The 144,179-nt window shown below is 44.9% G+C and overlaps 1 protein-coding gene and 1 non-coding gene across 2 annotated transcripts; one reads left to right on the top strand and one right to left on the bottom strand.

The window, feature by feature from the left end:
• The first annotated feature begins 7,228 nt into the window (after nucleotides 1-7,228).
• On the top strand, nucleotides 7,229-82,914 carry LOC126483804 (transcription factor Sox-11-A-like). Its single transcript, XM_050106985.1, has 2 exons — nucleotides 7,229-7,694; nucleotides 78,777-82,914. Exons 1-2 carry the CDS (start codon nucleotides 7,572-7,574, stop codon nucleotides 80,019-80,021), a joined length of 1,368 nt encoding a protein of 455 aa, XP_049962942.1. The 5' UTR covers nucleotides 7,229-7,571; the 3' UTR covers nucleotides 80,022-82,914.
• Nucleotides 56,017-56,091, bottom strand: Trnas-cga (transfer RNA serine (anticodon CGA)). The gene has a single exon. It is a non-coding gene; the product is annotated as a tRNA-Ser (tRNA).
• Nucleotides 82,915-144,179: the final 61,265 nt, after the last annotated feature.

Genomic DNA, 144,179 nt, shown 5'->3' on the forward strand with positions numbered 1-144,179 from the left:
TGTCCTCCTCATTCCTCTAGATGGGGCTCTTAATGCTAGCTAGTAGTCGTTATTCTGCGTACATCATGGAGTGAAGACTTCTACGGAATTCACTGCTCTAGTCTTGATCCGAATGTTCGGTGGACTAGTGTCAGAGGTCCGGGGTTCGGTAAATATTTGGCCTTTCCTGTCAGTTATTGCTTTATTCATCTCTGGCAATGATTTGTGCACGTGAATAAGGGTGTATGCGAATAACTTGAGATGTGCGGTGGAGGATGTTTTGTGTCAAACCCCCCCCCCCCCCCCGCCCCGTTTTTCCTGTTCCAGTGGTGACGAATGAATGACTGTTGGCAAGTATCCATAAGAGTTCAGTTGTCTTTCATTTTACCTTCGAGGCCCTTCCGTTGGATATGCGTAGAAGGAATATACTGGGTGACCCTTCTATGAATTTACGCTCTCAGAGTTTTAACAGTACCAGCCTTGATGCATACAGCCTCTTCTGTGGAGTCTGCCACTGGAGATGAATCAGCTTGTCCGTAACTCTTTAGCGCTAATAAAGCTGCCCTGAGTTGAAACACGTTGCTCTTCTTAGGGTCTTCCCTACTTCCTTCAGTAATCCTACGTGGTGACGATGCATAATAAGGGCTGGGAGTACGCCGACGAAAGACTAATTTGCAGTAGTAGAAAGGAAACTAACGATAAACCTGTCTTTAAATGGTGACCACGAAGTACACAAAGTTAAAGAATTCCACTGTCTTGGAAGCAAAATCCGCGACGTACGAGGCAAGAAGGGCACATAAGTAAACCAGTACACCTGAAGCGGGCATTTTTGCCAAAAGAAGTCTACCAGTATCAAATATAGGCCTTAATTTGCGAAAAAAACTTCTGAGAAAGTACGTTGAGCACAGCATTGTATGGTAGTGAGTCATACAGTGTGTATAAATCAGAAAAGAAGAGAATCGAAGCGTTTGACAGTTGGTGCTTTAGAAGGATGCTGAAAAATCAGTTGGACTGATGAGGTATGAAATAAAGAGGTTCTGACCAGAATTGGCGAAGAAACGGGCGTATGGCGAACACTGACAAGAGGAAGAGGCAGGATGATGCGGTATGTGTTAAGCTATCAGGGAAGAACTTCCGTGGATCTAATGGGAGCTACAGAGGATAATAACTGTAGCGGAATACGGAAATTCGTACATTCAACAAATTATTGAGAACGTAGACGAGATTGGTACAAGAGAGGTATCAGCGGCCTGCTGTACCAAACCAGTCAGAAGACAGATGACGCAGAAAAAAAAAAAACTGCCAGTCTGTTGAGAAACGTGCATCGGTGTAAGCTACCTCCTTCATGGATTACACTTCTTGAGGCTTCTTTCACTTAATCTGACATCCGCCTTTCTTACAATGCGTTCTATGGCGTCTTCTAATTTGCATCGTTCTGTCCACATGCAAATACTTAAGGAATTTGGCTGCTTCCACTGATTGTTCTGCAATCGTGTAATCACATAACAATGGATATTTACGCCTATATGTGTGCAATCGTTCGCAGTTGTGTTGTTGGTGGTCGACTGAAAATCCCATCTGTCTTTTTGCATTTTGATACTATTTCTAGCGCTACAAAGTCTCTGTATGCAACAGTAACATCAGCGAACAGCCTCACTCACTTGGTCATATATACAGTAATACTCCTATAAGTCTCCCTTGGAATCACACCCAACGTAACTTTTATGTGCGAAGATTTGTCCGCAGTAAGAATGACATCCTGTTTCCTACGATCTCTTCAATCCAGTTACAGAGCTGGTCTGGTATTTGGCAAACTCGTATTTTGTTGGTCAGTTCAAGGAACGCTAGGGAAAGAGGTGGACATAGCACTTCCGCTTGTGCCATAACTAATACGGCATTGCGGTATTCACACCATGTTTCGGGTTGAAGACCGGTTTGCTTGTTTGCGTCATTCCATGCAGTGGTCGTTGCCGTTCTTAAGTCCATATCTCGCCAATAACGGCAGCTGTGGAAGATGACACTTAACAAAATACCTGCTCCCATCTTTAGGCTGGCAGGCGATATGACGAAATTACGTATTTTACTGTTATCTGTGAAGTGAGCTACTGCAATGGTAATTAACTTCGCAAATACTACGGAATTAATCACTTACTCGGCAAGCTCTGGTGTGAGTGGAAAAAGACATCAATCTTAGAGGTAATTAAACAAATATATTTGCTTATTTTTTGCTCCTGTTTTTTCCACAGTCAAGTCTTAGTGTCGAAGGTGTATAAACAGGAATCCTAGTCGCCATGCTAGCAAAGTATATGATGCAAAAGTGGATTATTTTAGACTGATATACAGTTCCGTAATTCCACAGTGAGAAGATAGTAAAGTACGTGAAACACATCATAAGTTTTACTTCTTAGCGACTGCTACGGTCGCAGGTTCGAATCCTGCCTCGGGCATGGATGTGTGTGATGTCCTTAGGTTAGTTAGGTTTAACTAGTTCTAAGTTCTAGGGAACTGATGACCATAGATGTTAAGCCCCATAGTGCTCAGAGCCATTTGAACCATTTTTTTTATTTCTTAGGAATTACGATAGCCGCGTGTTGACAGAGTACCTTGATATTTATGTTGATGAGCTGCAGAAGAGAATATGTTTCTGAAACACAACGTACGGGCAGAAACTATGTATTATCATTGTTTAGGTACGACAACAAATATAAGAAATGAAGAAACGTATTCGTGTTTCTGTGTCTAGTTACCCACTTTCTGCTTCCTTCAATTGCCTTTTGTACACAAAATTACGGTTCGTGCACGGCGATAACCAATTTTCGTGGAGACTAATGGAACATTTTTCGTGCTTGTGATTATATATGCAAGTGCGACTATATAAATAAATGAAGCAATACAAGGACACGACATGTTACAGTGGAGCGTGACTTAAGGTGATAATGCACAGTCAGCTTCATCAACGTGTCGCTCAGTACTGCGCGGATAACTCCAACACAGAACATATTACTCACCTGTCCTCGTTTTCGAAGTCTGAACGAAAGTAACTACATTATTTTTAAGTGATTGCTCAATCCAGCTGTAGCGCGGGCAACTCTGTATATGGAAATAATGTCATTCGGCTGACGTATTTCGAGTATCACCGGTTGTCGGTGTTTCTAGATAGGCACAAACTTAATGAGCATACTATAGCATGTATCCAGAGACTAAACTCAAGACGGTCTCCCGCCGTTTCCCTGTAGGAGTATAGAACTAATTACAAGCAGTTCCTGAGGAATGATTTGCAACCCACGAGAAACATGTAATGAAAAGAAGCATCACAGAAACAAGCGCAAAACCAACACCTTCAGTATGACACACACATATTATCTGTTGCGCTTGCCACTACCTTGTGCAGTCTAGTCCGCAGCTCGTGGTCGTGCGGTAGCGTTCTCGCTCCCCGTTCCCGGGTTCGATTCCCGTCGGGGTCAGGGATTTTCTCTGCCTCGTGATGACTGGGTGTTGTGTGATGTCCTTAGGTTAGTTAGGTTTAACTAGTTCTAAGCTCTAGGGGACTGATGACAATAGATGTTGAGTCCCATAGTGCTCAGAGCCATTTGAACCATTTTTTTGTGCAGTCTACTGTGCAAGGATACTCAGCAGCGGAATAATCTGCCGCACAAACGCAGAATGTTCAACGTTAGAATTACAGATACATGGTCATAGCTCCTTCGTACTGTAAACGTAAAAGTCAAAAAATTCAAAGAGGGGATGTATGAGATAAGAGTCGGAAGTTGCATAGAATCAGGAGTCCGATTTTCTTTACACATTGCATAAAATTAAAACTAAATCACCTTCGGCACGGACGTCCACAGAAATTTATCCAAAGGTGGAGCAGGACGGGGAAGGCAAAACCACTAATATTGCCTTTTTTTATATATAAATACGTATTATTTCCAGCTGTCTGAACAAGAGGCTTAGAACAATCACAGGAAATCACTTGTAGAAGCGTGTGAGAATTCTGTGATGAACAAAATACTCTGTGCACCATATTCCAGGTGGGGAAGTGGCATCTGCCCCCCTCCCGCCAAGCCACCCCCCCCCCCCCCCCCCCCGCTCTCTTGCACAGACGCTTACGTCCTTTGATAGATAACAGTCAGGAACTACATAAGAAACTAAAACTGATTCCTGTGAATATTTCTGCGTCTAGGTTTGAACCAAATGCACGGAGGACACTTCCAGACATCTGCATCCCACCAGTCTTATACATGATACGTAAAAGTGGACAACGATGTATCCTGTAGCAGCTACAAGTGGCAACGGTTTTCACTTAGAATTATTTATTTATTTTTATAATAAGCTTGACGTAGCTGGAGCAATATAATTGTGTTCTGTTGTGGAAGTTTGCTATCGTGGATGAAGTTACGCAAAAACTTCGGATATGAAAAGTTACACAACTTCGCTGAGAACGATGTAGGCATTTTTATACACGGATTGGAATAAGACAGTTATTGATTGTAGACGAATTTGCAGCCTTGCAGTGGGAAGACAACTTCGTTATTCACATTGTTAGCAGCTTTTTCAAGCACTTGTAATGTAATTACTAATAATGATCATCATAATGAAAGATAATTAGCACAAGCAGAAGGTCTGGGATAACTATGAATAAAGATTCATTTCGAAAAAGGAGACTGAGTGCATGTGCGCCAATACGTTTTCTTTTAAGTCACTTGTAAACCACGTTATAGGGTAACACATGAGGTAGCGTAAGTGTCTAGCAGTGGTTGTGGTATGCGCAGTACAATAAATCTGTTTGTCAGAAATGCATGGGTTACCTACAACGTGGTTTTCAAGTGACTTAAAAGAAAACGTATTGGTGTGAATTTTAAGTGTTGGAGATAATGACGAAAGAATACAGAGCGGCTTTAATAACCTCAGCTCATGATCCAAATTTTGGACATGTTCCGAAAATCTGTGAACGAAAACATAGTTTCATGTTACGCTAAAACTGCTACATGTAGGTTTTATAATTTTTTCCCCTTCACGCGTTTTGAAGACTTTAATTTTAATCTTACGGCAGAGATTCTGTAATTCACTCTTCGTATGTACTACCGAGAAATGTTGGTGATTTTTTTGTTTCCTGGATTGCTGTTCGGTATGAAACATACGTTGTACAATATCAGACGTAAATTATCTTGAAGGTCGGCACCAAGAACAATTTATCAACGTCTTGGTGGCGGAAGTGCATCCAACTGAATGATACCAGCGTTGTTACAAAATCTTGAACACATCATAATATTGTTACACGTGAATAACTTTATAATGGTCGTACAAGATGTTTCACTACTGTAGTTTATTTTTTTAAAAAAACAGAGGATTTACGCAGACAGGGCGTTTTGATCCACAGCGCGTGATTTCTATCAACTCACTGTGCAAGTAAAGCTGTATGTTGTTAATAAAATGATATGTGTTCATCCGCTGTTAGTAAACAGGCATGAAATTGTGTGTTTTTCTATGGTTCCAAAAGCTCTCACAATGCTTATCGTAGTTTCCTGCGCCAAGTACTCTATCGTCATTTTTTTTTTTCGTAATCCTTTTGGAGCAAAATTTACTCGCAAACCTTTTCTTGTGAGGCAGTTTGACTGAACTTTCTCTGTTACGAAAAATCTACAAACTTTATTTCAACAGAAGCAAAATTGGTATCTAACTTGCCTAAAAGGAAAGTGTGTAATTGGGAGTTTTCTCGTGTATTCCAAGTCTATGTAAGAAATTCCTGGCGAGAGTGAACCACCTAAATTTCACGCATTGGACAAGACGTAAAATTGAGTAGTGAAGGTAGCTTATCGTTTACTCTGGTTACGTAATCAAAGACAAAAGAAGTACACTTCTTTATAAGGTGTTATTTATCGGGGACAATTTGCCTTTGCCTTCGAAATAAGTATTTATTCTGTTGAACAGCTCAAAAGAGAACGTCTGTACTCTCACACTGAAGTAATAATTTTTACTACTGGACTCCTGTAGTGACGTGTAATACTGTCAGCTGCCATCACAGACTAGTAGAGCGCCTGTGAACAGTTCGGACTACAGCAAATTTTATATTCCTAGCGTCACCGAAACAGAAGTTCACGTGAAATGTCATTGTGAAACATTTTGAGAATAAGCGTTTACGTATAAATCTAAGCAAAGAGCATATCTTCACACGCTACCTGAACTTAATATTTGCCACTCTCCCCATGCTATTAACGGGGCGAACCTGTAGACATGATTTTCTTACCTCCAAGAAGTAATGTCGCTTGCGTGATCAAAATCTTAAATCGCATTAGTCAGACGCTCTTACTAAGGCACAGGGTTATTTTGTGAGTGTTTACTAGAACGCTGGCATATTTTCCTGGACAAAAAGGGCGGAGCTACTGCAGTTTATTTTTCTTCATATAAGATCGCGTTAATAACATTATTATCCGCTTCAGTCTCTCACAAAGAAATTAACACCGAGTAATAAGCTAATTTGCTCAATACTCATTACAAACACACTTTGAAAACATTCTACCTCGCAAGCAGGCGTTTACAGTGTCCCAGAAATGTTTATGAGTAAAGCAAAAATATTGTGTACTGCAGAAAGATTCCCGCGAAACTTGTAGAAAGCAAATTTCCCCGGAGCCAGCGCAGCCACTCCTCACTCGCTGGCGGCTCGCCCCGTACTGCAGTTCTTCTCTTTCACGCTCATAGCCTCTAGTGGAACTTCAAACGCTTGTATGGTGCTGCCACCTAGCTAGAGAGCAGCGGAGACTCGGCGCCGCTACGGGTATCGCCGCCGTGTGGAATAAAGCCGCAGTTCAGCTGTGGCCGTCGCCGAGTGAGGATCTCTCCGCAGCGCGCTGAACTTGTACTAATGTGACTAACGCCATCTTAGGGTGGATTTTTTTTATCGCGCAAGATTATTTTAAGATATTAGTCACCTTTATAAAGCGAAGTAATAGGTTTTTCGCCGGAAATGCAAGTTTTGAAATTCTTTTGATTCATATAAAAGACAATTACGGAGTGTTAGGTTACACTAAATCCAAAAGAGTTACAAATGATCAAATTCAGTGTTAGTTGGACACATATATCTTGCTCCTATTAATGGTTAAACTTGGAGAATCCACAAGCCAAGCGAATTGTGGAGCTTTATTCTTACTGCCTCGCGTCGTCGCGGCGCCAGATAGACTCCACCTCCCGCGCTCCCATTGGTGGGCGCTCGCTGCCTACGTCACAGGCTGCTTCGAAGCTACAAGCCAGATATCAACAATTGCACGCGGCGGGAGCGCCAGTCACAGTGCATACTGACTACGGAGAGGTTGGAAGGTGGTATAGATGAGTGCGTGTGGCCAGGAGTTTGACGGGCGAACCCCGCTAGCGTGATTGCTCCATAGTCCAAGTGTCGCGTGAAGTCGAGGGCTCCGGAGTTGTTGTTTTATTTTTTTTTTTTATTAATTTGAGTTTGAATACTGCCAGCACGTAGGTAACCCATCATCGGGGAAATTATTCAGACTCCTCGGAACTGGCGAGGAGCAGGCCTCATTTTCTGGCCCCTAGTGTTTTGTGTTGAGAGGCGCCCACTTCGGCTGCCTGTTGCGAGCACCATGGTGCCCCAGCAGCAGAGCGATACCAGTCGCTCCAACAGTCCCACGTCGAGTGGATTACCTATGTTCGGGTCCCAGCTTGTCAACAAGGACTCTTCCACACCGTACACAGATGCCACCCAGGTGAGTTAAGTCAATGGCACCCAAAGTTTAACATTTTATGTACCGCTGGGTCCACCATCATTTTAGTTGCTAAAGCCGATTTTCGATGGTTGCGGGTGCGTATTGTTGAGGCGGAGGTGATTGCTTCTTGAAACGGCAGTGTTCGTAGTGGTGTGTTTACAACAGAAACGAGCCAACGGAATACAATGCGTTTTGTGGGTTTAGACTTACATTTTCAAAGACGATTACAGTAGTGGTCAACAATGAAGATTCACTAATCGTAGGCGATTTTTGTCTTGGCGGTTTAGTGCTTGTAATCTCTCTGTTGGTCTTCTGAAAGATTGTGGATCATTGTTGAGTTGAAGCATTTAATTTTCGCGGTGTTCGGCAACATTTTCGTCATTTATTAAGTTCTTGCTTTCTCTCTTGGGAACTGGCATTGCAACGATGTGCGTGTAGTAGACTTGATTGGAAACTAAAAAACTACGTCGCGAAGAAGAAGAGTGATTGGATTAATTTTTGGAAATGTGTATTCGTTCGGAGAAAATCCCTGTTTAGCCTGTTGTTCGTCACGCTATGCATCTTTACGATTCGAATGTGATTTAAATTGTCAAAACTCGAGAGGTGAGACGGTAGGTTACATGTCTGATGGATCCAATTGGCGTCGACAACAAGGAACATAATTTCTGTAAGGTAGGATTTAGTTACGAATACAGTAAAAGCATTTGCTCTTCGCGAAACTTCTCTGCTATGGCGTAAAATTCGTTGTTCTCGTCCAAAGCAAATAGGAACGCTGAATAACGCGTCGACACGCAGTCACACTGAAGGTACTGTGGTACTTCGCTAACTTTGTGGAACCTTATTTTCAATCTAAAGTAGTTCACTGGTGCTTTGTTGGGAAACGGGGAACTGTCTGTCACTGGTGTGTCCTAGAGTCGTCAGGAAGTTCGGAAAGCTGCTTTAGTGCCTGATATAGCCAGTTTCTCCCCGCCTTCGTACTTTTTTGCCGTGGACGTTGCAGACTCATTGAATCATCGCCGAACCGCGAAGACAGCGCGCGAAAAACTTGACGCAGCGCTGACGCGACGTAACGTTCAAATGTGAGTCGCCTGACAGCTCCGACGTCGTAGATTTCAAGAAGTAACGAGAGAAATATTTTGTTCATTTTAGCTTGGTATTTTGTCAGACTCATGAACTGAGTGAAATAGGATTCTGTAAACACTTCTATCACCAAAAACATCTGTAGTTCGGCAATCATTGTTGGTTTGGACATGTCAACGGAGGGCATCCGACCTCACCATTCTAAACTGGTCTAGGTAGAACAGTGATTGAATACCTCGTTCAGTCCGTGTTGAAAAGTTACGTTGTGTGCACTGTACATTTCCATCGTGCTGACAAGGCTTGCTTAACAGTGCAAAACCCCATAAATTATTAAATCTCTTGTGCATCTAGTTGTAATTTTTTCATGTTTAGCGTCATTTCGATCATGTGATACGTCGCGAACAATTTCTTCGTTTCAAAGTGCGGACTTCGTATTTGTTTAGCACATGTTCCGAATCTTATTTGATTGATCTATAATACTTTCGTGAACTGTTTTCACTGATGTTGTCAAAGGCGGGTGGGTGTATCGCTCGTCTGCTGACGAATTTTCATCCGTTTCCCGTTTGATATTATGAGTGGTTCGTGAGATACCTAGTAGTAGTCGTATACAACAAGAAATGCTTGCAAAATGGCTTAGGACTGCGAAAACATGTATCATGTCTTGTGACTTTTTATCATCCAAATTCCGGGTTTAGTGTAGTGTAGATTTTTCGTCGTTAGTTCGTACGAAGACGTTATACGTTCGTCGTCTGCGTTAGGTTTACTTGATAACTCGCCAGTTATTAGGCAAGCAATTGTTTCTCAGATGCTGCAGACCAATTTGCATGTCGTTCACCTGGTGAGGAAGTTTTTCTTACGTTTAGCGTCCGAACTCTGTTCGCGATAGACGTGGTGACGGAAGAATTTACGTAGTGTCGCTCCCACGCGTTTTTCGGGTATGTGTTTACATGTACAGGTAGAACACTCATTTTGGGACTTGTTACCAACATTGATTATCCGAATTTATTTTGCAGTTCTGGTTCGTATAACTAGCGCTAACATGACGTTACTTTCGCGTTTACCCGATGTATACTGTATAAAAACGCAAGTCAGTTTTTCTTATGAATGGTTTCATGTACTGGGAATACTTTTCCACCAAAACTTTTATAAAAGACAGAGATGGAAGGTGAGGAGGGAGGCACACTCTGACACTTCAGCCTCTGGCGACCGTGCCACGTGAATCGTATGTGTCCTATAATATTTTGATCCACTCCGTTTGCTTCAGTGTCTGTTCGCGCGCTGTAGTGAAAGTGCACGCCAAAGTCCCGCGCTTGTGTGGTTGCGCGCGCGTTCGCTCGGGCCTTGGCGGACGTCGGCCAAGGACTTTAGGGTCTTAAGACTTCCGCGTCCCAGTGCGCGCACACATCCGCCAGGCGTGGACAGAGTTAAGATTACAGAAGCGGGCTCTCTCTCTCTCTCTCTCTCTCTCTCTCTCTCTCTCTCTCTCTCTCTCTCTGTGTGTGTGTGTGTGTGTGTGTGTGTGTGTGTGTGTGTGGTTCTTCGCGGGCGCCGAATTTAGAGAGCGTTGATGAGGAAGGGCCGCGCTGAAGGCCGAAAGACTCTGCGCCAAGTCGCGCCGGACCTCACCTTGCACGTCTCGTATATAATCCGACGAGGGCGCCTAAAGAGGCAGAGGACGCGGCCAACTACTGGCGAACGGCCGCGTATAGTTCGTCCAGCGGCTTTGCGCAGCTCTGGCGGTCAATCTTAGCGGCGAACTCGCGCTAGGTTGAAACCTCATGAGCGCATTTCTCCATTTACTGTCTCGTTATTTCGTGAGCCCTCTTCGCTGTCCATCCTCAGGATCGGTAGGCTCGTGAGAAACTAAGTATGGTCTTGTAGAGAGTCGTAAGAGACGCAGAATACTCGCTCTCTTGAACCACACCAAAAAGTATCGATGGTAAACGTAACGCTGCAGCCCGCTAACTTCTTCCGACACGTTTCTGTCGTGAATCAACAAAGTTACAAAAAGCGGTACACAAGATTACGATGCAAGTCACATCGTTGCCGACTACGTTCTAAATGTTGCCGTTACCATTCGCCCATCTCGCTTTCTTGATCATTTTTGCGCTACAATCCGTGCCAATAAGGTTGCATTGTTGGTAATCTTGATTAAATTTGAGTGCAACGAAAATACGGTTTCGATGCGTCGGTGTGTTACAGACAAATCTGGAATTCGGCGCGTTTGGTATAGTGTACGTTGCTAAAATGTTCAATGCACAGCCGGTGTATCGTGACGTTTTCAGTTAAGTGAGTAAAAGAAATTTTATAAACACTCGTTTGTGATGTAGGAATAAATTTTTCGTAGCCACATCCTTGTAGCACACTGCGTACTTCACTGGTAAATGACCTAAACTTTAAGGCGCAGAAAAAATTGTTCAAATGACTCTGAGCACTATGGAACTTAACTTCTGAGGTCATCAGCCCTGTAAAACTTAGAACTACTTAAACCTAACTAACCTAATGGCATCACACACGTCCATGCCCGAAGCAGGATTCGAACCTGTGACCGTAGCACTCGCGCGGTTCCAGACTGAAGCGCCTAGTACCGCTCGGTCACACCGGCCTGCTATGGCGCAGAAATCAGCCGTTTTAGCGTATTTAATATCGCGTTCTCCGTAGGAGCTTAGGTTCTCAGATTCTTGAGTGAGGTTGTAGTATCGCTTATGCTGATTGTGAAATCAGATCATTTCCGTGACGTTTTAGGAACCATTAGGCGTCGTAACTGTAAATTGTTCGTAGGTGACATTGCGTGTCATTCTTCAAGTAAAAGTAGATAAGAAACTCATATAAAATAGTGACACTGCACATGTTCGGAATTGTTTCATAAAGCGCTTCCCAAGCACCATTACGTTGTTACGGTTGTTCGGTCGAAACCGACGACAGTGAATAAGAAGCGTTTATAGAAGACTGCAAAAGCGTTTGCCTCTCACAGCGAAAGCACAAATCCAAGGCAAACAATTTCAAAGTTAATTCTAAGTCTGATATCACATTCGTCTTCCATACAGGTTCAGTTAGCTGGCGGAGTCGTAATTATTCTGTCGAAGATCTACGTATACAGTAACCTACGCGTTATCTTATAATTTGATAATTCATTTACTATTTTAGACGGTTAGTGAAAAAATACATCCTTTTGTCACATTTCAGCTGTCTAGTACCGACTGCCAGAAAAACAGCGATGAATTTAAACTAAAGCTGAACAGATTGCATTCCTCGTACTTGGATATATAATCTCTCTCTGAAGCGATAATTGCGAATCTTAGGTGTTTAAGACATTTTACGTGTTAGCGTTGTGTGAACTATTTATATATAATTGTAATGATACGCTTACGGAACAGTCACGAGAGGGCAACAGTCTACAGTTAGTGATGGTACTTGTCTTACGCCCAGCGAGGTCTGCAGTTTTATCACTTTTCTTCACGTTGTGCTGTATGCTGCCGCTAGAACTCTCGTGCCGCGGAAGAACAAATCGAAACCGTTTGTAGCAGCTGTAGGTGATAACAAGGCCACTAAGTTGCTAACACACACTGTTCAAACTATCAAAATGCACTGTGTAAAAAGTTGCCGAAATTTAAGTCACGACGCGATTGGAAGACTTGAGTTCATACCTTCAGGTACTGACGTACTTTCCTTTCTCATTTATACACAACGTTAGGTGATCCAAAGTGGTAGAGTATGGAGTAACATTATTACATGTGAATAGGGTCCTCCGTAAGTACCTCGTACACCATAAACTCTAAAAATTATTTCTTGCATGACGAGTGTGCCTCGAGTATGTTACTGCATTGTCTCTTACGTTAGTTTGTGTGTGCGCTAATAACGTTTTGACGTTGTGTTAGGAGGTACTGCGCGTGCCGCCAAATAAGTTTTCGCCCGTGGAGAACTTCACCGCTCGCTGCTGTAGTTGATAACGTTGAAGTGCTGCAGTGAAAAGCCCGCACAGCCTGAACGTGACAGTGTCCGTTACGTCGCGAACGTTATCTGCTTCTACAGCCTTCCCAACGATTGGACCTGTGAGCTGCTTAGCGTACCCCGCAGCGTGCGTTAACGACTTTTTTTCCCCGTTTCGCGCGACCGTTGGCAACTGAAAATGACTCATTTGCGGTCCGTACCTGTTCCGCGCTCTGATTGTCCGGCAGTATTGTCCAAGCGAGTCTTGGTATGAAATGCACAAGGCAAAAATTGAAAAATTCCTGACGTATCTCACTGTGGAGCGTTTCAGCTGATCGGCTCCTTAAGAAAAGGAACTTGGGTGAAGCACATTACGGTTCAAAGAAGACAGGTCCAACAAACAGGTTTTCAGTCTACATACACACACACACACACACACACACACACACACACACACACACACACACACACACACTCTGAGCACTATGGGACTTTACATCTGAGGTCATCAGTCCCCTAAAACTTAGAACTACTTAAACCTAACTAACCTAAGGATATCACACACATCCATGCCCGAGGCAGGATTCGAACCTGCGACCGTAGCGCTCGCGCGGTTCCAGACTGTAGCGCTTAGAACCGCTCGACCACTCCGGCCGGCTATTATTCGGAAGGGAAGTGGTTCAAATCCGCGTCCGACAATCAGGACTTCTCAGTTACTTACTTTGATTACTTGAAACAAATTGTGCTCAACGAATATTAATCCCAACCTTCTCGAAGTGTTCAGTATCTGGTGAGCTCGGCTTCAGGAAAAACTCTTGCTATTAATTTCGTATTATCTGTTGTGCCCAATTATTATTGCGGGGTTCTGTGTTGTATTTAGTCTCTCTTGACCATCTTGATCGCTTTCCGCAGAGCAGCATGTACGGTGTAGCTGTATGCGAAAAACTACCTTTCACTAGTTGTTTGTAAGTATGTTACAGGAACAGACAATTGTACAACCGCTCGTGCTTAACAGTAAACTACAGTATATCCAGTAGGAAGCGTTTTGTCAGTGACGTCGTGAGGCTAGGACTGCAGCTTTAGGGCAGCAACTCCGCCGTCGACGGGACGAAAAACAACCATGTATAGATTTGTCGAAGATATTTCTTAGATAGATCTCTTACAAAAGCGAGGACATCACAACTACATTTTATTAAGGTGTGACGCCCAGTCAAAGATTTCAAAAAAAAAGAAAAAAAATATTATGAAAGACTTTCTCCGAAGTTACATTGGATACAGGCTTCCCTAAAAGATCAACGAAGTTTTTTTAACAATGTAATAACATACCTAACGTCGTTCGTCATTTCATTACCCTTGAGCTATTATAATTAGTTCTAATTTTATTTGTAAGGATCGTTGTAATCAGAAATGTGGAAGTATATCTGTAACAAATAGTATATCTGGTGCCTGAAACGACGCGGACGTTAACCACTGAACGCGACGCACTGGCCATATATTACGATCTAAGCGAAATGAATATCATTCCGTATGTCCGCAGCTTTTGGTCTAGTGCTGCCTGTGGATCATGGGATCCCGGGTTCAGTTACCGGCCGAGTTGGGGATTCTCTCTGCCCGGGGAACAGGTGTCTGTGTTGTCCTCATCCTTTCATCATCATCATCATTATTTTGGGGTGGTGATAGGAAGGAGATCCGGCCACCCCTTGAACTAACCACGCCAATTTCTCTCTTAAGCGTGCCGACCCTGTGGCCATGCGGAACAAAGGCACAAGCCAAAGAAGAAAATCATATTTCAGTGTGTGCTATCACTATCGAAGACGGCGTCTAGATAGACTTATCTAATTATAAGTGTGCGTCCTAATTAGGAAGACAGGCACATCGGGACGACTTCTGAGAGTGCAACGCATCGTTCATAATTATTACCCCGTCGAAAATGAAACAACGAGAGAAGAATGTATTTACCTCACATGTACATTGTCACAACTCACTTTGACGAAGGGAACTTGTAGATGTAACCGGGATTCGAACTCGTGTCAGTGGTGTTATTGCTCTTATCAGTCATCGCTCAGTGGATATACTCGCTTGAAACCTTCTGGTCAATAAAAAGAGTTCCGTAAAAAGCAGTCGTATTCGTAATTGAAGGTATGTACCAAATTATATACGTTAAATGGAGAGCTCAGTGATCTTAGAATGCAGTCGACTACATCACACCGCTGGTCCCTTATACCTTTGCTCATTGCTGCCGAGATTGGCCTCAGCATAGTACCGTGTTTCCAACTCCACTGCCAGTACTTCGGGAACAAAAGTTTATGTATTCTGTTCGATACACGCATTGTTCAGGACAATTTCACACAGATCATCGTCGAAAATTGGCCTCGTCTGTAGTTGTAACCAGGAATTGATAATAGCACAGAAATGCGCTTTCGGCCGTGATAAAAAGGAGATCGGGTAGATTTAAGTAATAAACATGGAACTCCAGATTATCACCAGCGCTAATTGAAATAGTCTCCATTGTCGGGCACGAGGGTTGATAGCCACAAACTTAAAACCGAGTGATTATTCATAGAACGTAACAGTTGTAATAGATATTGGCGTGTATTGAGTAAAGTTGTGTTCCAGAAGTGGAGTCCACTGTTACGGGGAGACGAGAGTCGCCTGGATGTGTTGTTAGGTTTCCATGCCGGTGGGTTGCATAAGTAGCAGGGGCACGCTGTAGGCTGCGATGATTGTGGCCTGCCATACCAAGGACCAGCACTGGAAATTTGATACCCGCTTAGGGGGCACTGGAATGCGAAAACCATGGGATGATTAGACCATTCTTTTGCATTAATACATAATAAGAGATTGCAAGTGATTCTCCGAATTTCCTCGTATCGACAGGTCATTTTAATCTATGAACTTGGTTTGAACGCCAATTTAAAGGCATAGTACAATTTAGAGGTTCCTTGGTCTTCATCCATTTAGACATTCACGAATTTTCTTCAAATAATAAAAATTGCATCCTCATCTCATTATGTCTTCCGTACTTAATAAAATTTTCGTCCATATACCAACTTGCAGTGTACTATTAGGCATTTACGTTTATGTATTTGACCTGTTCAGATTTTCTTTTCCATCGCTTTCCAGAATTAACTGCAACCACCCGCCGTCAGTGAAGCTTCAATTTTTGTTTACCATGACTAGTTTCGAATCACCAAGGGACACATCATCAGACGTTGAGACGTTAGGCGATTTGCAACCGATTACCGCAAATAAAAATTGAAGCATCATTGTGACTGTTATTTCTGGAAACCTTTATTCATCTCAGTCGCAGCTGCGTTTGTAAAAAAAAAAAAAATCCCGTAAAATGGTCATGCAATATCTTTCGTTGTAATGTTCTGTCTCATCTGCCACGTGTGCGATATGATCGTAGGCCAGATCGCCGCCACGTTGTGTGACGACCTGCTTTCGAATCTTTTCGTAATCGTAATAGACCGGATTACGTTAAATATCGTTTTCACTATTAGTATTTTCTCATTGACCTTACGCCGTTCTGGAGTTCAGTGTCTGAGATTGTGCCATGTTCCGTCATATTCTACCTCACTTTGTTACTGTAATTGCCTGGATTGAAACGATCTGATTGGCTATATTTGGGGATTAGTTAGGAATACTTGGTATTTGATACAATTACAATTTATTTTTCGTAAAAAAATTAAGTAGGAAATTATAACCTTCAGAACTGTTGTCGCTAATAGGTCGTTTCTAAACGGTCTTGTTCCCACCATAAGTATTTTGCTCATGCTGTATCAGATGCCTAACACAAATGTGCGTCTCACGGTATCAGAACTATGACGTTGTTGAAGTTCTTTAAATTTGTCTTTCGACCATTTTTCACCCCACTTTGTGAAATGTTAACTGTAAATACTAATGCAGGTAAAGGACCCCGCTTCGTCATACCTTTATGTTAACGACGCTGCCGTGAAAGAGTCATGAACAGTTTTGCAATAGAACGTAAGCACCTCAGTGGAAAAAAAAAGAAAAACCTGCCCACATTGCACCAGATGGTTGAGTTGTCTGCGGGCGTTCTACGATACTCTGAAAACTGCTTGTGTTGTCAGTGAGCTAGGTAGCGCATTGGGGAAACATTGGCATGGGGAAACATTGGAGTCGAATTCTATAGTACAATGGTGCAGCTCTCTGTCTGGCGAATCAAATTTATATAAGATACTGCAGTGTGTGTGGTGTTTAAAAGTTCGATGATGCTTGCATCTCCGAAGGAACGCATCGTAATCCTTAACAAGACAGGTACTGCAATATCGTATTTAAGCGCCGACACTAGGCAGTGTCTCGCTATAAAAATGTCGCCCCCCTGTACGGGAATTACAGTAAGTGTACGGGTGCTGGTTGTGACGCCTAACTGATGACAAATGGAATTTTGGGTTTAGCTGTGGGTAGGGCGCAGATAGCCAAAGTGGTTATGGCGAGCACTCGCGTAACACTAGAAATTCGCTTTCGAGTCCTTGTTCGGCAAGCGTTTTCATTGTAGTTACTCGATTATACAGCTGATGTTTCTCCGTATACGCAGCCTACATCTACATGGCTATTCCGCTAATCAGCGCGGAGAAAAACGGACGCAAGTATATTTGCGTGCGAGCTCTGATTTCCCCAATTTTATTATAATGATAGTTTTTTTCCTCTGCAGGTCGGCGTAAACTTAGAGTACATAACATCCAGTCGTAGTTAAGTTCAAATGGCTACGGGACTTAACATCTGACGTCCCCTTGACTTAGAACTACTTAAACCTAACCAACCTAAGGACATCACACACATCTATGCCCGAGGCAGCAGGATTCGAACCTGCAGCCGTAGCAGCAGCGGGGTTCCGGACTGAAGCGGCTAGAACCGCTCGGTCACAACGGCCGGCGCGGGTTTAGGTTTTCTGTAGCTTCCGTAAATTGCTTAACGCAGATGCCAAGATAGTTCTTCCTCCAGTCCCAGCTTGTGGTTCACCTCAAATGATCTCGTCGTTGACAAGACGTTAACTTTAACCTTCCTTGCATCTTTAACCTTCCTTGCATTCTTGTCTGGTTACGTTCATTAACTAACATGAAAAAGTAGATATTACGAGTGTGGGCAACATACTCTTTATTTTCAGGCACGCCCAACGTAACACTTTCGCACTGTTCATTTTATGTGCTCGTGATTAAGAATCGCTTCTCTGCGAGCGCTTTTATTGGCATGATGTTTCGAATCGAGTTAGCAGTTGCCTCGCTTCGGCGCAAGTTCTAGGTTTGGTGGGTGAGTTTTTACTATTGCTAACCGTCGGTGCAACACTTGTTATTCTTTTGTTTAAAACACAGTGTCTGATAATGTCTAGCTGAAACATGTCATGAAATAATGTGAATAAATAAAGTAAGTGATCTAGACAGAAGTCGAGCAGGAACCTTGGATGGTTCTGAAGATTACGTAAGTTAGCGGTGCACGAGTTCTCACACACGTACCGGAGCGCCGAGTTCGACCTTGGGAGAAGCGTGCAGTACCCCCTGTGGGCCCCGTCGGTTTTCCCCGCTAGCTCATTCACCCGCCACTTCTCGGCATCGTCGCGCTCGTCATCCCGTCGCATCTGCGGCTTCACCGTTACCGTAGCAGCGTGACTGGCACCGCCGCCGCCGCTGCCTCTGTTGCGAAAACCCTTGGCGAATCGACTGCGGCGCCCGGCTGTCTGCGCGGCCGGCATAAAAAAGAAAGTGCAGCTCAGCTGGCGCACACACACACACACACACACACACACACACACACACACAGCCACGGCCAGCTGAGCGCTCGCAGCTCGCATTGTCGCGCCTGTTCGTTTGTTCGCCCATCTGTCACCACACAGCGCAGCTGTACCGTTCAACGCTTCTCACTTCTCGCATCCCGTTTGGTGTCGAGCCACGAGCAACATTGATATACGAAACTTCAAGACTTATTTTATAAATGGGTCAGGTAATTCACCACCTCCTCAACCGGAGTCACGTCCAATCTCCAATATTTACCGGGGCCGCGCGTTGCAGCATCGTGCTCCCATCGTCAGGTCCATGAAATATTCACACTTCACGGGAATCTGCACTATACGCTCACTATGACTTGACAGACTGTACAGGAAATGCTGATGACCGACCGCAAATGATTCTGCTTACTCCTCCACTTCCAGCATCTCCCGCGCAGTGTGTCAAGTTAGTCATCGCGAATCATTCTATACACCTGATGACAGCTTGCTGCAGAAACGTTTGGTGCCAATTAATAACCGGAAGAAAAACGTAGTTGCGGCTGAGAAGTGTTACTTTATAAACCTCGCAATACCAACGAAAGCATCAACAAATTCCATCCACGGGTAAATTTATAAAGTGGCACAGTTTACTCCCCTTCGATGTGGTTGATTTCTGGATTAAATGATGCTACGTTTTCTTCGGTATTGCTTGTGACGAAATGATTTATGAGCGTCCTGATCCCAAACCGGAGTGTTCGCACCACACTTAGTTCCTGGCATATTCTTTTCCAGGTATGTGCTGTAGCCACATTTATTACACGAAATTGCGGAAGGGTACGTTTCAGCTGCAGCATACGAATTATTTAAGGAAAAAAACCACCATCACATTTCTGTGAATACGTAGCGTCATGTTACTACTACACTGACACGTCGCACAGGAGCTGCTTGAAGCGAATATGAGGGAACTACATACATGTACGTGTCCAGCTTACCTCACACAGTGTGTAAAGTTACATTGCGCGAATATTGGAAAAAGTGCTGAGAGATACATACTTCTTGAAAGCAGGGAGTTTTTTCTTTTGTTCGGCGCTCCTGAAGATGACAGCATGGTGCCAAAACACACCTTATGAGGTGTTTTTTGAAGAGGTTAGGGTAATTTTTGAGACCTCTCATCCAGTTCTATTGTGATTTGCGCACTGGAACGTATTAAAAGTAAATGTACGCATGTTATTATCAGTCATATACGTGTTATTGCTATCGTTTTGTACGGACTATTACTCGCAAACCCTGACGGTGCGCTGTGGAAAAACCAAGTTACTGTTCAGTTTCAACATTGAACTGTAAGTTCCTCAGTAATTGGTCGGGTGATTCAATGGAAGGCAAGGATGCAGAAGGTGGTCTGTTTTGTCTGAAGCCGACCTTCAAATTGCGGACAACTTTTTGTGCACAAGTTCCGGGGAACTACATTGAAACTATTTTTGTTCATTTTCATTTTGCAACAGTGCCAAGAAGGCATGACTAAAATTGTGGTTGTTTAGAATAATCGTCAGAGACATTGACGTATATTGAAATTTGACGATGCCGTAGTAAAAGTCCGCTGCTTAGCTACACTGCTAGAGCTTACGTGGAATATCTGGTTTCTCTCTCGCTCTTTCTCCTTTTCTTTCTGCCGTATAGTTGGTGAATAGGCGAAGAGACGATACAATGGTTCTTCTAGCAGAGATAGTCATATTATTTACCTATTTAGACAGCGTTTCTGAGGTCTAAGAAGTCTACTCTTCGTTTACCAAGTTTTAATTTTTTCCTCGCTTTTTTTTTTTTTTTTTTTTTTTACTGGAACAGCTCACTTACATGAATGGCATCGTATATGTCCGATTTAACTGGTGCATCTCTCCTCACTTACTCGCAATTAAAGCAGGTTTCTGTGCTGAATTTCTCAACCTCTCCAATCGCTTTTATGCTTCCCGAGATCGCGTTCGTTGGCTCAAGAATAGAGAGCAGAAATTGAGCTAGGATAAAAATGATGTAAATTTAAGATATAAGGAAGAAACATTGTCAGCAAAAATTTCGCAAAGTTCTTTCCCTATTGACTTCAAATTTCCGCACACACTACACACTAACAAAATTTTGATGGCCATAGACAAAAGTTCTTGGTCGATTTACTTCAAATTTTGCACAGTACTGTAAAAAACGCTCAGACGGGCATAGGCTATATATGTTTTTAAACTACGCTCTATAGGTTTTTTATTGAAACACTGCTAGAAGCACTCTGGACTCACATTCGGGAGAACGTCGATTTAATCTCGCGTCCGACCATCCTGATTCAGGTTTTCCGTGATTTCCTTAAATCGCTTCAGGCAAATGTCGGGATGGTTCCTTCGATAGGGCACGGCCGACTTCGTTCCCCATGCTTCCATAATCTGACGAGATCGATGACCTCGCTGTTTGGTCTCTTCCACCAAATCAACCCAATCCAAATGCTAGAAAGAATAGAGCTATGCTGAATTTTCTTTCTCGAAGTCAGTTTTAACGACGATATCAGGGCATTTAAACCATTACACAAATTTTCTTCCATGTATATTATTTCTCTTTATGTATAATTTTTAAACATACTTTGCATACACACCAGTTCGCTCTTTAGATTTATTTCTGGCAGTCGGTTTTAACAACAACAACAACAGCTACTACTACTACTACTATTACTACTTTTGAATCGCCCGAAAATTCGTAATCCTACCCGTTCGCAGATTAAATCCATCAAATTCTGCCTGAAGCCTACTATCCTCCCAGACCCAAGACTTCGCATACCCCGTATACCAACAGATTTACCCAGTCAGTCTAAGCGACTTCAGTTTCAAATCAATATTTCCTTTGCAACACTAATAAACTACGCTCGCAGTCAGAGAGAGGGCAGTCTCGTACTCGAATACCATAGGATGGCGGCGCAGTGAGACGTTGACGTTCAAAAGGAATTCGAGTAAGAAGTGGTAACAAGCGAATTTCGAAGAAAAGCGATGCCCAGACTGGTGCTACGGAAATCCCCCGACGGCCTCGAGTTCGACAGGAGAGCCCTCAGCCATCCATTGAATAGCCAAAAGGGCCTTAGGGCTTGACAATGCCTGACCCGACGAAGCTCCTTGCCACTCCTTCCTTTACAGGCAGAAGTAAGCGGTACAGTTAGGTGCTGCGCTGGCCAGACAATAGCGGCGAGGGTCTGGGGCGTTTGACGGATGGTGGGCCCGCCCCTGTCCTGTTTCCTTCCGAATGGCGGCTTTCTTCAAGGAAGGATGTGAAAGCTCGTGCCTGCCCGCCGTGCCAGATGTTATTTTTCTGTTGCTGTATTTGCGGGACTGCACTGTCCATCAAAGAAGCAAAGCAGGGCAACACCACCAGAAAAATCCTTCTCTCTCTCTCTCTCTCTCTCTCTCACACACACACACACACACACACACACACTCACACTCTTTTTACACGAAACGAACCTATTTCCACGCAAGTCACCATAGCGGAGACAGCACGCATATAATAAAGTAATAAAGGCAATGACGACCAACGACAAAGCTCGAAATCTTAACGGAAATCGGCAAGATCCCGCGTGTAATGAGGCTAATGAGAAGGGGCACTACATCAGTAGCGTGTGTAATAAGTTGAGAATTTGGGTACGACGGGAGGCGTGCTAGGGTAGTCAGTGTGGTTGTGCTGGCCGCTGTGTCCAGATGGCGTTGTGGTCAGCGCATCTGCCTAGCAAGCAAGAGATTCGAGTTCGAATCCCGGTCAAGCACAAATTTTCAACTTGCCCCACTGATATAAATCAGTGCCTAGTGGCATCTAATATCTATAATTCATTTGTCTTTCCAGTGTATTATGACCGATTCCTACAACTGTAAATTCTTCTTTGTGAATGTGCCTCACGAATATTCTCTAATTCGCAACAGTATGCCAAGTTAACACGCGTGTTTCGCACTACTGGAGAAAGTCTAGTGTAGCCGACAAGAACTCGTATAAGTTGGCCGAAGGTACTTCTGAGAGTCACAGACCTACGCTGGAGCCTATGTTATATCTTCACCTTGAACTGTATCACTCAGCCATAGCGGGAACTATAACGTTGAAACATAATATTCCTGTTTCGCAATCAGCATCTTGTACGCAGATAATCCAGTAATCTCCTCGTGATTGCTTTTCCTAGTTTCGCACCGTGTAATGATATGTTTCCTAAATATCTGGCGTGTGGTAGTCGTTTAATGACCGCTAGGAACGGCGTGCTGGTTAAAAGCGCTTGAGACTTAAGTCGGGAGGGACTGGTTTGGATTTGCGGACCAGTCATTTAATTTAAATTATTGCGCAATTATCGTAAATTCATTATGATGTGTGCCGCGGTGGTTCCTCTGGAAACCACGCGACTAATTTCCTTCCGCATCTTTCTCAAGTTTCCTTGTAAATGACATTGCTTGCCAAGCAGTTAGGCGGCCAATATTACAGTATTGTTCAAGTTTCATCTTGCGAGAACCTTTGCGGGAAACTTCTACAACAATTTTTCAGCTCAGGAACTGTTAATATTTTTCACGTCGCACAGCGATTTACGTATAGTTTACTCTTCCCACGCTCCATTCTTGAAACGGACGAAAAGAAACTTTCAGTAAATTGTACCCAACTGCCACGCACGTCAGCTATTCGCAGAAAACACAAGTAGATTTACTGAACCTTGGGGACGTACAGCACTGATCTTCATTCTTTCTTCCAATACTGAGATCGCTATAGGTTGTGAACGAGACGATGGAGAGCCTTAACCAGGACATATATTCAGAGCCCATAGGTTCAAAGGCTGATCCCGTTATACCAACCGTTGCAGTTTGCTGTCGCAAGTCATAAATGGAGAAACGGATATTCCAAGAATATCCACGGGAATTTTTGAAAGAGGGATGGCGATATTTTCTGTTTAATGTTCCGTAGGTAAATTTAGGTACTAATGTTGGAGAAGTAATTGTGAAGTATGCCGAGCCATAGAGCCCTAGAGTTTTCAGTTTTTTTAATTAGGTGAGATGTCAGGATTATTCCTTTGAGTAAGCTGCAACCTACGTCGTGTAGCAAGCGTTCCCAATATGGCGTATTACTGTTCTTTATTTACAATGCTGTATTTTACATTGTTGTAGAACAAGCTTCGAAGGAACTTACAAGGGAACCTCCCCATCGCACCCCCCTCAGATGTAGTTATAAGTTGGCACAGCGGATAGGCCTTGAAAAACTGAACACAGATCAATCGAGAAAACAGGAAGAAGTTGTGTGGAACTATGAAAAAAATTAGTAAAATATACAAACTGAGTAGTCCATGCGCAAGATAGGCAACATCAAGGAGAATGTGAGATCACGAGCGCCGTGGTCCCGTGGTTGGCGTGAGTAGCTGCAAAACGAGAGGTCCTTGGTTCAAGTCTTTCCTCGTCTGAAAATTTTACTTTCTTTAGTTTCGCAAATTTATGATCTGTCCGTTCGTTCATTGACGTCTCTGTTCACTGTAATAAGTTTAGTGTCTGTGTTTTGCGACCGCACCGCAAAACCGTGCGATTAGTAGACGAAAGAACGTGCCTTCCAATGGGAACCGAAAACATTTGACCGCAAGGTCATAGGTCAACCGATTCCTACACAGGAAAACACATCTGATATATTACATACGACACTGTTGACGGCATGTGCGTCACATGACAGGGATATGTTGTCGACCCACCTAACTTGTACACTTAGCGAATGGGTAAAAAGATTCTTCTCCCTTGCCCGATTTAGGTTTTGTTGTGGATGTGATAATCACCCCCTAAAAAGTGATGTAAACACAAGAGTTTGTCACATAAACTGAAAATAAAAAATTAAACTTTTCACTCGAGGGAAGACTTGAACCTAGGACCTTTCGTCCCGTAGCTGCTCTCGCTAACGACGGGACCACGGCGCTCGTTGACTCTTATTGTCCTTGATGTTGCCTATCTTCGTATGGACTACTCAGTTTGTATATTTTACTAATTTTTTTCGTAGTTCCACACAACTTCTTCCTGTTTTCTCGATTGATCTGTGTTCAGTTTTTCAAGGCCTATCCACTGTGCCAACTTATAACTAAATCTGAGGGGGGGGGGGGGGGGTGCGATGGGGAGGTTCCCTCGTTAGTGTTACATGTTGATTCTTCGAATAAATGACGATCTGGCACCTTACTTTCGTAATGATGGATTACAATACATCCATTCGTTCCAGGGTACTTATTGTCATCAGAGAAATTACTGATCAACGTATTTAGAATTTGTTAGAATATTCAGATATGGCAGTGAGAAATTTTCTTCAGAGATTAAATACAACTGTGTCAGTGGGCTGTGCGTCTAAATGTACATACGTAGAAAGCCACCGTATGGTGCGTGGCGCAGGGTACCTAGCACCTCAACTAGGAATCTTCTTGCCTGATCTGCTCACAGATGAGAGTAAAACGACTGTCTATATGCCACTGTACGAGCCTGAATGTTTCTTATCTTCGTGATCCACAGTCGAAATGACCGTTTGTGGTAATAGAATGGTTCTGCAGTCGGCTCTAAATTTTCTCAGAAGTACTCCTCGAAAAGTTGGTCGTCTTCCCTCCAGGGATTCCGACTTGAGTTCACGGAACATGTTCGTAATACTTGCATGCTGATTGAACCTACCGGTAACAAATCTACTAGCCCGCGTCTCAAATGATGCGATGTTGCAATCCGACATGGTGGGCGGTTCTAGGCGCTTCAGTCTGGAATCGCACGACCGCTACGGTCGCAGGTTCGAATCCTGCTTCGGGTATGGATGTGTGTGATGTCCTTAGGTTAGTTAGGTTTAAGTGGTTCTAAGTTCAAGGGAACTGATGACCTCAGATGTTAAGTCCCATAGTGCTCAGAGCCATTTGAACCATTTTTAATCGACTTGACTGTATGAAACAGCACACGACTGCTTCTGTTTTCGGACGTTATGGTCTTGTACATTTTTCTACATTTAGAGCAAGCTGTCATATATAAGACCATCTAGAAGTGTTGTCTAAACTATCTTGTTCCTTCCTATAGTTTCTCAACGATACCTTCCCGTAAAACTCAGCATGGGATTCGGAGTACGTGTACATTAGGCGCAGAAGAGACGTGAGCACCTGTACCATATCTTCAGTGCCAGTTGGTCTCTCCTTCGGACGGACACAAGAACAGCCGAGTTCCTGTGTGTGGCGAATGCAGCCACCGTACAAGGTCGCCAGTTCAGCGTAGCGACTACAGCCATCGCGTGGCGCATTCTACCGGCGGCCGGCACACGAGAATACTACACGGCGTATCGCAGGGATCTCCGATGTGCGCCCGCTACCAGGACGCGCGCGCGGCTGCATATATCGCTGTGCCAGCCAGGTCCCGGTACGCCTCGAGATGCCGCGACACACGAGACCCCTGCCGCAGGCTTGTGTTGCCTTGTTCCGTTCCACGCTGCCTCGTCGTATTGTTCCCCCCTTATCCTGCGGAACGCTCGTGCGACGGTACCGCCACAACTCTGCCGTCTTCCGCCTCCACATTTCACCACCAGCACCGCCACTACCACCTCGTTGTGTGGCTGGTATTCACATCACCGAAACTCTGAAGGCACTGTCTACGTTAAACGTGCGTACACCACAGACCGATAAAAAGTAGTTCGCATCTGTCTTGCAGTCAGCAGCCACTGCACACTTGCGTGTCCGTGGTGATAGAAAATCGCTTTGAAGTGTCTTATTTCTTACAGGAATAACCATTTAGTTGTGAATTCCACATTTCTTAGTCTGCAATGCGTGGCAAAGAGTATCCATCGAACCACAAGCAGACTATTTCTCTACCGTTCCACTCTCGACCAACACTTCGGAAATACGAACACCTAAAACTTACCGTGCGAGCTCTTGATTTCTCATTCTGTCATAATGTTCCTCGCTCTGATGGAGGGCGGCAACAAAATGTTTTCGTATGAGAATAAGTACCACCAGAGCAGTATCTTTGAGAATGTCCGTATTCCATCACGCAACTATTTTCGGCGGCATATTAGCGCCATTCTCAGACTCCACCTCTGCCAAAAGAGTTGTTTTTTATTTCCTTGGCGCATTTACTGTAGGACCCTTGTTCCTGGCACACGTGTGATTTCATCAGGAGTCTATACTCTACACCCTGTTATTTCCAACGCCATTTTGTTTTGAGAACTAGGAGGTACTGTGTAACACGAAATCTTGTTTTGTGATGAACTTAGCGGTGCGACTACTAAACTGAGACTTTGGTCAACGATGGCGGCAGTTGAAATGGAATGATCGTACGCCATTATTGGCCGGAGACCCAAGATGAAATGATAATAGCACCCAGTCCCCGTGCGGATAAAGCCCCCGACCTGACGGAGAATCGAACTCTGGACCCCGTGATCTAGAGGCAGCAACGCTTCCTATTAGACTACAGCACGAGCTGCAGTTGATCAGAAGCGAACAGTGGACATGACATCACCAGCAAAAAACTCGACAGTTTGTACGTTTGATGGTCAAATGTGATAACGATTTTTTTCAGTAGTTTATATTTGCTGCTATGGTGTCAAATTGTCGACTCATCCTCATCCAAAAGGTTATGAAATACACTTTTAGCTAAGGCATTATTTACAGTGCAGTGAATGATGATCTACTGTAACGAGGCGAGCTCCCGACGGCCAATGTTGTTGTAAAATGGGGCATGGCCATCCACCGTGCAGGTGCCTGCGAAGCCTCCTCGACCGTTGAGAGGTGAGAATTCGACTGCGCGCCCGGCAACAGCTAAATGGCGGCGCTATACGATGTGACTTCAGCAGTCGTGATGGTAACGGCCCGGAGACTGCACCAGCGCTTCACCTGCAATGTGTAGAGGCTGGCCCGGCTAGAGCACACGTTTATCAGTGGCGTACCATCTAGACCTCGAGTTCGATTCCCGTTGGCGTCCAAACTGCCACAGGCACTCCGCCTAAAGTTTCAAATTTACATTGGCGGACAACTTGAGAGTCCTTCATGCTATATTTAAAGAATAAAAAATAAATACAAAATTGCAGTCCTGTGGACTAATATAAAATCATTTTTCACCTTGTTTTAAAAAGAAATATACTTCAGATCTACCACAAAGAACAATATTTGAAAGTAATACACTTATCGATCCGACAGTTCATCGATATACAGCAGCTGTAATGTCCATCCTGTAATCTTTATCGAAAGAATCTGAAAAAAAGTGCTGGAAGAACAGAAATCAGGACGAGTCCGCTAGATTCCTGGCGCTCAGTAGTCCTGGCATAAATGAGTAAAAGGACATCCTTTACTCCGAGGAATAGTTGTAACGCGCACAGCAATTCCATAGCGATTATTAACGCAACAACTACTAACTTGTGTCGTATATTACGGTAAGTTTGTTGCTACACTTGACTGAAGTCTTTAACCCGGCCACTGCTGCTAGGGGAGGGGGAAGGCAATCAGTGTATTCGAAGCAGTCTTCTCAAGCTGTCTGTGTGTGAATAACTTCATAATTCTCGTATATAGTGCTGCTACATATCCCTGGTTGAAACAGCTGCAACATTCCCGCTGCTGTACGAAGCGAATTACCGCACGATGCTCCAGTTGAAATGTGCTGCGGAATTTTGGAAAATTGGAAATTTGTGGTAAGATCTTATGGGACCAAACTTCTGAAGTCATCGGTCCCTAAGCTTACGCACTACTTAATCCAATCAAACTAACTAACTAACTTAAGCTAAGGACAACACACACACACACCCACGCCCGAGGGAGGACCGGATCCTGCTACTGGTTAGGGCGTCTTGTCACGGTCCGCGCGGCCGCGGAATTTTGTTTTGGATCCTTAAGCGCCGTGTCGCAAAACTGTAGCGAGGCTATGTCATTTGTACGAGGACTTCAGACAACCTTCAAACAGAAAATTAATTACGCAACATTGTTTTTTCGTGGTAATAACTAAAATTGTATGACTTCTCAGTGTCCGGTAGTTCTTAGAGGTGGGAAGTGTAGGTGCTGTAGTTGTCCAGAGAGGACGTGATACATTATCGTGGACAGCTGCTTCAGACGCGTCGTCGGACAGGGCAAGAGCTCTTACTGCTGCCGTCCATGCCGTAACTTCTCGAGTTTCGCGTCGCCGGCTGGCCACGAGTGGCGTTCCCAGAATGCCCCGAGGCCGCAGTGTTGCGTGTCGTGGTCGCCTGGGAGCCTTCTGCCGCTGACATCGGACCGTCCGACTCGGGCAAACAGTTGATACCCGCGGCGCCACAGATAACGGGCCGAGCACATAAACACGGGCGCGCACTCCAGCTCTCCCGTACACAAACTCTGCGTCACGGGGGCCCTGCGATGCGTCTCCACTCCTGCCGCTGGCCGCTGGCCAGTTCTCATCCCAGCCGCCTGTGGCGCAGACGCGGCATTTCTGATCGCCTCTGCCAGTATGTAGCGTCCGACAATGGTCTTGACTGATTGTCGCACTGTCCCGAAGAACTGAAGATTCTTGTTGAATCGTTTTGGATATCGATTCTGTTGACTGAATGCTGAAGACTGATGCAGTTATGCACTCGAGTCTGTCCTGTGCAAGTTTCTTCGTCTTTGTACAACTATTTCGCCCTACATGCGTTTGAACACCTCGCTACGTTGCCATATTGAAGATTCTTTGATGCCTCGGGAGGCAGTGTCCCATCAATCACTGCAATTAGTCATGTTGTGCCACATTTCTCCCCAGTTCGATTCAGTACCTCTCCATTCGTTAACAGATTTGCTGCATATTTAAACGCCCCGTGCATTTCGATGGAATCCGATAGTGGTTACGTACAAGGCAGTCTTTGTGATTGTATGTCTATATCGAAACGTATTTGTCCCTCATACACCTCTAGCCACTGTTTTCATCTCAGGTGCGTCAGCACACGTGCATTTGTTTTTTTTTTTTTTTTGCCCAACAAGCGAATAAAAACCACTGTGAGTCAACGCGGAAACATCATGAACTATGTGAAAGCTGTCCGCCGGAGAATTACAGTGAAAAGAAATATTCCAAACGTCATTTCTCATAAGTTACATTCTGACGTTAGTAGCCGGCTGGGGTGGCCGAGCGGTTCTAGGCGCTGGAGTCTGGAACCGCGCGACCGCTACAGTCGCAGGTTCGAATCCTGCCTCGGGCATGGATGTGTGTGATGTCCTTAGGTTATTTAGGTTTACGTAGTTCTAAGTTCTAGGGGACTGATGACCTCAGATGTTAAGTCCTATAGTGCTCAGAGCCATTTGAACCATTTTTGACGTTAGTGTTCGTGCAGGAACGATCATTGTCATACTTATCATATAAACCAGATTACCATGCCTGTTGATACACACATGAAAGCCGCCTGTGGATGAATATGTAATTTCGAAACCTGTTACAGTGCTTTCTCCGTAAAGCAAACGAAGATTAACTTGTGCGTGGTTGCTACTGATTTTATAAACACTGAAGTAAAGAAAAACCTGCACCTTACAAGCGGTAATGTATGTGTGGCTCCTGACGACTCTCGTCCTACTAAAGGGCGCAATATGGATTCATACTTGACACGGTGGAACGAAACGTCGAAACATTCAACAGTACATGACCGGATACCAGAATAACAAAACTGAGGAAGCAATTTTAGTAGAATGACGTTTTTAAGTGAAAAAGTCGTCTCCATTGGAGGAGAAAAATAAGATTGTTTCTGACGTCCTTCGCTATGTAGGAGCGAAACAAAGGAATATATTCGTCAAGGAACTTGTATAATGTAATATGGGCCAAAGCGAATCGACGTCTTGTTTGACGTTCTGCGTCGTATGAACCTTCCACGATTTTCACGGTGACGTCTGACGTTCCGTTCCGTTGACGTCCAGTGTGAATCGGCCTTTATTCGCAGTTAAGAGTGCGGGGTCCGTTTATCTGTTCCGGTCCGTGAATGCTGCTCCGCCGAGAAACCGGACCCGGCGTGCGGTACGGTGGGAGCTGGGAAAGGCATTTCCGCGGGTCGCGGCCGGCTAAGCGCGCCTTGCAGATTCCTCCCCCCTCATGAGTATTCATCGGGCCGCCGCAGCCCTTGTTGGTGCAGAGCACGCTTCGACGCGTAAACATTTCCACGCCTCTGGTCTCTGCGAGGCCGCTGACAGATTTGTGTCTTGTTGACGACCTCTTATGGTGTACGACTCCGAGAAGGCGACCGTGGGAAAGTTTCCTGCGCGCGTGTTTGTTCTGTGCGGCCGGCGTCTCCGTTAGCAGATAACGCCGAGAATGTCATCAGTTCGTCGACCAGACGTTGAGGAAATTCCAGGACAGCAGAAAGTTAATTGCTGTTGGCTTGTCAACTACTGTAGTGACTTACAGATGTAATGTATTGCGAATACATTGTTATTGTATGATTATATGATAGCGGAACATACACTGGTAGCAGTTACTTCTGTAAAATATCAGGCAGTATGCGTGCGGAACGATTTGAAGTGGAATGATCATATAAAATTAATTGTTGGTAAGGCGGGTGCCAGGTTGAGATTCATTGGGAGAGTCCTAAGAAAACGTAGTCCATCAACAAAGGAGGTGGCTTACAAAACACTCGTCCGACCTATACTTAAGTATTGCTCATCAGTGTGGAATCCGTACCAGGTCGGGTTGACAGAGGAGATAGGGAAGATCCAAAGAAGAACGGCGCGTTTCGTCACAGGGTTATTTGGTAAGCGTAATAGCGTTACGGAGATGTTTAGCAAACTCAAGTGGCAGACACTTCTAGAGAGGCGCTCTGCATCGCGGTGTAGCTTGCTGTTCAGGTTTCGAGAGGATGCGTTTCTGGATGAGATATCGAATATATTGCTTCCCCCTACTTATATCTCCCGAGGAGATCACGAATGTAAAATTAGAGATATTCGAGCGCGCACGGAGGCTTTCTGGCAGTCTTTCTTCCCGCGAACCATACGCGACTGGAACAGAAAAGGGAGGTAATGACAGTGGCACGTAAAGTGCCCTCTGCCACACACCGTTTGGTTGCTTGCTGAGTATAAATGTAGATGTACACTGTTTTTCGAAGATCAAGTATGTGCAAAATTTTTGTTGCAGTAACGCATGTTACCCCCCATCCGTTCCCCTCCCCTAATTGTGTGAATTGCATATATGGCTGTCAGTGAATGGAGTAAAACGTGCATTTACTTGGTTTCTATTATGCAACTGTTTAGACTGTGATGCGACTTGCTAATCAGTGCGTAAGTACGACGGTCAGAAGGGTCGCACGTGGGTCTGACTCTAGCAACGCTTCAGTTCACGTTTCTAATGTGCCTAGTGTAATGCTACTAGGTTGTAGTAACTTTGTGGTCAACGTTCCAGCGATGCGAAGTCTACTAGGGGCCAGCCAGTCGCAGTTCTTTGTCGAGCGCCAAGTGCTCGATATAGTGCCTGTTTTCCAGATAACTTAGAAATGCATTTTATTTCATGGATACCATGAACTACAGCTTTTAAATGTTTCTGAGAATTAATGATTTGACTCAGTAGTTTTTTCACTTCATTAAAGCCTGGCAGTTACGATGAAACAACAAACCAACCTTAGTGATAAAACACACGTGTAAATACCACCAGTTTTTGTCTCCGCAAATGGTTTGTTGTATTGATAATTTTAATAAAGTGACATACAGCTACTACGCTGAATCATTTTTCCTTTTTTTAAATTAAGTTTCCGGCGAAGCAGGACAGGCTACCCACTGACAGTATTTCCTCGCGCCACTGTAATCTGACAATCAGAATAATTTTTATTCCAGCTTTATCAGACTTCACAGTCAGTGAAATGACAACCGTATCTAATACGGTAGTTGTAACTAGATACAGTTGTCATACGTTGGACAGAGAAGTCTTACAATTTGGTCGATCTCCAACGATTACACAAAAACATGTATAAATTGGGGAGTTTCTGGCCACTGAGCCAAATACGTCCATCCTAATGGGTTGAACCTACGCATTCATTTATAAACGCCTTCATTGACTGAACTGTGCTGTAGTGAAACAAAATAAAGGGAATTTCTACTCCATTCAGTTCCGACCCGTGTTCAGTGGATGCAAAATCCCAAGATAGTTCTCTTATATTGCTCGTCGCGTTCATCAGATATTTTCTAGGAGACACGCCGCGTTGGTTCAGGTTCTTCGACATGCAGTCTGTATGATCGGCCTCCAAATCTTCGACCAGGCTGCTGAACGAATCCACGACCAACTGCCTAGATTTGGGTTTTCCAGCAGGTACCTGCAGGGACGACTTGTTTGACCAAGTTAGGGACGATGACGTCTCCATCCTTTCCCAAACCTAGCTTGTTCACTACTAATGGCTTCGTCAATGGGACGTCAATCCCCCGCCCCCTCACCCCCTCCTTGCTTCTTCAAACCTTCTGCTCCGTCTCTGCCTTCAGGGCGGTAAACCGTAATTATCGTTCCTCGAACCAAATCAAGAATGGGAGTTAATCTAAATCTAGGTCATTACCGACTGAGCTATAGCCCTCTGTAAGGTAAGAAAATAAATCGCCATTGGCTCTGTTCGTACAGTTTCGTCGCTGACACCATGATCTTATTTTACAAAGAGTATAATGCTTCTCTTGTAACCTCAAAGCTGCCATTACTAACATACATATAATTTGAAGATATCCTTTTTTCCTAGGTTTTGTGCTTTCCTCAGTGCCTTGTTCAACCCCTAAGCGTCCACACAATCGAGATTTCAGTTCGACATTTCTATAGGCGAATAACACCGTAAGAATAGTCAGTCATTATCCCAGCAGCAGATGGACTGAATGGCGATTCCTATATTTCGGACGGTATTCGCCGTTTCAGCGATGGCGTATTGTCCTGGACAGCGGCGAGGCAATGTGAAGCCTGGTGCATGCCCATCAATTTGATGCCAACTCGCTGGCCTCTTTTTTTGCATATTTCATCAAGCATTCTCTCATTTGGCTTCAAACGATTTAAGTGGACCCCTGTACAGATTTTCCCACCACAGGAGAAATCTTTGTTGGTCAAAAGAAATCGAACATTGTACTATCTCGTCAGTAGCCAGCAACTTTAACATATAAACCATGGAGTGCAGTTATATACTTCAGTGATAAGGGACACTGTAGTTTATGATAACCAAGACTCATAGGGATCGTCTTGACTGTACTACATAAATTAATGTCTTGACTGTACTACATAAATTAATGGCAGTATAATCGTTTTATGTAATTTACAAAAATTTGTATGGTATGTTTTTCATACTAGCATCACATGAAAATAGGGCTGCAATCCCGAAAGCAGTCGTAGTGGAGGATTTATAAGTAAATAAAATCAAAGTGTAACAATGGACTTCCTATGCCGGAAAAATATGGTGTAACGATTTGCCCATAGGTGATAGGTACACTCTCCCTTCTCTGCCACGAGAGGGACCGTTGGACGCAAATGTGTCGGACAGCGACTGAGAAGCAAAGCTCTCTTCCTGGAGACCGCGTGGTGTCGCGGAATGTTAGTGGGACAACGGCAGGAAATATGTGGGAATTTCCTGTGCAACATGGCAGCGGCTGATACGACGGTTCGCGCGTCACGACTGGATCCCGCCTCTGTCGGTTCTCTCTGCAGCTGGTCTACCCAACTTTTCAGACACTTAACGTAATGTTGAGAGACTCGTTACGAGTGGGCGATGGCGATTTGTAGATAGCGATAAATCGAGCACAGTTTCGTGTGTGATTCGGTTGTGGATGTCTTGAGAATACCATTGCAGCATTCATTTGAATGGTCCAATCAAGGTGAGCGAAACACCCATTGCTCTGTCAGTTCTATATGTGCAATAAGTGCATGCTGCGCAATTGGAAACGCTAAAAACCTTCGGGCTGAATTGGTCTCAGGTCTCCGAAGAGGATGGCATATGATATCCATTAGGACCGTGCACACTGTAACCTTCGCACTGCACTGGGTGCTTGTGTTGTTATCATCAGCGGAAGTGGCGAGATTGGAAATGGAAAGATTGGGAACTTGTACGGGCGCTGATGACAACGGTGTTCAGCGCCCACAAACCAGCATCATCGAAGACTTCTCTTTCTATTCTTCTTATCATCCAGCAATTTTTTGCTCCTGATCCCATCTCTTCCATTCCATCGTCAATTTTGGAGGAAGGACCCCTAACCTCGCACTCAACGCTCTGTGATTTGAAAAGAAAGAGCCTGTGCTATGTTTATGATCTCGAACAGCTGTCCTTGCTTCGGCTAGGGGATGGAAATAAATATCTGCGCTTAGAATAAGCTGGAAATGATGGCTGTACTATAGAACTCGGCCTGTTCTCATGGGTTGGGTAAAAGAAGGCGTGAGAGGGAATTGAAACGATGGGAATGTGGGTTTCTTTCAATTGCATAATGACAACAGTGACCAGATGGTTTTCTTCCAGATTCTTGTCTTCTGCGAGCTTGTTCTCTGTCTGAACTGACCTCCGTTCTTCCGTTGATTACGGTGTAACTCGACAGGCTATTCTCACATTAGAATAATGTTCGCCAAACCATGCGAACGTAACACATCGAAAATCCATAAAAATCATGTAATCCACAACTATTCGATTATCTCGAAGTCCGAATGATATGTTGTTGTTATGGTCTTCATTCCTGAGACTGATTTGATGAAGCTCTCCATGCTACTCCATCCTGTGCAAGCTTCTTCACCTCCCAGTACTTACTGCAACCTACATCCTTCTGAATCTGCTTAGTGTATTCATCTCTTGGTCTCCCTCTACGATTTTTACCCTCCACGCTGCCCTCCAATGCTAAATTTGTGATCCCTTGGTGCCTCAGAACATGTTTTACCAACCGGTCCATTCTTCTTGTCAAGTTGTACCACAAACTCTTCTTCTCCCCATTTCTACTCAGTACCTCCTCATTAGTTACGTGATCTACCCATCTAATCTTCAGCATTCTTTTGTAGCACCACATTTCGAAAGCTTCTGTTCTCTTCTAGTCCAGACTAGTTATCGTCCATGTTTCACTTTCATACATGGATGCGCTCCATACAGATAATTTCAGAAACGACTTCCTGACACATCTATACTCCATGTTAACAAATTTTTCTTCTTCAGAAACGCTTTCCTTGCCATTGCCAGTCTACATTTTATATCCTCTCTACTTCGACCATCATCAGTTATATTCCTCCCCAAATAGCAAAACTCATTTACTACTTTAAGCGTCACATTTCCTAATCTAATTGCCGCAGCATCACCCGAATTAATTCGACTACATTCCATTATTCTCGTTTTGCTTTTGTTGATGTTCATCTTATATCTTCCTTTCAATACACTGTCCATTCCGTTCCACTGCTCTTCCAAGTCCTTTGCTGTCTCTGACAGAATTACAATGTCATCGGCGAACCTCAAAGTTTTTATTTCTTCTCCGTGGATTTTAATTCCTACTCCGAATTTTTCTTTTGTTTCCTTTACTACTTGCTCATTATACAGATTGACTAACATCGGGGAGAGGCTACAACCCTGTCTCACTCCCTTCCCGACCACTGCTTCCCTTTCATGTCCCTCGACCTTTATAACTGCCACCTGGATTCTGTATAAATTGTAAATAGCCTTTCGCTCCCTGTATTTTACCCCTGCCACCTTTAGAATTTGAAACAGAGTACTCCAAGTAGAACTATTTTATTCTGTGTTACAAGGTAATTTGCCAGACCCACGCGTTGTGGAGTTTGCCTGTGCCTGTCCCCGGCAGTGCTAGGGCATAACAAAGAGATTGTCATTGTCGAGACTTGTTCGAGCGACTTTGGTCACGTTTGATGTGTCTGGGGTTTGAAATAAAGAACGCTCCACCAGCGTCTCACTTGAGCAAGTTCCAAGGGCTGCTTCTCAGACGAAAGAACCTTTGGCGTGCTACCTGCCGGCCGTTGGAAGGGCGAAGAAAAAGCAGCGTGTTGTACCAGCAGACCTTAGGGCTGCCGTTCCAACCAATCTCGCGAACCCGCATTGCATTTCATGAGCGCCCCTCCCTTACTGCATACAGGCAGGCGCCAAAGGAAACTCACAACTTCCGACGCCCCTGTCTTCTTCCTCCCACACAGTCGCCACGCCCTTTGCTTGCTTTTCCCTCTCGCACCCTCCCCCCCCCCCCCCCCCCACTCTCCCCCTTCCGCCGTCTCCCGTCTCCTTTTTCCGATCCTCCGCGTGACACACAGCCGCCTTTCCAAGTAAGACGTTTACGGCGAAGAATAAGTTGCGTGCCGATCTGCGTGTAGCGGGATATTGCGGGGGTGTTTGCTATTCCCCGCGCGGCGCGCTCTACAGTTTCCGATGTTTTCGGCGCGCGGTTGCCTGCGCCGCTTCGGCTCCGGAGTTAAAGCTGACGGTCCGTTGCGCGTGCGTGTTCTTTAAGCACAGCGCCTTGGCCGCACTCTGCCCGTGGGTCCCCAGAATAGACACGGCTCTGGCCGATAGCGCACCCGGTGGCGAACCGGCCGTTCTGCCCGCCAGCTCATCCACTGTCATAACATTACCGCCGGGACGCAACATTTATCAGCTCCCCCCCCCCTCTCCCCCCCCCCCCACACACACACCAGGACATCCTGATATCCTGCCACAGGGTCACCCATGTCGCGACTGTTCCGACGGGTGGTGCTCGAGCCTTTTATAATTGGTGATTTTGTATGGGCATTAGTCCATGGTGTAAGGCAGAGTGCAAAATTTCAATTCTGAAACCACTAGCCAATCTAACGACCCTTTCATCCGAATATGAAAAAATACCTCGCTGTCTGTCTCTCCGTATGAAATTTGTTTTTACATCACACCATATCAAATTGTTTTTGGCGTTCAACATAAGCATTTCTAACATAAATGGCTCTGAGCGCTATGGGACTTACATCTGTGGTCATCAGTCCCCTAGTACTTAGAACTACTTAAACCTAACTAACCTAAGGACATCACACACATCCATGCCCGAGGCAGGATTCGAACCTTCGACCGTAGCGGTCACGCGGTTCCAGACTGAAGCGCCTAGAACCGCACGGCCACACAGGCCGGCAGAGAAGTGTCAATGACAGTGTGATGCCGACCGTTGTTAGGCGAGCTGCGGTTATGTGTCAAATAGTTATTTCTGATGGAATAGAATGACCGTGAGAGCATTTGTTTTTTTTAATTTTTATCTCTGTGACAATGTTTTAATATCAGCTGGTCTGCCTCCTGTGTTCGTTATATTCAAATGATTTATAAATGTTAATCTACATTAGATCCGATGATGACACCTTTAGCGTGTCGAAACCGGTTATCCAGTAAACAGTATTTAAGCGATCTTGGCGTCTGAGTTATTTCTACAACAGGGTGATCGCCCCACAACACATTATGTATTCACTGCAAAATATTATGCAAATGCCGGTCGGTGTTGCCGAGCGGTTCTAGGCGACCGCTATGGCCTCAGGTTCGAATCCTGCCTCGGGCATGGATGTGTATGATGTCCTTAGGTTAATCAGGTTTAAGTAGTTCTAAGTCTAGGGGACTGATGACCTCAGATGTTGAGTCCCATACTGCTCAGAGCCATTTGAACCATTACGCAAATGTTTTCTATTCCTCATGAGTTATTCCTCCAGCAATCTCCCTCAGTATATTGTTCAGCTAGATATTTTGTGAGATTCTTTGTGGGTTGTTAACAATATTGTCCATCAGTTTAACAGATTCAATGGGCAAGCATCAACCCACAAATCCAAAGTCTTGAGCCCAGTCCTCATTCGGTCGTAGGATATTTGAGTCATTAGTCGCGTAATTACAAAAACCGTTCGTGGACCATCTTTACCGAATGTTGCGTGGTCAGTGGCAGGGCCATTAACTCACAGGTATTGGGGCCTCCATGGCAGTATGCGACTTGTGCCCTAAACTGAAGGTCTCCCTCCTTTATTTTTGACATCCTCACGAATTATTCTACTGGTAATGGTAACGGGCGATTCCATCCCGTGATTCACCGCATAAGTTCACGGTGAAGGGTTTCCTGGGCGCTTGCGAAAGGCTAACCTTTCACGCTTCTCGCTGTAACTGTGCGACGGTTACGGAATCAGGTTCGTTTTGTTATTCGTAATAGTAACGAGTAAGCTGCGATACCGACGTAGTCACCAATGTTATTCTAAGACATGCGCATGAATATGATGTCTTGTGGTTCTCTCTCTCTCCTAAAGACATAAATAACTCATTTTTATATAGCTCGTAGATGTTATTGAAAGGAAGAAAAATTTCTTTCGTGACAGTTGTAAAATAACATTACTATGCTGGGGTACAAAGTACTAGAGTTATACTTGGCTAGTTTTTTTAGGTGTGTAATGACTGCAAGTAATAAATTTGTAGCAGTGCAGAAAATCAAATGCACGCATAAATCAAAATCACTCAACCCACATCGTGCTAGACTTGGTTCGATTGCCTCGCACAGTGTCACCTTTTTGACACACACACACACACACACACACACACACACACACACACACACACACACACCGTACATGTACTTGCAAGTTGCCTTACTTTACCCAGTAACACGGACTCAAAGGAAATATGTTTGGATTTCTTTTTGTGTGATATGTATCCTTTACCTCGTCTCAAATTCTGCCGCTCAGTAAAATATTTTTCGAAACTTCCTACCAGATTAAAACTGTGTGCCCGATCGAGACTCGAACTCGGGACCTTTGCCTTTCGCGGGCAAGTGCTCTACCATCTGAGCTACCGAAGCACGACTCACGCCCGGTACTCACAGCCTTACTTCTGCCAGTACCTCCTCTCCTACCTTCCAAGGTACTGGCAGAAGTAAGGCTGTGAGTACCGGGCGTGAGTCGTGCTTCGGTAGCTCAGATGGTAGAGCACTTGCCCGCGAAAGGCAAAGGTCCCGAGTTCGAGTCTCTGTCGGGCACACAGTTTTAATCTGCCAGGAAGTTTTATATCAGCGCACACTCCGCTGCAGAGTGAAAATCTCATTCTGGAAAATACGTAACAGCATTATCGGAGCAGTGTTGCGGTATCTAAATTGTGGCATCGGCTTTGTGTTTGTTTATCTCCACGACGTAATATATTATTCACATTACTTAGAAATTGCGTAATAGTGCCTCCTCACTAAAAGGCTCTGCTGCAACGTTGGAGATAAGTTTGTGTAGCATAATCATTGCAGCACACAGATGGGTTCGGAAGAAGACTGTTAAAAGATGTGTAAGAACATTGTTATGTAAGGAACCTCCTTCTTAGTGACATTGTACGACCTTTGAGAGCTTTGGGGTCAGAACATGTGATTACGATGTGTGGACCCGTAATAAATATTTTTCTCTGGATGAGTAAGCTTTGTGATGAATTAAAACACTAGTAGTTATGTATAAGCTACAATAGTAGTCAGTAACAGATCTAATAATGAGGGAAAAGGTTAAAATTATTGCTGCTTAACCATAAATAAAATAAAAGAGACAGAACCAACCACCCGGAACTCTTCTTCGATGTTTGGAGATTCTGTAATAGTTAAAAATTAGAATGCAAAAAATTCAGTAGCGAAATAAGACGTCTCACATCGCTGATGCTAGGTTCGAATCCTGCCTCGGGCATGGATGTGTGTGATGTCCTTAGGTTAGTTGGGTTTAATTAGTTCTAAGTTCTAGGCGACTGATGACCTCAGAAGTTAAGTCGTGTAGTGCTCAGAGCCATTTGAACCATTTGACTGATGACCTCAGATGTTAGGTCCCATAGTGCTCAGAGGCATTTGAACCATTTGGTTCTATAATCTTAGGTTCAAAGCGCAATCGAGATCCCTCGTATTGGAATTTTCGGCTTTGGGACTCATTTATGGCGACGTGTGTCGTCTAATTGTCAGTCATTGCTAGTGAACTCTCAGAAATATTTAGATCAGAAGGTGGTGTAGCCCGCATCTCGTGGTCGTGCGGTAGCGTTCTCGCTTCCCACTCCCGGGTTCGATTCCCGGCGGGGTCAGGGATTTTCTCTGCCTCGTGATGGCTGGGTGTTGTGTGCTGTCCTTAGGTTAGTTAGGTTTAAGTAGTTCTAAGCTCTAGGGGACTGATGACCATAGATGTTAAGTCCCATAGTGCTCAGAGCCAAGATGGTGTAATTCGGACGAAACAAAAATAAAAATTCTGCCGGACTGTGCTTTGTCCGCAGAAGTAGGCCTTGTCCTCTTAAAGGAACGAACTCTGCGTCCGTTTTATTCAGTTTTGGGGAAGCTGCGAAAATTCAAAACTGATTGACCGGACGGAATGCAGAGTCCAGTGCCTTAAATACTCCGCCTGCTCTGTAGAATGATTGGCTAGTTGACAAGTGAGTTATGTTCTTAAACGTATCAGTGACATGTGTCTTGATACAGGTAAGACTTGCAGCCAGTTGCGTGTCGTCGGGGCGGCCGAATGACAGATGGCTTTGGGACGCAGTTATTGCCTGCCTGCTGGTCGAAGGAGCTGCCGTCAGCGCGTGCGCCGCAGCCGAAGAGGCGGCGTGGGCGGCGGCGGCGGCTTGGTCCGGCGCCAGAAGCCAAACACTTTTGGTCTATTCCTAGATAAGCGCGGGCGCTATTCCTAGATAAGAGCAGCCGCTATCTGCGTGGCCACAACAGACCACCCGGACGCTCAGGATACGTCTACCCGGGATGGCGCGGCCGTTTTTAGCTGGGGATATAGCGCCTCGGTGCGGCTAACATTTGATATTTCCCACTCCCGATCGGTGTACCGCTACGCGAAGGCCATACCGCAGTACCAACGCCTGGAAAGGCTTCCAAGGTTATCTGGTGGAGCGGCGACCGGGTGTCGAATATCTCTCCCGCCGGTTGAGGCCCCGCCGCCAGCTACTAGATGCTCGCAACGGTCGGGGAGCAGTGCCAGTTACGATTAGTTGCAAGTCACCAAACGTACTGCGCGGCAGCTGCAGCTATTTATTTGTAACCACCAACGTGACTTCGTCGTTACCCGCCGCCGCTCTGGACGTTGGCGCGTCCTTAAATTGTTATATAATTCCGGCTCTTATTTACAGCTGCCGGAACACACCTGTGCTTAATGAGTGCTAATTCGGCAAGGTCAGCGGGAAATTGCGCCTAGGCTACAGCCGCCTTAGTGTCGAAGGCGGCGCCATTACGGACCGAGATCCGTATCTGGTCGCTGACGCGCCGCGCCATGGCCGTTTGCGAGCGGAGGTAGGCCGTAACGAACGTGGGCAGCGAGTGTGGAACCTGGCATCCAGTGTCGCTGTGTTTATGTTGCTCTGTGGAAACCGCGCACCAGAAACATCCTCCACAGGACTTTATATTCTCGGTGTTAAAACCTGTGTCATGCTTGAGTTAAAACACGAGCTTCTGTTAAATTCAGTCTTGATCGTTACGAGTGCCATTACAGCACAACACATAGGCAACAGTCTTTTTGACTGGTTTGATAGGGCTTGCCATGAATTCCTCTCCTGTGCGAACCTTTTCATATCAGAGTCGCACTTGGCACTAGCAAGCTACGTCATCAATTATTTGCTGGACGTGTTCGTCTCGTGTCTTCCTCTACAGTTTTCCCTCCGTAGGTCCCTCTAGTACCGTGGAAGCTAATCCGTGATGTGTTAACAGGTGTACTATCATCCTGGGCGTTATTCTTGTCATTGTTTTCCATATATTCCTTTCCTAGCTGATTCTGCCGTATTCCGTTCCGATTTTCCCCCCAGTCGTCATTCGCTACCAAATACAATGCTGTGCGCCAAATGGAAGTTGTCAGAAATTGCTTCTTCAGATTAAGGCCTATGTTTGACGCCAGTAGACTTCTCTTGGCAAGGAATACCCTTTTTACCAGTGCTGTTCCGTTTATGTCCTCCTTGCTACGTCCATCATGGTTTTTTGCTGCCTAGATAGCGGAAATCAGGAACTTCGTCTAGTTCGTGATCCCCAATATTACTGTTAAGTTTCTCGCTGTTCCCACTTCTGCTATTTATCACTTCTTTCACCTTTCTTCGACTTACCCTGTCCTAAAATATCCTGTACTCAATAGACTGTTCATTCCATTTAGTAGATCCTGTAATTCTTCTTCATTTTCACTTAGGTTAGCAGTGTCATCAGCGGGTCTTATCAGTGATATATTTTCACCTTTAATTTTAATCCCACATTTCATCCGTCCTTTCATATCCGTCATGGCTTCTTCCATATGTAGATTGAATTAGGTGGTATTATACAATACACACGGAAATATCAGACAATTCCTTTCACAGCTCACGTTTTTAATCGCGCATAATCGTGAACATATTTATATTACCTTGGCGCTAAATTTTGTAGTGTTAATAAAGATAATAATTAATAAATAAACAACACTCATGGATTAGGCGTTAGGCCTATTCTGACTGGCCAAATGCACCGTACAAGGCAGTACAAGGAGCGATCTGTTTGCGCGGTGAATGATGGGTAGTGAAACGACGAATCGTGAGTCACATGATTAAAGAAGATGGCGGAAACAGTGAGAAAACTGTTCGGTGACGTCGTCATGATGTGGGGTATGAGATGTGGCGGCATAACGGAATACGTTGCGTAGAATGTTTTCATATAAAACAGGCTATCCTACAAAATTCAAACTGTTCCCTTAAGTCCAAGTCCCTGTCTAGCCCCCTTAAGTCCCTGTCTAGCCAAAACCTCGAAAATCGGGGCATTTCGAAAATACCCCACAAAGTTTTTCATACGTTTACGCTACAGATCAGTCCGCTACTAAACCACCTTAATCCCACATTTGTTGGCTTTGCCAACTCACAGCCAACATTTGAGTACGAAACAGTATCCCAAAAAATTCTGTCGTATGCCGAGAAACAGCAATACACATGAAAGCCAGTAACAAAGTTTGCAATGTGTAGTAATAGCCAGATCAGTTGTCGCCATTATCGCGCTATCCATGTCGAAAACGAAGGTAAGCAATTCGTATTTCCGCCGAAACAAGTCATTAGATTCAGCGATTCTCATTGGCTACGGCCAACGGAAACGAGTTTCCAGCAGCAGCATACAGCAGAGGAGCCGCCGACACTTTTATGTGCACCCGAACAGCGTCTGCTTCAAAAATAAAGTTACATTGACAAAATTTGTGTTCGGGCTTGTTTGACAAAAGAACGGATAGAAAGGAGCGTATACTGGCTGCTTAAACAGTACATATGTTGCTGTTGCTCGCGGCCTGAGGAGACTCCCTGGTAACTGGAGAAACAGTGCGTAACTGTGTAGTCGGAACGGCCGCGGCGTGGCCATCAAATGCGGCCAACAGGTGCTGGCGCGCCGGGGTATTAAAAGAAAAGCCCGTCCAGGCGCGGGCAGCGGGCAGCGCCATATCCCGGCGGCAGCACGTGTGCCCTGGCAACACGTGGAGTGGCTGCACGTGCCACTGCCTCCTCTTCCTCCTCCCACCTCCTCTTCCTCCACGTAGACTCTCACTCTCGCTCACAGCTGCTGCCATCGCCACAGGTAGGCGGAGTTTTAATTAGCGCGCTCTTCCGCAGGCTGCCAGCACGCACTGCGCGCGCGCCCGCGCGCGCGCGCGCGTGTGTGTGTGTGTGTGTGTGTGTGTGTGTGTGTGTGTGTGTGTGTGTGTTCTGAGCATTCGTGCGTTCACGCGGAAACAACGGCCTTCGAACATACTGCGTGAAATGGGCGGAGCGTTTACGGCATTGGACTGACTTTCATGAGGACCTGGGTTCAAATCCTCGTCAATCGCCCCGAATGAACACTATCCATCGTACTGTGTAACACTCTAATGTACATTTCGTTAACCTTCTGTTATGTAGTAATGGCGCTCTTGACGATCAAGATTGTGAATGAATGTAACAGAAGCTTGAGCTTTATCACATACATGACGTAGGGGGAACACAGAGAGGACATGACAGCCTTGTAGAGGATGTTTGTGACGCACCGTTTTCACAGCGCGGGTTAAACAGACACACTGGACGCCATGTTCCTTACTCAAGTAAATGCTGGAATGATCCTCCTCAACTGCCGATTTCCGTACACATCCATCTAGCTGAATTGTTCAGCAGTGCTTGTGGCGGAGGAAAGTAGCCGTTCCCTGAAGAACGCGTGACTCGCGGTATGAGATGACACAGAATCAGTTTCTTGGCAAGTGATGTCACGTAGGTTCTGTAAATGCGGGTCTTTTGCGTTAGTTACTAATTTCTGTATTCCGTATGTTGTTAACCCCAATAAGTGCAGAATACACATTCCCGGGCGTATCTTAAGGCCTGAGGCGCCCTCAGGTTTAAAATCAGCGGAAGGGCAATTAAAATTTTGTGGAACAGTCTGTAGTTGTTCCTTGTGTCGTAGTTCGGTAGAGATTGTGGGTAATTATTTGGGCGCTCTTCAGTTTATAGACTGGCTATACCATACGACTAAGATTTTGGAGAAAATCACGTTTAAGAAATTTCAGTGCAGAGACAAAAATCGATTGACTGAAAACGAAATAATCCAGAAACTGTAGTGGTTCTATCCTGTGTACACAGCCACAATCAAATAAGACAACGCTCAAACTTCTTAGAGAAGCTGTGGACCCTTTCCTCAGAAAGTTAGGAAATCAGGGTGGTACTAAATGTACAGCTTTCAACTTGCGTCAGCCTGCAGACGAGGGCGAAAATATATCACCAGGAATTCCGTCTAAATGGTGCTGCCGGCGTGGCGTAATTGGCTGAACGCAGAGATCAAAGACTGCAGATGATGCGGCAACACCTCTTCACCAAGTTAAACGACTGGAATGTTTGCCTCGAGCTGTGATGGTGTTTGCGAGCGCGACACGTGACTCATGAGCTAATCATGTTCTTTCCCTGTGAATATACGGTCGAACTGACTGCCTCATCAACGGCTGCGTGATGTAAGGTAGCAAGACATAGAACTAGTCGTGAAGCAAAAAAAAAGTTTTTAGAGTCACTTTGCCAGACCTCAGATGTTACCTCGACGATGTGTATCAATTGTTGCTAGAATATAATCAGACCGGTACCAAGAATAGGTTATCTGGACCTAGACATCGGGAGAAAATTGTGTACTACTTCAGACATTTGTAAGGGCTTACATAGAAACCTCATTACTCGTCACTATTTTATCAGTTCCCTCCATAAATAATGCTGACCATGAACGGTTCCTCCCACCAGCCATGTCTCCTCAGTCGAGTCATTAACCCGTCTTGACTGCCATGCGGAGCATCCAATTCCCGGTACTGCAAAGGATCTGTGATGGGAGGTTCGGAACGAGCTACTCGCTGCGTAGTGAGACCAACTAAGGAGCTACATGAATGAGAAGTAGCGACTCCCAAGCCTAGAACGGGTGGGATATCAGTCTCGGTTAGTCTAGGCCTGCGATGGCTCTGATCGCGAAGTTAGGTTGTTTTTTGATCTTCACCGAAGCGAGCTATTGCGATTCCATCTGAGAAAATACTGTTGGTTATTGTACATCTGTGCCGCCGTATACCAGAAATTAATTATTTCTCTTCATCAGTGTTTAGTTCAAACTTTTCGTTTTGTGTTAGATATTACATGCGGCCAAATTTGGACTTACGTTTAGGCGAGGGCTTATTGAAAAGTAATGCCTCCGAATTGTTTATGTGAAAACTCCAAAAGCTTTTTAAATTACACAGAGGTTTTTAACATCCTGCATTCGTTAATAGTCAGACATTCCGCAGTGACGCGATCAACAAACTGGTCGCTCGTTGGGAGAAATGCGTTCACCGCCAGGATGACTATATTGGGAAATAAATATATAGCCATGAAGGGTAAAGATAGCGCGTATCAATAACTTCTGTTTTATTTGAGAAGCTTTCGGTTTTCACGTAAACATTTGGAGGCACTACTTTTCAGCATACCCCCGTACAAGGTAATGTCACACACAGAAGTTATACGATAGTAAATTTGTTTTAAAAGCATACAAGTTTGTAGACTCACGCGTAATGAAGCAGTTTGATGTGCGATACGAAGTCATATCAGCGATTGGAAGTGAAATTTCTGGAGAGAGTCTTTAAGTGTAATGATCTGATGCGATTAGATGAAGAATCGACCACGATAAATCGCCCATCGAGGTAGATAGAGGACGTGTTAAGCTAATTCTGTCCGTTGATATCGTTTAGATTATGAGGTGATAAGCAGATACATAACAGTGCACTTTCAGAGCTCTCGACAGCGTTTGAAAACTAAGAAGAAAAAAAAAAAAAAAAAAAATAGCGGGGAACGAGGGTTGTTTCTTCCATCGGCGGGAAGACTCTCCCCCCCCCCCCCCCCCGCCCCCTTCCCAAATTACGATATATCATGCAGTGTTTTTCCTTTAGTACTGTCATTGTAGAGTTAGTAGATCTCTCGTTGAACGGTTGCGAAATTTTGAAAACAAGCGGTTAGTTTATGCTTCTGAAAATGTCTGGTATCCTGATTTGGAACGGATAGCTCAACCGCCAAACGATTGGAAATTTCTTCCTGAATTGCGTTATTTTGAATACTTCGCCCATCCTAATATCTTAGTATCTTGTACGCTGACATTCGTTATGACCTGATTATAATTGTAATAGTTGCTTTGCAACCCGCCAGGGTAGCCGAGAGCACTAATGCGCTACTTCCTGACTCAGGTAGGCGTGGCGGGCCCGGATCGAATTCGCCCGGCGGATTAACGACGAGGGCCGGTGTGCCTGGATGTGGTTTTTAGGCGGTTTTCCACATCCTGCTAGGTGAATACTGGGCTGGTCCCCATGTTCCGCCTCAGTTCCACTGCTCGCAGACATCTGAACACTTTCGCTTTATTCCATGGATTACACTCGATGCAGACATTTGGGGTACACTATTTCCATCCCGGGGGTACTGGGTGGCGGCAGGAAGGGCATCCGGCCACCCCTTACACATTAACATGCCAAATCCGATTTACGACGGCTCACCCTGGGTAACTGCGAGACAAAGCTCAAGCGGTAGTGGTAGAATAATTGTAATAGTTGCTTTATTTTTTATCAAACGTACGAAAAATCTGTTGGATGCTTGTCACATATGGAAGGTGTCAAATTCGATGCGTGGAATGATGCTGAAATGGTACAGCTTCAACCAATCCTGTGTGTATACACGAAAACTTCGGCTGTCATAAAGAACAAGACAGCGCCTCCCCATATGCGTACCTATTGTGTAACAGTTCCCTGGAACCGCGTGACCGCTACGGTCGCAGGTTCGTATGCTGCCTCGGGCATGGATGTGTGTGATGTCCTTAGGTTAGTTAGGTTTAAGTAGTTCTAAGTTCTAGGGGACTGATGACCACAGCTGTTAAGTCCCATAGCGCTCAGAGCCATTTGAACCATTTTGTAATAGTTCTTACCTACACGATCGATGGGGACTTTTAAACTGTGTACAGAGAGTAAAGTACGCGATAATACGAATATGTGCATGAACGGTTTCGCATTTATACATACCTTGCACGTGTAAATGCAGCGCCTTGTACATGCTACACATCATACGCAGTTATCGTAGAAAGTTAAAAAATATCGGAAGCATAAATATAACTGGACATTTGTAAGAAAATACAAAATAAAGTTTGTCGTACTGCTTAACGGCATATTAGAAACACATCGAGCGAATACCAGATGTTCTGATTTCATTATGATAGTTGATAACTGCTTCGTGAACCCAGCTACATGACACAGTGACGTGGCGCAATGGTTAGCACATTATCCTGGCAACCCGGAAGACGACGGTTCAAACTCCGTCCGGCCGCCCTGATTAGGATTATCCGCGATTTCCCTAAATCGTTTCTGGCAAACGCTGGTTTGGTTCCTCTGAAAGGATACGCCCGATTTCCTTCCCCATTCTTCCCTAATCGGAGCTTGTGCTCCGTCTCTAGTGACCTCGTTGTCGACGGGAGTCACACTGCCCTCCTCCAACCATATGAGCAGCTCTTGCATTGAGCTTTAGCATTTGGCAAATCATAAGTTATTCCCCAGTGACGGTCCTATACGAATACGTAGCCAAACCATGGGATTCGAACCTGTAACTACTTAATTATTTTCACATCAACTCAGGGATTTCTGAATTCATATCACCTCAGGGATCACGGATTGCCCCCCCCCCCCCCCTGCCGTAGTCAGGTGACGCAGTGGTCGAGACAAGCGACCCGCATGCGGGCGCACAGGGGTTGGAATCCCCCGTCTGTTCATCCGTCACGTGATTTTCCTATTGCATTCAAACTAATGCCTGGGAAAAGAGTCCTTCCAAGAGGACACGCTCATTTACTGCTCCGAACGAAGCCAAATTAATTTTTGCTCCGCTTCGCCTCTTGTGTCTTCATTGGGGCCGTAAAAACACACATCCTTCAACTTTGTCACGTCTCCAAGTTACTTGCTCAGACTTAAAGATATTGCCTGTGATTTCGGGGAGCTACGACTTGTGTATTTTATGTCTCGGAACAATGGTGGATTATTCAGTCACCGCGGCTGTGTGAAGCGGCTGCGGTGTTTATTTGGGGCAGGACGCGAGCAGGCAGCTAGCTTGCTGCGCCAGAGCCGGGAACGCTGTTGACAGGCGAGGTGGTTGACCTTGCCGCGGCACACGGCCGCTAATCGTGTTTATTGGTGGCACGACTCGGCGGTCGCGAGGTACGGCCAATCGCGAGCGACGCCCTGCCGCTAACAGCACACGTGTATCCCCCCTTGTCGCTTTACTGTAATGGACTCGTTTAAAAGGTCTGTCAGCGTCCATTTGCTTCTCCTGCCTCGGTCCTTGTCCTTTAGCCAACTCGCTTGCTACGTTTCCACCTTGCTATATTTCGATATCTTCAGAAGTAAGGTGTTCACTGAAATTAAAAGCTCCATTTGCCAGTTTTGTTGTTGTTTCTTTTTTCCTACACAACTGGTTCCTGCTCAATTAAAAGTAATTTTCTAGTGATAGAACGAAGGCTTTGACGACCGGGTGATATTGCTACTGGCAAACCTTTCGGGATATAAGGTTGTCCTCCATGAAACTCATGTGTTCCCAACTTTTCGTCCAGAACTGCGATGGACTTCGTCCAGAACTGCGATAGACATCTTCGGCAAACTTTTTGTATCCCGCCTGGAAGGCGGTCGTGGGTTGGATCAGGAAAAGGTAAAACACGTCGGTACTGGTGTATGAATTTAATTCCCCTTTACTCAAGCAATAAGAATACATAACTTGCAATGAGGTGCGAAGCTGGCTGGCTGGCTGGCTGGCTGCACCTGATGAAATGGGCTGAAGCAGTCGCAGAGCTCGTAGACCTCGACAACACCGGCTAGAGGGCGCTGTCGTCTGTGTCTCTTGGCAGTGCCAACCTTTGTAACTATGTGGCATCTTTACTATCGATACCACAAAACTCATAGGAGGAGCAACGCGCGTGGAGATGTTCAGCGCAGTTCCGGTCGAAACATTAGGAACAGAAGAGTTAAATGGACCACGACCTCTAACCTTTTACTGTGTCCTTACTGTCCTCAGGGGATGAAAAAAGAAAAACCGAAAACCATATGTAATTCAGTTGGAAAAAGTTTGTGTGCAGAAACATACAGTTGGTAACTAGAGAGTGTTACTTGAATAAAATCGCAGTCGTAAGTTGAAGAAAAAGTAGAGCCCTTCGAGAAATGGCAACGCTACCACTCGTTCATAAACAGTCCTGTACAGGGTTTGCGACAAGAGACACCCAACACGTCCCACGGGTGATCTTGCTGCAAGTCGAGATGTAGTAGTGCGAGGAAGTTCAAAATGGTTCAAAGCGCTATAGAACTTAACATCTGAGGTCATCAGTCCCCTAGACTTCCAACTACTTAGCCTAACTAACCTAAGGACAACACACACATCGATGCCCGAGGCAGGATTCGAACCTGCGACCGTAGCAGCAGCGCGGTTCCGGACTGAAGCGCCTAGAACCGCTCGGTCACAACGACCGGCGGCGAGGAAGTGTTCAGAGGAATAACAACATATTCTTCCAGCTCGATGAACTTCGCAAGCAGTTTCTGTCGCAGTCTTCTCCTCCTGACATGTTGGGATGGACCTACATTCATAGCCTGCAGCAGTGTCGGCTGGGTCTAGGAGCGATTGTGATTTACAAGTAGCTAAACGCGTCTCGGGTCCCTCTTTGTAAGGATTTTTTTTCCGACCGCAATTCTGACGTCTTGTTACGTGGCCACATCTGTTAAACCTCTCGTTTGTAAGCACGTTCAACAGTCTGCCGCGAAACAACAACAAATCCAGCAGCTTCTCACATCGTACGGCCGTGGGCATAGCCAAATACGATTTGCCACTCCATCACATCCTCAGATTTACCAGTGTTTACGTACAGTGTCCGCTTGAAACACAAATGCCTCACAGATCGCTACTGCCTTGAGCGTTTGAGCACGTGACTCGAACCCTGCGCCATCTGTGAAGGCGTAACGATTCATGTGTGTGCTCAAAACGGGGTGACAAATTTTTTATCCTGCAAACTTAATTAGATTACGTTTCTTATTTTACTTTAATTTTGTTCGTTGCATTATTGTTACCAAGTTACTGAGGAAAATAAGTTCTTTTTAGTACAGTACAGCTATGTGCATTTCAGCGCTGTTTCATATTTCTGCTGAACCGTATATTTACGTATTTAAAGCGATTTTGAGCCATGGAAATCGAACGACGTTTAAAACTTGGAGTAACTTGTACGTTATATCATGCATATTAGTTGACATGTTTAAAGAATTAAATATTCCTTCCTCGTAGTAGCCGTAGTTGACGTGCATTCGTAAAATTTGCCCTGTGAAACTCTTGAAAAGGGACAGACCTGTATCGTTCATGAAATAAACCACAAAACTCGTGTTTACCAGTAAGGCCAGCACAGCTTCACACCCATCGAAAGCACATATAGCAGAATGGGACTTCATAAGCACTATGTCTGCGCAATTTATTTAATGCTGTAGTTCAATGTAAATTACTTCGTCAGTGACAGATGTCTGGTGGGGGCCGCATTTGCGGCCTGTACACGTAATGCCACGTACTCATGCGATGGACAGTTGCGCGGGCACAAAAGAAAAGTACTCCGTGGTGCTCCCTCGCGGAGCTTACAGAGGCATCGGTACTACGGAAGGCCAGTGAAAAAAGTTATGTTCGGCACGGAAATTTTTCAGTCTTCTAGTGCCCTGAAATTTCTATCTTATAGTTCTGCTGATAGTTTCCAGTCGCGTTCAAATGCACAAGAACGTATTATTTTTTCGCGTAATTTTCCTGCATTATCGTGGCTCCGTCTCCCTCCCTCTCTCCCTCCCTCTCTCCCCCCTCTCCCTCTCTCCCCCCCTCCCTATCTCTCCCCTCTCCCGTCTTTCGAAATTGCTGGGGTTAGACGAACAGATGGTGAAAAGTGTACCACCCTAGCGTGGGATTTGGACGTATTATCTGCAGATTTTCTCTAGTCTTCCTGAAGCTACAGAATACAGAAACGCAGAAACCTCTCGTTTTGATTTGCGAAACACACATGCAGCATGTATTCGATTCTACAGCGTTTGCCGTTCTGGAAGCCTGCGCCCGCTGGCAGGGATGGGATGAATTACTCGGCTTCATTTGATGTTGGTGGCGGCACTCTGAGCTTATGGCCAGAGTTCGCCCCACCCCGCACCACACCCTTTCCACACGCGGACATTTGCCCACCACGACTTCTGGCCCGCGCCGCGCTGGTCTGGAGCACAGTAGCCAGAGGGGTTTAATGTAAGCCGCGCTCCGGCCTGTAGCGGATCACACGGGATTTGGCCTAGGACAGAGAGGGAGGGAGAAGCGCACACCGAGGCTTTTGATAAACAAGCACGGCTAATGAAAATAAAACGCTGTCTCCTTTTATTACCAGATGAAGCTCTGCTGAACGCCCTCTGAATGAAAGCGCATTACGGAGGGGTTGTATAGAGAGACAGCGCTACCCTACCCTCCAGCCATTTTCCGGTCCCCTTCTATAGACAGCGTGTAAACATTTCATGCAAATTTTGATGTCCTCGTGTTTTAGCGAAGTGTTTTTAATTTTATTGTGCGTGATCATTCGGGCGAATTCACTCAGCCATGTACGAACGTTAACAGGAGCTGTCTGCTGTGAATTTAGTGCTAACATCTCACCGTCTCAAATTTGTGCTGTCGAAAAGATACGTCGCCAATCAAACGACAGCTGAAGTCCATATTTTTAAGCAGGAATACGATCGGCAGAGGTTAAACGTCAAACTTTGCTCAGGTTTCTAAATAGTCTAAAGCTGCTAGATTGATCTATGCTACCGTTTTAACTGATCTTTATTATTCGCCTTGTTGTACAGAGCCGCGCGGGATTAGCCGAGCGGTCTCAGGCGTTGCAGTCATGTACTGGTCCCGGCGGAGGTTCGAGTCCTCCCTCGGGCATGGGTGTGTGTATTTGTCCTTAGGATAATTTAGGTTAAGTAGTGTGTAAGCTTAGCGACTGATGACCTAAGCAGTTGAGTCCCATAGGATTTCACACACATTTGAACATTTGTTGTACAAAAAAACTTCCATCGATGAACAACAGCCGTACTTGGTCGCTACTGTAGATATTAATCCTCACGTTTTGGTATCTTTGCCAATAAATATTCTTAAACTGAATACCGCATGACAGCAATTTGAGACTGCTCTATATCTATTCTCGTTCATAATCTGACTGAGAAAGAGGTTTTAGGTTGCCATCGAACGCCATCAAAAACAAAATAGAAAATTAAATTTTCACTATATTAAAACTGTGCTGGAATGGGAGTCGAACGCGAAACTTTACGTAATGCGGTCAGTGCTTGCTCTTGACAAGCTATTTTATATAATTTTCGTTTTATTGGTCTTACCAAGAACATTCACGCTAAAATACTTGATATCCGAACTTCTCCAGTGAACGATTGCAGCGTTCATCTTCTGGCCGAAACGTTGGTTTTTCAATAGCAGCAGTAGTTTTTACATTATGATGCGGTACCAAACCCAGAAAACTTTTATGTCGACTGACTCAGGCCGCGGAAGCCTACGCAATTATATTCTCCTGCGAAGTTTCTGGGCTTGTAAAATTCTTTTTTCTACCCAAAATCTTTTTGGAAACATAACTTCCTTGCCATGTACAATGTTTTTGGAAACACTACAAAGTTGTGAAGTGAAAATTCCTTGGAAAAAAAAAAATACTCCAGGAGCTGTGTTCTGGCAACGGTCTTGCCGCAGTGGCTCCACCGGTTCCCGTGAGATTACCGCAGTTAAGCGCTGTCCTCGTATCCGCATCCTCCACTGAGGATGACACGGCGGTCGGATGGTCCCGGTAAGCCACTCGTGGCCTGAAGACGGAATGCTAATAATTATAGGAGCTGTGTTCTGCCGGCCCCGACGGTAAAGCAAGCACCGCGAGGCGCGGCGGAGTGTGGTGGGCAGTGCGGGATTGCGTGACTGCGGGCAGGGCAGGTTATCTGTGGCACCCGCAGCCCAGCCTGGCGGGTAGGGCATGGCACTGCGCGTCAAGGGCGGGCAGCGAGCCCTGCGGGCGGCTGGCGCGAGCCCGTAATTACAGAAGGGCCGCGACCGACCGACGGACCGAGCTAGCCGGCGAGCGAACCAACCGCCGCACCAGTCGTTGCTCCCGCGTTACGTAAAGCCTGTGCCGGCTGCAATTACACTGTGACATCAAGGTCTGGTTCCGCGAGTTCTCGCCTCAGCGCGCCGCCCGCAGAGAGGCTGGCGAGCTGCCGGAGAGAGAGAGAGAGAGAGAGAGAGAGAGAGAGAGAGAGATATGCGCGCGCTCTAGAGAGCGACCGTAGCTGATACGCCGCACATCCACCAGCAGCTGTACTCTGTCGACGCCAGAATCAAAGTCGGACGTGACGCTGCGTCATTTGCTGCCCCATCTCCCTGCAGTAGTTTGTGGTTGCACGTACTCTGCACGGTAGAAAGGCAAAAATTATTTTTGTCTGAACTGCCTTTGCTTGGTTGTCAATAGCGAGACAACAGTTTCAATGTGAAGTTCAATAAACGGTTCAAATGGCTCTGAGCGCTATGGGACTGAACTTCTGAGGTCGTCAGTCCCCTAGAACTTAGAAGTACTTAAACCTAACTAACGTAAGGACATCACACACATCCATGCCCGAGGCAGGATTCCAACCTGCGACCTTAGCGGTCGCGCGTTTTCCAGACTGTAGCGCCTAGAACCACTCGGCCACACCGGCCGACCAATGTGAAGTCACTACTAGGTTTTTTTTCTGGAGACAGCCCTTCAGAGCTCTTAAATGATTCAGAAAATACATAAAGAACATCAAAAGTTGTTACTGAAACTTCTAATATTTTATGTTTACTAAAACAAGGGATCGATTGACAGCTCACATCCTAAGGCTTCAAGCAGTCATAAGTTTGGGGTTGGAAGGGGGGGGGGCTTACCACTGTAGAGAGGGAGAAGGAGGCTTGAACACTTTAAACTGGTTCAAAAGGATGGAGGTTGAAGATACAAGAGATGAAGAGGCTTTGCTGTGTTGAGGATGACACGGTGGCCGGTCGGTTCCGCTTGGCTTTCCAAGGCACGGAGAGAGAGAGAGAGAGAGAGAGAGAGAGAGAGAGAGAGAGAGAGAGAAGTGTGAAGAGCTTGATCGTACTATTTTTCGGACTTACAGCAACAACAAAAATATTTTTGACTGGCCTGGATCTTGTGGGCTTTTGACATGCCACCGTCTTCAGACAGTACTTCGAGTACTTCGGTTCAAGCGACAGAGTCAGCTGCTGTTGACAGCACGATACTGTGGAAGGTTTACCATCGGTTGTGGATTGTTTAAGGATAGGCGCGTCAGTTTAATGTTGTACATCAACCGGTGGTGAATGGCCATTCCATCGAAACCACGGCCACTGGACGACTACTTGTGCCTTCGTCACAGAGCATAGACCGAGCGACACCGCCATTGGGCATCAGAAGGTTGGAAAAAGTCACGTAGACTAACAGGCCACGGTGCACTTTTGCGTTCGTCGATGGCGGACTGCGAGCATCTCGAAAACTGTATGAGGTGCTAGAAGGGTGTCGTACATAGTCAAATCGGGTCTTGATACATCGGTCAACCTTGTCTCACAGGCAAACTCGATCACGTGTATCCTTTTGTTTGCCTAGAGTGACCTGAAGAGGTCATGAATCTACACCAAGAGAAATCTTCACTCAAGAAGCATGGTTTGAGGATCACCTTCTCCACGGGCCAGGATGTTTTCCAATGTTTTGGGTGTCATGTGGTGTCATTGCATTTGTAGCCGCAGTCATTGTAAGGAAGAGGACGCTACACGTTGAGAGTAATTCACTTACTGCTGTTGCAGCTTTGGATACAGCCGAACGTAGTATGTCTTTACTTCCTTCAACCTCTAATTTATTTGTTTCCATTATAGGGAGCGGACGCCGTCAAATGGATGATGGTCCATGACTGCATTAAGTGCAACAACAGAAACTGAACGAATTAAACGATTTTTTTTTCGTACTTCGCCCCTCTCACATTCCTGCAGGGCCCATTCTCAAGCCACACACCTTGTTATTAAGCCGAGTTCTTCAACACTGAACACTTGTGGACCTATCACCCAGTGGCAACATGCCTCGAATCAGCAAACACAATACTAAGTAAAGAAAAATGTGCTCACGCACTGGGAAAAAAAACAAGTATGACACTAAACTTAGAATTGAAACTTCCTGGCAGATTAAAACTGTGCGCTCGACCGAGACTCGAACTCGGGACCTTTGCCTTTCGAGGGCAAGTGCTCTACCAACTGAGCTACCGAAGCACGACTCACGCCCGGTACTCACAGCTTTACTGCTTCGGTAGCTCAGTTGGTAGAGCACTTGCCCGCGAAAGGCAAAGGTCCCGAGTTCGAGTCTCGGTCGGGCACACAGTTTTAATCTGCCAGGAAGTTTCATATCAGCACACACTCCGCTGCAGAGTGAAAATCTCGTTCTGGAAACAGAATTGTTCATAAACACGACGCCTCTTTCGTCATGGAGTTTCTCAGACGCGCTTTGCCTTTCACATGAAAGGCAGCTTCAGTGAATCTTTTGGAATATTATACAGTTTTCATTTTGCATATATTTGGAAACTTCCTCGGCGCTGACGATTTCTTCCTCTCTTGTGATCACTTGTGCAAAGTTACGTAAACTGATTTACTGCAAGCCCATCACTGAAGCTGTTACACAGTACTCGCTAAACAAGGTCTGGAAAAGTGTAAAAACTGGACAAATGCTAGTAGGACTAGCATTCTGATGGTTCCGCATATATATATATCTTTTGATGAGTGAGTTTGCGAGTATCAATATATGTGACATTAACAGCCTTACTTTTTGACTGCATTGACATAGCAGCCTAATTTTTTTTACACTGGCAAAGGACCGTAGACATTAGTATTCCACATAAATTTCACCTTGATACGAGTATATCTGCCCGTCTGTGGCAAAAAAGGATCTTAACAGACGGACAACGAAATGACCCTATAAGGGTTCCTTTTTTACCGATCGAGATGCGGAACCCTGAAGCTGAATAATTTAGACGCGAAAATGTGTCAAATGTTCGTAAATGAAGTGAAACCTGATTTTTCAACCTGTGAGAGCATGAGAGAAAACGGAAATCATTACGTGGAACGACATTAAGTGCAATTCCTTACATAAAAAACTTTTAATGGCGGATTCGTGACTTCTACTGACACAGCTGTGCGCTATTAGAGGACAGCCACACAAAAACCATTTAATTAAAAACGCGAAACGTAGTCTACCGTATTAAATACTGATACTGGGACACGAAATGAGGTTTGTTTCGTAAGTGGGTGTTTTATTTCTGTTGCGGAAAATGGCGACTCTAACAAACATGTCAAAAGTATATGTTGGTGGTACTAGAGGGCGGAGAGATGTGAAGAGTTAACCAGATGGAAAAAAGAGCTGGCATTTACCCGTTGCTACCCGGCCTGCTCTCCACGGCTGACGGGTTGCATCCGACGTCACGCGCGCCCTTGCGTGTACCTGCCAAGGTCGTCGGGGGGCTGGGGGGACGAAGGGGCCCACCTGGCCGCCAAGAGGTCCGTGCCAACACCTGCCGCCCGAGCCGCTGACATCCGCCATATTTCGCCCCGGCTGTCCGATTCGTTTTCTGACCAATTTCTCTAGGAATGTCTGTCCAAATCTCTATGTGAATACGCACGCCTTATTATAACCCTGCAGATGTTACTCAGGCAAATTGCAGAGGACCACGATACAACTGTTCCTGCCTCCTTTGTGCTGTTCTCGAAACTTATTACTGTTTGCGACTGACATCGCCCCCATCATTGTGAAGAGATTTCTTTAAAGTCAGTACCGCCATTAGACTGTTGTTTATTTACAGTGTTACGTTTACACTTACACACTCATAATTTCGGCTTCAAAGTGCCATTATCAATGTGCTCCGTCTTAGGCAATGTATAAGACTTGATAATGGCATTTTCAAGCCAAAATCATGAGTGTGTAAATGTAACACTGTAAATAAACAAGTCTAATTGCGGTACTGACTTTAAAGAAATATATTATGACTGTAGCCCCGCATTATGAAAAAATTATTAATTGTGAAGAGAATCGTTGTGGTTTTCAGTCTGAAGACTGTTGTGGGGCCTGTACTGTGCAAGTCTCTTCAGCTCTGAATAACTTCTGTAACCTACATCCATGGGAACCTTATTACTGCCTCCCTTTACATTTCTTACAACCACACCACCCCTCCATTACCAAATTGAATAATATTTCTTGACACCTCAGGTTGTCCCCTTCAAACCGATCCCTTCCCTTGGTCCTGCCACACATTTATTCTTTCCCCAATCGATTCAGCGCCTCGCCCATAGTTACTCTGGCTACCCATGTAATCTTCAGTATTCTTCCATCGCATCACATTTTAAGTCTTTATTCTTTGTGGTAGTTGGTTATCGTTCACGTTTCACTTCCGTCAGGAATAGACTCTCGACAGATACCTTCAGAAGACTTCCTAACTCTTAAATCGATATTAAATGTTCATAATTTCCTCTTTTTCAGAAACATCTGTCTGCATTTCTTTTTTGTAGCCGCACTACTTCGCCCGGCACCAGTTTTTTTTCCTTCCATAACAGCAGAAGTGATGGATGTGATTCTAAGATAATTCTCTTTTATTGTTCCGTCTTAGTCGCACATTTTTAATTAGATCACATGTCTCGATCACTCAGAATTATATTCAGATCTAAATAGTTGCGTCAGAAACCCGTTTCTGATATGTGGTTCGGAGTAGATAAGAAGGGTTACTGACGCAACTATTTAGATCTGAAGATCATTCTGAGTGATCGAAACACGTAATTAAATTAAAAATGTGCAGCTGAGACGGAACAATAAATGAGAATTATCCAGTTGTAGTGAAAATGATGTACTTCTTTCTAGAGTCTCGTTTCCTATTTTAATTCCACTGCATTCCATTGCTCTTCTTTTACTCTTGTTATGTTCATGTTGTAACCACTTTCCCAGACAGGATACATTCCGTTCAACCTCTGTTTCGAGTCCCTAGCCCTCTGTAACAAAATGTCATCCGTAAACCTCAAAAAATTTGATTTCTTCTCCCTGAACTTTACCTTTGCAAATTTCTGCTTGTGTATCTTTAGACTATCCCAGTATATAGATTCTGTAAGACCGCATATACGCTAAAACCCTGCCTCACTCCTTATTCCGCCGGCCGCAGTGGCCGTGCGGTTAAAGGCGCTGCAGTCTGGAACCGCAAGACCGCTACGGTCGCAGGTTCGAATCCTGCCTCGGGCATGGATGTTTGTGATATCCTTAGGTTAGTTAGGTTTAACTAGTTCTAAGTTCTAGGGGACTAATGACCTCAGCAGTTGAGTCCCATAGTGCTCAGAGTCACTCACTCCTTATTCCACTACTGCTTCACGTTGTAAATAATCTCCATCCCCAGCGTTTCATATCGGTTATCTTCAAAATTGCGTTGTGTTGTCAGAAGCTTTCACTAAATCTAATAATAATCAGTACCCTCTAGAACATGAAAATGAAAGGAAAATGAAGTGAAATTCTGATACAGTGTAAGAAGCACTCTGTCTAGCTATAAAGCCTCCGTCGTCCACCACAGTATTTAAGTCTGTGCTGAAGAACGCTGTGCGTCTTCATTAGCTTTTCCTGTGTGTTGTAAGTTTGTGATACTGCGTTCACAGTCCGTGGAAGCCAGTTCCTTACCTGTCCAATAATTCGCAGTTCGTAGGATTGAATCGCAAGTCCGGGTTGCTGACTTAGACCTGGGCGGTGGGCGAAAACAGTTAGCGCGACTTGGCAGTTAGCATCATATCGCGCAGCGGAACACGCCTTCGTTATGTTGGTGAAAGCGTGCTTCAGCAGAAGAAACTAGAAATCCGGGTGAGGTAATGGCTGGGCGGATGCACGCTGCGGCTTCACCGTGCCATACTCTCTCAGTGGGTTTACTCACTCTCCTCCCGCGCGTGGTGGAGTAATTTCCTTCGCATTTTGTACCCGATATAGGTGACTCTATACTACTGCTCCATCAAAATTTTTTAACTTCTATAGTGCACGGAATGGAATCCGTTAGATACTAACCACTGCATTAAATGGTTGCTGTTGAAAGACAATTCCGTCACTGGACTACAGACGACGATGCCGTAACCAACCGAGGTAACTGAGGCACCAGAGTGCATCGGCACACGAGTCGTAGGTACCCCGTTCGAATTGTGGCAGTGAAAAAATTTTCATCATCACGTGACCTACGAAGAGTGCTTGAAAATAATTATAATCAGACTTTCAGCCAATGGTCAGATTCAGATCACAAACCCTTCCGCAGTTTCGTGTGGAGTGAGGATATGTGAAACTGCTGGTGATCGATCCGTCGGATGGAGACGTTAAGTCTCAGAAACCTACAATTATAAAACAACATAAGACTACATCACAGCCGCGCGGGATTAGCCGAGCCGTCCAAGGCGCTGCAGTCATGGACTGTGCGACTGATCCCGGCGGAGGTTCGAGTCCTCCCTCGGGCATGGTTGTGTGTGTTTGTCCTTAGGATAATTTAGGTTAAGTTGTGTGTGTGCTTAGGGACTGATGACCTTAGCAGTTAAGTCCCATAAGATTTCACATTTGAACATTTTTTGAACTACATCACATAATGCGCGCGCGCGCACACACACGCACACGCACGCGCGCGCGCACACACACGCACACGCACGCGCGCGCGCACACACACACACACACACACACACACACACACACACACACACACCATTTTACAGTTGACAGATCTGATGCGCAACCCGTTAGAAAGGATTGTATAAGGCCTTGAGATAAACTTAGGGGAAAAAAAAGAAAAATCCTCCGGTCCATAGCTACGGAGTTTAGGCGCTATCAAAATCAGTGCTATAAGCTTATTCTGTTCCATGAATATTATATGGCATAGGTCTTCATAAAAAATTTGTTTAGGAAGCTATGAGAGATTGAACTGGCACACAACAAGCGTGACTGTTACACTGCGGTAAAATGTCTACGCTGACGATTTCTTTTAAGTCATGTTGGAATGACAGCCATTTTCTTAGCAGTGATAGAAACAATCTAGACGGTTACTAATATTTGTTTATTTTGGCAAACTGTTTCAGTCAACCATTACCTTCATCAGATCACATAGTGACATATGGAGCCGCTACTCGGGAGATTCTGTAGTTACCAAAACGTACCAATCAGCCACTGCGGTCCACGCGTTATTCAAATGGCACTGAAGTTGGTCGTGTTTGTCTGAGATTGGTTACCAGAAGGGCCTGGTCGGTTTTGCTTGTAGTCATACGTTGACCAAAGCGCCAAGACTTTCGGCTTCTCCGTCATCGATTATCGTATATACGTTCGATTCAATGAGCTATAGACAAAACATTCGAGCTGGATGTTTTAAGTTAGTAATTCCGGTGGTGGGGCATAAACTCCAACTTCAGCTTCACACAGTAGCGACAGAAACAGACAGCAAAGACAGGCCAAAAATCGGTTGTTAAATGACTTCCACGTGATGACATGGGAGGTTGTTTGGTTGGTTGGTTTGGTGGAGGGTCATCGGGCTAGGAAAGGATTGGAAAGTAAGTCTGCCGTGCCCTTAGAAAGGAACCATCCCGGCATTTGCATGGAGCGATTTAGGAAAACCACAGAAAACCTAAATAAGGATGGCCAGATGCAGGTTTTAACCGTCGTCCTCCCGAATGAGAATGCAGTGGACTAAACCCTGCACTACCACGTTCGGTTGGCATGGAAGGATGATTTCAGGTTGAACGCATCGTACTACAGTCTCCATCTTGACTTGCCAAATATCGCTATAATGATGTACTCATCAGTGACAATCACCAGTAACGGGAATATATTTTACAGTTTCAGTTGCATATTTTTGTCTTCTTTTGTTAGTTTAGTACTACGGTTAGTGTGTTAAGAGGAGGAGAATGTTCTATTATCATACACGCTTTGATGTTAAGAGGCCCTCGGTAGAAGAGTCTCCAGCATTGGCGTGGACTGAAATGGAATAAAATGAGCAACCTGCAACAGGAATGCCTGGAGGGCGGGGGGGGGGGGGGGGGGGGGGATAAAAAGTAAAACTGCCTTCGACCCATTGCAGCGCCTCAACTAAAAGTGGTTCATTGAGAGGATATGTCTGTCCCTATCTAGGACTTAGCGTAAGCAACCAATTTTCCGGGAGGGGCTTTAGTTAAATGCTGTCGCTGAACCACGAGGGCCGTTGGCGTCTCTGACAATGATTAATTTTTGCTGGAGGTGGAAAAAAGCGATGTGAGCTGTGTTATGCTGTCAAAGGTCTTTGACCAGTCCACTATAAAAGCTTAAGACGCGGGTCGCATCACAGTACGCAGTCAGATATTTTAAAAAAGGTCATTTATTGCCAGTTACTTTACTGTTTAGTAAGGGCCTAAGCCAAAACAAAAAAAAAAAGAAACTAGGACTAACCTGGGAGTGAACTTTAGGCCTTTCAACTTACAGTCTTGACAAATGCCGAGAATGCCGTATCGTGCAATACGAGCCGCGTCTACACGCCCCGGTCGTTCACTTTGCGCTATCCTCTGACGTGCTGATAACAGTAGATAATGTCTACACGAAACTGCTGCTTTCAGTAGCTTGCTAAAAGTTTGGTGGCCCCATTTCGTCAGCGCGAATGCTTTGACAAGATGATGTCGTGCTTCATAAGCGTCCATAAATCGTCCAGTGTCGTCGGTCCGGAGCGCCGGCTGCACGTCCGCGCTGACCTCGGCGAACGTATCGAGATTATTTTTGCAAAGCGTCGCGAGCAAACTGATGACGCGGCTGGTAACCGGAGCTAGACTCCAGAAATTTATGACAGCTCATTACAAATTTATGACAACTCATTTAAGTATGTTGTGTTTTTGCCGCTACAAGGAAATGAGAGAAAAAAAGAGGCGAAATAGGCCAGAGGCTGGGCGCTGGGGCGATGGATCCGCTTTGCGAAGTGCGTGGGTAACTCGCTGTTGCCACGGGTCCGAAAGTTGGCCAGCGACCGCGGCGGCACAGTCAGCGGGCGTCGCCTGCCGGAAATGGAAGTTCGCTGTTCAGCTTTCCTAATACCGCCGCTGCGGCCGGTGCCGCTGCGTCATCTTGCAGGCTCGGTCATCAGTTTGGCGTTCCAGCTGTTCATCAAGGACTCTGCGTCCTGAACGTACTGGTCTCGCTGGCGTAAGCCATCGTCAAAGGCGGACCGTGTTGCTGAACGCTCAGAAACGAGGCAACGTGCGCATGCGGTGCGTGTGCCGCGGCCGTGGTACGTGCGATCGCAGCGTGCTCCAGCGGCTGATTTCGGCTGTATCTGGTTCTCAAATCTCATTCTTTAGGAAATGGACGGGCGTAAAATTTCTGCGTTAGCCCAGTTACAACGCTCATATCCTGCTTTGTTCAAAATATGCTCGCCATGTTATGCGTTCAGTATACAAAATAAAAGTTTCAGTATCGATGAACGTGTTATAGGGCAGAAAGGAATTTATCATGTGCAGCCAGTAAGTTCCATTACAAATAGTGCTTTACAAATTTACAATAGTTCTCCACGTAAGATAAAAAGTATTTCATCGTTCTACTTTTTAGTAAAACCCTAAAGTCGTTCCTACTTGATCACTGTTACTTTTCAGTAGCAGAATCCCTAGATGTGAAAAACAAAAAAGTGCAAACTATCTTACTGCATGTAGAGCAAGCTGTCTTGTTGATTAACCCAGTGGAAACGAGAAAAATGTTCAAATGTGTGTGAAATCTTATGGGACTTAACTGCTAAGGTCATCAGTCCCTAAGGTTACACACTACTTAACCTAAATTATCCTAAGGACAAACACACACACCCATGTCAGAGGGAGGGCTCGAACCTCCGCCAGGACCAGCCGCACAGTCAATGACTGCAGCGCCCAAGACCGCTCGGCTAATCCCGCGTGGCAGTGGAACAGATTCACTGCTCAGAAAGGCGTACTTTGCATTTATATAACATCTCGAATATTACATACTATACTTCTACTAAACTAATAAGAAAGTATCAGAACCTATTAGAAAATGCGAAGGCTAGTGGAAAAAATATTTGACTTCAATGAGATGCGAACCAGAAACACATCACCACAAACATTAGAGTACACCGACTGTGAACGATTTACTACCAAATTTTGCCTCTCGCCATGTCCTGAGAGCTTTAATCATAGATATGTTATCAATTAACATTTGATTATAACAATTGTTCAAAGAACAATGCATTTTTGATGGATCTTCAATGTGCCGTTGCCTTGAAACGGCGTACTTTCGTGATTCGCAAGTTACAGTAATACCTGACATTCTATTACAACAAATCACACACTTAACGACGGGCTTTCGAGAGATTCTCAACCTGCTGTTATATATATATATATATATAGAAAGCCAATATGGCTTCTCGCGCCTTTGCACTGAAGAGAGAAGACGGCATGTGACGTACGTGTATTCCTTCAATCTCACTGGCACGCATCCAGAATGTTGTTTTTACACGCTATGACGCTACGAACTCGTAGTTCGAATGCACAGTCCGTATGCTGACAGCTTTACGAAACAGGACGCATCGTGGCCGGTTGAGGGGGAAGAGGAAGATAGACTGACTCGACTTAGGCCAGATTGCTGTTTGCCGTCTTAGAGATACGTGCGGTGCAGCAATTGGGAAATTACTGGCAGCAGTTCACGTGTCATCACTCTTTGACAAGTGAACGACACCTCATGTTTTACAGTCAGACATGTCCCCATTCTTCTCGTCTCAGCTCTCTGTGTCGAATCCAGCCACTGGTTTCCCTCTCTCTGTCTCTCTCTCTCTCTCTCTCCCTCTCCCTCCCCCCCCTCCCTCGCCCTCCCCTCTCCTCCCTCCTGCAGCCAATGGCATTTCAGTATTTTATGCCATACTCTGCTCTATACGTGTTATCTCTTTGATTGCTAAACCATATGCAGCTTTCCAGAGATACGTCAACGCATCCGGGTTTCTGATGCATGTTCGGTTTGGGGCATTTTTATATGAGAGAATTTTTTTAGATAAATGCAGAGCATTCTGTATCTGTGTTTTTGCCTGGTTAATGTAAAGAGTTTTGTGGCAGTGGCTTCTGAGTCATCGTCCACGGAATACACTTCTACGTATCCGAAATGAGTAGGCTGTGCCTGTTTTACACCCAGTGCAGCGTTCACAGACAGCATACGAAGCTAACAACTATATGCCTGTGCTTCTCTATAAAGTTCACAGTGGCGGTTGCGATTCATTTTTATGGTATAAACTCCCGAAATATTTTATATTTTGTCGACTAGTGTAACTGATTGTGAAATAGCACAGGCTGACAGGGAGTTTTGAAGACGTAGCCGCTATGATGTTGTCGAATAACGGGTATTCACATAATGAGACCCCGTCTATCTTAAACAATCGTGCACAAGACAGACCTATATGACAGATCTTATAGCTTTTCCTTCCCATCGCCTGAAGGAGGGAGGGTCAGATTTGCGTGTGAGAGACGGAATCCAAGCTGGGTTTGAACAAGGATGAGACAGGAATGAGTTGTGACCTGCTCAGGAGGATCCATTTTGGCTGGAATGATGTTGCTGAACTGCGGAAAACATTCATTTGGACTGTCTTGCGTGGATTTGGAGATTCCCAATGCAGTGTCATGACCAGCCCATCGCATAGCTCGGTCTCCGTCATTCGTTCAACTGCAACTGTTTATTGTTCTTAAGCCTGATGTCATACTTCTTCGATGGTATCGAGCGGACCCAGAAGTGAATAGTGTCTTGCATAATATAGATACATGTAGAAGGCACCGATCATATTCGTTTATCTTTATAACAAGGAGCCCGGCTGGCCGTTTCTGTGACGTAACAAAGCGTAGCGGCCTTGGCGTTCGAGGACGCCATTGGCGCTCACTTTAGCAGGTGAGTAATTCCGGACCTTACCGCAGAATCACATCACGATTGGTCTAACGCAGGGAGGGGCAGTCCGTCTGGATCGGCAACCATGGCCACTTGACGTACGTGTTCTGGCCTGGCGCCGAAATTCACGGGGAACTGCGTTACGGCGTTCATATAAATCAGACTGGAACCTCGGCATGTGTGTCTCAGGCCAGAGAGCAGACCATTACGCCACCAACTATAGCCAGGAAACAAATGTTGATACGAAGCGATAAAAACCTCATAAATTCATCACCGCAGCATGCACCATCAATCATATGTAATAGCTTGTAGCTGTAAGCAGCTGCTTCTGTCCAGCTGCTTTTTCGTTGTCCGCGTTTCTTGCATTCAAAAATATTTAGACAGCCTTTCTGCCGTGTGCGGGTTGTTTCTTGCCCCACATCGGCTAGTTTAATCCCCCGAGCTATGCTTTATATGAGGTCACTAGAGTTGTGCCATTTCATCCTCACTTTATTTTTAGAACCTTTTTCGTCTTTAACAGAGTAAATCCTCCAGTGGCTATACAAGCGATATGGCGCAGTTGTAAGACTTTGGATTAGCATTCGGCAGAAAGGCGGTTCCGTTCTCTGACCGGCCACGCAGTATTCTGTGGTTTCCTTAAATTACTTAAGGCAAATGCCATTCGTCGTATCTCGTAAGAGAACACGGCCGCTTTCATGCCCTAGAAAACAAAAAGTCCTTTCTTGTATGTGGCTTACTCTTAAGGCGGAAGTGTGGGTGGAGTAACGACCAAGGTCATAGTTACTTTCTTCCTCAGTTGTTTCCGTAGGTGCTACTCAGATTCAGCCGCTTGGCGTTTGGTGATAGAATTTGGAAAGCGTAAAACGTCACATTTCTTCTTCGGTTGAAGTCCACTGTGTTCAAGGTGTTGGTATCCGCGTTCGGAAGGTGCGGAATTAGTCACACTACCGTCGTTGTGGTTATGGTGTTTCTGCCGAGCGACGGTACAGTTTCGTTGAGAAAGACAGTTGCAGTTGGCTTGCCCTTCGCGAATGACCTTCATGTTAAACTCTCGTCGTCCCTTGCCCGTCCCAGATAGAAAGAAAGTGAAGTACAAGTTTCTTGCCGGGGCGTCATGATAAGGTGTTCTGTTGTATTCATGTGCATCATCTATGCCTGATTGGTATATACAACTATAGTGCGTTTCAGTACGCCAGATCATGACGGACTCTCACCTTGAAGTAACTAATCTAGCCACTTTGACTCCCAGAAATTTCTTCTGTCTATCATAATGCAGCTCCTCACTTGTCCTGGCACAACATTACAGAAATTGCGCTATAGTGATGTGGTCTGTTTCCCACGATGAATATACACGATGAGAAAAACGAATCCTGAGGGGACCAAAATTTGCAAAGCGGACATGAATATATTAACGATCGTCGAATTTGTTATTTGAGAAACAGTTACCTCATGTATCGTGCCAATAGGTTGTGATGTGCTCTCTATCTGGGTGCCAAGGGCCTTGCCACAGTGGCCGGCCGAAGTGGCCGTGCGGTTAAAGGCGCTGCAGTCTGGAACCGCAAGACCGCTTACGCAGGTTCGAATCCTGCCTCGGGCATGGATGTTTGTGATGTCCTTAGGTTAGTTAGGTTTAACTAGTTCTAAGTTCTAGGGGACTAATGACCTCAGCAGTTGAGTCCCATAGTGCTCAGAGCCATTTGAACCATTTTTGAACCTTGCCACAGTGGTAAGACCGGTTCCCGTCAGATCATCGATGGTAAGCTCTGTTGGGCTTGGCTAACACTTGGCTGGGTTTGCCGGACGTTGTTGGCAAGGGGGGGGGGGGGTGCTCTCAGCTCTTGTGAGGCTAATTGAGGAGCTACTTGTCTGAGAAGCAGGAGCTCCGGTCACGAAAACTGATAACGCCTGTAAGAGCGGTGTGCTGACTACATGCCCTCCCATATCAGCATCCAAAGACGCCCATCGGCTGGGGATGAGAAGGCGGTCGGTTGGTACCGTTCGCCCTTTCCGCGGCCTTTTTGGACTGGGAGATGTGTGTATTTGGGTGTCTTAACTGCAAACGGTCCTGTCAGATGTAACAGTCTAAAGTAGGTGAATGTTGTTCACTGTTTTGAGTCTCAGTGCTGCGTAGATTCAAATTTATTGTCGAGCACGGGAAGTTTTCCGGAGCCAATGCCAGGTGTACGACGTTGACATAGCCAAAGGAAAAACGCCTAGTCACGCTTTACTTTGCACTGTCGCAGGTGTTGCCTGCGATGTTTATCGAAAGCTCGCGCGCGCGTGTATATCTTCTTGCTCGTTTCGCCTCGCAGATCGACATCGCGGTGCTTCTGGAACACGCTGTTGAGACGCCCCCGTGTCTGCAACAGCCGATGCGGACTCCTGCAGAACGCCGTCTCCGTCGGCGCGGTTGTAAATTTTTACTTCCTGCTATATAAAGTTGAGTCAGGGGCCCTAAAACCGCGCCGGTGTAATGCAGTTAAACAGATGGGGAGATAACAGAATACGACCATCAGCGCGAGTCAGGCGCAGCTCTGCTCGTGCACTGGCCTTCTCGTGGCTTCCACGGCACTGCAGAATACGGATCAAGTGGCATAGGGTGCGTTTCTGCAGGGCAAACATCACGTTGACACATCCACCTCCAGCGCATCACAGGTCCTAGGTAGGTCAGTGCCAGATTTTCAGTACTCCCAAGAGTCTCTGACGATCTACGGATTCGCTTGCTAAACGTTAAGTGAAGCGCTGATGATGACTCTCTCGAGTTGTATGGTCATGTTGTGTTGAACTGTTTTGTTCATAACGTTTCGTCCAGAGCTGCGGTGGACATCTTCAGAGGTGTTCCTGGTTCCGTTGGGGCTCGGCAAGTGTGTCGGGAAGACCAGGCGGAACCGGGCGCAACGTCTGATGATGTCCAACGTAGCTCTGTACGAAACATTTAAAACGAAAAGTTTTCATCAACCACAACCATACAACCCGACAGGTTGGCTAGCAACTAAGGCAACCAGCCCTTGAAAATACCGGGTGATCAAAAAATCAGTATAAATTTGTATTTTTTTTTTTTTTTTGGTTCTAATAAAACCCCATGTCATTCCAAGTATGTGTGTCAATTTGTACCCCTCTATCTACATTATTCCGTGATTTATTCAGTTTTCAAATTTATGCTGCCTATAGCATGCGCGTTCTCTCTCGCTCTCTCTGTCTCTCTCTTTCTCCCTGACGGGCTGGAACGTGACAACGCCTGCGTATGTATCCGCTCTTTCGCTTACATTTGTGCCATAGCTGTCCTCTTGGTAAAAATTCGCTATATCAGCATGTTTTGGGACAGATAAGTAAAACAGCAACCAGTTAATTTATCGCGTGTGTGCCCTCCTTCGCAGCGGAGGTCAGTTACATGCACTGGCGCCCGATTCACTTATCTGTTCCATTCCTGGTGGTGGATGAATGTTTTCATCACCAGTACTTGGCCGGCAGTGGCTGGAGAGGAGAAATCGTGGGTCGTTAACTTCCTGATTACAGGATTCTCCACCAGTATCCTTTGTTCCCTTCCAAATCTATCTACCTCTCTCTCTCTCTCTCTCTCTCTCTCTCTCTCTCTCTCTCTCGTTAAATTACTACATTCAGGAGGTCCTTGTTGATGTCGATCCATCCGTCGAGTGGGAGTTTCACCTTCGGCGACCCCTTAGATGGCATTGAGAGATCCATACAAACACAACATTTCACCATATACTACAAGCACTCATCATTTTCACTTGCGCTAAACACGTTACATCCAACCTTGGCAAACACAAGCGCTGCCTGTAGGGGAAGTTGGAACGGTTGTAATTAACTGATAAACCAGGCAAGATGAAGAGCATATGGAAAACATACTGAGATAGCTTTAACAGCAAATGGGATCTGGCAGTAAATCTAGACAAGGCGGAGTATATGTCTGTGGGATAGTACTTCGTGAAAATTGACAAGGGGGAAGGAAAAGTAAAATCCTGCTAAAGATATAAATATCTTTGATCAACTCCAGTACAAGGATATTAGTTCCAGCGCAGCTGTGGGGAATAATGATACTCGGCAGGACATTAAGAAAAAAGAATATTCCACATTGTGGCGAAGAACTTACTTCTGTATGGAGCGGAGATATGAAATGGCCTGAAACAACGAAAATAAGGGTAAATTAGACATTATATGATGATTGAAAGTTAACTAGGTTCAAAAATGGCTCTGAGCACTATGGGACTTAACATCTGAGGTCATCAGTCCCCTAGAACTATTTAAACCTAACTAACCTAAGGACATCACACACATCCATGCCCGTGGCAGGATTCGAACCTGCGACCGTAGCGGTCGCGCGTTTCCAGACTGTAGCGCCTAGAACCGCTCGGCCACACAGGCCGGCAAAGTTAACTAGGGTTGTATCATTCCATGTAGGCTTTCACGGCCGGCGTCTTTATCAGTAAACTCTTCCGGGCTAAGTTGCCGTGGTCGACCTGTAGAACTTCTTCGCCCTGACGTTTCGTTCTCAACTACGGAGAACATCTTCCGAGGTGAGTCGACAACTAGGGTTGTGTTGACGATGGTGCTAAGCTATACTTTAAACCTACAGCGTGTTGCCACGCTGTCAGTATCGGAGAATACCGCGTCTCATGAACGAAACTAGACAAATAAATAAATAAATTATACGCGACCTGTGGTTCCTTATTTTTACATTCACGAAAGATACAGTGACACGCCACCGCCGAAGTGACGTCAACTTGGAACTTGCATACCTGGAAGTCGGTCAAAGGGACAAGGTTCTGGTGCTCAAAATTATTTACGTATACGGATCGATAGTGACTTGAACAGATCGTTTGTGGTCGCTGTTGGGATAACTACATGCAGTCAAGGGACTTTCATATTTCGTATCGTGAATATCCTACATCTCGTAGGAAAGGAGTAAACAGAGCTTACCGTTTATACGAGAAAATCCCGAAGCAGATGACTGCAGTACGGTCGAAGCGTCTAGATTATTTCACATTCAAAAGAGAGACCAACCCCGTTGAAGGCAACTGCTTCACTTACCGTCGACGACGGGGTCGTTAGAGGCGGAGCACAAACTCGGATTCGAGAATGCTGGGGAAAGAAATGGGCTGTAGCCTTTTGCGAAGGCACCAATTTTCGCCAGGTGGAGATTTCCTCTGCTAACTGGGTAGTCGTTAGTGCTTGCCTTGTGCGGTGGTCGTACACTTGGCGCGTGGGAGCGGGTGGCAACGGGCCGGTTCTGCAGACGGGCGTTTTGCGTGAGCAGCGGAAGACGTGGGCGTCCGTCTGGTGCTGGTGGCGCTACTGAGGACCTCTATTGAGGTCAAGTCGCGGCCAAGGTCGTCGCAGACGCTCGTCTCGCTACGAAATTTCGGCGACCGCTCCTGCCGCGACACTTGCTCACCTGCGAAACCCACCTTCCCAGACGCTGCAGTGGCTTGTGCGAGCTTCTCGCCTCCTAGTAGATTTCGTCCCTTACGAAACGCACCGTCACGACAGCTTTGTCTTTCCTTGGTGACATTCGCCGTAACGACACGGGTTTTCAACACAGCCGCCTTGCTGAAACACGACAGCTCTTACCAAGTTTATTCTTCGTTCACTTAGGACAAGGTTTTGAGAAGGAATTGTGCATCCGTAGTAGAATTACGACGAGCATAAATCTATCAGCATTTTAGAAAATGGAAAGGAATGTGCGAAGTAGCTTTGTCTCGTCGCACATCAGTCTCGGCAAATTCGATGAGTATTAGCACTATTTGTGCTTGACATTTTAATAAATGCTCTGTTCTGCACAGAAACCTATCCAGTGGTTACAGACATCCATGTCATAAGCATACGTCTAAAATCCCATTGTATGTTTAAACATGGCAGGTTCAACCGCAGGTGGACAAAATTTGGAACGTACGTTTCGATGGTGTTTTGGAAGTGTGCTTATGTAAGGATGTGTGCACATACATTGCACGCTTGTCAGTGATTCGCGTAGATGGAGTATACATTCCAGTTTAGCAGCCCCAGTGGAAATTTTTCTTTCTTATCTAACTAGAAGTTGCGCCAAGTGTTTGACCCACCATATTATTTTAATACGTTTGGATGAAGCGTTGCATTTTCCTTATCGTTAAGGTGAAGATAATTTAATTCCGTGGAGGCTGGATTTTTAGTGACGGATGTCTCTTGTAAAAATTGTCTTCACTGCCGCTTGCTGAAGGTGCTCAGTTATTGAGGCATCCACTTTATGTATTTGCCTATAGAGCATGAGCTTTTAACTGAACGAATGGTTCTAATAGTAAGAAACATAGAGCTATGAACACAGGCAATTAAAATTTGTGGAGCATGTAGCAGGTGGCTGTTACGAAAATGCAGCTACTGACGGAGGTCCAGTGTGGGTGCAGTTATGGTGTAGTAGTGAAACTTAATAGGTATTCTTATACATTAATGAGGAACTGATTCACGCTGGAAAAACACTCAGTTCCAGTTTTTGACACCACATGCAAATCTGGGCGTTGCACAGCATCTCGTCGCCGTCTCCGGTGCTCATGTTGAACAAATAGTGTACGTGGTGGCTAATAATGAAATCAACGTTGTACCTTTCTCACTGTTTGACCTAATACGCTATATATGGAGACATTTCTATACGTCTTCCTTGCATTCACAGCGGCAGATTTGCACATGGTGGCCACAATTGGAACTAACTTTTTTTCCAGTCTAAATCGGTTGCGCATTATCACATTAGAATATCTACAGATTTCCCCAACTGAATAGCCATAAGGCATTTTATATGTGGCCTTCATACACAGGTTTTTTCCCTGCTTAGGTGGTCTGCAATGGCCATTCACTGGATGTAATCCAGTGCGCTCAATTTTTTACAGTTTTTTTCCAGATGTCACATATTTCGTTATATGTTTGGTAAAAGAGCAAAACATGCCCCAGCGACGTCAGCTTACACACTCCGATCAAAATTGCTTTCTGATGGATAGATCGCAGTACCGGGGCATTGTTGCCAGCGTGCAGCCAGCCACACCTCACAAGGCGCTGCGCGTACCTTCAAAATGGGCAACACAGCCAGCCACGGCGCTCGAGAGAGAACTGGGATTGGTTAGCGGCCGGCTACTTACTATTCGACTCGGTGAAATGTAAATCACAGAGCTATTTTAATAGGAGTACAGTCTGGACTACCGGGCGTTCGACTGTTCGTTAACTCTGGTGGCCTGCTGGTGTGTTAGGGTTAACTACAACGCTAGCGAGATAAACGACTGCGACCTAACCGACTTGTGAGAGAATACTAGAACAGAATGAGGTCACGCCCGGAGTAGTGTTTCTGTTTTTCGCGAGGGCCTAACCACTCCGCAGATTTATGAAAGCCCGCAGCGTCACGCCAGCTGTTAACGCTATCGCGTTAATTTAAAATACGCCGAAAATAAAGCGTCCCACCATTTTGGGGCTGGGTCTCTGGAGAGGAGTTTATCCCGAGGCGCCACTGCCGGCTGTCAGGCAGAATGTGCTTGGCCTTGTGAGCTGACACCACATCGCAGTTTAGATGGAGCTCGGCCGGCGGACTGAGGGTAAATTAGAAAATGCTGGCGCGCGGGAGGTTTTTTCGGCGAACCCACTGGCAGCTTGCCGCCTCGGCAAGGCCGAAGGCAGAGGCGTCGAGTACCCTTCAGCGTCACGTTGCAACACAGCAGATACAGGACAAAATAGTAGCAACATGGTTCTGCTCGATCAGTTCTGTGGTGGTGTCCTCTTATCGACCTGGACTATGCGCTTCAGCGAGAAGCATCGGTTATGTCGTGTTCGACACGGACGAGCGATGTTCTTGACGCTTCTCGAGCTCAAATCTATTACAAGAGACCCGTTGTTTTCCCAGGCTAGCACAGTAAGACCAGTACTCAGTCTGTAACGAGTGACTTATCTACGATGCAAAATTACTGTGTGCCCTTAAATAGGATAGCGGTCCAAAGCCACCGTCAAGCCATCCAAATGCAGGTTTTTCCATGATTTCGCAGAATCGCTGAAGGAGAACGCCTGGATGTTACCAAATCAGAGCCTGCGCCACGTCACCAGTGGCCACCTTGTCGACGGAATCAAAACCCTTACCTTCATTCCTTCTTAGAATAGAGCATTGGAGTGAAGATTATATTCTGTTGGCCTCCATACTGTCAGGCCTATAAAAAAAGCAATGTAATTTTAGAAATGCGCAAAAGAGAAAGACAGTCGTGCATGACCAGGCCTCAAACCTCAAACCTTGAACCGGGTCTTTCCCAAGCAGTGCCATTACCGACTGACTTATTCAGTCTCGACTCGCCATCGCAGCTCTGCCAGTTCCTCTTATCCACTTTCGAAACTATGCTCCCTGCGTATTTCTTGGACTACCATCCAGGAACATGTAAACGAAGGCGTCTGTAAAGTTGGCAAAATACGATCGTACTTGAATAGCTGAGTTATTACCAGCAGTGCGTATGTAATGTAAGGTTCTGAATTCCACTCCCGACCGATAGGTACTTTTAAACTTACGGGTAGTTTGAACATAGCACACGATCCTATCTAGAGTGCAAGGATCAATCTGGAAGGTAGTTCGAGACGAGAAATAATTATCGAAAATGATACCTCAACTGGAGTCTTGCAGGGAAAACCTTTCCCTTCCACTGCATTTCCTGTACGGTAGCTGTTTTGTGGTGGTGTTGGGGTCTTCATTCCGAAGACTGATTTAATACAGCTCCCCACGCTGGTCTACCCTGCCCAGGGCTCTTCTTATCTTAATAAACCTCCCCCCCCCCCCCCACACACACACACACACACTCACGCTCACACTTCCCTCCATTGCCAAACTGATAATTACTTGATACCTCAGGATGAGCCCTATTAACTGATCACTTCTTTTGGTCAAGTTGTGCCGTTAATTCCTTTGGCGGTTTACGAGCAAGAATCATGATTTTGTATCACCCTTAGCTGTGTGTTAATTTCCGTCATCACATGCTGCAGAGTTGTGCAGTACTGCTTTTATTCCCCTATGAAGAGACAGTATTAAAAGATGCAGCACATTAGTATACATAATCAAGGCTTTTCGTAGGTGGTTAGTGACTATGAACTTGCGTCTTCTCTTGACTGTCACGAGCAGTGTTTACTTAGTCACTGTGTCGTTCAAGAATCGTGTGTGTGTGTGTGTGTGTGTGTGTGTGTGTGTGTGTGTGTGTGTGTGTGTATTGAAACTAAGCTAGGCTGTTGCAGAAGCACCTGTGACCCTAACATTTAGTTATTTGATTTTTAGTCACTGTCACGTCTGTAGTAGTCTGACGATACAGGGGTATCGCCCATACGAGGAGAAAACATTTATAGCGTGACGTTTGACGTGTCAGCCGACGTGACGTGCTGCAATCAGTTTACACATAAATCTGCTGCAAAAGCTGAAATTACGTGATCACGCGGGCAGCGAGTCATTGGTGCGTTTATTTTCCGTGGGGAAAAACTATCGGAAATTGACACTTTGGTCTGCGTGTCTGTATCTCGCATTATCTCCCCGCCTGGGCCTTTCGAAATTGCGATAGCTATCCGGCGATCGGCGATCGCTTGGTGAGCGACCTTAGCCTGCGCTTGACTAAGCGCTGCGGCGAGGTTTCAGCGACTGACACACGCCTCGCAATAAATCTGGGAGAGCAAAACAAGTTCGCGGTCAGCGAAATGCGCTATGAGCGCTGTCGAAACGTGCTCCGCCACTTGCGGCCTCAAGTCGACCATTCGACCACAGGCTGCTTGTTCAATTGTAGTAAATAAGCTGAAACATTGAACAACAGAAGGAAAACACGTTGCCGGTCATTTTACAAGGTCACAGAAGTAATTTCTGATTTGCCATCCTCAGGCTGGCAGTGAATTGCATAAGGTGAACATTTTGAGTAGATGGTCTCAAACCACAGGGAGACGTTTGGGTATCAAAATAGTTGAGAACGTGTTACTAGGATTCTAGAGAAGAGCTTTCCTTGTGAAGTTCTCCAGTATTAACCCCAAGACAGGAGACATTTAGAAAGAATATATATATATATATATATATATATATATATATATATATATAGCGTGTGGAACATTGTCAGGAATGCAGTAGGAAGCAAAAAATCTGAGCACTGAAGATGGTTTGAAATAAAGCGAAACACGCATGACCGTAAATAACACTTTTATAGTCGCAAAAGGCGGAATATTACATATATTACGGGGCTATTGTTACTATACTGTATGGATGCGTTGATTGGCTGTGGTTTCGTTGTTGACATACGATCTGTTGATCGTATTTAACCTCCGTTATATTACGACACTACAGTACGTGTTGATCGCAGGTAGCAAAATTTCGCGTTTCCGCCTGGAGCAGTTGTTCCTGCCAGTACACGCATGTGTTGCGAGCGTGGTTGCGTTCTACGATCCTCAGGAATAGAACAGGAAATGGAACACCAGTTGATAGCGTATCGAGGATATCAATGAAAGGCAACATCTTTCCTACGGCATGGCTCACACTTGTCAGCTAGGTGGGAATGTTATGATTTTCGGCTGGCAACTTTTTTTTTTTACTGCCCATCCCGCGAAGCCACATCGGCCGCTCAAGTGTGACAAGCTGCTACTACGCCTGTCCTGTACTCTGCCATACCTCGTTACGTAAGTCGTATCGCAATCGGGCTGGGGGGATCGGCACGTCTGGTACGCGAGACGCATTACTTGCTGGGATGGGATAGGACGTGCATACACTACTCATTACATTTTCATAAGCCTGTGAATAATTGGGTCATGGAATTAGGTCATGTTTTGTCTTACGCAATGGGATGCTAATGAAGCAAGAGCACAGGTCGCGGTACGCACATTTGAATACTCAGGCGGCGAGGGAGTCACTCTGGAACTTCTGAAGGCCGCGTCGTTTCGCCACCGTATGCATATTGAACGTGTGCTCCATTTGCACTGGTGTAGCCGCAGCTCTTAAGCGGATGTCTGTAATGAATAAGGAAGTGAACTGGGTGTTGCGCAGTCCCATTGGTAATACGAGAATTTTTCCTCAAATTGCTTGTCCGGCAAAGATTAGTGTTTTTCTGCACTGGTGTTCCCTGGTGATTGTCGTTCATGCATTTTTTTTCCCCTAAGACAATACAGGGAAAGTAACGGGAGTGCATGTTTTTTAATCTTTGCCTCGTTTAACATTTACCACTACTTTCTTTACCTGAAAACTTCGTAATAATCCCGCAAGACGTGCACAGACATTCATTGCGCATAAGGTGGAGCAAGTAATTAAATTTAACTCTACTAAATATAACAATTTTTCATTCGATGATGGTGTAGTAACAAACGGTGCTCTGTAGCAGTTATGAATATTTTTGACAGCTGTTAAGCGAATCACTTCCCTCATAGATAACAATGATACCGTTCTGTTTCGAATTATTTGCTAAAGCAACAAATGTTAAATGAATGTCCTTCAATTGGATGCAAACCATAATTTACATTGGTTTCATAACAAGTGTTAATACCGAGAACTAAGTTTCTTTGAAGCAGATTATTGACCTCATAGGTAACTAGTTTAAAACAGATTGTCCAGTACTGACGATTCTCTCAGACGGGGATAAGGAGATCGTCCACGTGCCCCAGGATGTTCGTTTATAATCGAAATTGGTAGCAGATCAGGACACACACACACACACACACACACACACACACACACACACATTCAAAACATTTGCGCGCTAGGACTACCATAAGTGGTAGTACCGTTCGACACAGTGCTCTATTGTAAATTAATTTTTATTACGACGGTTTTCAGTCGTCGACCGTTCTTTTGGAACTATACCAACGTGAAACGAAGAAAACAAAATGTAAACAACGTACGAATTCAAAAGCACATGCAATAAAGTAGACGTAATTTGGTACTTACGAAAGATAAACAGTGAAACTTTTCTTTCGCTATGACCAATTAAAGATTGGTTTAGTGACTTAGTACATTTTTACATTTGTTTTCTTCATACCGCGTTCATATAGCTTATGGATGATGGTCAAGACCGAAAACGGTCGGAATAATTACGAATTTATAATATGTAAGTACGAATTTACGATCTAGCACTGTGTAATACTTTTTCTATGATACATGTCTGGTGTTGACTGTGGCTTAAAAAAAAATTATCCTTGGAACCATTGTCACGTTGGATCGTAGAACATTTAAAGTACTTCAAAGTTCTGTCACACAGCACACATTTCACGAATGATTTTTACATATATATACCGGGTGATGAAAAAGTCAGTATAAATTTGAAAACTTAATAAACCACGGAATAATGTAGATAGACAGGTAGAAATTGACACACATGCTTGGAATGACATGGGCTTTTATTAGAACCAAAATGCTGGATGGCGCTCCACCCAATATTCCTAGACGCGTGAAAGATCTCTTGCGCGCGTCGTTTAGTGATGATCGTGTGCTCAGCGGCCACTTTCGTCATGCTTAGCCTCACAGGCCCCCAGACCTCAATCCGTGAGATTATTGGCTTTGGGGTTACCTGAAGTCGCAAGTGCATCGTGATCGACCGACATCTCTAGGGATGCTGAAAGACAACATCCGGCGCCAATGTCTCACCATAACTCCGGACATGCTTTGCAGTGCTGTTCACAACATTATTCCTTGACTACAGCTATTGTTGAGGAATGATGGTGGACATATTGAGCATTTCCTGTAAAGGACGTCATCTTTGCTTTGTCTTACTTTGAGATGCTAATTATTGCTATTCTGAGCACATGAAGCGCCATCTGTCGGACATTTTTTGAACTTCTGTAATTTTTTGGTTGTAATAAAACCCCATGTCATTCCACGCATGTGTGTCAATTTGTACCTCTCTATCTACATTATTCCGTGGTTTATTCAGATTTCAAATTTATACAGACTTTTTGATCACCCGGTGTATAATATATGTATATATTATAAGTCATGGTGTTAATAGCAGAAATATATTTAAATAATAAAACAAGCCCCTCTTGTTGGGAGCATTTATTTATGTGTTCCTTATTTTTATTGTTGCAGACCAAAAAGAACAACCCGAACCACATCAAGCGACCCATGAATGCCTTCATGGTGTGGTCACAGATCGAGCGGCGCAAGATCTGCGAGCAGCAGCCAGACATGCACAACGCGGAGATTTCGAAACGGCTGGGCCGCCGCTGGAAGATGCTCTCAGAGGAGGAGCGGCAACCCTTCATCGACGAGGCAGAACGGCTGCGCCAGCTGCACATGAAGGAATACCCGGACTACAAGTACCGGCCGCGCAAGAAGGCCGTGAAGCCGCCTCCCAAGAGCGCGTCGCCCTCCAAGAAAAGCAAGAAGAGCGCTGCCGCAGTGTGCGCCGCGACGTCTGTGGCGGTGACGGGAGCAGCCGCGGCTGCCGCTGGGGTCACGTCGACTGCGACGTCGGTGCCCACCCAGAGGAACGATTCCAACAACAACGGTCTGGAGGGCCTATCGGGAGCGGCATCCAGGGGCGGAGTGAGGATCCTGCCGCCTCTGAGTCGCAGCAGCGGCAGTAGCGCACTCAAGGTGAAGCTGGCCATCGACCGCAAGGCCAAAGAGGTGCGCGCCGCCCGGCAACAACAGCAGCAGCAACAGCAGCAGCCGCCGTCACCACCACTGCTGCAGTACGCCCCGCAGCCGCCCAACGCTGCCGCCAAAGTGCCGTCCAGTCCCTCCTGCGACACCCCCGACTCGCCAGAGAGCGCGTCGCTGTACGACGAGGCGTCGTCGACGACATCCGTCGCCGTCCTGGACACGAAGTTTGTGACGCCCGTGGCGGTGGCACGCCTGCCCTCTCTGGTCCTCGCGGCGCCGTCCCCGGCCGTCGTGCCAGACATAAAGTCCCTGCTGGCTCCCGTCAAAATGGAGCCCATGGAGTACGAGGAGATAACCATCAAGGAGGAGCCCATTGACGTGTCCTGTGACCCGGCCGTGCCCGACGTGGCCGACGTCGCGCCCTCGTCCCACAATCACCACTACCACCACCAGCAGCAACAGCAGCAGCAGCAACTGCAGCAGCACGGCGCCGTCGAGAACCCGAGCCTCGCCGATCTGGACTCGCTCACGGACCTCTTACAGATCTCGCCCGACTTCAGGGTCGACCTGGACACTTTTAGTAACGTTTTCACCAACGACCTGGATTCCTTCGACACGACCAGCTCCAGCTCGGGCTCGCACCTCGAGTTCTCGTGCACGCCCGACATGACGGACATGCTGTCCGACTTTGGCGTCACCGAGTGGGTCGACAACAGCTACTGCTGAGCTGTCGGCCTTCGCTGCCGCCGTCGTCGCCACTGCCCTCCCGGAGTGTGGGCCACTACTTAGACGATGCAGAGGCACGCCACCGACGCTCGTCCTCACTTTCACTCGACCTTTCTGTAATGCGTAAAATGTAGGCACGACCGACCCTCCCTGTTGCGCGGGCGCGGGACGTCCTTTTGCCGGCCCGCATTTGTCGTTTCTATTTCGTTCTCCGGTCGACTTCGAGCCTACATTTTGTGCGCCAGTTTATTACGTACCGTACGTGTACGGTATTCGTGTAACACGAAGCTCTGCACGTACGTCAGGTTTTAAGCTTTTTTACCGATATTATTTTCTCTTAGTAGACTGCTTTGTGCATGTTACGGCACATCTCTAATTTTTTAGTTTAGGAACATTACTTTTATATACGAATTCTAATATTGGACGACAGAGTGTATTCATTCTTAATGTACAAAGTGTAATCTAATAGATCAGTTTTTTCTGTTTACGACATTTGTGCTTGAGCTTACAGTACGCTGAACTCCGTGAGCTTGCTGCGCGAACTCCGTACGTATGGATACCCTGGATGGTGGGATTTGTTTGTTATTTCCACTGTTTTAATGGAAGAACTAAACTAGCCCATTTGTTGTAAATTTAATGTCTTTATGCACTATGACTGTAAACGGTAACACATTGCTCAAGGGTAAAGCTTCGTATGTCGCATTCGAGTGTCGAGAGTTCCTCGTAGCCGCCGTGTCGGCGTCTGTCTGTAATGTACGTACGTCTACAAAAGCTTAAACCTTGATGTATGTGTTCGGCTGCACCCTTCGGTGTACGTTTCACTTAGTCCACATTGATCTCTATGAAAGCGTGTATCATGTCGATCGAGTCTAGTTCCGGTACTGGCTGCTGTCTTTACTCCTTGTTAGAGCCTGCAGACCTGCTCCACAGGCAATATTAAGGCCATACTCAAATACACGTGCTCTGAGGAAAACTACTATCTGGCTGTGATAACCTGTCTCGGGTGACCAATCTGTTTTCTTCTTGTTGTTCAGACTGGTGAAAATTGAAAGAGGTTAAGCAAATGCTAGAAAGAAAAGGTGATTTGTGGAAATTTGTCCTCGTGTATGATAAGAATAAGGCCTAACTGGAAGTGCACCGTACGGATGAACACCTTCAGTGTTCACAGGAACTATACTCACATATCATGATACGTCATTATAAGTCATTATCGTTAATAAGTTCATCAGTCTAGCATCGTTATCATACATGGACTGTTTGTGTTCATGTTGCATTTGAAATTGGCAGAACAGTAAATGAAAATATTGGTACTTAACTAGGTAAAAAGAGGGTGTACAAAATTGAGAAAGCACAGTCAGGAGTTTTTCTTGTATGAATGTGTGTATTCAATATTGGAAGATTGCATAGTACATAAGAGCTTTGTGGTGGATAGTTCCTGATACACTAGCCACCTTGACTCTATATATATATTTGATTTACTGTTTAAGTTAACATGGTTTTGATATTTTCTTCTTTCAAATAACAACTTATAATTAGAGAAGAATGTATGTAGTACGGTTATGTATCTGAATAATAAATAGGTGGGACTTTCGGTTATCTGTGTACTTGATTTTTTTGAAGTTGTAAAAATGTTCCTGTGTTTTCAAATATGATTTTTGTAACTCCCCATCATAGGTATACATATGTGGGAAATCTCTTATATGCTTATGTATCATGTTTTTAACATATAACTATAGTCACTTGTATGATAGACAGCTAGGCAGATATAAAAGCACAAAGTTTAATTGATGGAACTTTCTGATCTTTGTGTGGAACAAGTATTTTAATAATGATGACACACGATATGTGGTGTATATACCTGTTGACCTGTTATCTTAATATGTGTGCTATTCCTTTTTAAATGGAACATCTTTCCAATTCTCTAGTTGTATATGAAAAAATTCTTGATGGAGTATATAGCCTGCATATTACCGCGTGTTCCTCTCAACACATTTTTAAATGTGTGCATATAGAAAACAAGTCCAGTGAACTGGCTTGTCAGTAGAAAAGTAAAAGCTTCATTGTCATGTTGAGTTTGCCAAAAGAAGAGAGGAGAAAATTGTTTCTTAACATGAGCTGAGTTACTTGTGATAGCAGAGCAATTAGGCATTGACCTGCAAACGTTGTCACAATTGTTTAAGGGAAAGGGAAGAAAATGCGTTATTAGTAATGTGAGATGACGTTTCTGTGTTTGAGTTCGCAGCCTTTGTAAAGTGGGTCATACCCAGTATTTTGCTCACCTTTTGTACATTATAATCCTATGTTTTTATATTATTGTTATGTGATTTATAAATATATATATATATAAACCATTTATGTTTTTGGTGAGGTCATCTACTAAAGGCAGAAGTTGCGGATATGCACAAAAGTACCGTTAAGTTATTTTACTGCTGACCTGATGTATGCCAGTCTTGCACTGTTGCTTTTCCATTGACTCTTTTTCTGTTAAGACTTTCGAGCTGTAAATCTTAGGTTCTTGAACCTCAATTCGTAATTCTAAGTCAGTTATATATGTTCTGTATACAATTTAAGACAGCTTTTGTCATTTTTTGTACAATTAAAATATTTATTACAAGTTTGTTTGTTTATTTTGATTTATATGATTTGAGTGCTTTGTTAAATGATCCTTCTGTGCTTTTTGTTATGTGAATATTTTGTACAACCTCACTGAAATATATTATGCATAGAAAGATAATTTATGAAAAGAAAATTAGCAATATTTTTGCATATATATAATAAAATAGTGTAAAAAGTTTACCTTACAGCATTTTTGTAAAACAGCCCATGTATCATACTTCATATATACATATTAGTTGAAATAACATGTACATTTTGTATGGTAGATTGTTTATAAAAATATATGGTACACACACCATCCCATTTATAAAATCTTCTTTTTATTACCAACCAAAACCTCAAGTACCATATATTACTTGAAATAGTTGAGTTGTTCTGCACAGACCACGTTCTGGGGTCAATGAAGGTAGCACCAGATGTCAAGAGAGAGAAATTAAAGTAACTGTAACTGTGTAGGTACACAATTTCAAACAAATATTTTCACTTCCCAGTTATGAAAGGAAGTGTAGGGCAGACTGTATTAAATAGCCAAATGAGCTACTAGCTATGCCAACCAAACATCAATTATAGAAAAAAAATGAACACAATGGGCAAAATAGTTTACAGAAATATGTACTGTTGGTTGTATCATCATCGAGTGCTTCAGGTATATGCAGCTTGAAGTTATGTTAATTTCGTAATTACTTGTAGAAATGGAAAAACAAGGATGCTTTATGCTGCTCTTATCATATTTTTTCACACAAGTGGGACGATATTAAAATAACAAGTCACTAATATTCTCATGAGAAAAATGGCATAGACAATACTATCAAAATGCTGCATATCACATGCAGAATCCACATGATAGGAAAAAAAGGATGTGGTGCGAAAGTAATTGACTGATGAATTCTGAACCAGTTTTAAGCAGCTATAATTGTTTCTTATTATCAGGGAAAAAAAGAACACAAAATTAAAACAAGAGGCGCATCAATAAGTAGAATAAAATGTTTGGCTAAGCCAGAGTGTCTGCGAACAGTTTCCTAAATTTCTGTTCTGCGATTGATATTTTTATGACCATTACAATATTATATGAGCAAGACTTGTAACAGCCTGGAGAAAGGCAAGGTAATACAACATTCAATAACAACTACTTGTCTTCAGTGACTGATGCTCTCCTTAGTTATCACTGCTTTTTGATAAGATTTTGAGTTGTACGGAGGTACTGTAGAATGCGTAAAATTCAGTGCTCTTGGTGAGGCTAAATGTATGTTACTTCTCAGACTTGCATTCCACACCTATATGACATTGTGTAGCATTTCTGTGATACATAAAATTTCCGTTAAATGCAGTCTCTTTTTAAGGCCAACATTGTACTCATCAGAGACAAGTGTAAACTATGTTGGGATTTCAGTCTAGTTGTTGGATATGGAAATTAAGCTCAGTCAAAATTAGCAATTTACACTTTGAGACGAGCTAGCTTAAGTCATCACTCCTAGTCACAGTATATGCATTACAATACAACACAGTTTATTTTCTGTGCTCATCAAATATGTACACCTGTTGGGCAGCAAGAGGCAGCCTATCTGGTGTCAATCAGTTCCTCTTTGGTTTCTATTGGGATTTCAAACACACACTACTTCCTAAAGCCATATATACATAGCATGAGTGAGATCCAGTGACTTCGCTCGCCAAGTTTGAATAATCTCCATTTTTAATTCTGTATTCAGAAGTATATATGTCATGGACATTAATATCGAAAGTGGAGTGGTGTAACATGGTAATGAAGTGGCTTCAAATAAGGTCCTATTAATTGATACAGTACAACTTAGCTGGCAAGGTAATAGTGATTGCTGTTGATCTTAGAATATAGCATAACAGCATTGCTTCATTACTACCATAGCCATTAGAGAAATTTGAAACACTACCACGGTTAAAAGTGGTCACATTTTATCAGTACAGTTGGTAGAAGTCTCTAATGAAAGACCTGCACTTTGGTTTCAAGGTATTTGTCCCCATTTCTTGCCTTGTTAATGACAAATGTGTATCTGCTCCACTTTGTCTTTCATGGGCAAGTTAATGAGCATCTATTACATTCCCAAATGATCCAACACCATTCATTCTATCTCAGGAAAATAAATGCATTGTTTAGAACTTTGCCAGTTCTTTGTGTTGTGATTGACTTGTATGTCTCTATCCGCGGTGATAAATCCATATAGGATGATGCCTGTAGTAAAGTATTTACCTATACACCTGCCTGCACTACACATTAAATGTATGTCTATAGCTTATGAGGAGAAATGCTTCACCTCTGGTAAGTCGTGAACAGTGATAACCTTCACTGTGGGCATATTTCTGCCAAGTACATATTATTTTCCTAGGTAGCACCAAGAGTCTCAATTCTGTAGGCAGTTACAAAATATTAAAGTTTATAAACATATGCCTCAGGTATATTGCTCAATCTAGATGTGCTACCTGAACTATTTATTTCCAACCACTGGTTTCTTATCACAAGGGGACAGTTAAACACATCCTATACTCCTCGTATCATCTTTGACAGTAATGTGTTGGGAGACTGTGCATATATTCCTACATTTAACCAGACTTACCACATTGATACAAACAGGAAAGTGACAGTAGATGCAGAAGACATCCCAGGTAAATATTGACTCTACGAAGAAAGTTGAATGAAAAGTAATTCCTCCACCTTCGTTAATTGGGTCTGGATGGGAATATTTTAATAGATCAAACGCAGAAATAATGCTTAGAATGTGATCTTTAATTACCAATATTCACCTTTCCACATAATCACCAGCCAATTGGATAAATTTCTGTCGACGATGAACAAATTTTCCGAAGCCGTCACGGGAGAAGTCGACATTGTTTCTGCAAACACAGTCTCACAGCTCTCTTAACGTTTTCATCAGAAGCATAATGATGTCCCCGCAGATCGCCTTTCATTATCGGGAACAGATGGAAGTCGGTGCTAAATCTGGACTGTATGGAGGATGGCGTATGTCTCTGAAGTTCTGCTGTGATGGCAAATGAAGTGTGTGGTTTGGCATGTCATACTGCAGGAAAACATTTCCCTTTTCCTTTCAGACCCTTGTTAGCCGTCGTTTCGGAGTTAGCAGCGTTGTGAATTAACACTGAATTATTGAGGAAGGCCGTTGCAATTCGGCCGAAACGTCGGTTTTTAGGTTATTATTGTTGTTAGTTTTTAGCTATGACGCGGCATAATACCCAGAAGAATTTTAATCACTATGCCACCGGCCGCGGAAGCGTACATTGTTATAACTCTGAATTATTGTTGTTCCATGATCAAGAAAATCAACATGGATAACACCATCTGCGTCCCAGAACACTGTGGCCATGATTTTTCCAGCTGAGGGCTGCGTCTTGGATTTCTTTTTCTGGGCGAGTCACATCAACACAATCACCTTAAACTGCTTTCATTCTCTGATGAATCTCCTTTGAGCTGATGCCTTCTGCTGTCAAGAATTCAATGACAGCACGTTGCTTAAATCGCATTGACCGACCGTCTGCGCAGGGTTCACTGCTTTACACTGTAACAGCACAACCATTCAATGCTAAGGCTTCCGCCAACTGGAGCTGTAAAGCAGAGGCTACGGAACAAGCCAGTACCTGCCGCCTACCAATGCTGCCAACTGTTGGAGACTTACGAAGGTGGAGGCATTCTTTTCAGTCAATCCTCGCATTTAATGGACAATTACTGACTGCTGGGAAAAATTGTAGTAGTAGTCGTCGTCTCAGCAAGGTACTACCTGTTTCTGTTATTAAATTCACTTCCGAAATTATACAAAATAACGCAAATTTGTTGTAAATATTGCTAGTATCCTGAAGTACTACTTCATGAAGGCAAAAAAAGGCATCAGAAAATCGCTGATACAAAATAGCTGAGTAGACGGTAAGAGCGTTCTTAGTGTAAGATATGTAGGCTGTTGGAGATAACACACCAATAATTCCATATACTGCATAACATTTTCACTTTCGTATTAACACAGACGCAACTTGAAGCATAAACAATTTGTAAGCTGATGTGCATTGATATTAGATTCTAACTTATCTAAGAAACAAATGGTTAACGTAAACTAACAATTGAAGAAATGGTTACTAATAAAAAAGTCTTTATGTAAAAGATTTATTGAAGTTTGAAAATTTTACACTCAAACAGTTAATGTAAGGGTACTAGAATAAGGGAATCATTATTGGTTAAAGTATTGTTTTCAGTCTTTTTAATTGATGTTACAATGAAATCCAAGTATTGTTGTTGAAACTTTCTGGCAGATTAAAACTGTGTGCCGGACCGAGACTCGAACTCGGGACCTTTGCCTTTCGCGGGCAAGTGCTCTTCCAACTGAGCTACCCAGTTGGACTCACGCCCCGTCCTCACAGCTTTAATTCCGCCAGTACCTCGTCTCCTACGATCCAAACTTTACAGAAGCTCTCCTGCGAACCCTGCAGAACTAGCACTCCTGAAAGAAAGGATATTGCGGAGACATGGCTTAGCCACAGCCTGGTGGATGTTTCCAGAATGAGATTTTCACTCTGCAACGGAGTGTGCGCTCATATGAAACTTCCTGGCAGATTAAAACTGTGTGCCGGACCGAGACTCGAACTCGGGACCTTTGCCTACCGTGGGCAAGTGCAGTGCAGTTTTAATCTGCCAGGAAGTTTCATACCAGCGCACACTCCGCTGCAGAGTGAAAATCTCATGCTGGAAACATCCCCCAGGCTGTAGCTAAGCCATGCCTCCGCAATACCCTTCTTTCAGGAGTGCTAGTTCTGCAGGGTTCTAAGGAGAGCTTCTGTAGTGTTTGGAAGGTAGGAGACTGTGAGGACGGGGCATGAGCAGGGCTTGGGTAGCTCAGTTGGTAGAGCACTTGCCCGCAAAAGGCAAAGGTCCCGAGTTCTAGTCTCAGTCCGGCACACAGTTTTAATCTGCCAGAAAGTTTCATATCAGCGCACACTCCGCTGCAGAGTGAAAATCTCATTCTGGAAGTATTGTTGTTCCTGACCAAAACAGCAGGATACATGGTGCATGGAATTTTCGCTGGCCTTTCAGCATAGATGTCTCATAAATATTTTCCAGAACAACTAAGGTGGCTGTAAACATGCATTCACGACAAGAATTACATTTTCTATCAGATCGAGATTTTCAGATGCATCCAAGGGAAACAAGTGATAATTAAACGAATTTGTCTGGTTTTAGGAATCACACCAAGATCATCACAGAAGAGATTATTTTAACTGATTTGAACGTGGGATTTTATTTTAACGTTGTAATTGTTACACAATCTAACACACTTTCATTGATATCTGATATTTTTATAATCGATAGGTTAGGCCTAAGCCACTGGACCGATTTCAACTAAATTTGGTACGCACGTTACTTCCTGTCTGCAAAGAATCTCTGTGGGGTAACAACTCACCCATGTGTCAAAGGTGTGGGGATGAAAAAGCAGTGTAGCCCATGATGCGAAAGTACCCATACTTATTCAGTAATTGAGAGACTTTTAAACAAACTTCACACATAACTTCAAACCCCTACGAAACTTCTTCTCGCTGACGACCTCCAAAAAAATGATGAAAAATTATATTACTTACTACATTTTCGGTTTTCACTCTGTAAAACTGCTACACGAAGCATTACGTTTTAATTTATTTCTTCTTTGTTACTAAATGTATTCGTGACGTATTTTGTAGACGGTATTCACATAAAGCAAGTTACCAACATGTGGAATATTCATATGTACAATGAAATACACCAGAAAAGTTACGAAGTCGACATCACTCAGTTCAGGAAATATGACGCCATAAATACTGAATGCGTGAAGAACTACCACATCATACATGACATTTTAATTTTTAGCTCTTTGCTTCTAACTATTCCTAGTACACTGCGCGAACAGCTTCTACATATGCTGCTGAATGTACCAAGAAAAATAAACACTACTGGCCATTAAAATTGCTACACCAAGAAGAAATGATGATGATAAATGGGTATTCATTGGACAAATATATTATAGTAGAACTGACATGTGATTACATTTTCACGCAATTTGGGTGCATAGATCCTGAGAAATCAGTACCCAGAACATCCACTTCTGGCCGTAATAACGGCCTTGATACGCCTGAGCATTGGGTCAAGCAGAGCTTGGATGGCGTGTACAGGTACAGCTGCCCATCCAGCTTCAACACGATACCATAGTTCATCAAGAGTAGTGACTGGCGTATTGTGACGATACAGTTGCTCGGCCGCCATTGACCAGACGTTTTCAATTGGTGAGATATCTGGAGAATGTGCTGGCCAGGGCAGCAGTCGAACATTTTCTGTATCCAGAAAGGCCCGTACAGGACCTACAACATGCGGTCGTGCATTATCCTGCTGAAATAAAGGGTTTCGCAGGGATCGAATGAAAGTTAGAGCCATAGGTCGTAACACGTCCACTGTCCAAAGTGCTGTCAAGCGGACAAGAGGTGACAAAGACGTATAACCAACGGCACACCATACCCTCACGCCGGGTGATACGCCAGTGTGGCGATGACGAATACACGCTTACAATGTGCGTTCACCGCGTAGTCGCCAAACACGGATGCTGTAAACAAAACCTGGATTCATCCGAAAAAATGACGTTTTGCCATTCGTGCACCCAGGTTCGTCGTTGAATACACCATCGCAGGCGCTCCTGTCTGTGATGCAGCGTCAAGGGTAACCGCAGCCATGGTCTCTGAGCTGATAGTCCATGCTGCTGCAAACGTCGTCGAACTGTTCGTGCAGATGGTTGTTGTCTTGCAAACGCCCCCATCTGTTGACACAGCCATGCGGATAAGATGCCTGTCATCTCGACTGCTAGTGATACGAGGCCGTTGGGATCCAGCACGGCGTCCCGTATTACCCTCCTGAACCCACCGATTCAATATTCTGCTAACAGCCATTGGATCTCGACCCACGCGAGCATCAATGTCGCGATACGATTAACCGCAATGGCGATAGGCTACAATCCGACCTTTATCAAAGTCGGAAACGTGATGGTACGCATTTCTCCTCCTTACAGGAGGCATCACAGCAACTTTTCACCAGGCAACGCCGGTCAACTGTTGTTTGTGTATGAGAAATCGGTTGGAAACTTTCCTCATGTCAGAACGTTGTAGGTGTCGCCATTGGCGCCAACCTTGTGTGAATGCTCTGAAAAGCTAATCATTTGCATATCACTGCATCTTCTTCCTGTCGGTTATATTTCGCGTCTGTAGCACGTCATCTTCGTGGTGCAGCAATTTTAATGGCCAGTAGTGTATCATTTTATGACACACAGCCGGCCGAAGTGGCCGTGCGGTTAAAGGCGCTGCAGTCTGGAACCGCAAGACCGCTTCGGTCGCAGGTTCGAATCCTGCCTCGGGCATGGATGTTTGTGATGTCCTTAGGTTAGTTATGTTTAAGTAGTTCTAAGTTCCAGGGGACTAATGACCTTAGCAGTTGAGTCCCATAGTGCTCATAGCCATTTTATGACACACAGTTCAAGAGGTGTGATGACATAAACACTGAATGCGTGCGTAACTACTGCATCATGCTTGACGTTTTAATTTATTGTTTCATTACTAGCAACCATTTTGCAGACGGTATATATCTATAGATATGCCGCTGAATGCACAACATGAAGCTGCGTGAAATTTAAACTGCAGGGCGAAATTCGCTAGACACATAGGTGAAGTATGTGTACAAATACTCGTGAAATATTTTAAATATGTGTGAAATACGAGGTGTGATAAAAAATAACGGGAATTGTTAAAGAATTTTTATTCATAAACATCTGCTTTGTCGCCTTAATAGTCATTCCCTTCAGATATAATACACCTATGTCTGCACTTTTTCCGATCTTGGATGCACTACTGGAAGTCAATTTTCGTTAAGGAGTCGACCTCCTTCTAGCGATCCTGTTTGTATGACAAAACGACGTCCTTTGATGGTTCTCTCCAGCTTCGGGAATAGAAACCGTTGGCAGGGGGCTATTTTTAAAAGCTGTGGATCGTTGTTGACTTCATTCAGTAATTCCTGAGCAATGTCTAACCGACGTCGTTTTCGGTCGAAATCCAACAATTTCTGAACAACCGTTGCTGCCATACGTTTCATGCCAAAAACATGTGAAAAAATTGCTTGGCATCAGCCAAAGGATATTTCGACATGATCAGCAACATCTCTGATGGTGATTCGGCGAATTTCCAGCACCATTTTGTTTATTTCTTCCACACTGTCGTCATTAACTGATGTGCTAGGGCGATCGTCGCCTTCAACATCTTCTCGACCCTCTTTGAAACGTTTATACTACTCTTAAGCTCTTGTCTTACTCGTAGTATATTGGCCAAAAGAGACAGACAACATTACGATTGCGGTGCTGCACTTCATTCCATTTTCAAGCAATGTTTAATGCTAATTCTTTGATCCATCTTTCTCGAAAGTTAAAATTAACTGACCACTCGAAAAAAGTATAACTTTTTCGACTGTCAACAGTAACCTACATGCTCAAAACGCCTGATGTCCAAACATATATCAGGAATATGTGTGACAACAAGATCAAAAAAATTAATAATTAGATGTATCAAGACCGCGAAATTAATTCTAGTTACTTTTTGATCACACCTCGTATATCCGAAATGTTCTTATCCAAGCAAAGCCAAGGGTGCAAAGATTGTCCGAAACCCCTGAAATAATTTTAGTCTAATTTGGTATACATATTAGTTAAAGTCGGGATAGAGATACATTTGGGGTAAGAACAACCATACTCTTGTTGGGGTGAGAGGGATAACGTGGGGAGAGAAAGGAGAGGGAGGTAACAGTTGTTGACGTTGTTGAGCAACAGTCATACAATAATTTTTAAATGAACACACAGCCTTTTGACCGTGTTGTTGTTCATTAAATTACGACCCGGGTTTCGGCCGTTTATCCCATTTTCAAGTGATTGAGTGTATGTCGTTAACATATACACTCCTGGAAATTGAAATAAGAACACCGTGAATTCATTGTCCCAGGAAGGGGAAACTTTATTGACACATTCCTGGGGTCAGATACATCACATGATCACACTGACAGAACCACAGGCACATAGACACAGGCAACAGAGCATGCACAATGTCGGCACTAGTACAGTGTATATCCACCTTTCGCAGCAATGCAGGCTGCTATTCTCCCATGGAGACGATCGTAGAGATGCTGGATGTAGTCCTGTGGAACGGCTTGCCATGCCATTTCCACCTGGCGCCTCAGTTGGACCAGCGTTCGTGCTGGACGTGCAGACCGCGTGAGACGACGCTTCATCCAGTCCCAAACATGCTCAATGGGGGACAGATCCGGAGATCTTGCTGGCCAGGGTAGTTGACTTACACCTTCTAGAGCACGTTGGGTGGCACGGGATACATGCGGACGTGCATTGTCCTGTTGGAACAGCAAGTTCCCTTGCCGGTCTAGGAATGGTAGAACGATGGGTTCGATGACGGTTTGGATGTACCGTGCACTATTCAGTGTCCCCTCGACGATCACCAGTGGTGTACGACCAGTGTAGGAGATCGCTCCCCACACCATGATGCCGGGTGTTGGCCCTGTGTGCCTCGGTCGTATGCAATCCTGATTGTGGCGCTCACCTGCACGGCGCCAAACACGCATACGACCATCATTGGCACCAAGGCAGAAGCGACTCTCATCGCTGAAGACGACACGTCTCCATTCGTCCCTCCATTCACGCCTGACGCGACACCACTGGAGGCGGGCTGCACGATGTTGGGGCGTGAGCGGAAGACGGCCTAACGGTGTGCGGGACCGTAGCCCAGCTTCATGGAGACGGTTGCGAATGGTCCTCGCCGATACCCCAGGAGCAACAGTGTCCCTAATTTGCTGGGAAGTGGCGGTGCAGTCCCCTACGGCACTGCGTAGGATCCTACGGTCTTGGCGTGCATCCGTGCGTCGCTGCGGTCCGGTCCCAGGACGACGGGCACGTGCACCTTCCGCCGACCACTGGCGACAACATCGATGTACTGTGGAGACCTCGCGCCCCACGTGTTGAGCAATTCGGCGGTACGTCCACCCGGCCTCCCGCATGCCCACTATACGCCCTCGCTCAAAGTCCGTCAACTGCACATACGGTTCACGTCCACGCTGTCGCGGCATGCTACCGGTGTTAAAGACTGCGATGGAGCTCCGTATGCCACGGCAAACTGGCTGACACTGACGGCGGCGGTGCACAAATGCTGCGCAGCTAGCGCCATTCGACGGCCAACACCGCGGTTCCTGGTGTGGCTCTGAGCACTATGGGACTTAACCAGGTTCCTGGTGTGTCAGCTGTGCCGTGCGTGTGGTCATTGCTTGTACAGCCCTCTCGCAGTGTCCGGAGCAAGTATGGTGGGTCTGACACACCGGTGTCAATGTGTTCTTTTTTCCATTTCCAGGAGTGTATTACAGGAAATTAAACTCAAAACAAGTCATAAATAAATTTTAAAAAATCGCTTCCCACGAAATTCCACACGTAAAATCATCAAGGTCGCTAAATAATAGTGGGAGCACGTCATATTTAATAAAAACAGGTTTATTTTCTGAGGAGATGGAGAGACAGTGAGGGGAAGGAGGAGACACACACAGGTATGAGGAGATGGACGGAGAGAGGGAAGAGAAGAAGGTGAATGGGGGGAGGAGATTGACAAAGAGAGGGAGGAAGAGTTGGAACTAGAGTGGAGACAGATGGAGGGAAGGAGCAGATTGACAGAGAGGGGCAGGAGAAGATGGATGCAGAGTGGGGGGGGAGGAGTGGCGGAGATGCACAGAGAGGGGGAGGGGCGGAGCTAAGGGCAGGGCAGGGGAATGGGTAGAGGAGGGAGGAGAAGTAGATAAAGAGAGAGAGGGGAGGAGGAGCTGGATAAGGTGAGGGGGAGGAGGAAGTGGATAGAGTCAGGGGAAAGGATGAGATGGGCAGGGTGAGTGGGCAAGTGGAAATGGGTAGAGAGAGGAAGGGGTGGAGAGGGACTAATATAAGACTGGAATAAATAAATACCTGGGCAATGCTGGGTTTCTCAGCTAGTGCCCACTAAATAGAGTTTGTGGTGTATAACAAAGGAAGTAAATGAGATACTGATAGAGCAATACTGAACATAGATTGCTGGTAAAAACACACCATGTCATAGAGTAATTGGGATAATATTTACCAGTCAGCAGGAAGTAAATTTTTTTTCAGTCCATCTCAAACTATTTTAAGCATGGTGCTCTTTGTATGAAGTATTTAACTGAACACCACATGACAACTGCAGATGGGAAGAGCTCAAGTAATTTTTACTTCAGCAATTTTGACTTCATTCAGAACTGATCAAGAAAGCAAATCAGTTTAGTCATCCAATTGCATTTCTGGGTGGTTTTGTGAAATTTTTAGTTTGCTATGTTTCAAGTGGTAAAATATTGAACTCTGGTGAGAACTATAAGAAAATATGTACTATGTGCAGTACAAATAAAAATAGATAGAAAGCTAGGAAGGAAACAAAAGTTATCAAGCAGTAAGTGTAAAGTACACTTTATGAGAATTTATTTAAGAATAGTGAAGTGTATCATAAAACATTAACGAACAAGTTAAATATATTAGAAAATGGAGGTCGTATAGACATACCAATGAAAGAAGTGAGGTGCTTCCACAAACTGCAGAAGATGTTGCAAGAGCAGAAAGAGCTGAAAAATAGAAAATGGTGGGAGGTATCTTAAAAATAGACTAGAGTTTCAAACAGTTTATGTTAGCAATGTGACAAATATCCTAAACTAAAAAAACTACTGTTTAGATATTTTTTCCAAGAGGATATAAGAATTAAGCACAAAAATATCGCGAGAATAGTATGAAGAAGACAAAAACATGTTCGATACACACCATATTCTAGATGTCGTAAATGTTTGTGCATATCAAGAGATGAATCAGAAATATTAATAATGTCAATTATGGCCAGATGGTATACATTACCTGATGACAAGAAGGACATGTTACCACAAATTTAAAGTAAAATTTAAATATATGAAATCTCGAGAGATAACTAATCCCTTATAAAGTCATGAATGTAAGTAAAGACCGGGTTGGGTAAAGATATTAGACGTACAAAGAAAGTAAAGGCACTTTTGGATGATAGGTGTGATTAGATACAATTAAAGCTGGAGTAAAGTGAAAAACTGAACTTCAGAATTGCATACTGAATGTCTGTGACTCTGTGATTACGCAGGGAGGTGTTATAATCTGTCTGCTATTGTTAATCTATATAAACGATTTAGGAGACGCTCTGAGCAGCACACATGCAGATAATGATGTCGTTCATCGGTGTGGTGAACTCATCAGTCGATGAAAACAAATTATACAAATACACAAACAAGATTCTGATGCGGGGTGTAAAGTGGCAATTGACCCTGAACAACAGGGTCTGAGATCCTCCACATGAACTCTAGAAACATAAATGTTGCTTACATGATAAATCACAGAAAAGTAAATGTTATCAGACGACTACATTACCTGTTGAAAACAGCACCCAGAAGACATGGTTGAATATCAGTGTCACTCTGTACACCTACACACCAGTGGCGGGTATGTAAATTGTTGGTCTCTGTGACGGCTTCTAGAGTGCGTTAGTTTTGTTACTAGGCTGGTATGACATGTAAGGGACGTGAAAACAATTAGATTTTGAGTAGTAATTGTGAACGACGCACATGCCGTGTACTCATATGATACAGTATTATGAGCACCGCAAAGAGTTTGAAATGGGCCCTATTGTAGTTCCTCATTTGGCCAGGTGCTCAAATTGTGCAGTATGCAGATTTGGGAGGCATTTGGCTGTGACTACCCAGACATTTCACTGAATAGGAATTCGTCATCAAGGTTCCAGTTGACCATATCTGACTACCAAAAGGTAGGATCACCATATTTTGAACTAACCACTTCATAACCCCTTTACGTCTGCACATGCCATCCCGAAACAAGCAACGGACTCCCTGCAACATTACCTCACCATTGGTTGGAGACTATCAGTAGCCTGACTAGAGAATTACCAGTCCATGTGCAGTCTGCTATTAACACCACAACACAAATGGCAGTTCTTGGAGTGACCACTTGACTGGGAAGAGAGGGCTGCTGATGAATGGAGCTGCATTGTGATCAGTGATGAAGTGCAGTTCTGCACTACTTCATGTAACCATTCTTTGCAAGTATGGCTGTTGCCTGGGGAAAAGTCCTACTGTTCTCATGTGTTGAGGGAGCACAGCGGTGTTCCTCCTAACATCACGGTATGGGAGCCATTGGATATGAGGTCATATCTCGGTTAGCAATGATTGAGTAAATTCTAACGGCACAACGGCATGTCTTGGACATCCTGCGATCTTAAGTGTTTCCTCTCGTGCGACAGTATCTAGGTGTCATTTTTCAGTAGGTCAGTGCTTCTCTACACGTGGCACGAGTGCCCGCGATCTGTCTGCAGGATGTTGAGATATTTCCATGGCCAGCAAGACCCCCAGAACTCTCCGACAGAACGTGTGTGGAACCAGTTCGGATGTTAACTCCGTCCCAGTGCCAGCGTCCAGGATAACAAGGTCGTGTTACAACAGCTTGCCTTACAAGTCGGTACATTATTCCATAGTCCTGGTTTTGTTGCTTCGGCACCACGTTTTTCTTTTATAGCACCTGCATCACTGGTGAGTGGTTTTGGAATTCCAGCTCGCCGCACAATTCCCTATTATGGAAATCCATTTGCATTTCTATAGTGCATCTTCAGTACAATGCCTCAGGCAACACGAAACACTGTGGCTACCTTAATTATGGAAGCACCAACAATTTGCACCCACGTTCGAATTCACTTAGCTCCGATATAATGCACTCGCAACTATGCAGAACTCTGTTCTGACTGCATCTGGCACTTGCATCGGATTTGAGGTCGCTGCGGAAGGTGCCGTTCATGGTCAAATGCAAAAGCACCGTCTGCAGACTTGGCTAGCATCTGCTTTTATGTTCAAACATGCAGTTCTCACGGCGTTTACCTATTTGCGTCTAACACTCGTACTTGCCAATATTATACCTTCCAGTAGACTTCATGAGATTAGTGAGGAATAGGAAATTGAAAGAGGTGTGAGACAAGATGATTCTTGAAACTTCCTGGCAGATTAAAACTGTGTGCCGGACCGAGACTCGAACTCGGTACCTTTGCTTTTCGCGGGCAAGTGCTTTACCAACTGAGCTACCCAAGCACGACTCACGCCCCGTCCTCACAGCTTTAATTCCGCCAGTACTTCGTCCCCTACCTTCCAAACTTTACAGAAGCTCTCCTGCGAACCTTGCAGAACTGGCATTCCTGAAAGAAAGGATATTGCGGAGACATGGCTTAGCCACAGCCTCGGGGTTGTTTCTAGAATGAAATTTTCACTCTACAGCGGAGTGTGCGCTGATACGAAACTTCCTGGCAGATTAAAACTGTGTGCCGGACCGAGACTCGAACTCGGGACCTTTGCATTTCGCGGGCAAGTGCTCTTCCAACTGAGCTACCCAAGCACGACTCACGCCCTGTCCTCACAGCTTTAATTCCGCCAGTACCTCGTCTCCTACCTTCCAAACTTTACAGAAACTCTCCTGAAAGAAAGGATATTGCGGAGACATGGCTTAGCCACAGCCTGGGGGTTGTTTCTAGAATGAAATTTTCGCTCTACAGCGGAGTGTGCGCTGATATGAAACTTCCTGGCAGATTAAAACTGTTTGCCGAACCGAGACTCGAACTCGGGACCTTTGTCTTTCGCGGGCAAGTGCTCTACCAACTGAGATACCCAAGCACGACTCACGCTCCGTCCTCACAGCTGTAGAGTGAGAATTTCATTCTACTACTAAGGTGATTCTTTATCACCAAAATCGTCTTCAGGACTGAAAGGGCAGGTTTCGAGAAGTTTTAACTAGAAAAACGAGAAGTAAGTACTTGTTAATGCAATGTACAGTCAGTGACGGATTTTGCGAGACATCTCTACTCATTGTTACGCAAACTGCACAGCTCTACTGTCTGTTAAATCAGCATGCAAGGAGGCGAAGTGATATCGACATATTGTCTACAGACGTGAAGTCTAGAAACTATTCGAACACTGCCACACTGTTTTGGATAATGTGGAGACTTTTAATGAAACAAAGTACCCCACACTGTCACGAATTAGAAGGATAATACGCACTGTCGGTTTAGAAGTAGTCTGTCACTACGTGCAACCCACAATCATACTGAAGCATCATTACAGGACTACCACGAAAGTATGTGAACATAGAAGCAGGGTTAGATACAGAAGAAAATCCACTTAACAAACCATTCAGAGCCACAATTATGACAATAAGATTGACAGAGGCAGAAAAAGCAGGCAGTAATAAATGTGTAGTTGAGCAAATTTTTCAGCTTTAGATCTACAGGGTATAGACCCAAGGTAGCCTCAAAACTTATGCGGGAGAAATTGTCAAAGGATTTCTCTATTTATTGTCGGTCTGACTGTTAGTGGCTCCTTCATAGTAGAAGCAAAAACCTTGTCTCCAGGGAGATTATAACCGAAAACTAACGCATTCTTCTGCTTTAAGGATGAACACTTTACTGACTTTACCGCTAAGCTAGCACACAGCGTTGTCAAACAGCCCTCCCTCCTCCCCCCAATGATGGCTAAAACAGAGAATTCGCAGCTTAAACGGCGAAGTAAGCTGCAATTCCTGTTGGAACGAGATTCCTGGTCCCAAAACCATGAATTTGCTGGCTCATTGTCATCCCTTAAGGGAGAAAAATCCAGAATATTTAATCAAATGACAAGAAAACATCGAGTGAATTTACCAAGGTAATTCTGAACGAAACCAGGAAGTAAATCGACTCACGTAGTTGCCAAACTATTCTACAATGTTGACACTTCTCCATTATACTAGCGAGAGGCAGAATATGTTTCCTCAACCGATGTGAATGTTCAGCATTGGGGAAGCTCGCCTTTCAAAGACGCGCTGTCGCCAGCTGCCACTGCATTGACTGGGAGCAGAAATACTTAGAACATTACAAGCTAATGAGTTTAGTTCCTATTTATATCACTTGAAATCCGAGGTAGAGGCAGGCAACCATTCAGATTTGGCACAAATTTTAAGTATGGAAAGTTGTGTAGACATATAAGGTGAGAATGTGGGTCTCGCGGGAGGCGTAAGCGAGATAGTCCATCCAGTCGCGCTATCCTCTGTGCCCTCCGTATATAGCGTTTGCCATGTAAGCAGGAGATTCCGATTTCGAATCCCCGTTGGGGCACAAATTTTCGCCTGTCCTCGTCCTGTCCTCGTTGATATATATCAACACCCGTCAGCAGCTGAAGGTTTTAATGTATAATTCTAATTTCGAATTGATACTATGTCAATGGGTGCAGCAGGCAGTGTCTTCGACAGCTACAGATGTACAGGCTATCAAGATGATGTTGTATTGTTTTTGCCTAGTGCAAACGTGACAACACTAATGCAGCGAGATATTTAGTGCATCGCACTCGTATTACTGTTTTCATGCTGCACAATAATATATAAACATTTCTTTTTTGTTATTCAGAAAGTTAGAAAGCACTCACCTCGAAAGGTGAAGACCTGAACTTGCAACCCTGGACAACCAGTGACCGCAATATGAGCATATTACGGGACTTGCGGATCTGAGGATTTACGTTATTAGTGTATGCTCTATTGAGTCCATTTCAAATAAACACGGTTAGAGCCGGCCGGTGTGGCCGAGCGGTTCGAGGCTCTACAGTCTGGAACTGCGTGACCGCTACGGTCGCAGGTTCGAATCCTGCCTCTGGCATGGATGTGTGTGATGTCCTTAGGTTAGTTAGGTTTAAGTAGTTCTAAGTTCTAGGGGACTGATGACTTCAGCAGTTAAGTCCCATAGTGCTCAGAGCCATTTGAACCCGGTTAGATTTCACACTCATGGAAACTATTACAGACATGAAATGCCTACATTTTTTTGATTTCCATACTGATAATAGATTTTCAGAGTTAAGAACAACACAAAATATATGAGGAACACTGAAAAAAAAAGACACACCACGAAGGAATTATCCGAACGGAACAGTAATCGGTAGATGTGATATACATGTACAAACAAATTGAGCGAGTCAGTGACACGCTGGTCCACCTCTAGCCTTACGCGAACTTTTATTCGGTTTGTATTGATTGATAGAGTGGATGGAATGACAAAATGGCGCGTTAGATCGTCAAAATTCCAGACTACTAGGAGCGCCCTGTCCATAATGCTACAAACGTTCTCAATTGGGGACAGATCGAGGCAACCTGCTGGCCAAGGCAGGATTTCGTAAGCACGAAGACAAGCTGTACAAACTCTCGCCATGTGCGGATGGCCGTTCTCTTGCTAAAATGTACGCCCAAGCTGGCTGGCTTGCCATGAATGGTAACAAAACGGGCGTAAAATACAGTCGACATACCCCTTTATTGTAAAGGTGGCGCGAATGACAGCCAAAGGGGTCCTGCTATGAATTGAAATGGTACCCTGGACCAGCACTACTGGTTGTCGGACCGTATGGCTAGCGACAGTCAGGTTTGCATACCACTGCAGTCCGCGGCGTCTCCACACACATCTTCGGTCTGGAATCTCATTAACTGGGGAAGAATTAGCTTCAGTGGTGAACAGCGCTACGAACTGAGCCCGTATGACCAACTTACTTTGGCCATCAAGACTGCCGATCTCTCCCAACTGAGCATGCTTGGAGCATTATCGGCGGGGTCCTCCAAACAGCACGGGGTACTGACAACAGTTGGACACAATTTGGCACGATATCGCCAGTAGGACGTCCAACAATTCTATCAGTCAAAGCACGATATCCCTTAGGAGGACATCGAACAACTCTGTCAACCAATGCCAAGCGAATAACGGCTTGCATACGGTCCAGACGTGGACCAACACGTCAAACACGTTATTGATTTGCCCAATCTGCGAAGCCCTTTCTGTTGAAAAAATGTGCGCCCCGGTAGCTGAATGGCAGTCTGCCGCCGGCAGTGCTGCGAGGCGGTCACGCGCCAGAGCGCTGCGGGCGAGGCGCGCACGGTGTGTTTGTGTTTACTTCGGCCGCTGTAAGTGCCGTTTTCCTTCTAGACCATCATGGCGCACATCTATCGGAAGGAGACATTACGTTTCAACTTTTGTTCCGACTTCGCCCGACCCAAGGCCCTGGAGGTAGAACTATTTATACGCGATGAAGTTAAAATACCACCAACGGATCTAATTGGTATCCACTTGTCCATAGTTAGCAGTACCGTCTACGTCAAAATGATCAACGATGCGGCGTGCGACAAGGTGCTTCAAGAGGCAAAACGTGGACCGCGCTTCTGTCATTCCGACGGCAACGTCGGACCCGTTACCGTCGATCACGCAGGTCTCGGCACACGGACGATAAGGATCTTCGAACTGCCGTTCGAACTACCTGTAGACGTCGTCATCGAGGCGCTCCGTCCCTATGGCAACGTTCTGGAACATGTTGCCGAACGATGGGTCCGATTTCAGACCTATCCAGTTTTAAACGGTGTTAGACAGGTCCGCATCGAGTTGCAGAAACACGTGCCTTCCTATCTACGTATCGGAGGCTGCCGTGCCATTATAATGTACGACGGCCAACCTCGGACCTGTTCCGGTTGCGGGAAAGAAGGTCACCTACGGTCTGAATGCATTCAACGACGTGTCGCGCAGCTCCCGTTGTCGGAAGCGTCCGTCACACCCACGATGACCGCCCTACCGGTCACTTACGCAGCGGCTATTGCCACGGCTACAGTTTCGTCCAGTCCGTCGCCCGGTCCTTCCGATCGGCACGTCCCACCGTCCCAGTCACCAACGGACGATACAGACGTCCCACCTGACAACCTTGCCGCCGAACAGGCTCCCGCACCGGACGCTGAGGAGACCAGTACATCTTCACAACACCTGTTTGACAATTTCATTGTACCCACCGACGCCTTCGAACCAGGTCGACGCTCCTCCTTGCCGTTGTCCGACACTGAGGAACACGTGCGCAAACAACGCTCGCCACGTAGGCGCAAACGCCGTCGCCGTTCACCCACGGGCTCTCAGAGCGTTGCCACCCGCGACGACGAAGACGACACCCAAGCAGCCGACATTTCCACGCAGAGGTCGGCGGACAACGTTCACGATGAACAAGACGTTTCGCAGGACGGGACCACTATGGAGGTCGCCACGCACAATGTAACGATCGGTGCGCCGGTTGAGACGCCTGTCTCCCCGCCGACAACTCCAGATCTCTCTCACCACGACGCAATTCCCATGGACATTGGACAGACCCACGGCACAGGAGCATGGGCCGACGACATTGAGGAAGGTACGCCCCCTCCTCCGGATGAGTTGCCTCCGCCGGACGAGGCTGCCTGTTAACATCAAAAGCGAGGCATTGCAGCTGATGGGACGGGACTTCCTGTCGGTGCCCTCCTCTTACTTCCCTTGGTGATGGGAGATGCGCGTCCACCACCACTGAAACAAACATACCGGTTTTGCCACACTGAACATCAACATGATCGGCACTGCACCCAAGCTGCAACTCCTATGTGACATGCTTTGGGCCTCTGACGTCGACGTCGCCCTTCTTCAGGAAGTACGCGTTGCCACACTACCACCAGTCTACGGCTACGACTCATACACGTCCACATGTGATCAATCAGGGCGTGGAGTGGCTTTCTACATACGCGAAGGAATCCCACTCACGGACACGACAATCCTTCCCTGTGGAAGAGGCATGGCTGTTAACATCTTCGACGCGCGCGTCATCAATATCTACGCTCCGTCTGGCTCCACGAACCGTCGGCAGCGGTCCACTTTCTTCGGACATGACGTGGCGCCCCTGTTTTCTGGACGCTATGATCGCCTTATCATGGGAGGCGATTTCAACTGTGTCCTCCATCCGCAGGACCAAGTACCTGGTTATTCGCCATGCCCGGCGCTGCTCACCTTAATCGAAGATTTTCATCTAGTGGACGTTTGGGAGAAAATTCATGGCAATACCCCCGGTTTTACCCATTATACAGCACATTCTGCGAGCAGACTGGACCGGTTTTATGTCTCTGCTCACCTCGGCAATGAAGTCGCCCAAGCTGAACGATGGCCCCTTGCATTTTCGGACCATTGCGCCGTCATTTGCTCCCTGGCTCTGCCACCTCAGTCAGTGTGGCGCAGCAGAGGTTACTGGAAGCTTAATACCTCCCTCCTTAATGCTTCACACTGCCGACAATGTATTGCCACTACATGGGCGTCTTGCGAAAGACGCCTTCCGTAGTACACATCGACGTTCCATTGGTGGCTCAAATGTGCCAAACCTGCGATCAGAAAGGCCTTCATACAATGTGGCAAGGAAGCAGCAGCATGGCATCGAGACACCACAAATTTTCACTACGCCGTCCTCTGTGAGCTCGATGCGCTCCCTCCATCACCTGACACCCACAGGGAACGACAACGTACTAAAGCTCGTCTCCTCTCTCTTCAAGGTGCACGACTGCATGGTGTCGTGGTGCGTTCCCGACGACAAGACCTCCTCCACGACGAAACCCCATCCACAATCCATGCTGCATCCGACCATAGTCGTTGACGTCGGCTTTTCGTCCCCAACATCACGACCTCCGATGGTGTTCACCACACAACACAGGCGGCAGTCGTGTCCGCCTTTGCTGAACATTATCGCCAATTTTATGATGATGAACCGATGGCGACGCCCATTCCTGATGATCTCCGTCCTTCCCCTGATCGGACCCTCACCGTAGCGGAGTCAACGTCCATGATGTCTGCAATCACCGCAGAAGAGGTGGTAGATGCGATCAACAAAGGGGCCAAAAACAAACCACCCGGACCAGATGGTCTCCCAGTGGAATTTTACCGGGCGTTCACCACGTTAATGCTTCCTCGCTGGACGGAAATGATTCAGGAACTCTTTACCCCGTCCTTCCCAATTCCACCTGAATTCGTCACTGGCATTCTTCTACCTGTGCCTAAACCGAAGGGAGGGTCTCATGTCTCTGCATTTCGCCCCCTTACACTACTGAATGCAGACTATAAAATCTATGCACGCCTCTTAGCAGCGCGCATACGCACCGTCTTACCTACGGTCCTTTCACCTGAGCAGACTGCACGTGGTTGTGGGGCCACCTTACAAGCAGCCCTAGGAGAATGCCGTGACCTCATTGCACTGGCGTCGGTTTGTCGCCTTCGTGCAGCACTGGTATCCGTCGATTTCACGAGTGCCTTTGATCGCGTTCGACACCCATTCCTCCTCATGGTGGCGACACGTATGGGGTTCCCATTGCTTTTTGTCGATGCCATTCGCCGGTTACTACTTCCCGCGGTCTCGATGGTACAAGTCAATGGGAGGCTTGTAGGACCGATTCCTATACGCCGCTCTGTGCGTCAAGGATGCCCTATGTCTACTTTACTATATGCCATTGCACTTGAGCCCCTCATCACTGGACTTACCTCTAGACCGCAGGGCCTCACTTTGCGTGACCACACCTTTCACTGTAGGGCTTATGCGGACGATCTCTTCTTTCTCACCTGCTCCTCCACGGAACTCAATGACGCCATCCAGTGGATCCACCAGTATGGACGTCTTTCTGGTAGCATTATTAATGTCCGTAAATCGACTATGATGCACATTGGGCGCGGCCTCCCGGCTATGGTGCCGACCCCACTCCCAGTCAGTGCCACCCTTCGTTACTTGGGTATCGAATTTACGAGCTCCACACGCCGCATAGTGGCCCTGGCTTACCGGCGGCTTTTGCAGTCGATTCGGCACCATGTCCGCGGTCAAGTGCACCGTAACTTAAACCAACTCCAACGTGTGTCCTATGTCAACATCTATGTCGCCCCTAAACTGGTACACGTCGCCCAGATCCTCCCAATGCCGTTACTCCTTGGCCGCCGCATCCAATCAGCCTTTGGATATTTCGTGTCAGCAGGGGCACTTTTCAAAGTCCGCTACAACACTCTAACACTGCCTCCTGCAAAAGGTGGCCTCGGACTCATCAACGTGCGGGCACGCTCTTCTGCACTCTTTGTCCACACTCTGTTGCGGCACTGGCAGGGGCCGGTCCCGTCTTTAACACGCAGTCTCTTAGATATCCTCCGACCAGCTTCTTTCGATCCACCGATCAATGTGGCACTTATTTCTCCATTATTGTACTACGTCGCCAATTGTTTCATAGAACTCAGCTACGTTCGGGCCGATCTTCCAGTCACCCGTCCTCCCCGTACAAAAGATTATTATCGTTTGTTTATGCTGTCCAACCCTTGCGACCCCATGGTGCTACAGCATCCTGACATTAACTGGCGCACGGTTTGGGGGTGTGTGCATGCACCGTTTTTACCGTCGTCTGTGTCTGCACTCTGGTATGTTTTAGTCTATGGAAAATTCCCGACTAATAGTCGACTTTATCGCATAGGACTGGCCACCTCCCCACTCTGCCCTGACTGTCAGCTCGAAGACACCGACGAGCACCGTCTTACGTGCCCCCTGAAACAAAACGTATGGCTCCTCATCCAACGAATCGTGGGCTTTTACCTCCGTGCCCCGCCAACGACGGTAACCCCGGATTTCCTGTTGTTGCCCCAGACATTTCACTACCCTCTTGCTAAGCACCATACCCTAATCTGGTTTCGAGGACAGGCTTTAGAATATCTCTTTCGGAGTGGTCCGCATACAGTCCTTGACTTCTGGTACAAAGTTGTGACCGCGCATAGCACCCTCACCCGAAAACCATCTTACCGACAAACTTTTGCCGGTTATCTCCGCAGCGTCTTCCTTGACCCCCCTCAAAGTTGGGGTGTACCATGCCTACCTGTCACATGATGCAACACCCTTATCCGCGTTCTCATGCATCGATCAAAAACAAACACAATTTTTTTTAAAAAAAGGAAGTAGGCATAATATGTTATATTTTGTTGTATTTAATGTTTTTCTTTTTTAATTTTTTTTTGTTTAACTAACAGTCATTTGTATATTTTTAAATGGTATCTTGAAGAACTCTTGCATAGTGAATATATACGTACTTTTAGTTTGTTCAATACAAATTTTTAAACAAAAACAAAAAAGAAGGAAAACAGGATATGTTCTATTTTGTTATATTTCATGTTATTCTAATAATTTGTTTACCTAACACTCATTTGCATATGTTTAACTGGTACCTTGAAGAACTTTTGCTTTGTGTATATATATATGTACTCTCCGTTTGTTCAATAATAAAGATTACAAAAAAAAGTATTCCTTCGAGTAAAAAAAAAAAGTTGGTAGAGGAAAAAAAAAAGTGGTTAAGGAGTTGGACTTGAAATCCAATGGGCTCTGCCCGCACAGTTCGAATCCTGTCCGCAGCGAACATTTTTAATTGTCGTGTACGTTTACAACATTCGCATAGGAACTTATAATTTGCGGAAAATGAAACAAGCAGCCCTCTTGAAAACGTGAAGTTGGAGATTTCACTAATCTGTCGTAATTATCGAGAAACTGCGCAGTAAATGAATATCCTGTGCTGAGTGAGCAACTATTTTTGTATTCAATAGACACAACACTACAGTGTTTGAGAAGCCTTTACGGCAAGCTGTAAATTGGGTGTTCCAAAATATTATGACAAAAAATATAGATGCTATAGAGAATCCTGCAGTATTGAGTATATTGAAATTAGGTGTCAATGGTCGGAAATTTTCAGACGCTTCAAGGTCTCCAGTGTTCGTGGATCCGTGCATGGAGGCTGCACCTGTTTTGGTTCATGAAACCTTAGCGAAAAACTAAATAAAAAATAAAAAAAATAAAAAAACAAAAAAAAAGGTCAGCGTGACGGACTGCCGTCCTAAGGGGCCCGGGTCCGATTCACAGCCGGGTTGGGTATTTTCTCCGCTCAGGGACTGGGCATTGTGTTATCATCGTTTTATCCCCATCCAGCGCGCAGGTCGCCCAATGTGGCGTCGACTGTAATAAGACCTGCACCAAGATGGCTGGACCTGCCCCGTAAGGGACCTACCGGCCAATAACGCCAAACGCTCATTTCCATTTTTTTCTTTGATACGTCATATAATTTTTTCTAAAATTGAAATCATTCGTTTGTCTGTCCATGTGCGTCACATCTATCGACTTCCGTAGCATTCGGACAATTCCTTCTTGGTGCGTCTTTTTTTTGTCTTAGAGTGTACTTACGACGGAAACTTCACTATAGACGATGCAGTATGATTTCTTACTACTCGTTTTTCTAGGGCAATTCCAACAAGGGTAACCAGGGCCGGTGAACTGTGACTGTTGTTATTGTGGTCTTCAGTCCTGAGACTGATTCGATGCAGCTCTCCATGCTACTCTATCCTGTGCAAGCTTCTTCATCTCCCAGTAGCTACTGCAACCTACATCCTTCTGAATCTGCTTGGTGTATTGATTTCTTGGTCTCCCTCTACGATTTTTACCCTCCACGCTGCCCTCCAATAGTAAATTGGTGATCCCTCGATGCCTCAGAAGATGTCCTACCAACCGATCCCTTCTTCTAGTCAAGTTGTGCCACAAACTTCTCTTCTCCCCAATCCTATTCAACACCTCCTCATTAGTTATGTGATCTACCCATCTAATCTTCAGCATTCTTCTGTAACACCACATTTCGAAAGCATCTATTCTCTTCTTGTCTAAACTATTTATCATCCATGTTTCACTTCCATACATGGCTACACTCCATACAAATACTTTCAGAAACGACTTCCCGACATTTAAACCTATACTCGATGTTAACAAATTTTTCTTCTTCAGAAACGCTTTCCTTGCCATTGCCATTCTACATTTTATATCCTCTCTACTTCGACCATCATCAGTTATTTTGCTCCCCAAATAGCAAAACTTCTTTACTACTGTGACTCATTTCCTAATCTAATACCCTCAGCATCACCCGACTTAATTCGACTGCATTCCATTATCCTCGTTTTGCTTTTGTTGATGTTAATCTTATATCCTCCTTTCAAGACACTATGCATTCCGTTCAACTGCTCTTCCAAGTCCTTTGCTGTCTCTGACAGAATTACGATGTCATCGGCGAACCTCAAAGTTTTTATTTCTTCTCCATGGATTTTAATACCTACTCCGAATTTTTCTTTTGTTTCCTTCACTGCTAGTTCAATATACTGACTGAATAACATCGGGGAGAGGCTGCAACCCTGTCTCACTCCCTTCCCAACCACTGCTTCCCTTTCATGCCCCTCAACTCTTATAACTGCCATTTGGTTTCTATACAAATTGTAAATAGCATTTCGCTCCCTACATTTTACCCCTATCACCCTCAGAATTTGAACGAGAGTATTCCAGTCAACGTTGTCAAAAGCTTCCTCTAAGTCTACAAATGCTACAAACGTGACTAATTATCGGATATCTGCGTGACTTGCTCTGGCGCCACAGAACCCCTGACTGAGGCTAGCACGGTGTCTCCCGGCACCGCCCAGTTCACAGTGGCCGCCCTGTCTAGCGGCGACAGTCGCGTAACTCGACTGGCGCCGAGTCTGCTGGCGACGCGAAATTAGGAACAGACGCCCAGCGCAGCGCTGGCGGCGCCAGATAAGACGACACTGCGACGCCGCTTCCCACGACCAGTGAGCATCCACGACCGTGAAGGGGGCGTCGCGCGGTCCCTCCCAAAAGGCTTCACTGCACGCTCTCCACAACAGCGGATTACGACTTCCTCCACTGACGGTTGTCGTACACAGCGGCAGTGTAATTGTCGATAGGGTACTGGAATACTCTCTTTCAAATTCTGAAGGTGGCAGGGGTAAAATACAGGGAGCGAAAGGCTATTTACAATTTGTACAGAAAGCAGATGTCAGTTGTAAGAGTCGAGGGACATGAAAGAGAAGCAGCGGTTGGGAAGGGAGTGAGACACGGTTGTAGCCTCTCCCCGATGCTATTCAATCTGTATATTGAGTAAGCAGTGAAGGAAACAAAAGAAAAGTTTGGAGTAGCTATTAAAATCCATGGAGAGGAAATAAAAACTTTGAGGTTCGCCGATGACATTGTAATTCTGTCAGAGACAGCAAAGGACTTGGAAGAGCAGTTGAACGGAATGGATAGTGTCTTGAAAGGAGTGTAAAAGATGAACACCAACAAAAGCAAAACGAGGATAATGGAATGTAGTCGAATTAAGTCGGGTGATGCTGAGGGAATTAGATTAGGAAACGAGACACTGAAAGTAGTAAAGGAGTTTTGCTATTTGGGGTCCGCAGCTCGTGGTCGTGCGGTAGCGTTCTCGCTTCCCGCGCCCGGGTTCCCGGGTTCGATTCCCGGCGGGGGCAGGGATTTTTTCTGCCTCGTGATGACCGTTGAAAAGTGACACAGCTCCGTACCACTTCTCCACAATAAATAATATTTAAAAAACACTTAAGGTTTTCATTTGACTCAACCTCGTATTTACAAGTAAAAGCATTGGCGCTTACTTATTGATACTAATGTTCAAAGCAGGAAAAATTATTTTTCATGGGTAAGTACCGTAAAGTACTAATTACACTGAGATGCCAAAAGTGATGGAATAGCGACAAGCACATATACAGATGTTGGTAGTATCGCATGCACAAGGTGTAAAAGGGCAGTGTGGAGGTGAAACTATCATTCGTAATCAGGTGATTCATGTCAAAAGGTTTCCGACGTGATTATGGCATCACACAACGACTTAACAGACTTTGCACGCAGAATGGTAGTAGGAACCAGATGGACGGGACACTCCATTTCGGAAATAGGGAATTCAGTATTCTGCCATCCACAGTGTCAAGAGTGTGCCGAAAATATCAGATTTCACGCATTACCTCTTATCACGGACAACGCAGTGGCCGACGGCCTCCACTTAACGACCGAGAGCAGCATTTTTTGCGTAGAGTTGTGGGTGCTAACAGACAAGCAACGCTGCGTGAAATAACTGCAGAAATGAACGTATGACGCACGACGAACCTATCCTTTTTGGAAAGTCGCCGACATTTGAAGTCCATGGGCTATGGCAGCAGGCGACCGACGCTAGTGTATTTGCTAACAGCCCGACATCGCCTGCAGTGACTATCCTGGGTCCATGAGGATTTCGGTTGGACCCTAGACGACTGATAAACCATGGTGTGGTCAGGTTAGTCCCGATTTCAGTTGGTAAGAGATGACGGTACGGTTCTGGAGTGGCATGAAGTCATGGACCCAGGAAGTCAAGAAGGCACTGTGCAAATTGGTGGTGGCTCCATAATGGTGTGGGCTGTGTTTACACGAAATGGGCTGCGAAGTGTGCTGGGAGGAAACTCTCCACAACCAGCACTATTCAATGTCTGTACAAGAAATAGACGGCTATAGGATCCGTTTAGAATGAGCAGAGAAATAGGCGACCAACAATGAGGACCCTGTAACAATAGACAGAATTCGCACGAAAGTTATAAGTCCCCGCAAGCTGGTAAGCAGGTTATCGTAGCTAGTTGGTGTGTCTCGTATATCGTGTCATTGAATACCAAAAGATATTAAGAGCCTATCGTGTAAGTGTGGTGCACGAGTTGAAACGTATCAGGAGAAAAGAGTCCACAATTGTAACTGTCTGTTAACATCAATTACTAACGGTTATTTGGACTCTTTGCTTTTCTTCATGTCGGATGAGGCCTGGCTTCATTTCACAGGTTATGCAAACTCCCAGAATTGTAGATTCTGGTCTCAGGATGACCCACATATGCTGCATGAAAACCACTACACTCAAAGATGATCGGTGTTGGCGTGCATTGCCAGTGTGCACATTATTGGCCCCATGTTTTTCAATTACACGCTGAACAGTGCCAGATACCTAGAGATCTTTGACTCTTTCATGCACAATTAACAGAAGCAGAGAAGCTGTATGCAGTATTCCAATAAGATGGAGCATCCGCTCACACATCCAGCCAAACTATGGCCCACATCACCAAAGTGTTCCCTGAAGACAGGCATGTCAGTAGTGACCTCTGGCCCCCGGACTTAAAATCGTATGATTTTTATTTGTGGGGCACGCTAAAAAGCAAAATGAGTGCTGATAGTCCTCTGTCAATAGAAGATTACTAGAGAAATTAACATCACTCTTGAAGACTTACGGCGTGTTGCGGATAACGTCGTCAAACGAAGTCAGCTACGCCTGGATGCCCGTGGCCACCACTTCCTGCATCTCTTGTAAACAGGTAACTGCATGTGTTTAACGTTACCGTTATCTGTTCTTTTTTTAGTTAGTTCATTGTTACTTGAATCTCGGGCGTGAGGCGTACCTGTTTTATGAGGACGCCCATGTCCCGCTCACTGTCATTCTATTTTCATTCCGATCATAAATACCCTTACCCTCGTGCTCTGTCGGCAATCCGTGCTCTAGTAGTCAGTGTTGCTGTCTCTAGATCACTGGGTGCCGCGTTCGTGGCTGGGTCGGAGATTTTCTTTGCTCGGGTACTGGGTGTTCACGTTGTCGTAATTATTTTATCTCATGTAACCTTCATTGACGCGCAAGTTGCCGAAACGGCGTCAATTAGCAAGCCCTGCACCAGCCCCAGACTGGCTCTCTTACGTTATTTCATTTCCTCCAGTTAATTCTCTGATCAGTTTGTTTGTTGTCCTGTCACTCCTTTCAAGTCCTAGTAAGCATCTCTCCATTCCTCGATGAGAAACGGTCTACATTTGAATTGTTTTCGTAATGAAATACGATGTCTTATATGTCAAAAATGGTAAATTTTCATTTTCAGAAAACACTGCTCTGTTTACCCAATGCACTACAGTCTATTGCACCCAAATTTTCCCACTGATGAGTCGTTTCTTTGTAGTCTTCGCCATTAAAATGTCACAACATATTTTTGTTGTGTGAACTGATGCTCTTTATTAGCTTCTGTAACTCACTATAGACGTTTCTGCCATTTCAACAAACGTGAACACGTTGCTGCATAGACTTGAATAATTCCATTGGAATATGGTTTGTTTTCAAAAGACCTCTTGCCATTACATCTTAGACTCATTCAATACCTGTAATTTTGGTTTTGTTTGCTTCCCCTGATGACTGTGTCGATGTGAGGCAGTGAAACTTCGGTATTAACAAACGAATTGACAAGCGGTTAGCAACCCACAATGCTCTGCCCACAGGATTTTGATGTTTTCGCAGACTATGCGATTACATTGTTGATTTTGAAATATGTTTGACGCTCTCAATGCTTTACCAACGAATTATAGTGTGCTCGCAGACTACGAGATTATACTGTTGATTTTGATACGCGTTGCTCCACATTTCTAAACATTTTATGAAAAATCGTGCTGGAATACCATCAGTTGTTATGTGAATATTTTTATTACGCTGAGGCTGCAAAACGTAACCTCACCATATGTGTATATAACCAGGATCATTGAGAGCCAGCGTCGGCCCTGGAGCAGGTTTCGTCCGAGCCTTTGCACATCCTTTTTTAAAGGCCTGTAAGTAAACTATGAAACAGTAACTACAAAACACCGAGAGAGAGTAAGAGTGAGAAAGAGAGAGAGACAGTAAGATTGGGATATTTAAGGTGATAAGCAACTTTTCGTTGTTGGACTCTGCCATTTATATTATTAAGGTCCAGCATGTTTCGTGCCAGGTCCTCCTAAGTCTTATAATCCACTCTGCATCATTACGAATCGTAGAACATTCTTTATTGTTTCCAATGTAGCCTGAGCAACGCAGACGTCTGGAAAACTCTGCTCTTACTCAAGGATTTTGTTTAGACGCCGAAGTCAGAGAGTCTTCGTTAATAGTTCTTAGGTATTGGTACGGCTACATTCTTGTAGAATTTCGGTCAGAAGACTCTGAAAGAATTCAATATCTTCATCTTTGTATCGCCTGCTCTGCTGCTACTAAATGGGATGTTTTTTATTTAGAAATGTAGTCAGATGGATCTCATGAGCGCTTCTTACAGGAGACCGGGCGCCAGGGTTACAACGCTTTCGTTGGGCCTGTGTATCGCCCATCGTGACCTCGAAAATGAGCCATCTGTTTGAAGTTAGAAACACGTAATGTCAAATATGTTGTTAAATTTATCTGTTTTGAATGTCAGATAAGAACAATATTCCAGGTTGAATATGTGTGGCTGATGTCACCAAACGGCTTATTTTGGAAAGGAAACTCCTGCTTGAATATATCTCTATTGTCACGGAATGTCACTGTCGAGCAATAAGGTGTACATGTCACCTGCGTCGTATTTGGAGGTTACTACGTTTAAATTGCACTATCAGTGCCACAGTGATCCACATTACATGTTCTGGCATCAACTTGATGTAAGGGTAATAATGATTGATCACTGTGGAACTGATAATTAGATATGAACGTAAGGCATTCCAAGTAATTACTCAGGCGACATGTACACATTGTTCTTCGATAGTTTCTGACAACTGTCGACAGTAGAGAACTATTTGAGCAGTTGTTGACTCTTCGAGATAAGCTGTTTTAAGACGTCCACATTATGATACATCTATAATTTTGTACGTAAATCACTTTTGAAACAATGAAATTTATAAGCAAATCTGCCACTCTCTACGTGTCCTATACTGCATTTCAATGGACATAAGCAGTCGCAATCGGATTTTTTTCTTGTGTGTGTGTGTGTGTGCATGTGTGTTTCGAGAGCGGAGGGGGAGGAGTAGCTGGTGAGCGGAGAAACTGCCATACCGGTAAAGAAGGACAAGTTAAGAACTGTGGCCGTGTGCTAAATACCCATCAAATGCCCACGTCAGATTTAAATAATGTATGATTATTATTCATTTCAATCCGAACAAGTAACAGAATGGAAATGGTCTATCCTCAATAATTCAGACGAATCTGTATGGGCTGTAACTGTTCATATGCACTTCATCATACGTATATAACGGTTTTAATAATAAGGGAAATACCATTTTGACTATCTGTGACGATGACTTGGAAATGGGTCCCGATCCGAAAATAGCGAAATTTGCAAATCTGGCTGGTTTTTCGTTGTACTGATTAACAGAAGCTGTTGACCTGCAATTATTCCAGCATGCTGGAAGTTCACGAATACAATGAAATTGTAGTATTGTAGTCCTGGGCGGGTGGTCCCGGCGGAGGTTCGAGTCCTCCCTCGGGCATGGGTGTGTGTGTGTTTGTCCGTAGGATAATTTAGGTTAAGTAGTGTGTAAGCTTAGGGACCTTAGCAGTTAAGTCCCATAAGATTTCACACACATTTGAACATTTGAAATTGTAGTCACTGTTTACCCGCGATGGGCAAAGTTCCCAATTTAGGGTCCCCACAGTTTTAATATACTACGAAGTTCCATATCGACGCACACTACACTGTAGAGAGATAATTCCTTCTCCAAACAGCTTCATTCTGTGCACTGGCACTTGCCAACACTTTTACAATACTGTTCTGAGCCTGGTTCTTGTCTTTCTGAAATTTTCTCCACAAAAATCTCGAAACATTGGATGAAACTACACACAAGACAAGTACTGTTTCTCATTATTAACACACCATTGTTAACTTTAACCAGTCGGGACACTTGAAACTCGCACTCACAACTTTCTCGTGATTACGTATGATTTCATATTTTATATTCATTAACCCTCCACCTAACATCGTTCCTTAAAATTCTCCACTAGAGTCAATCGATCCACTGACTACTCGATAATGCATGCTCGATCGAATCCAAAACATCGCGAACCATAACAGACTATACATAAAGACTCTAAGGTGTTTCGTAGAATGGTGAACTTGTCGCTCGAAACTGGCAGCACGATAGAGATACATTTGCCACTGTTATGTGCAAATGAGAAGGCGGGTGCCCAATGAGTTCTGCGCAGACAGGGGCGGAGCGTACTCTGTGGCGTAACAAGTGGGCTGCCGGCCTCTGCTCCACGCCCCCCCCCCCCCCCCCCAAGTTCCACCTGTTGTCTAACCTGGTAACTAGTAACACTGGGTAAGCGCTAGACTGAGCCACTTGTTTCTGTTTCTGACTCTCCCTACAACGATTCATACGCTCGCAAAACTATTGCTGTTGGTTGACGTCTAAACTTCATGCCACCTGCAACACTACAGTGGTTAACAAGGAATCAGGTTCAGTTTTCGGTCTGTATGTTGAACTGGGGACCTACAAACGACGGAGAGGCGTCATTCCGACGTAGCCCTCAGTCGTTCACAACCCCACAACAGACCACAGCAGTCCACCCACCGCACCGCCGCCCCACACCGAGCAAAGGGTTATTGTGCAGTTCGGCCCCCAGTGCCCCCCCCCCCCCTCCTCTCTGGAACGTCTCAGACCAGACGAGTGTAACCCCAATGAAACTTCCTGGCAGATTAAAACTGTGTGCCGCACCGAGAGTATCTCGTCTCCTGTGAGGACGGGGCGTGAGTCGTGCTTGGGCAGCTCAGTCGGTAGAGCACTTGCCCGCGAAAGGCAAAGGTCCCGAGTTCGAATCTCGGTCCGGCACACAGTTTTAATCTGCCAGGAAGTTTCATATCGGAGCACACTCAGCTGTAGAGTGAAAATTTTCATTCGTGTAACCCCAATGTTTGCGTGGTAGAGTAATTATGGTGTACGCGTACGTGGAGATAAGTGTTTGCGCAACAATCGCCGACATAGTGTAACTGAGGCGGAATAAGGGGAACCAACCGGCACACCGGACCTCGACGCTAATCCACCGGGAGGATTCGTGCTAGGGACCGGCACGCCTTCCCGCTCTGGAAGCAGCGCGTTAGACCAAGCAGTTAGCCGGGCGAGCAAGTTCAGTCACTAGTAAGGCTCATTTAAAAGTATTGTGTTAACAACTATGGCAAGAAAAACGTTAGCTGCTAACGATTCACCGTGTGCAGCAGGAGGCGACAGATAATGAAAGTCCGTGAGATGCGGAGATCAACTTTCTATGAGATGTATGTATTACACTTCACAAAATGAACATCGTCGACATTCAAGAAACGTTCAAAAGAAACCATTAATTTGTACCATGAACTTCGAATGAAAAATGACGCACCACAGTGACCACAAATTTTCGCACCATAGAGAACGAAGGCGACCTCCTTGGGAGTTACAAACCGTGCTGGACCTTTAGTTAGGTACGCGCTCATAAAGAAAGCATATAGAATCATATTGGCGTAACGGGGTGATGAGAAATGATGAAATGTGATGACATGCAGCCGAATGCGAAACAGTCTGTCATGGAGCTTATCGTAAAACTGGAAATCCTTTAAGGCGTAGCTGCAGATGTTGTTGTTGTTGTGGTCTTCAGTCCTGAGACTGGTTTGATGCGGTTCTCAATGCTAGTCTATCCTGTGCAAGCCTCTTCATCTCCCAGTACCTACTGCAGCCTACATCCTTCTGAATCTGCTTAGTGTATTCATCTCTCGATCTCCCTCTACGATTTTTACCTTCCACGCTGCCCTCCAATACTAAATTGGTGATCCCTCAATGTCTCAGAACATGTCCTACCAACCGATTCCTTCTTCTAGTCAAGTTGTGCCACAAACTCCTCTTCTCCCCAATTCTATTCAATACCTCCTCATTAGTTATGAGATCTACCCATCTAATCTTCAGCATTCTTCTGTATCTCCACATCTCGAAAGCCTCTATTCTCTTCTTGTCCAAACTATTTATCGTCCACGTTTCACATCCATACATGGCTACTCTCCATACAAATACTTTCAGAAACGACTTCCTGACATTTAAATCTGTACTCGATGTTAACAAATTTTTCTTCTTCAGAAACGCTTTCCTTGCCATCGCCAGTCTACATTTTATATTCTCTCTACTTCGACCATCATCAGTTATTTTGCTCCCCAAATAGCAAAACTCCTTTACTACTTTAAGTGTCTCATTTCCTAATCTAATTCCCTCAGCATCACCCGACTTAATTCGACTACATTCCATTATCCTCGTTTTGCTTTTGTTGATGTTCGTCTTTACCCCTCCTTTCAAGACACTGTCCATTCCGTTCAACTGCTCTTCCAAGTCCTTTGCTGTCTCTGACAGAATTACAATGCAGATAGAGTGACAATATGTTTTATAGGCACGGAAAAAACCATACATCGAGAGGCTGGATTTGTCAAGTGCTTCCAGTTGGTATGAACTGCAATGTTGCACCCTTTTCAGGAATGGTAGTTTGCTCTAATGGAGTATGATTTTTATATGCAGATCAGTATAAAATAAAAGCAAGTTATTTTGATCAGTTATCGGCCAAAAGCAGTGCTCATGCCATAGTTGTAGTTCTCTTATGCCCATTTTCCTGCTCTTGCTGGCCGTGACGTAAATATTCTCCACTGCCCTTGTAAGATCACGCACACGAGAAAAAATCGTAGGGGGCAGAGCACGCCCAACTTCTCGCAGCGCAATAAATAACTATCCAGCCAAAGTACCATCCAGAGTACAGTCGGCATAATTGTATGTGAATGCGTTAAGGCATTGATGTTAGTTGACCTTGATACGACTCTCTTGGTACCTCTAATTTACAGGATTCCTCTCATATGCATTTCCTCCTCAAATCCCGATTGGTCGGTGTTGTACACAAATTCCTTACGATGGAATAATTTTGTTTATCTAATTCACAAATGTTCGGACCGATTCCCAAGTTTGCTGTGCATCGTCAAGTTGACACTGTGTTTGAAATTTCGTTATCTTACATCTTCCAGTTCCGTAGCATTGGTTGAAGTTATACAACCATCCACTGCTTCCCTTGAAACAACCACAATCTACGTAGCGCGCAATTTGATAAGCATACCGTATTACGTCACTGTCATGCACATTCTGTAAATTGTATCGAGCATCCTCGAAACAAACACCAGTTTTTGTAACAAGTGCGCCTTGCCCTCCCTTGAATATCTGTAGTTTTTCTCATGCACTACACGGTCATAGTGCTGCGAACTTATTCGAAATGCGGATGATCTTCTATGTACGTAATCATGTCTAGTGCCCGCTCCTAGGAGAACGATTGTCCTTCACTTCTTTTCACTGGAGACGGCACTAGCCCTGTAGCACTGTTGTGAATTACTGGTCGATTAAGCAGTTCAATTACAATACGTAGCCTCCTCCTGTGCTCACCATTGGGCCATTGGATACCTCCAGTCCAGCCCCGATGCTATTAGCAGCCAATATTATGGTTGCATGGTAGACAATATGTGGGGCGCCGAATGCCGTAAACATCACTGGCCTTTTACGAACTCGTACTCAAACGGTTCCTTGTAAGTACCTTCAACATACCTAAACCAACTTGCAAATCGACGGTATATGTTCTACGCGCACCCCGAAGCATATGCTACAGACAGACGCGACAGAATGACGCAATTGCGGAGCGTCACGTGATGTACTGCCCGTAGCCACTGGGCAACGTTCCACCAACTGCCTTCTTACAAGGATAAAAACTACAGCTTCTGGTGTGTTTTCTAAATTTCATAAAATACTGTGCTCTCTTTTTTGCTGAGAGATGATTTTTTTATCAGTCTTGGTAAATCTGAGCGGGTGGGGGGGTGGGGGGATTCCAGAAACCTGTGGCAACATTCATGTCAATACTGACTCTACGATTAATCTTGAAAGAAATTAATCTTATAAAAGAGACAGCCTGTAACATTTGTATCATTTATAGATTTGGAGGAGCTGTTGACGACGTTGACTGGAGTACACTCTTCGAAATTCTGTAGGTAATGGAGAAAAACTACGTGAAGTTAAAGGTTGTTTACAACTGCACAGACCAGACTGCACTTACAGGAGTCGAAGGATATGGAAGGGAAGTAGATGGGAAAGGAGCGAGACGAGGTTGTACCATAGCCTTGAGCTTATTCAGCCTGAACAGGAAAGCAGTAAAACAAAATTACGCAGAAATTAGGAAAGGGAATCGAAGTTTACAGTGAAGAAATTAAAACTTTAAGGTTTGTCAATGACAGCAATCCTGTTAGAGACGGCAAAGGACTTGGAAGAGCAGTTAAAAGGAACGGATAGTGTCTTCAAACGATTTTGTAAGATGAACATCAACAAAAGAAAACAAGGGTAATGGAGTCTTGTGAAATTAAATCTGCCGGTCCTGAGAGAATTAGGCAAGTCTCAGTGTTTGGACATCGAAACAAGCAGCGATGGCCGAAGTGAAGAGGATATAAACCACATGCTGGCAATAGCAAGAAAAGCTTTTTTGGAAAACGTATTTTTGTTAACATCTAATATAAATTAAACAATTGGCAAGTTTCTTTTGACAATACGTGATATGTGTATACGTTTTAATATATTGCCAAATACATTTTTCTACTGATTAGCCTGACCACGATCTTACCTAAATGATTGTATATATCTAATACATCTAATCATGTCAAAAACCTTCTTAAACTGTTACTGATTTAGTTTTACACATGGATACCCTCTGGTAGAGGTCAAATATTAATTATGGTATTTTGTTTTCTGAAGAATGTTGCAGTGGAAGAACACTTGTGTTCATATAGCAAAAACGTGTTGAAACACATAATAACAACTCTGGTGCCTAGCTATGTAGAAGATGGTCCGTACATAGACTATAATTACTAGCAACTTCAAATGGTTCAAATGGCTCTGAGCACTATGGGACTTAACATCTGAGGTCACCAGTCCCCTAGACTTAGAACTACTTAAACCTAACTAACCTAAGGACATCACACACATCCTTGCCCGAGGCAGGATTCGGACTTGCGACCGTAGCAGCAGCGCGGTTCCCGACTGAAGCGCCTAGAACTGCTTGGTCACAGAGGCCGACTACTAGCAACTTGCTGAGGTTTTTGACAGCAGCTGATGGTGTGGATATAGATTCGCCTTTCAATGAGACATACAATGAAGTGACAGAAGTTATGGGATAGCGGTAAGCAAATATGCAGATGGCGTTATTATGTGTACACAAGGTATAGGGCAGAACATCGGTGGAGCTGTCATGTGTTCTCAGATGATTCACATGCAAAGGCTTCCGACGTGATTATGGCCGCCTGACGGCAATTTACAGACTTTGCACCCTGGAAGGTAATTGGAGCTAGACATATGGGACATCCCACTCCGGAAATCGTTAGGGAATCTAGTATTCCGAGATCCACAGTGACAACAGCTTGCCGAGGATACCAGATTTCAGGCATTACCTCTCACCACGGACAACGACCGAGAGCAGCGGCGTTGTAGAGTTTTCTGTGCTAAAAGACAAGCAACGATGCTTGAAATAACTGCAGAAATCAGCGTGGGACGCACGATGAACCTATCCTTTAGGAAAGTCGCCGACATTTGGAGTTCATGGGCTATGGCAGCAGACAATCGAAGGTAGTGTCTTTGCTGACAGCGCGACATTGGGTGCAGCGTCTCTCCTAGGTTCGTGACCATATCGGCTGGACACCAGACAAGTGGAAAACCGTGGACTGGTCAGATGAGTCCCGACTTCAGTTTGTAAGAGCTGATGGTAGAGTTCGAGTGTGGCACAGACCCCACGAAGCCATGGAAACAAATTGCCAATAAGGCGCTTTGCAAGCTGGTGGCGGCTCCATAATGATGTGGGCTGTGTTTATCTGGAACGCATTGGGTCCCCTCGTCCAACCGGACCTTTCATTAACTGGAAATGGTCATGCTGGACTACTTGGTGACAATTTGTAGCCATTCATAGAGTTTACGTTCCCAAACAGTGATAGAATTGACAGAATGAAGGCTTTTATGACCGGACGACATTGCTGCTGGTGGTCGTGGTCCACGAAACTCTCCTAACGTTTCGTCCAGAACTGCAATAGACATCTACAGGCGCGTTGCTCTTCCGTCGGCAAGGCTCAACGGAAGAGCAACGCCTCTGAAGATGTCCAGCGCAGTTCTTGACGAAACGTTAGGAACTGAAGTGTTTCGTGGACCACGATCTTATACCCCGAAAGGTTTACCAGCAGCAACGATGAAATTTTTATGGATGACAATGTACCACGTCAGAACATTATGAACAGTTCGAGCTAGTGATTTGTCCATCCAGATCGCCCGACTTGAATCCCATAGAATATGTAGAATATGTATGGAATGTAATCGAAAGGTCAAAAGTGGCTCTGAGCACTATGGGACTTAACATCTATGGTCATCAGTCCCCTAGATCTTAGAACTATCTAAACCTAACTAACCTAAGGACATCACACAACACCCAGTCATCACGAGGCAGAGAAAATCCCTGACCCCGCCGGGAATCGAACCCGGGAACCCGGGCGTGGGAAGCGAGAACGCTACCGCACGACCACGAACTGCGGACTAATCGAAAGGTCATTTCGTGCATAAAATCCTGCGTGGCAAAAGTTTTGCAATTACAGACGGCTATAGAGACAGTACGGTTCAGTATTTCTAAAGGGATCTTCCCCCTACTTGTTGAGGTCCATGTCATGTCGAGCTGCTGCACTATGCCAGCCAAACGGAGGTGTGACACGATATTAGGAAGTATCGCGTGACTTCTGTTACCTCTGAGTATAGCAACGGTGAAGCACCAATTTAGAAAAACTAAAGTTATTTGTAAGGAGTGTATCCTTCTACGTAAGTTAAGTGTAAATGATAAAAATTTCATAGAAGATGAGAGAATAGACGCTTATGAAATGTGTTTCCACAGAAGTGCTGGAAATTAGATTGGAGGATCAGGTAACTAATGGGGAGATGCTGAATAAAATTACAGAAAAAAGAAATTTATGGTAGAACTTGACTGAAATGAGGGACTGGTGGATAGGACACATCCTGAGGCATGACAGAAAAATCTATTTTGCAGAGGGCGGCCAAGGGATGAGTACAGTAAAGCCGTCGGCACACGGACCGTGCATCCGAACGTTGAGCGTTGATCGTGCCGAGTTTCTGACGCCATAGCGTGGAAAAGCACCTTTGGGAGTCTTTAAGAACGTGGAGAGTAATATCTGGCACGTCAGATATTCTGAGCGTGCGTCTGAGCGTTGACCAATGAGATGGCACAACGCCACCTACGTCACACGCACGCCGTCTCCCTTCAGTACAGAGTTGGGAGACGCCATATTGGCATTCGTTTCAAACCTATATGTATATATGCCGTTTCTGAGCACCAGCAAATTGAGAATCACTGGAAAACCCGTTGTTAACTGTGTGATTCGTTCCAATAAAATAATGAGAAACATCATATTCGTGGCGAAAGAATTATTGTAACTTGCGTATTATGAGAGTAGGCTATTTGAAGGCAGCGACACACTGAAGATCCACCCAAAACGCATTGTTCTTGGTACAATTTGTTATAATTAAATTTCAATTAGTAACATATCTACGAGTAAGGATTTCAGCAAGGAGTAAGACAATATGATTAGAGTCACAGCGTGTGTTTGTTGGTTTAGCGTAACAGCCGGCACGGTAGCTCAGCGTGTTCGCTAAGAGGCTAGCCGGCAGGGTACCTCAGCGTGTTCGGTCAGAGAGCCGGTTGGCCTCTGTAATAAAAAACTGAGTGGAAGGATCACCCACCGAACTTGAACAGGATGTCTTGCGACGTCCGCAGCGACCAAACACAACGATCAATAACGAACAAAATGCAAAAATAAATAAATAAATAAAAAAAGATGGTTGGCTGCCCTCTGTAATAAAAAAACGGAGTTAATCGATCAACAACGAACTTAAACGGATGTCTTACGACGTCCGCCCCGAGCAGATGAAACGAACGAAAATGACAAAAAAAAAAAAAAAAAAAAAAAAAAAAAAAAAAAAAAAAAAAGCGTAATGGGTAGCCTCACGGTCTGGACTTGAAATGTTTATTGGGGCAGTGGTTCGCGTATTAACACTTCCAAATTTTTTTTCCAAGCATTCGCGTTTTTATTAGGTTCTGATACTTTATTATTAGTTTAATATAAGTATATACTATAATATTTGATGTTATGTAAATATAAGTTCACCTTTTTTTGAGGCGTGACTTTGTTCTATTGGCCTAATCTATAGGACAGCTTGCGCTACTTGTATAAAGATATTTTGCTCCTTTTTCTTTTACACATCGTAATTCACATGTTGCAAAGATTCTGCCACTGAGTAGGAACACAGATCAAGTAAGACTGACCTTGGGGTTTTACTAAAATGTGGGAATGTTGAAATGCGCGACCGCTACGGTCGCAGGTTCCTGCCTCGGGCATGGATGTGTGTGATGTCCTTAGGTTAGTTAGGTTGAAGTAGTTCTAAGTTCTAGGGGACTGATGACCACAGCAGTTAAGTCCCATAGTGCTCAGAGTCTTTTGAATCATTTGAATGATGAAATAATGTTTATCTTATGCGGAGAAGTATTCCAAATTTGTACCGCGCTGTTTGTAATGGCTCTGAGCACTATGGGACTCAACTGCTGAGGTCATTAGTCCCCTAGAACTTAGAACTAGTTAAACCTAACTAACCTAAGGACATCACAAACATCCATGCCCGAGGCAGGATTCGAACCTGCGACCGTAGCGGTCTTGCGGTTCCAGACTGTAGCGCCTTTAACCGCACGGCCACTTCGGCCGGCGCTGTTTGTAATGGAACTTTCATAAGTTTGTGTCCTTATTGATTGGACACGGTACTTTCCTTTTCGCGGACGATGGAGGAAATTTGCGTTTTAATAGAGCTAACGTGGGAATTTTACGCGCGCCCGTTCAGTAAACAGTGTGATTTACGAACTGGAAACATCCCTCAACTGCCGCTGGATTGCGTTGCGATCGCGTAAACCACGTTGGGGCCCACGTACCGTATGCACAACTCGCATCGTTCCTGTGCATTCAACAGCATGTTGAACTTGGCACGCTCAACGTTAACATTCGACAGCACAGTCCGTGTGCCAACGGCTTAAGGAGATTCAAATGGATATCAGTTGCAGTTGTTATCCAGAGATGAAGAGGCTGTACACAAGACGAGTAGAACTGCTTCAAACCAGTTCGTGGACTGAAGACCGCAACAAGGATGTAAAGGGAGGGTGGCGTAGGCGACGGAAGGGGGCGAGTAATGGGGTGTACGGGGCACCGGAGGCACGTCATGAGCTCTGGACGCGCTCCAGGCGCCGCGCGACGTGTCTTTTGGGGCCGTCTCCTCGCGTCGTCGCGCAGCGGATATGGTCGCGGCAAAAAGCGGGCGGCTGCAGGCACCCGCGCATTAGTCTGGATGGAGCGACGGGTCGCGACATGTCCGCTAGGGGAGTGCGGAAAAAAGGGCGGCCGCAGACAAATAAAGACAAACACTGCGGTGCCGAGGCCGACGCGAAACCAGACCCGCCTCCCGATACTCGCTTCTGCACAATCAGCTGCCGGCGGACAGGCGTTCTGCGTATTTGCCAGTCAAGAGACAGCCCAAGGGAATGCTGCACCGTTACATTAACTAGACTTGCCAATTCGATTCGTTTTTCTGTTAGTGACTTCATACTGTGCAGTGTCATGAGCAAAGGGTAAGTAGGCCTTCACTCTTGTTCGGCATACTAGTGCATATGAGTCTGGACACAAGGTTTGTGTATGTAAAAATATACACTGAAGAGCCAAAGAAACTGGTACACCTGCCGATTATCGTGTAAGGCCTCCGCGAGCACGCAGAAGTGCCGCAACACGGCGTAGCATGGACTCGAATAATGTCTGAAGAAGTGCTGGAGGGAACTGACACCATGAATCCTGCAGGGCCGTAAGAGAGAGTGGAAATCTCTTCTGAACAGCATGTTGCAACGCATCCAGGATAGGCTCAATAATGTTCATGTCTGGGGAGTTCTGTGGCCGGCGGATGTGTTTAAACTCAAAAGAGTGTTCCTGGAGCCAGTGTGTAGTAATTCTGAACGTGTGGGGTGTCGCATTGTCCTGCTGGCGTTGCCCAAGTCCGTCGGAATGAACAATGGACGTGAATGGATGCAGGTGATCAGACAGGATGCTTACATACATGTCACCTGTCAGAGTCGTATCTAGACGTATCAGGGGTCCCTTACCACTCCAACTGCACTCGCCCCACAGCATTACAAAGCTTCCACCAGCTTGAACAGTCCCCCGCTGACATGCAGGATCCATACATTCAAGAGGTTCTCTCCATACCTGCACACGTCCATCCGCTCGATAGAATCTGAAACGAGACTCGTCCGACCAGGCAACATGTTTCCAGTCATCAACAGTCCAGTGTCGGTGTTGTCGGCCCGAGGCGAGGAGTAAAGCTTTGTGTCATGCAGTCGTAGAGGGTACACTAGTGGCCCTTGGGCTCCGAAAGCCCGTATCGATGATGTTTCGTTGAATGGTCCGCACGCTGACACTCGTTGACGGCCCAGCATTGAAATCTGCAGCAATTTGCGGATAGGTTGCACTTCTGTCACATCTAACGATTCTCGTCAGTCGCCGTTGGTCCCGTTCTTGCAGGATTTTTTTTCGGCCTCAGCGATATTGGAGGGTCGATGTTTTATTGGATTCCTCATATTCACTTTATCACTGTCTCTGAGATGCTGTGTCCCATCGCTCGTGCGCCGACTATAACACCACGTTGAAACTCCCTTAAGTCTTGATAACCTGCCATTGTAGCAGCCGTAACGGATCTAACAACTGCGCCAGACACTTGTTTTCTTATATAGGCATTGCCGACCGCAGCACCGTATTCTGCCTGTTTACACATCTCTGTGTTGAATACGCATGCCTATACCAGTTTCTTTGGCGCTTCAGTGTACATCGTGTATTTTTGTTGTAATAATGTCTAGATTCATGATTCGTTGGATGCCTAAAGGAGATTAATGCCCGAAGTAGCAGCAAGGCCGCCATTAGTCGTTGCAGAAACCAAGACGTAACGACACCGCTGAGTAGGTGTCCAGCGCTCGAGCTCGCCGATGGCCGACGGTAGTTGTGAAACCATCGGCAAAAGTAGAGGTGGCGTTACGTATTTATTCGTAATGATGGTTCCAAATTACTTGCATCTGAGAATGATTCACAGTCCACGTATGAGCTTCGTGGGAGTCAGTTCGTCAAAAGACGGGCGGAAGTAATGAATAATGGTTCATGTGGAAGGGACTGTAGTAACCAAGTCTTCGTATGGTGGTAGTTATTGGTGTAAGTGATTGTGTCAGAAGTTATCCTTTATGGTTGAGGTCTATTTTTTGGTCTGGTGGGGCCAGACCTTCTGATAAGCAGACTTACAGCTTCGGCAAGTCAAATTTTGTGAAGAAACTAACGTTACTGGCTTGGTGGAGAGATTTTTTTTCTCGTAAGACCGATTTATGGCCGACTCTGTTCGAGTAGGTTCCGCTGGTAGTCTTTGCTCTTAGGAATTGTTTGGAAATGGCAAGAGTATTTATTGATTGACTGTCGTGGCTGCGAAATTTTTTTCTGCCACGACCGATTCATGACCGACTTTGTTCGAATAAGTTCCGCTGGTAGACTTTTCTCCTACGAATTGTTTAGTGTGTGTGTGTGTGTGTGTGTGTGTGTGTGTGTGTGTGTGTGTGTGTGTGTTCAAATGTGAGTGAATTCCTAAGAGACCAAACTGCTGATGTCATCGGTCCCTAGACTTGCACACTGTTTAAACTAACTTATGTTAAGAAAAACACACACACACCCATGCCCGAGGGAGGACTCGAACCTGCGGCAGGAGCGGTCGCGCAGGCTGTGACATGGCGCCTCAAACCGCGCGCCCACTCCGCTCTGTGTTTAATACTGACAATGGATGTTTATTGATCAATAGTATTTTGTGCGTAGAAGTAATGATTAATAATTTGCGTGGAAGGAACTGTAGTAGCCAAACCCTTGTTTGGTGGTAGTTATTAGTGTAACCGATTGTTTCTGAGGTTAACCGAATTTTGTCCGTATCGTCCTACTAGTTGGCTAGAAGCGGTCCCAGAGGTAACTGGGCTGTTTTATTTTGTGGAGATCTGGGTGGTTTTGTGGTGCCTCGAGTGAGGTACTGACTCGAGTGCGTATTGATAAATGTATAGGTGCTACCAAATTACGCCCTGGTTTGCTTGGCTTGTTAATACTGACTTTGCCCGCAAGCATTTGAGTTGATCGTTACACTGGCCATTGTTTAAAGTAAAATCCGCCAAAGTGGAACCATCGAACGAATTGAACGTAGCGAGACATACTAGACTGACTATTAAAGGCGTGTGGACAAATTTTATTTAAGGAACTGTAGTGGATAGCAAATGGCTAACGTCTGAAGAGACAGAATTTTATTGATATATATAGTTTTCAGGGACCAAAGAGGCGATGGCACTAGGAGTTTTGTTTCTTTTTTTGTGTTTCCCTACCGTTTGCGAGGAAATTACTTGTTTTGCTGCTGGCACTCGCACACTGTACTGAAATATCAAAATATCAAAAAACCAATGAAAGAAAGTTCTTCTGCAGCGTACGTAGCAGAAGAGTAAATTAAAATTTGCGTCAATTGATCATTTTAGTAGATAGTAACATTTCTGGTCACTGACTGAAATATTTTGATATTACGTCGTAGAGAAACGTAATTTTACTGAAAGAAAAAGTTTTAGGAAATTTATCTTTCTCCTACGAAAGTTAATGTCACCATTATTTATGAGTTAATCTCTCTAAAGGCGAAGAAAATCTACAGGGAAAGTAATAAACTGGGATTGGTCAATGAAAAGTTAAGAACATTCGTTTCTTTGGTTGGTGAAAATTAACTTGGTCGTATAATTTGCCATTAACGTAGTTGAAGCGGGGAAGGGATGATAATTGCGTAATTAACGACTGAGTAAAAAGAAAATTAGTTAAAGGAAAAGAATTGAAATCATTCTCAATTGGGAAATGAATTTTGAGTAGCCAACATCTGTTCGTGTGATTCTTTTCCGTAGTTAGTGAAAGTGATCGCAGATAATCAGAGGTTGCATTATCGCTGCAATACATTGGCGTCCAGCTAAAAAATTCACAGAATTCCGAATTAAGGAGAAAATTTTGATAAAAAAAGAAAATATTTCCATACGATCTTAGTTACATCGTATTATAAAGAAAGAGAGACCAATTTTTCTCATCATACTAGTATTAAAAAATCTGTATCAAATTAAACCACCAATACTCTGTAGCAGTTGAGGATTTTCTGACTAAACGCTCAAAAATATAATTTATTTGCCGCTATTGAATTTATCGCTATAACGAAAAGAGAGCAATTTTACGCATTTCGTTAGGAACAGGTGTTGCCTCTTCATATTGGGCAAAGCTAAGCATATTTGTTAACTGTTCCTTAATCTCGAGTAGGATCTGTGATAATTGAGTATTTGACGTAAGTTTGTACTGTAAAGCACAGCGTGTGTATTTTTTATTTCTTTTCTCTTTGTGCGTAAGCCTCCCTTTCCTTCCAAGAATCGGTATATATATACCGGTAGCTAGAAACAGTATATATATCCCGTAGTCATCAAAAGAGAGTAGGATTATGTACCAGGGTTTTACTTACTTAAATGTAGCTGTTACGTCGTAAAGAAAAATTAATTAATTAATTAATTTGCTGTGGTTCATGGTGTGGGTTCCTGTAGTCATGTCCTAGTTCATGAACCACGTGCAACGTATGAGTGGCCAAGTAAGTGGTCCCGACAGTCGGGATACCAGTTACTTTGGAATAAGGCTGGGCACCTCGGACATATTCTGTGTCGTGGTCACCTTTGTGCTCATACGGCAAAGACTACCAAATCCACCGGTTAGTCCCTCAACCGTTAGGGATAAAACTCAATGGGACTCGGGGCAAGTAAGGCTAGCAACCTGCTTCCCTGGTACTTTAAATATGATGCTGGCAACAATCAGAGCAAAATGCCTCGGACCTTTGGAGGTGACGGAGTCCCACCTCTAACTGACAAACCAGGGACTCCTAAGATACGAATTGGCAAACAAATGATAATGAGATGGGGAGCTATTAATATCAATGGGGGCTACTCTGGGAAGAAGGTAGAGCTGGCAGAGGCTGCAAGTAAGATGGGGCTGGACGTTTTAGCTGTTAGTGATATTCGGGTAAGGGGTGAGAAAGAAGAGGAAGTGGGAGAATACAAGGTCTACCTGTCAGGAGTCAAAGCAGGAATAGCACAATGGGGTGTAGGGCTTTACATCAGGAAAGAAATGGAACCCAGCGTAGTTGCAATAAGGTATGTAAACAAACGACTGATGTGGATAGATTTGACAGTGTCTAGCAAGAAAATTAGGATTGTGTCAGTATATTCGTATTGTGAAGGGACAGATCAAGATAAGATGGATAGTTTTTATGAGGCACTCAGTGATGTAGTTGTTAGAGTAAAGGACAAGGACAGTGTTCCGCTCATGGGTGATTTTAATGCCAGAATTGGAAATCGAACAGAAGGGTATGAAAAGGTTATGGGTAAATTTGGAGAGGATATAGAGGCCAACAGGACCGGGAAACAACTCTTGGATTTCTGTGCCAGTATGGGCTTAGTAATCACAAACTCCTTTTTTAAACATAAGAACATTCACCGGTATACTTGGGAAGGCAGGGGAACCAGATCTGTCATTGACTATATAATAACAGATCAGGAACTCAGGAAGGCTGTGAGGGACACACGTGTATTCAGGGGATTCTTTGATGACACTGATCATTATTTGATCTGCAGTGAAATTAGGATTATGAGGCCGAAAGTGCAGGAGGTCAGGTCCATATGTAGGAGGATAAGAGTGGAGAAACTTCAGGATAAGGAAATCAGGCACAAGTACATAACAGCGATCTCAGAAAGGTACCAGTTAGTTGAATGTAGTCAATTACAGTCATTGGAAAAGGAATGGACAAGGTACAGGGACACAGTACTAGAAGTGGCTAAAGAGTGTCTTGGAACAGTAGTGTGTAAAAGTAGGAGGAAGCAAACAGCTTGGTGGAATGACACAGTCAAGGCAGCCTGTAAAAGGAAAAAGAAGGCGTATCAAAAATGGCTACATACTAGAACTCAGGTAGACAGAGAAAGTTATGTTGAAGAAAGAAACAAAGCCAAACAGATAATTGCAGCATCCAAGAATAAATCTTGGGAAGACTTTGGAAACAGGCTGGAGATCATGGGTCAAGCTGCTGGAAGACCATTCTGGAGTGTAATTAGCAGTCTTCGAAAGGGAGGTAAGAAGGAAACGACAAGTATTTTGGACAGGTCGGGAAAACTGCTGGTGAATCCTGTGGATGCCTTGGGCAGATGGAGGGAATATTTTGAAGAGTTGCTCAATGTAGGTGAAAATACGATCAGTAATGTTTCAGATTTCGAGGTAGAATGGGATAGGAATGATGATGGAAATAGGATCACATTTGAGGAAGTGGAGAAAATGGTCAATAGATTGCAGTGCAATAAAGCAGCTGGGGTGGATGAAATTAAGTCGGAACTCATCAAATACAGTGGAATGTCAGGTCTTAAATGGCTACACAGGATAATTGAAATGGCCTGGGAGTCGGGACAGGTTCCATCAGACTGGACAAAAGCAGTAATCACACCAATCTTTAAAGATGGAAACAGAAAAGATTGTAACAACTACAGAGGTATCTCTTTAATCAGCGTCGTAGGTAAAATCTTCTCAGGTATTGTTGAAAGGAAAGTGCGAGTATTAGTTGAGGACCAATTGGATGAAAATCAGTGTGGGTTTAGGCCTCTTAGAGGTTGTCAGGACCAGATCTTTAGCTTGCGGCAAATAATGGAGAAGTGTTATGAGTGGAACAGGGAATTGTATCTATGCTTTATAGATCTAGAAAAGGCATATGACCGGGTTCCTAGGAGGAAGTTGTTGTCTGTTCTACGAGATTATGGAATAGGAGGCAAACTTTTGCAAGCAATTAAAGGTCTTTACATGGATAGTCAGGCAGCAGTTAGAGTTGACGGTAAATTGAGTTCATGGTTCAGAGTAGTTTCAGGGGAAGACAAGGCTGCAACCTGTCTCCACTGTTGTTCATATTATTTATGGATCATTTGTTGAAAACAATAGACTGGCTGGGTGAGATTAAGATATGTGAACACAAAATAAGCAGTCTTGCATATGCAGTTGACTTAGTTGTGATGGCAGATTCGATTGAAAGTTTGCAAAGTAATATTTCAGAGCTAGGTCAGAAATGTAAGGAGTATGGTATGAAGATTAGCATCTCCAAAACGAAAGTAATGTCAGTGGGAAAGAAATATAAACGGATTGAGTGCCAAAAATGAGGAAAAAAGTTAGAACAGGTGGACGTTTTCAAGTACTTAGGATGCATATTCTCACAGGATGGCAACATAGAGAAAGAACTGGAAGCGAGGTGTAGCAAAGCTAATGCAGTGAGCGCTCAGCTACGATCTACTCTCTTCTGCAAGAAAGAAGTCAGTACCAAGACTAAGTTATCTGTGCACCGTTCAATCTTTCGACCAACTTTGCTGTATGGGTGGATTCAGGTTACCTTATCAAAAAGGTTGAGGTTACGGATATGAAAGTAGCTAGGATGATTGCGGGTACTAGTAGATGGGAACAGTGGCAAGAGGGTGTCCACAATGAGGAAATCAAAGAAAAAGTGGGAATGAACTCTATACATGTAGCAGTCAGGGCGAACAGGCTTAGATGGTGGGGTCATGTTACACGCATGGGAGAAGCAAGGTTACCCAAGAGACTCATGGGCTCAGCAGTAGAGGGTAGGAGGAGTCGGGGCAGACCAAGGAGAAGGTACCTGGATTCGGTTAAGAATGATTTTGAAGTAATAGGTTTAACATCAGAAGAGGCACTAATGTTAGCACTGAGTAGGGGGCTATGCTCCAGGCTGAACGCTGAAAGGCATAATCAGTCTTAAATGATGATGATGATGAATTAATTTGCTTGACCTTTGACACAGGTAAGACAGGTACTGGATTTAAACTCTCTTTTGATTCTTTTTCCTAGATGCACGCATTCCAAAATTTCTTACCTGTCTAAGATAAAAATCTGTGAACACAATTTATGACTATATATGATTATGCATGGGTTAGGTACAGGACGAGCTTCTCCAGTTCTCAGAGAACGCCAGGCAAAGTCGGAGAAAACTGCTAAACTCGCGATGAAGACTCTGTCTCTCTTGGCAGCAGAAATGTTCACAGTCGCCGTAAGATCTTCTAGAAAACACTTTCGCAATGAACAGGTTGAACAACAGTGGCAGTATGATATCTTCTGACTAACAAACTGGTCGCTTATGGAACGTCTTGAACATACAAGCTGACGACGAAATATTGAGCGTCGTTCGGACCGTGATAGTAGCAGATTCGCCCAGTATTGTTAATACGCGAAGAAATCACTATGATATTGCTAAACACACTAATAGTTTTTATGAACGTCCAGGGATCCAACATCGAATAATAGTTCGTAGACGATATTCACCTTTTTTTCATAAAATAAACTTTTTTTGTTCTTGGTAATTGCGATTACGAGTTGCATCTCCTTTGCACTTCAAAATTACTTGTATATGTAAACTTATCTGACTCAAAAAACACGATGTCCAATCGGCATTCTTTTCTCCAACAATTACAAAAACGGTTAGATGCCTTTTTTTCGGCTGGTCCCGGCGGAGGTTCGAGTCATCCCTCGGGCATGGGTGTGTGTGTTTGTCCTTAGGATAATTTAGGTTAAGTAGTGTGTAAGCTTAGGGACTGATGACCTTAGCAGTTAAGTCCCATAAGATTTCACACCAATTTGAACATTTTTTTGTCTTTTTTTTCACAGCAAAGAGCGTTGTCGTCATAGCAAAGAGCAAAGAGCGTTGTCGTCTCAATTACTGTAGCCCATCATTGCTGATACTCGCAGCCGGAATAAATGGTTCAAATGGCTCTGAGCACTATGGGACTTAACATCTATGGTCATCAGTCCCCTAGAACTTAGAACTACTTAAACCTAACTAACCTAAGGACATCACACAACACCCAGTCATCACGAGGCAGAGAAAATCCCTGACCCCGCCGGGAATCGAACCCGGGAACCCGGGCGTGGGAAGCGAGAACGCTACCGCAGCCGGAATATTACAATAATATTACATTACGTAGGGACATTACGTTCCATGTTTGCTGTCGTGTAACGCCAAGAAGTCATTGAATTTAACGCCCGAAGTCAGGCATAATATATAATTTAATCTTTTATTACAATTGTTGTACATACTTCTGGTGTGCTAAATGGCAGGTGTGCAGGACCGGTAGGTGACACACACACACACTATGACGTCTTGTTCAGTGGGTTCCTTTTGTATAATGTTAAACGTAAATAGGACTATGGTTTGCACACCAACACAGTGCAACACCCTCACTGTTCATTCTACAGAGTAAATTAGAACTCCACCGAAAAATTTTCAAAGGTGGTAGTATGAACCAAAACAAGTAAAAAACCTCTAGTAAACGAGGGCTATGAAATGCATACCTGGAGAGCACCTTCTGATCTTAGCTACTGTAACACACATACACTCCTGGAAATGGAAAAAAGAACACATTGACACCGGTGTGTCAGACCCACCATACTTGCTCCGGACACTGCGAGAGGGCTGTACAAGCAATGATCACACGCACGGCACAGCGGACACACCAGGAACCGCGGTGTTGGCCGTCGAATGGCGCTAGCTGCGCAGCATTTGTGCACCGCCGCCGTCAGTGTCAGCCAGTTTGCCGTGGCATACGGAGCTCCATCGCAGTCTTTAACACTGGTAGCATGCCGCGACAGCGTGGACGTGAACCGTATGTGCAGTTGACGGACTTTGAGCGAGGGCGTATAGTGGGCATGCGGGAGGCCGGGTGGACGTACCGCCGAATTGCTCAACACGTGGGGCGTGAGGTCTCCACAGTACATCGATGTTGTCGCCAGTGGTCGGCGGAAGGTGCACGTGCCCGTCGACCTGGGACCGGACCGCAGCGACGCACGGATGCACGCCAAGACCGTAGGATCCTACGCAGTGCCGTAGGGGACCGCACCGCCACTTTCCAGCAAATTAGGGACACTGTTGCTCCTGGGGTATCGGCGAGGACCATTCGCAACCGTCTCCATGAAGCTGGGCTACGGTCCCGCACACCGTTAGGCCGTCTTCCGCTCACGCCCCAACATCGTGCAGCCCGCCTCCAGTGGTGTCGCGACAGGCGTGAATGGGGGGACGAATGGAGACGTGTCGTCTTCAGCGATGAGAGTCGCATCTGCCTTGGTGCCAATGATGGTCGTATGCGTGTTTGGCGCCGTGCAGGTGAGCGCCACAATCAGGACTGCATACGACCGAGGCACACAGGGCCAACACCCGGCATCATGGTGTGGGGAGCGATCTCCTACACTGGCCGTACACCACTGGTGATCGTCGAGGGGACACTGAATAGTGCACGGTACATCCAAACCGTCATCGAACCCTTCGTTCTACCATTCCTAGACCGGCAAGGGAACTTGCTGTTCCAACAGGACAATGCACGTCTGCATGTATCCCGTGCCACCCAACGTGCTCTAGAAGGTGTAAGTCAACTACCCTGGCCAGCAAGATCTCCGGATCTGTCCCCCATTGAGCATGTTTGGGACTGGATGAAGCGTCGTCTCACGCGGTCTGCACGTCCAGCACGAACGCTGGTCCAACTGAGGCGCCAGGTGGAAATGGCATGGCAAGCTGTTCCACAGGACTACATCCAGCATCTCTACGATCGTCTCCATGGGAGAATAGCAGCCTGCATTGCTGCGAAAGGTGGATATACACTGTACTAGTGCCGACATTGTGCATGCCCTGTTGCCTGTGTCTATGTGCCTGTGGTTCTGTCAGTGTGATCATGTGATGTATCTGACCCCAGGAATGTGTCAATAAAGTTTCCCCTTCCTGGGACAATGAATTCACGGTGTTCTTATTTCAATTTCCAGGAGTGTATATTCTTCAGAAGGCTGCTTTTCATATTTTCAGAGGTGGTAACGTAGACCACAACAAGAAAAATAGCCCAATAAACGTACACTCTGAAGCGCATACCGGTGAAAGAATAACGGTCATAAGATTCACTGATGACATACCTACCCTCTGTGAAAGTGAGGAAGGATTGCAGGAATGTAACGAACAGTCGAATGAATACAGACTATGAACTGAGAGTAAACCGAAGAAAAACGAAAATAATCACAAGTAGCAATAATCACAAGTGGCAATCTCCTAGCAAGAGACTTAAAACCAAAAGTGGGGACTACGAAGTAGGCGAAGTGAAGAAATTCCGCTAACCTGGAAGCAATATAATACATTACGAACGAAGCAAGGTGGACATCAAAAGCCGACAACATAAACAGAGAGACTGGCTACAAAAAGTATCAAACAGCGGCCTCAAAATAAGAAACAAATTTCTTAGAACGTACTTTTGGAGTACAGCGTTCTTTGGAAGCGAATAATGGACTGTAGGAAAACCAGAAAATAAGAGAATCGAAGCGATTGAGATATGATGTTACAGAAGGATGTTTTAAATTAGGTGGACTGATAAGATGAGAAATAAGTTCGAGAATCAACAGACGAGGATGTGAACATGGGGTAAACATTGACAGAAGACCAAGGGACTGGACGATAGCATGTGTGTTAAAATGCCAAGCAATAACTTCCATGGTACCTGAGGGAGCTGCAGAGCATTACAGAAAGGGGAGTACATTAAACAAAAAATGGAGAACGTAGGGTGTAGGTGCCACGCTGAGATGACGAAGAGATTGGCACAAGAGAGGAATACGTGGCCAGCTGCATCAAACCAGTCAGAAGACTGATGACCCAAAGACCAAAATCTTTAAACATTGTTACTGGTTATGGTAGATCCAGGGTGAACCCAAAATCCACCGACTAAATTTAGGAGATTGTTCAGGGCTATTTTCTCAATATTTAGAACCGTGGTCTTCGGGGAACAGTTACCGAAAAATTGCATTTCGTTTGATTTCTTACAACCATTTCTGTTTGTTCCTGTGTTGCACTGAAAATAGATGCACACTGAAAGTATGGAGGGTATTAGCCGACCATAATAATACTGTACCTGGGATTGAAGCGCTTTGGTAGGCTTCTCGCTGAGTTTTTATCGTGGTATTTCACGAGGACACACTGGACTACCTGGTAGTATAAGCACAACTGTCCTGAAAGGATTCATAGTGCGATGCGTTGTCAGTAGACACCACTACACTTGTTTACTGTAGGGTCATAGCATGTTTCCGAGAACTGGCACAGGAGACCAGTGCAGTATTATCGTGGTCGGGTAGTATGTGCTGTGCGTACTGTTTGGAAAGCGACTTGTTGGTTCACTCGCGGTACTTTTTGCCGTCAACAGCAATATCTACTTTACACTTCGCTCTCTGTCATGCTTGTAGTACTGCTCGCATCTGTCACAGGTTTTTTTCAGCAGCGTTATATGTACACTTGACAGCACTAAAAATGGCTGTGGCTGAAATCTGAATTACCCGCCGTGTTACGCAGGAGGCAATTTGTAGTGTGCCAGTATGGTGGGGCACCTGTCGTTATTTCGCCGCTTCAGCGAACTCAGGTGAGGCCTATTTTCTGAAATAATTTGAATAAAAGTTTTTTAAATATATGCACTTAAAATTTGTTCTCTTTGTATTCCATTAAATCCGATGAGAATTCAGACGAGGTGTTCCAGCTGTGTTCCCCCCGAAGCAGCATCTGGTGGTGTGGGTCAGTTCAGTTGACAGAGTCGACGATTGTTACTGGGGACAACGTCGCTCCACCATTGTCTTGATCCTTGGTATTCTTTGTTAATGAATTACAAAACGAAAAATGTTGTAAAAGGTTGCTGTTTGTCTCTCGAGGTGTTAAAATGTACGATATTTGTGAGATAGCTCCGTATTGCGAGAAAATAAAACTACCTGTTATATCGTTAAAAAAAGAAATCGACTGTTGAGGAAGTTGTCTTGAGTAACGTAGTCAAGAGTTATTTACGCGAAAATTTACATATTTTTTTAACTGTCTCAAATCTTCACGGTGGAAGCTGATACTGAGAATTAACGTGAAAAGGAAGTCCACAGAAGATACTGAGGTCGTTTCTTGCTCCTGAAGTATTTTTGAAAAGTATTTTATTATGCAAGTCACAAGTCTGACGAAACTGAAGTTTTCATAGTTTTGATTTGAAAGTGTTTGTGAAGAAGAGTGCTCACATACAAACAATTTTTTTTTAAAAAAGCGTTGTCAGTGATAAATACGAGTCAATTCAGGTTCTCTAAAAACTGCTTGAGGTCAGTTTTGATCCACGTAATACCGAGCTATCGATCTCAGCATAGACTGATTTCATGGAATTCACTGTTGATTTTGAAAGACTTGAACTATGTCGGTGCACCAAAAGTGGCACTCGAAGTTAATTAAATGAGTACTCAGCTTGCATAATCCAGGTTAAGTGACAGAAAAATACCGTTAACGGTGTTTGAATATGGGATTCAAAACATTACAGTACAGCGAATTTAAACAATATCGCCGGCCGGCGTGGCCGAGAGGTTCTAGGCGCTTCAGTCCGGAACCGCGCGACCGCTACGGTCGCAGGTTCGAATCCTGCCTCGGGCATGGATGTGGGTGATGTCCTTAGCTTAGTTAGGTTTAAGTAGTTCTAAGTTCTAGGGGACTGATGACCTCAGACGTTAAGTCCCATTTTTTTTAAACAATATCACTGATAAAGAATTTTGTTTCAAGTCGACGCTTCATTGTTTTCGTATCATTCTGCAGATTGTGGCCTACGACAACGAATTATACGCCACCGTTTAAGCTAGCTCTCCTCTCTAGGCCGATAAAATGATCCTGTGCAATATATTCAAGGTAATGCAGAATAGTAATAACATAAAGCAATATTAAGGAAGAAATAAAACTTCGTATGCGGCTTCGTCTCACTCCGATAAACACGGTCACGTTTGTCAACTGAAGAGTATTCTACGAAGGAAGGCACCTTATTCACGTCTTAATACATCATACAACAGGAAGAGTTACCTCGAGTCACATAAAGGGTTGTTTAGGTCTTCTCATAAAATTAAGGAACATTTGTAAGTGTGTGTGGAGTAGGAGGACTAATACCTTTTTGACTCTTAGTGTAAGGACGCACCCTCTCAAAACACACAACAAAACTGGACCCTGTCATTCGTAGCATTGTAAAATTAGTAAAGTCGCGTTGTAGAATCAAGAGGGGTAAGCAGTGTCTAAATGTTGACGTCTGTAGTATAAAGCATTCGTAGCTCAGTGGCATAGTAGACGATGTAGCAGGCCACTCCCGAGTGACATTAACGATTCTTGGCGTGGGCTCAGGCCACTTTTCTCGCATGTTCTGCTTCGTCTCTGCTCGTATGTTTTCAATAGGGTTTAGGACTGGTGCAGAAGCGGGCCATTCGAGAGGAGAAATCTCATTCATTTCTGCAAACCATTCCTATTCTGTCTCTGACGTATGTATAGGAGATTGCTTCTGCTGGACATAGACTACTCACCGAGGCTATAGTTGTCACAGTAATGGGACCATGATATTATAATTATATAAAATAACCATGATACTAAATTGGGCAGCATCAAGTCGACCATCTATCTTGCGAAGCATTTCAAGTGCACAGGGCTACATTCAGCTCAAAACTGTCGCAGACACACGGCCACTCCAACATGACTCATGGATGTATTTGGGATCGAAACGGGCATCTTTGCTGAGGACAATATCGAGTCCTCAGAAAGTATCACATCCGACCAGTCACAACTGACATTATACAGGGCTATTACAAATGATTGAAGCGATTTCATAAATTCATTGTAGCTCCATTCATTGACATATGGTCACGACACACTACAGATACGTAGAAAAACTCATAAAGTTTTGTTCGGCTGAAGCCGCACTTCAGGTTTCTGCCGCCAGAGCGCTTGAGAGCGCAGTGAGACAAAATGGCGACAGGAGCCGAGAAGGCGTATGTCGTGCTTGAAATGCACTCACATCAGTCAGTCATAACAGTGCAACGACACTTCAGGACGAAGTTCAACAAAGATCCACCAACTGCTAACTCCATTCGGCGATGGTATGCGCAGTTAAAAGCTTCTGGATGCCTCTGTAAGGGGAAATCAACGGGTCGGCCTGCAGTGAGCGAAGAAACGGTTGAACGTGTGCGGGCAAGTTTCACGCGTAGCCCGCGGAAGTCGACGAATAAAGCAAGCAGGGAGCTAAACGTACCACAGCCGACGGTTTGGAAAATCTTACGGAAAAGGCTAAAGCAGAAGCCTTACCGTTTACAATTGCTGCAAGCCCTGACACCCGATGACAAAGTCAAACGCTTTGAATTTTCGGCGCGGTTGCAACAGCTTATGGAAGAGGATGCGTTCAGTGCGAAACTTGTTTTCAGTGATAAAGCAACATTTTTTCTTAATGGTGAAGTGAACAGACACAATGTGCGAATCTGGGCGGTAGAGAATCCTCACGCATTCGTGCAGCAAATTCGCAATTCACCAAAAGTTAACGTGTTTTGTGCAATCTCACTGTTTAAAGTTTACGGCCCCTTTTTCTTCTGCGAAAAGAACGTTACAGGACACGTGTATCTGGACATGCTGGAAAATTGGCTCATGCCACAACTGGAGACCAACAGCGCCGACTTCATCTTTCAACAGGATGGTGCTCCACCGCACTTCCATCATGATGTTCGGCATTTCTTAAACAGGAGATTGGAAAACTGATGGATCGGTCGTGGTGGAGATCATGATCAGCAATTCATGTTATGGCCTCCACGCTCTCCCGACTTAACCCCATACGATTTCTTTCTGTGGGGTTATGTGAAAGATTCAGTGTTTAAACCTCCTCTACCAAGAAACGTGCCAGAACTGCGAGCTCGCATCAACGATGCTTTCGAACTCATTGATGGGGACATGCTGCGCCGAGTGTGGGAGGAACTTGATTATCGGCTTGATGTCTGCCAAATCACTAAAGGGGCACATATCGAACATTTGTGAATGCCTAAAAAAACTTTTTGAGTTTTTGTATGTGTGTGCAAAGCATTGTGAAAATATCTCAAATAATAAAGTTATTGTAGAGCTGTGAAATCGCTTCAATCATTTTTAATAACCCTGTATATATGAAGATGGTATCTGTTCTTTCGGACATGTCCGAAAGAACAGATACCATCTTCATATATATAGTTAAGGTTCACCGGCCATTTGACCATCTTCTTCTGTTTGGATTCACAAACAGTGCCCGAACTCTTACGGGAATCGACAAAAAGCCGCGAGTAATGAGTATGATGGGCAGGGGCACTACGAATATAGTGCGGGACAATAAGTTGGGAATGTGGGTCTCACTGGAGGCGTGCCATAGATAAGTCCCTGCACTCACACTATCCTCTGTGTCCTCGGTGGCTCAAATGGATAGAGCATCTGCCATGCAAGCAGGAGATCCCGGGTTCGAGTCCCGGTCGGTGTACACATTTTCAACTGTGCCCGTTGACTTACATCAACGCCTGTATGCAGCTAGGGGTATTCATTTCATTGTAACAACTGACATTGTTCTAGCAAACGCAAATCGATAGAGACGATGATCATCATGGAGCCTCTCCTTAACGGGTGCACGTTTGCTAAGTAGTCCGTCCTGCCAAAGCCGGCGCCGAACCGTATCCACCGACCTGGGAAACACAGTAGGATGTTTCAACTGCACTGCGTTTAAGAAAGCAGTTTGCCGCAACTTGTTTGACAAGTTCATTATTCTGAACAGGTGTTCTTACGCGTCAAAGCCCTGTTCCCACACGCCTACTGGATTCTTCAGTATCTTGATAACGTTTTATCTAGTGTTGTGTAGCCATACCGTGCCCATGCTTCCGATGGCGTCGAATTCCCTTCCTCCATAAGAGCAATGGTAAGGTCACGATACTCTGTTGACGATGAGCCATAGCGCACGAATAATGTGACTCGACGGAAAGCGATGTGATACAGGTAGTTGACCTTGCTCATGTACGGATACTGCTATTGTAAGATGAATGGTGCGCTTGCAGACGTAACTCGCCGCGACAGTCAGTCTGTTACTGTGCGATATCAACGAAACTGGGTGTCAGGTAGAGGTAATAAATTTAGGCTTAGGACTCCGTGAAGCTCTTTCTACACCAGGAGTGACTCTCGCTGATTTATAGCCAAAATTATGTCGCACCTTTTATGGAAGATTAGCTGCACACCATCGAATGTGTTTCATGTAATACAGTGGAGGACTTCATAGAGAACAAATTTTTCAACCCGAAGAATGTGGCCTGTAATGTTCGAATACAGTATGAGTAGGTTCCTACTTGACACAATCACGTCGTTTAAATTTGTGGACGTGACGTTGCAAAGCGATATGAGGAGGGACGAGGATGTGGGAATTATGGTGTGGGAGGCATATGGTCGACTTTGGTTTCCTGGGAGCATCTTAGGAAAGAATGGTTCACTTGTAAAGCAGACCGCATATAGGAAGCTGGTGCGACCTATTCTTGAATACTGCTCGAGTGGTTGGGGCACCCGTACCAGGTGGGATTAAAGGAAGACGTCAAAGCACTTCAGAGGCGGGCAGCCAGAGATGTTCGAACAACACGTAAGTGTTACGGATATGCTACAGGAACTCCAATGGGAATGCCTGGAGAGAAGGCGACGTTCTTTTCGAGAAACACTATTGAGAAAATTTAGAGAACCGGCATTTGAAGTTGACTGCCGAACGATTCTCCTGCCGCCATTGTAATGACCACGAAAAAAGCATACGAGAAATAAGGGCTCGTACGAAAGCTAATAGAAGGTAACTTTTCCTTCACTCTATTTGCAAGTGGAACAGGAAAAAGATACTCGCGTGGTTTCGAACATGAGACACGTTACATAAAAAGGCAGCATGTTGTTTCTTCAGTTACAGTGGATGTTTACATACTTAGAACTATACAGTTAACATGCACATTATCTATGGATAAGAACTGCATATTCAGTTTGCAAAAAAGGTATTGTGCCTTCTGGGAACAGGTCTGGAATACTGATAAGATCAGTTCGCTGTAATTTTTGAAGTAATATTTCCTCTTCAGCAAGTTCTCAAGGTAAATAGAAAATTACGCCATGTTGCAATGCATTCACGTCAGCGCTGCACCGGACTTTGACTCTGGCTGCTGTTTCCGCCGGCAAATTTGTTTTCTGCATAGTGATACACGGTAGTGTGGAATGCAGTGGAGGAGCTACCCTCGCAACGACAGCAGCCAAGTCAGAGCAGTTTTCTGTCTTCTTCATCAGTAGACCTATCCAAACTGCTGTGCATCACTATTAACGTACAACTAATACTGCTGTAGGCAACCCCGAGGCAGAATCGTGTATCGCAGAAAACATGCTTGAGGGCAAAGAGTAAAGCGGTCATAACTGTTGATAACAACAAATGCAGTGAGTCTATAGAACAATTTTGTTTATACACAATACACACAATGCATACCCACATTCGCATTCATCCACATCCACATATGAGGTGCGACAATAAAGTAATGAGACTGATTTTCTTTGCAAGATGTGGCAACCCTGCAGGCTTGCGTAAGCACGATGTCTTTGACCTTGGTGTATAAGCTGCTTCTAGTCCAAGCGGCACATCGATGCAACTGCTCAGTCCTGAGTTGTTCTGTAATACGTTAACACGTGTTTGTCCGTCTCTCGTCACGGAAATGGAACCGCATAATATTGCGCAACGGTATGCCATTTCTTTTTGCGTTAAATTGGGTGAAAACGCTACGATAACTTAAGGTAAGCTTCAGAAGGCTTTTGGAGAGGAGGTCATGTCAAGAGCTCAAGTTTTTTGTTGGCAAAAAATGTTTAGTGAAGGCTGAACGAATATTGAAGATGAAGACCGCAGTGGACGACCATCAACCTCACGGGCAGATGTCAACTTGGCCAGGGTGTGTGAACTCGTACGATCTAATCGAAGATTATCGGTGAAAAGAATGAACATCAATCGAGAAACGGTTCGTCTAATAATAACTGAAGATCTTGGTATGAGAAAGATTTGTGCGAAAATGGTCCCCAAAAATCTCACACTACAACAGCGAGAAACACGGAAAAATGTGGCAGCCGATCTGTTAGAGAAAACGGAAATCAATCCAGAACTGTTGAGCCGTGTTATCACTGGTGATGAAAGTTGGTTTTTTCAGTACAATCCAGATACAATACGCCAAATTTCGCAATGGTGCTCAAAGGGATCACCCAGACCAAAAAAAGCTCGCATGTCAAAGTCAAAAGAGAAATGCATGCTTTTGTGCTTCTTTGATTCCAAAGCAATTGTTCATAAAGAGTGGGTGCCTCCTGGACAAACAGTTAACCTATATTACTGTAATGAAATTTGAGAAAGACTTCGTAAAAGAGTTCTTCGTGTCCGTGCCAACACTGCTGATAATTGGATTCTGCATCACGATAATGCGCCATCCTATACTGCTCTGTCAGTACAGCAATTTTTAACCTCAAAACAAATGTCAGTACTACCACATCCATCTTATTCACCAGATATCGCTCTGTGGGACGTTTTTCTATTTCCAAGGTCAAAACGGCGGTCAAGGAACACCATTTTCAAACAACACAAGATGTCCAAAAAGCTGTGACGAGGGTCTTTGAGGCTATTACAGAAGATGAGTTCCAGAAATGTTACCATCAACGACAGAAGCGCTGGAAAAATTTTTGTGCTATCAGAAGGGAACTACTTTGAAGGAGACGACACTAATCTTGACTAAAACGGTAAGCAACATTTTTTTCACATCAGTCTCATTACTTTATTGTCGCACGTCGTAAACGCACAGGCCACTGTATGGGGCGTGGCGGAGGGTATTTTGTACCACTGCTTGTCACTTCCTTTCCTGTTCCACTCACAAACAGACCGAGGGAAAAACGACTGCCAATTCGCCACCGTACGAGACCTAACTTCCTTTATCTTTATGGGCCTTACGCGAAATCGACGTTGGCGTCAGTAGTATCGTTGTGCACTCAGCTTCAAATGCAGGTTCTCTAAACTCTCGCAGTAGATTTCCGCGAAAAGAACGTCGTCTTCCCTCCAGGGCTCCCCATTTGAGTCCGCGAAGCACCTGGGTAATGCTTGTACGTTGATCCAACCTAACAGTAACATACCTAGCGCTCCGCCTCTCAGTTGATTCGATGTATTCCTTTAATTCGATCTGGTGGAGAACCCAAACCTCGAGCAGTTCTCAAAAATGTGTCGCATCAGTGTTCTATACATGGTCGCCTTCACAGATGAATCACACTTTCCTACAATTCCACCAGTAAACTGAAGTCAATCATTCGCTTTCCTTCTGTTTTCTTTACGCGCTCGTTTCATTTCATATCGATTTGCAACGTAATGCCTAAATATTTAACCGACTTGACTGTATCAAACACTGCCATACTAACGTTGTATTCGAAAATTGCGGATTTTCCCTAGTCATCTACATTAAGATACATCTTTCCACATTTAGAGGAAGCCGCCATTCATCATACCAGCCAGAAATTTTGTCATCACTCAGCGACGACACCTTCCCGTGCACCACAGCATCATCGGCAAACAGTCGCATATTGCTATTCACCCTGTCAGCCAGATCATTTATGTGTACCAAAAATAACAGCGGTCCAATCAGACTTCCCTTGGCCACTTCTGACGACACCCTTATCTCTAATGAACATGCGGCTTCGAGGACAACGTACTGGGCTCTATTACTTAAGAAGTCTTGAAGCCATTCACATATGTGGAAACCTACTCCATATTATAGTACCCTCGTTAACAATCTGCAGTG

Source organism: Schistocerca serialis, chromosome 6 (assembly GCF_023864345.2).
Source record: "Schistocerca serialis cubense isolate TAMUIC-IGC-003099 chromosome 6, iqSchSeri2.2, whole genome shotgun sequence".
Classification (NCBI taxonomy): Eukaryota; Metazoa; Arthropoda; class Insecta; order Orthoptera; family Acrididae; genus Schistocerca; species Schistocerca serialis.

What these genes read in the sequence shown, in the direction of transcription:
- LOC126483804 (XM_050106985.1), top strand. Translation starts at nt 7,572, where the DNA reads ATGGTGCCCCAGCAGCAGAGCGATACCAGTCGCTCCAACAGTCCCACG. An exon ending in CGTACACAGATGCCACCCAG is followed by an intron (nt 7,695 to 78,776) that starts GTGAGTTAAGTC and finishes TTATTGTTGCAG; the next exon opens with ACCAAAAAGAACAACCCGAA.